Source organism: Serinus canaria, chromosome 3 (genome assembly GCF_022539315.1).
Source record: "Serinus canaria isolate serCan28SL12 chromosome 3, serCan2020, whole genome shotgun sequence".
In the NCBI taxonomy this organism is placed as follows: Eukaryota; Metazoa; Chordata; class Aves; order Passeriformes; family Fringillidae; genus Serinus; species Serinus canaria.
In genome coordinates this window covers 95,541,485-95,685,663 of record NC_066316.1, presented here as the reverse complement: position 1 = coordinate 95,685,663, position 144,179 = coordinate 95,541,485, and positions in this window count along the sequence as shown.

Here is a 144,179-nt window from a genome sequence, read left to right as displayed (position 1 = left end):
CCTTCTTTTCTCCAGGATGAAAAATCCTAACTCTCTCAGCCTGTCTTCATAGGAGGAGAGCTGCTTCTTTGAGAATCTCTGTGGCCACCTCTGAACTCACTCCAACAAATCCACATTGTTCTTGGGCTGGGGACCCTGAATTTGGTCTTTAATGCCTAGCAATGCATATTATCAAGTCATTATTAGCACTATTTAAATATCCAAAAATCCATTGTTTCATATCAAATGAGATAAATTTTTTTTGATTGATACACTGTTCCACAGTTCTGTTTGAAAATAAAAATTCCTTTAATGAGATGATAAAAAACAAAAAAAAAAAAAAAAAAAAAAAAAAAAAAAAAAAAGACACCTGATAAAATGGAAAAAAAATGCAGTTTGATTTTTAAGCACATATGTTAGTATGTGACATGACATTTTGGAAATAGAACCAGAAAGCCATTCTGCAAAGAAGTATTACCATTTTGTTCAGAAAAAAGTGAGACGAAGGTATCTGTGGTGGGTTCAGTGCTGGCCAATCACCAGTATCTTTTTATTGGCAGAAGGCATTTTTTTTTAGTTTTCTTCTCAGTTATTATGAAACTATTTAAAATAGTTAAATGTTGCCATTTAGAGTATGCTGTACTCAAATAACTATTAGAAGATGATTTTGCAAATCACTGGTAAGGTAACACAGTAGCTGCTCAACTTTCGATTTTCCATCTAATTAAAAGACTGATTGCAGTGCTTAAAAATTATGATTTCTTTTTTTTTCCCCACAGCATATCAAATAAAGGAATCTTAAACCTCTTTCTTGATTTTGTAATTCCAGCCATTTTTTTCCTAACAGACTCTTGTCATGTGAATTTTATATTGCACAATTCTGCATGTATATACAAATTATATATTTGTGTGTGTGCATGTGTGTACATGTATTGTTCAAGGAGAAAAAAAGACTTTATATTGCATTAGATCATAGGGTATAAACTGCTAACAGTTTCATGACATAATTTTTTTTTCTCATGAAAATTAATTATAATGCAGAACTCTTATAAATTCCCAACTACAGCATAATTTAAAATTATGTCTTATAGCAAGCATACAGGAAGAATAATGAACTCCTTTCAGAAAACCAGCATTAGAGCACTTCCTGAATTGATTCTTTCTTTTGTTTCTTTTAGTGTCCTCCCTAAAATAAAATAAATGCCTATAGGTACACATCAGTTTTACATAAACTATCCAGTATTACATTAGCCACCACATATTCAAATTAACTGTTGGCATGTTATTACTAAAAATAATAGAAAAAAATTCTGTTCTTTAGGTGACAAATGGGTAAAGATTGATGCTTGGACATTTCTGTATGCTTCTCTAAATCATCTCCCATCTTATTGCAAGTGAAAATCAAATTATTTACATTGCAAAACAATATCATAATGCAAACTATAAGAATTAAAGATTTTTATTGATGTCAAATTTCTCGTAACCAGGGCTGTCATTTGTTATTATAAAATATCTGACCATCACAGTGAATATTTCTACAGAAATTCTCACATATGAAGAAAGACAGAGGACGTGCTGTGATTTGGTCCTCCTGTGACTGTCCATAATTTAAAATTATATCTGCTGAAAAATAGTAATGATCCTATTAAACACAGAATAAATGCATTATACTGGCTAAAAATTATTCAAAAGTACACCGATACAGAAATTAAAGTGTCACTGGCAAATTATCAAGCTGCACCTCAATCAGTCAGTTGAACATAATGTTCAGTAACACAGCATTGTATTTCATACTAGACATTTCTTCAAATTAGATATGTTGCATCTTCAGTCTTCTGTTAGCTGACCTGACAATAAATATGATGTATCACTAATAGTACATAAACCCAAGATTATTATAGGAAATTATTGTCCCTTTTTTGTCTTCACAGATGGTTGAGCTTATAAGGACACAGACCACTGTAATAAATATTAAGAACCTGAAATCAAGGTTTTCAAATTATATTTCAAAATTATTTTTGAGTGTGAATTTTTTCTTCAAAAAAATCTTTGAAAGACCCCAAACAAGAGTGCAACATAATTCATTGAGAGGGAGAATGGTTATTTTAAGGCACATGTATGTTAGAGGAACCCAACAAATGCAGGCAGACATTTAAACCCAGTGGATGAAGGCTATGTCACACGCCCTTTCTTACACAGATGAGCACAGGGCAGCCAGATTCTCACCTGGGTTAGTTTGACATAGCTCCACTTTATTCAACAGGATTTGAAACTATTCATATAGGTTTATAAGTTATGGATCAAGTGCAGAAAATAGGAAATATTTAAGTAAAAAAAAAAAACTGTAATAGTTCCCTTTCCAAGCTGGGATGAAGATCAGCTTCCAGAACTGATGCACCTTTTCTGTTCTTGTATCACCCCATTCCTCATTTCAGTGCATACCCATTATCTTTTCTGAACACAGACAGTTTCCTCCCCACAAATACAAGTTTTCACATTCATAAAAATGCTTGATAGGCAAGGTTACTCCAAAATCATTTTAGGTTATATTTCTAAACGATCTGTGAACTGCAAAGTGAAGACTTTAGTGCCAGCTTCATGATGCTTTTTCAGCAACTGATCCCTAGAACTACCCAGTTAAACTCTACCTTGAGGAAAGTCCTTTTTGGTTAGCTTTTCACCAGAGGATGTGTCAGGAAAAGTCTAAAGATGATGAAGATATTCACACAAAGCAAGCAAAAATTGCACATACGTAGTGGCAGTCAAAATTCAGCTGGCACAGCCCCTGGTTTCTGTTAGCTGCCTGGCATGTTGGATTGCCATCTTAAGGGTCTGACTTTAGAAACATTACATTCTTTGGGGTTTTTTTGATATTGGGCTTTTTCTGGAGATCATAGTCCGATTATTCTTGGCCTTATATTTCATGCAAAACATGCTAAATTTTCCTAGAAAGGACTCTTGATATGTACATGAAAAAAAATCTATATCCATTATAAGAAAAAATCGTCTAAAAATATTTTTAGTGGTCATATGTACAATTTGTTATAGATTTGTATAACTCCATTGCTGCAATTATTTATTATGGATAAGCTTCATTTCCAGAATTCTTTAAGAGAGAATTTCAGCTGTGATCTCTGAGCTGAAATGTCTTTGCAACAGCATTAGCTGAGACCCTGGAAACAAACCATAATTTTCAACTACAATGACATAAAGATAGTTGAAAACACACCATTCTGTTCACTCTATGGTACTCTTTACAGACACAGTCAAAATTCTTCTTTTCAGGTTGTACTGGGATGTTTATCAAGAGAGGAACACAAGGCACTTATCAGCCTTGACCAACTAGAACAAAAATACAGATATTTGTGAATAAATCAATAAGTAAATGTAAATTCTTAAAACTTAATGGACTGTTCAGTTATATATTCTGACTCTTTTATGCAGCATAAAGTTTTAATTTTATCTGGTAATTCTTGCCTAATACTTTCTATTTGCAGAAGTACATATTCCAAGAGGATACTAGGATTTGGTTTGAATTAAGGATATAAAACCTTAATATTATCTTTGAACTGTAGCACCATAATTTCTAGTATGTTTTCCTGTGCCATACTTTAAATAAGAACAAAGAATTTCACTTTGTGGGATTTATCAAACATAGTGAAAAATGAACATATAATTAAATTATGCAAGTATTATACACAGATCTTAGAATAAGTGCTCTCTATGACAAAAACAGCAAAGAGAGATCTAAAAATGGAAATTGTAAGGAAGAAAGAAGTTGTATTATTGATCCAAGACAATCTTCCAGCAGAGTTTTAAGCAAAATATAATCTTCACTGTGTATCTGTTTAGGTGAATCTAAGTATAAAGGAGACAAAGATTGTCTCCAATCAAAATCCCAGAAAATATTACTGTCATCTTTGTCTGCGTTGTCTCTTAAGAATTCTTTCCCAGAGATTCCTGAATTGCAAATCCTAATTAGATACGTTATTAATCTTATTCACGTGAGAAAAGTTAGATATGTGTACAAATATTTGTTGGATTAGAGCCATAATATGCTTCTGGTGGGTTTTGGAGCATAAGATCCTTTTAATTTTCTAATTCATTGAACACACTCCATTTCACTATTAGAAATCTTGGTTTCTGTTTGGTTTTATGATCCTTTTTCAAGCACGTTTAGTTTCATTTTGCCCACGATTCAATAAATATGCAAAATGTTGCCCAGTGATAGTGAAGAAAGTAAATTTATGCTGGAACTACAGTAATGCTGATAAAACAGATGCTGCTTAATAACTAAGAAAAGATCTTCAGTCATAGGGGCTGAAAAACTTTTGCCTTCTACAAATAAAAAAACATTTCCAGGTTAGGGTGGGAGATTTTAAAAACTAATCCAATACCAATGAGGGTGGGTTTTAATCATATAATAAAAAGTGACAAAATTTACAGGACCTGCCCATATGGGAAGAGTTGTATTCAAACTACTAAAATGATGAGACTTTGCATCTAAATCCCAGTGTGCAGGTCAGCTTCAGCCCAAACTGTAACAGAAACAAATCTAAAATACACAGCCCCAGTCACACATCCTTCAGTGCTGTATCCACTGATTTCCACAGAAATCAAATACTGGAAGGAAACCATGGTGAAGCCCAGTCTCACATCTGGAGAACGAGGAATCAGGATACAAGTGAGAATCTGATGTGCTGTGAAGTCTAGTTGTATCCAGAGATGCCTGCAAATAGAAGAAGTTGTTGTTATAGTGAAAAGTGTAAATTATTGAAGTGTGTTAGAGAAGCAACTATTTATTTTTTATAGACCCATGATAGTAAACTGGGAGTTCTGCTACTGGTTCCTAGAATCAGGAAGGTTAGAAATAAGTAATGCGTAAATTACCTGTCCTTATTTATATGAGACTCTTTAGTCCTTTAGCACTCAGCTCTGTTTTCAGACACTTTCCCGACAGAGGCACGATCAACCAAGATCAACTATCAACCTTTGTAATTAACAACCTTTATGCTGACTCCTATCTGATTTATGAATTTCAGCAAAAATACTAAATTTAAATGCATTTCAAGGCAGCCATTGATTTTTTCCCCTTGAGAAACTTGAAATGAGCAAGCACAGCTTTTAATGGTATGAAATAATTAAAGCAGACCACAGGAAAAGAGTATTCACCAAAGTTCTCATACAAGAAATATATCCTAAGAACAAGCTAACTTCAATACTCTAACCTATTGAAATAGAAGGAAATCTTTTTCATTTTCTTTTTAAGCAACATTTAATGGTAATGTACAGAAACATTCAACAGGAATCTAGTTTTCATGTTGACAAGCAATCACCAATATGTTATTAATTTTGTCTCGTTATATTTTCCTTGGTGGGGAAGATCATGGTGCTAAAACATAAAAATCATAAAATCATGGAATGGTTACTGTTCAAAGAGGCCTTGTAGCTTCAAGCTACCTGCCAGGTGGGCAGGGAAACTTCTACTAGACCAGGTTACTCTGAGCCCCTAATGAAATGGAGAAGACAATAACATGGTGATTGCTCAGTAGCTTAAATCTTGCAAATAATAGTACTGATGGACCCCTAGAAATTACACCCACTTCCTTATTTTCTTCCTTTTAGATGCCAATTCCTTTTTTCCTTACAACCACAATTCCCACAGAAACAACATGGATGGGAGCTCTCTTGACATTTGCACCGTGGGTCAGCACTATCTCTTCTCACAATCCACCTCTTCTGACATAATTTTCTTTTTAAAAATTCAGTAAAACCTCTTAAACACTTAACATTTCTGCCCACTCAGGAAAGTTTTGAGAAGAGAAGTTTTGTCCTGATTATTTGCTTGCTCATGAATATGGTATTTAAACCACAAAGAGTGAAAATCCAAAACGTAGAAATAAAATGATTGTTGACCACAGCATTGAAAATGTTTGTAGATAACTTTCTTTATATCTGTTATGGACAATTATATGCATGCACATATTCTCCCAGGAGTGAGTATGAAGAAAACTGCTTCATATTCAGTACCAAAAGAGTGGGTTTTTTACAGCAAGACTGTGGAGTCTGGGCTGTAAGAGATTAGATACATATTTGCAAATACGCACCCATCATCCCCTATTTTCCTATAAATACAGGCTTCATGCATTTTGTAGATTAGAAATTATTTTTCACATTTCTGCATATGAAAAATGGCTCAGGCTTTTTAATCTTGTTAGCAATGTATCATTCCATTTGTTGAAGCTATATTTTAATTGCTAAATTGCTTGTCATTGGTTACAATAAACACATTCTCAATTCCATTATAACCATTAAAGACTTTCAAAGGTTTTATGGAACTTCCTCTCTGATAAAGGTATTCACTTTTCAGAGTAAACCTTATGTCTATGTATTTTAGAGGAGATACAGTATACCCAAGAGAAAACCACTTACCATATTTGACATAAGAAAGCTGATGTATAGACAGAGCAATGCATTCAGCTTCAATTTTGTTTGTGTGTTTCTCATTCTAATTTTGACTCTGCATATAACTTCTGGTTTTGCCTCTTTATTCCTTTTATATTTCTATATATGCAAAGGCATCATGGGGCACCAAATAGAACCAAAACAGATGCCAAATAGATATTTTTTAGTTAGACAGAAGTCAGTGCTACAGCCTGAAGGATTTGATTAGAAATACCCTGAGAAGAACGTGGTCTTCACATCTAAGACATGGCCTATCAGCTGCTGAAAACAGATTTGGTAGCAGTCTTAGTTATCAGACAGAAGACTGTCAGCATGACAGCAGGGCAACCATTTCTTAATTGCATTTTCCCTTGACTACTAAAATACCTAAAAAGTGTACAATATTAAAGGCAAATATTTGATTCAGTAAGAGACACAAGACCCAGCCATGCAATTTAGATTCAGGTGTGTTGATATTTCTCACTTTTGTTCTTTTTTTTAAAGCAATATTGAAGTTCACATCACCCAGATTGTACAGGGAGGTGCCTAGGATGATGGGAAATGTTAGGAATTATGTTAGTATAGATAATAGGACATATTGGGAGCATGTGTTCACTTTCACATGTCTCTTCAGATTAAGTGTCTTATTTAGCTGAATGGCAAATTCTCCCTCTGGCCAAGGTATTCAGCTCAAATTGTAGAAGCAAAAGCCTACCCTTCCTATTTCAACATGGCCAGAAAATAAGCTTGTTCTTCTCCTGTCCAGTTGTTCAACACCTTTGGGAGGTTCACATATTTGAGATCTAGCTCAAATTTCTGGCCACAGTCAAGGACTTACAACTTGAATCACCACTCCCAAGTGAAGTAATGAAATGATATTATGCACTATATTGAAATGCATGTCAGCAAGAAACATACTTCAAGTGAAGTAATTTTGCTTCATGGGGAATAAAGTATTCATGGAACTACTTTCAAAGCATTTCATTTGTCATACTAGATTGAATAAAGAGGACTGACATCCACTTAAAACTCTCTCCAAAGTCAAGCCTCAGATGGAGTACTTTATCTAGTTTAGTAAATGCACTTCAAGAAAGGTGGAAAGATGTTGGCCACACTCCAGAAAAGATTAGTAAGGAGAATTAGAACTCTAGAAAATATATGGAGATACCAAGCAATCTGAGGTTATTTAGGTTAGGGGAAAAAAAAACCCAACCTAAAATTTGCAACTGTCTAAAAATAATGTGAGAAATATTGGAAAGAAATTATTTCCTGTGGTTTCTTTGGATGGAACATGTGCTTCAGAAATTTTCAGAAATGCGGATTTATGTAAGATATGAAGAGGTAAGAATCAACTTCTGCTTCACATACTTACATTTCAGTGATGCAAAACAGGCATCCACACCTCAGCTGGGTGCTTTGCTGCCATCACATTCTGTGGAACTTAGAGAGCTCTTCATCTTAGCCAAAACTTGATATTTACTCGTGCTCAGCCAACTAAGTCCCTATACTCCACTACTCTATTGACTAGATTTTCACTGAGTATAGCAGCTGCTCAAATGCAGATGTCTGTTTCGTGTGTACTTAAAAGAACAGCTTAATTGCAAGATGGACCCTGGTGTAAGAAAAATTCCACAAGTGAGAATGTTGAAGTTCTGGAATAGATTGTCTGTGCATATTGTCTCGAGCAGTAACAGCAGAGTGTGGTACATACAGAGCTGACCTTTCCTTGGGGCAAAGCTATTCTGTAAGCAGAAAAGCCCAGTTCAATAAAACTTGATATGGCTTCTGTACTACTGTTAAACACTGCCTACAACAAGCTCTGTTCACTGCTTCTTCTCTGGGGAGCCACAGAGCATGTGGCAGAAACAGAATTTTCTCAGTGCGCATGTCTTGTAGCCCCGAAATTTCCTTTCGGGAAGGGAAATGAAATCTTGCAATTTCAATGGGGATCAATTGGGCAAGCTTTGGTCCATGTCCCTGCACTTCATGGCATCTCATGCTTTTTGAGGGCTTTTGCTTTTCACCTCACAGATGCTGCAAAAGCAGGGATAAATGCAGATGGCACTACATCGCCTGTTAATGGGACTGATTGTATTAACTAGGCAGAAAGTCTGTGGGCAAAAGAAACAATTAGATCAAGTACCTGCCTACATTTGTCTCTGAAGGGCAACAACAGCTTCATGTGCAATTTTGTTTGAGCAGAGTCTAGTTCCCAGCTCTCGTAGTCCTTGTTTATGTAGGTAGTAGAAAGACAAGGTAGGGTAGGGTTTAGGTACATGATTATTAAGAAACTACTCAGTGCTGTTAGGTTTATTCTTTAATTGATTCATCCACTTTATTTATGTAGTTTTTTAAATTTCACATATCTTCATATTATTTACTTTAAATTTTCCTTATGCCACCTGATGTCTATACTGTGTTACACACCCACCTTCATGCTCAAACACAAACTAAAATCTCATTTTCATTTTGGAAGTCTGAAACCATTTACGTCACCTTGGAGGACCATAGTTCAGTTCAGAGAATAGTGAAATGGCAGACTCAGCATTGAAATGTGAATTTCACAATTTCTAACTTGAAAATATTAGACTAAGAAATACATTGGACTTCATCTGTCATCAGTGAAGAGAGACAAGTCCCATATGGACAGGGAGCCATACTGAATGTCTGAAATATTAGGATGATTACTACCACTGCTTTCTGCAAATGGAGTAGGAAACTCTGTAGATTTTGGGAGATAATTTTTCAGTGACATTGTTTAAGTGTATACATAAAATGTACAATCACAAATTAAAAAATTGACAATAGGTTTGGTGAAAATATCGTCTTTGATTCACTATGGACTGCTAAACAGATAACTTCACATATTTTTGCTTTGACAGTGAATGGCAACCTCTGGTATAATAAATGCTGAGTGTGGATGAAATTATAGAGACACAGATCTGTGTTATCTCGTCTTGTTTATGTTTGTTAATTCAGTCTTTCCTATAATTGTATTACAGACTGTAAGACAAATGCAGTTCCCAATATGAACTGGTGTTGATTCAGAAAAATGCAATGTACAAACACTGACATCATTACCATTACCTGTTCTGTAGTGTTATAGTATCACAAAACTTTTCAACTAACTGGGTTTAATTAATCTTTCTAAAAATACTTGGGGTAAAGAGAATATTATTTTCTTGGTTAACTTTCAAAATATAATAACAGTTACGTATGGAAACACACATTAAATCCTTCAGTTAATTAATTGAGTCTGTGTAGAATAACTACAGTTCAGCAAAGTATATCCTGTTGTTTTTACTTCTAAGCTACTTTTGAAATGTTGATTAGTGGGTTAAAATAGCATGTTAAATACTGTTAGGTTTCATAAATAGCATTTTAAATAGTTGTCAAAACACATGCTTGAGAAAAAGTACTTAGAGTTAAAATATTGAGATTTATTTTGTTTATATACTCTTAATTTGAACAGTCAGAATACCTCTATTAAAATTTTCCTTTCTGTTTATTTTCTTTCTTTATCCTCAAAATGAATGAAGAAATAAACCATACAGAAACAGCTGAATTTTTGCATTAAAACATTCTGTTCATAAATTTATTTGTATTGTTTGAAGCACTTTATTTTTCTCTAGTATTAGAGAAAAATTGGGCTAAATTGCCCTTTGAGAAGAGAAGGCTACAGCATGTAGAATAGCATTACTGGTTCAATGGGCTATGAGTCACCAATTAGTACTGCTTTTCTTTTCCTAATTATCATAGGCTTAATCTATCAGCTGGACAGTAAACAAGACTCTGCCATCTTAGTCTAGTGTCCAGCCTGGTTAAATAATTTTCTAGAAATAACCTGTCCTGAAGGTCAGGAAGGACACTCATTCCAAGACTCTAAGTGGGCTACTTGAGCTTAACTGGCAAGAAGAAAGATCCTCTGTTAATTCGGTATGTATGGGTGAGTCAGAACCACAAAGGGCTCCATTATTGCCATATCAAAGTAAATAGCTGAAAAAAAGTGAGTCAGGGAGATGAATGATGAGTTAAGTGTTAAGCAGACAGTGCAAACAGTAAGTATTAAACAGTTGCTCTCAGAAGGAATGTGGCATCTCTTAACTCCTTAATTTCTGCTGTGATAGACCTGTTTTTCTGCAGATCTTTTTTATCCTGCGGGTCCTTTATTACTCATTTTAATGAGAATTTGCCAACACCTTAATAAATTAATTTGCCTTGTGATGTCTGGAAAGAGCTTTCCTGCATTAAAATCTGTCTTAAACAGGATGTATTTTTTGCATGTGAGTTTATATTCATTGCCAGGAGATAATGTTGAGAAGGTGTATATCCTTCTCTGAGAATATGATTGATCTTTGTACAAATTTAGGTTTCAAAAAGATAGCTCTCGCATGTTTGGGTTTTCATAAAACATCATATGGGACCTGAAAAGTATCAATTAAACATAAAAGTGCAAAAAACAGAAATTGAATGAAAAGTTTAAAGGAACTTCTGTGAAAGAAATGTAAAGTGAGTGAAAAACTATTTATAAAAACTGAAATGAAACAGTTGTCAGTTAAAGTATTAAGAAACTATTTTAAGGACTTAACATACTTAATTTTATCATTTGTCTTTGCAGGAAAATGTAGGTATGAAATGCATTGATAACCTACAATGTAATCAGAGGAGACAGTTAAGTATCATCCAGAGATAAAACTGATGTTGAGAACTAACATAATAAAAATGTGAGAAATGCACTGTTTTGCTTTAGGGAACATAGATAAAACTTTTGTGTACAGTAGGGAATTCAGCCAGGTGCAAAGGCAGAAGGAATAGCAGACATGAATGTATGAATTAATCACTGAAAGCACCCATGACACTTTTTGCTTTGTTGCATCAACTGATTTATTTTTTGTCATACCAAGAAAGTAACCGTGTTATTCTAGAATGAATGGATAAAAAGTACTCTAGCAAGTGTTGTACACATTTGATCACAAATATTGAAGATCCCTTTGTACAAATAAAAGTAATATAAAAGGGGCTGTTGAGAAGAGCACAGAATATGTCTGTCATACAAAATGGACTAAAAGAGCTTGGCTTCTTGAGCCTAAGCAGATAAAGTGGCTGTATCTTCTTCAAGCAGTCAGGATGTGCAGTGCAAGCACAGGAAAAGAGTGGAAGAAAATATTGAGACAGTAAGTTTCAAGAATAAGGAATACAAGCTTATACAAGCACTAGAAAAAAAAATTATGTACTTATAAATTATACTTATATAACAGTTAATAAAAAAATTTGCACAATAATTATTAAAGATCTGCAAATATTCCTCAGAATGCACAAAAACAGTCCAAAAAAACCTACAAGCTGATTCTTTTCAAATAATTCTAACTTGTGTTCTATGAATGAGTGACTTTGATCTTTAAATTTTTAATTTCAGATGAAGGAAAGGGTTATCAAAATTGTCTGTTAATATAAAAAGCAGTCTCAGAGGAACAGTATCTCTTAGGAGACAGATGCAAGAAACTGAGGGAGAAAGATCACAACAAGCAATACCTTGAGAAGTGATCTACAGATTGCAGCTGGATGTGCTGATGCCAGGCAGCTCATGGGTGCATCAGAGCTCTCCTCACAGAGTTTTTACTGAGTCTTTTCAATTATTTCTTTCTCCTACTCTTTTGCAGTACCAGAAAGTGAATCTATGGCAGTGGGTTGCAATTATACACATCACTGAATTGCAGAATTGTTCTCTTTGGGAGGGATCTAAGAATATCCCTGGCCCAGCCTCATGCTGAAAGCAAAGTCAACTTCGCAATCAGAGTTGGTTGCTCACAGCTTTATCCAGGTATGTCTTGGAAAATCTCCAAGGATGGAAACTGCACAACCACTTTGGGCAACCTGCCCACTGTTTGGCTGTTCTCATAGTGAAAGAGTTTCTCCTTACCTTCAGCCTGAACCTCTCTTGCTTCATCTCAGGCCTGATGCCTCCTGTATCTGTATCCTGTCAGTGTGAACAGCCTCCGTCTGTTCTGTCCCCTGTCCTCTCCCCGCATGCACTGAGGCTGCTGCTGGGCTTCCCCAGAGCCCTCTGCTCCCAGCTGCACCAGCCCAACTCCATCTGTCCCCTCTCAGAGGGCCAGTGCTCCAGTTCCCCTTGACCATCTTGGTGGCCCTTCACTGAACCCACTGCAGTTTTTCAAGGAGTTTATTGAAGTGGGAGTCCAATATTGCATGTAGTTCCCTAGATATTGTTCAAGTGCTGAGCAGAGGGAGCTAATCACCTGGTCCTGATCTCCTGGCTATTCTCCTGCTAACAGAATCCAGGAAAATTTTGTTTTGCCTGTTACCAGGTCTTACTGCTGTCTCAGGCCCAGTTCACAGCCCACCAGGACCCCCAAGGGCTTCTTCAACACATCTACACCCTCTACAGACAGACTCCCACCTGTACCATTGCCAGGGGTCTTCCTTCCAGCATGCACAGCTTGGCTTTTGTCCTCGAACTGTGTGAAGTTCTTGTCAGCACATTCTGCCAGCCTCTCCACAGCTCTCTGAAAGGCAGGCACTACATCAGCTGCCCCCCTGCTGTTTGATGCCATCTCTAAACTGGAGGAGCAAGCAGTCCATCAGCTCATCCAAGTTTTGGATAGATTTATTGCATAAAGAAACATTCCTGCACTTATCACTGTGGAGTGCACTTTTTTATCAGTCTCCTGAGAAAGTATGATCCCTTAGCCAATAGAAATAAAAAAGCCAATACTGAAATAATTATTTTTAAATTAATTCATTAATTTCTCTAGAAATAAAATCTGTTTCTGAAAGCAAATGTAAGTAATTTACCAAAAACTTGGGAACTCCCAAATGAGAAAGAATCACATCATGAGTTTAATTTTCTGATCTCCCAAACCAGAGACTTCAGAAATATACTGGGGAAAAAATCAGTGAAGAGTTTTCAATTTAGGTTCAAAATTTTCATCTATTTTAAATTAAAATTGAATTTGCCAAAATTCCAGGATATACCCACAGAAATAAATTGACAAAAAAATGTGGGTGTGACTCTTTCGCTGAAGCACAGAAAGAGAAATAAAGAATAAGAAAAATGACATTGGATGATTTAGATTAAAACAAAGTATGAGGGAAGGGGAAAAGTATAGGAACTACCTAGTCTTCATTATGCATAAATATAGCAACATCTGAACATGGTGTCATCAGGGTAAGATTGGCTGTGCCATATTCAGCAGATGTTAAATTAAAAGGTATTCTGAGAGAAAAGAGCAGGTTGGAGACCTGTTCATAAAGGTCAAGCTTGTGTAATCACTGACAATTTGATGTATTGCTAGGTATAGCTGTGAAAGCTGGATCCTCAAGGCAGCAAACGTGAAGTTATCAGCGTCCTTTGAGATTCTGTGTGGCTAATATACATTGAAGACATCAGAGCAGCAAAGACAAATGAGCATGCATTGCAGCGGTGCAGAAAGAACCATTACTGCTCCCAGAACATCAAGGAGAGCAAGCTGAAATATTTCAGGGACGTTCCAAGGAGAGATGGAGATCGATCAGCAAAAACAATAGTGTAAGGCAGAACTGCAAGCAGAACTGGAAGCACGGATTGGGTCAGCAACATAACAGACGGGAAATTTCCACAAGCAATGAGGGGATGTCAGGCTTGTGAATCATGATGCAAAGGGCCACTGACCTCCAAATTTAGGGCAGAGCTTGATAATGATGGATATAGGTAATTCAGCAAACAATAATGTCGACTGGTAAGCAGGCTAGTTAAAAAACACATGAAATGTAGCCTCATGTTTCTGACCCCTCAAGCACCATCCAAATAAGATGATGCTTTCTTCTAATAGAAGCTGTATATTTCATATAACAGAATTCTACTTCAAATCAATCCATAAAATATATTTAGACGGCGCTTATATACAAATAGACATAACATTCTTATACAGTGACAAATATAAAATTATATAAATTAGCTAGAAAATTTTTATAAATTCTGTGTGAATATTCTTATAATCAATAGTTTCATTTTACATGGCAGACTATTCTTGGTTATTCTACAAGGGTTTTTCCCCTAAGAGTCAATAAAATATGTAAATATGCCCTTATTTGTGAAATCCTTACAAAGCTTTCAAGAGATCTTTAAAGGCTTTAACTTTACTTCACTCTGATTATTACTACATTTTAAAACATCTTTTCTCTAAAAGACCTATTTTAGTCTTTTTCAGACTTACATTTAGTGTCTATCTGGACCACATTCATTTACTTTCTGTCTTTCACATACCTCTGAGCTCAGTGTTTCCTTGTGTGACCAAAATGGGCTTCTTCACAGCATCACATTCAGCCTAATATCTTTAAGCAGGATTTAATTCACTGAAAAACCTGGTTATGTAAACCTTAGCCAGCACCAAGCTTCTTTCCACACTATATTATTGTTTCTTTCTGCACCACAGACAATCACCAGGGCATATTCTTATCTTAAATCTGTAGAATATCTCGGTTGCCAAAGAGTCATTGTCTGTCAAAATTATACTTACTCTCCTCTGCAGGCTTCTGAATTGTTATCACACCCAGCATGAACAAAGATACAAAACAATAAATTGGGTTATATATACATGACTTCCACATGGAAATAATCTCCTACAATCAGATTTGCTACACAAAGGTTATGTAGAACAAAACATAATGAATTGCATTTGGTCCAATTGATTGCTCACAGAAAATAAAAAATAATTCTTTATTATCAGGCTTAATAAACTGTGAAAAATACTTTTATATGTGGCTAGTATTTCTTCATCCACAACCTGGCATTACAGCTCTGCAAATTAGGATCATGTTTATGAAGAAAATTAACTTCTTCCCTCTGCTGTGCCTACTGCAATGTCTTAAATAGGAAAATACTCTGGGGATGTGCTAGTTTCTCTTTTCACCTAAAGGTGACAAATTATAGATGCAAAAATTGCTGATGCTCCCAAATATTGTAAATGTGCAGCTGTATATGCCCCTAGTTAAAAGGATCCTGAATGGGAGAGGATAATATTCAGTTCACTGCATTAGCTGCACCAAGCAAATTTCTCTGTGTACATTGCACTTGATAAATTACAGCTTCTAAATCTGAATGAACCGCTTAAGCTACCTCTGTCTACATGTCATGACTCCTTGAAAAGCAAGATATATTGCTTCAAAGATTTTTGTGTGGTTATAGATCAAAAATAAATAACACTATCTCATTTAGTTAAATAAAGTGAGTATCTATATAAATCAAGAGTCCTCTCATGCCTTCAGGAGACAAGCTGGCAAGGCATATATAGTCCTTTACAATCAGAGTTCGTAAGTTCATGGCACTTAAAACAGGCATGTCTTGGGAAATAGTCAAACTCCTATGGATTCTGCTTGGAAAATGTTTGGTATCACAGAAATTTGTCAGTAAGAAGCAAATCAACTTTGTGAACAGGTGAAAAAATGTGTTTAATCCATGCTCAGTGTTGATGGCAATAAGTCAATCACTGTAATTTGCTACACTCAGTTCTAGCCAGCAAGATCTGACTCTCACAACCCTCAGGAACTCAGGCAGCTTTAGCCTTGAGAACACTTCTAGCATATTCTTTACCAACAGTGCATTTTAAAATCACATTGCAAAAGAGACAATAAAAGGGTTTGGTTTTCTTTAAGGCGGAAATTTTAACAGAATTCTTGGGAGACACATGGGTATGTTGCCTCAGCTTGCATCACTTCAATGTCAATATTTTTGAACTGGTGTGAAAAAGATTACAACAGAAGTAGTCCTAGGTATGAGTATGGTTGGAAAAGAGAAGAAAGAAGTGGATAAGGTTAAGGTAGAGAAATGTTCATTTATATGAGTGACTGTTTTGCTATAACCTTTGACATTCATTTCCATATTTTACATTTCCACATCTCTAATTTTATTTTTTGTTCTTTGCATTGAGCAACATTTTTAATGCAATTTTAACTTATAATTGGCAATGCATATACATAATTACTGTTGGTCTAATCACATAATTAGAGCACATATATTTACATAATTGCAATACTTTATTAGAAAGGTAGTTACAGTGTTAATGGAATTATGCTTAATGTCATCTATGGGAAAAAGACATAGAAAAAAAACTATAAACACAGTTTAAAATTTGCTACCTTAGCCTTCCTTCTCAGCATTATGTCAGCAAGTATACATTAATTTCATTATCAAAAATAGAGATTGTCCAAGACTAACAATCTTTTTTAGAAGTCCAGGACTGAACTATGGAAGTCTGTTATAAAAAACCCTTAAAACCATCTATTTATTTAACTAAGGATTGCTATTTGAAGTGAAAAAAGAACAGGAATCAATCTTTAAATAATATACTTCTAGAAGATTCTGCCCTTAGTATTGCAACAGAAACCAATAAGACAAATTAAACTCTGCAAAGACCTCCTAAGTTGAAGAATCTAATAAACTGAGGACCGCTCAGATGGGTTCTATTGATCAAATTTTATTTGAAAGAGGAGCTCTTAAATCCTATTGTAAGTCCTGTAATCAGCTCAGTCTTTCCTTCAGTGTTAATAAATATTTGACTTCTCAGCTGAAGATATTTTTGTAGAAATTTTGTTCCTCAATTGACTTTAAAGGCAAATAAAACAACCTTTGACTTTTGCCATTGATTGTTGAAACAGTTACTGGATGGAGTCACACTAAAGCTTTCTTTCTGTCCTCTTCCTTTATATTTTCCTGAAAACAGTTGTTTGAAATGTGTACCTGTCCTGATTTTAAAGTAATACGCTTAGAAATAAGATACCTTAAGACTACAAATAATGTGCGTTTGGGTGGATTTGGTTTTTGGATTTTGTTGTGGTTTTTTGTGAGACTTCATCCTACAGAATTAAATTTAGGCATAATATGACATATGACAAATATGATTTTTCCTGTGCAAGTATACATGTATAAATATGAATTATATTCAAGCAGGATCTCATGGTTTACCCCTAAACTTAAAACATTAATTTAAAAGAGGCATTATTATGGTAAGTGTTTAGATGCTGCCTAAATGTTCTTAGGAGAACAGGCTGGGCTGAACCAACCACAAAACATCATCCTTATAGTCCTTTCTATGCTTACATGCCTGTTGCAAATATATTCAAAGTTATAACATTGCAGCATGACACCTGTGACCTGTTCACTGAAATGACTGTACATATTCAAGATGAGTTTATAATTATGGACATTGTATTCAAGACTCACTGTAATTTGATCACTGCTTATCTGAAAGATTCTCATCTTACCCAATAATGACAAAGATGATGCATCACAGCCATTGTTACTTTTTTACGCAAATGATGGAAGTGTTTGAGCCATGTTTCAAATCTGAAGATAAATAGGGAATTTCCTGAGAATGCCATTCCAATGGCAGGATGGCCATTTCTTCATTTTGTGAGGAAAGAGAACCTATATTAGTTTGTAGGGATGGGATCCACAGCCTTATTTTACCTGAAATCCATAAAAAGGGGACAGAGTAAAAGTTTGAGGAGGTTATATTGCAGAGTATGTACATGCTCTAAATGATTGATGAAATTCCAAGTGTATAAGCAGTGGGAGGATGACAAATGGGTATATATGAGATTAGTGTTTCAACTAATGGGTTTAGGTCATATGGACCTAAGCACTACCTTGCAACAATACAAAGATTCACTTAGCAGATGAAATTATAGGATTAAGGTCTTAGAAAATGCTATATTTTTTTGGACCATTTGTGCACACTTCCACACAAATCATCCAAGCAGTGACTCGAAATACACCTCTGATACACTGCAGTGTTACACCTGTAGTACAAAATTTGGGATGGTCTGCAGAGTGCATGTGGCTACTTTGCAAATGTTGACACCCATAAGGTGAGCAGAGCAGGTCGGCGATGGTCACCCCAGCCAAGCAGAAGCCCAGTGATCTCCAGATAGATTTATGGTGATGAGGAAAGCCCAAGTCCAGTCAACGAGTCAAACCTTGGTCAACATCAGGGAGGTCCAAGTCCAGGCACAGGCACCTGCCCCAGCAAGGGCTGTGGGAATGGAAGCGTAGGTGAGGACAAAGAATGAAGGTCTGAGCAACTCACACAGCTGATCTGGAGAAGATAAGCCCCACACAAAGCCCAAAGTTCAAAGAGAAAACCCCAGATGCTTCCAGAACAAGCTACCTTCCCTGCCCCTGCCCCAGTTGTCCTTAAAAGCAAAACAGGCATAGTCAGGGCTCAGGTGTGACCACGGCTCACAGCTGTCCCTGCTGCTAAATCACTAGAGCTGTACCCAGGGCTGATTTTGGTTCAGGCCAAACATCACAGGCACGCCCCAGACAGGAGACACACACACAGTTTAGGGGCAATTTTAGGGCCACATAGGCTAGTGACCATTCCCACTGCTGCTGATTTAGGGATTCTCCTGGTTTAGGAAAGAAGAATGGGAGTAGTATTTAGTTGTATAGAAACAAGCTAAGCTGTGCCCATCAGACACTTGGCCAGAAAACAAGCCCTAGCCTTGTTTTTCCCTTCCAGAATAGATAAAAATCTTTTTTTTTACCGTTTTTTAGTTTTTTAATGATAAGAAGTGACATACAACATGAGGGTTTGGACCACAGCCTTATGGGAAAAGATTTGGGGCTATAAGGTTTGTGATATACTTTTGCTAGCAATGAGGGCATAAATCTTACAATGTCTTGTCTCAGTTGCTTAAGGGAGAGCTTACAATGGGACCTAATGGAGGCAGTCCTAGGAATTTAGGTCTGAAAGCAGTAAATATCCAACTCACCTGCATACAGCAGCCCAACTTCTGCCTTGTTCTTCATCAGGAGTAAATGGATTTTGTGGGACTCAGAGACTTAATAATCTAGGATAGTCATTAGGCTCTCATTCCATTACATGAGGACTTGAAGTTTCATCCTTTGGGCCTTACAGAGAGACACAGAGGCTGTCAAACAGAAATTTCACTGTAATTTAAGCATTTGAGGATTCTTCTAGATGTCTCTGAGATAACAAATTCTGCAAGATTTGCAAGCAAAACTTCAACTAGCAGTACTGTGTTATGAGATATTAATCATTTCTCTGTGGGAACTATGTCTAAAATTTAAAAGTACAGTAGTCATTTGCAAGCATAAATTAGCAAAATTTTAGTAGACAGTGCATTAATAGACACTTGTGCTTCTCTTCAATATCAATGTGTTTTGAAAGAAGCCAGAATTTTATAGAGCTCAGAATGTGAGGGTTAAATGCACACAATTGGGTATGGATTATTGTAAATCATAGGTCAATTTTTTGCTGTTTTAAAGCTATCAGTGAAATTTGTTCACTATCTCTTAGAGTAAAAATAGTTGTGGAAAATACATATTTTGTTCAATTATTTTTTTCTTTTCCTTCAGAACTCAAAGACATTCAGTTTTCTACATGTGGCAAAGTGTAGTAAAACTTAAAGGGGTTATCAAGCAAAAATTAAATCTGTGTTGATTTGAAATTAATATACCTGAGCAGCCCCTGTAATATATTTTTTTGTAAATGTAATAGTTAATAATTTATAAATGTGAGATTCAAAACTAAACTTTGGAAACATGGTCTTCTCACATTCAAATGTTTGGCATCAGTTATGTTCACAAACAATTTTAACCTCTTCCTGACCTTCTACTGCCACACTAAAAATGGGCCATAGGCCTGTCAACCTTGTGCAGAAGTCTAAAAAGTCTAAATGGCATTAGAAGCTTACCCGACCTTACAGAACTATACCCATATGGAATTGGTAATGAGACACAATTTAGAGGGATTTTTTCAGGATAATTCTGCATCTTTGCAGTCTAGAAAAGTCAAACACAAAAATGTAACTAAAAAAATTAAATATTGAATGACAGCTTGGTTTTGTGGTAATTTTTTTAGCCAAAGCAAATTATTTATGTGCCATGTGGTATGTGCCCAAACAAAAAAATGGCAGCCCTACAAAGCTGTCTCTGTCACTGAGAAGCAGTCATTCAAAATTACCTCAAAAATAAGCTAAAATACTTTAATTTCAGAACAGTCTAAAATTTCTTAATCAAACTTGATATAAGGAGTAGGCATTTAATTTCTTTCTAGATTCAAATCAATAATCGGAAACATTTTTTCGCTTTCATCTTTCAAGCAAATTGGATCTTGAATATTGTTGCCTTCTACCCTATAAGAAAAAATAATTTAATTTTACAGCAGTACTTTTTGAGAGCCAGCTTCTTTCATCATTTGGCTATAAAAATCCAATATTTATTTTAAAATATCTCAGTTTATGGTAAGATCTCCTAAATTAATGAAAATTCTTGCAAGTTAATATTTTGGACTGCCTACTTGCACAGAAAATTTGTAAAATATTTAAAAGGATAGAATTAAAGCTTCTAATACTCTTTATTAGTACATTTATTCTGTCATCATTTATCACCTTATCTATGTGCAGATGTCACTCTGCAAGCATACTAGGAACTCAGTGCACTACTGTAAAAGACTTTCAGAAATACCTTGAGTTTTCATTTCCCTGCTTTACACCAGAACAAACTTGCACAGCACAAAATTGAAAAACATTTCCCCAGAAGAGATTTCCACAAAAAAAGCAGTTTTCCCTCAAACCTGCTTGCTGAAGCAATGCTGCCCCTACTAGAAATATCCTCTGCTTTTCAACCAAAGAAAAAGACAGTTTGTGTATATTTCATAGAAATCCTGTAGAGTACTACAACTAATAACTATAATATCTAAGGTATTTCTCTGAATTTTCCAAGTCCCAGGGAGATAAGGAGTTTGAAAATAATGAACTCTCCCTTTTAAAAGGTATTTTAAAGTTAATGTGTTTTAAAACATGACAGATATTCATGAGCTGTGCTAGTTTTTGTTGGGGTAGAGTTAATTTTCTTCCTGGTGTCTGGTATGAGGCTGTGTTTTGGATTAGTGCTGGCAAGCAGTGTCAATAATTCAAAGATGATTTTGTTATTGCTGAGCAGCACTTGCACAGCATCAAGGCCTTTTCTGCTTCTCCTACTGCCTGAACTGTGAGGATACTGGGGATGCACAAGGTGTTGGGAGGGGACACAGCTGGAACAACTGACTCCAGCTGACCCAAGGGACATTCCATTCCATATGGCCTCATGCTCAGCATATAAACCTGGGCAAAGATGGAAGAAGAGAAAATGCTCAGAGTGATGTCTTCTTTGTCCTCCCAACTCACCCTCACATGTGATGGAGCCCTGCTTTCCTCAGGATGGCTGAACACCTGTCTACCCACGGTTAAGTGGTGAATTAATTCCTTGCTTGTCCTAACCGGGTATGAATTTTGTGTAGAATTTGTACTGCAGATTTTATTACAGCTCAAGCTCAGACAAAACATAGACTCTCTTGATCTTCCACTTAGATTATTGCCAGAAAAGATCTATGACAGATAAATTAAGCCTGAAACATAAGTGCAAAGATGTAAGCAAAAGAATATTTGTATTCTTAAGACATGCATCTAGGACTTTGAAAGTTTACATTTAAAACCTAGCTTTGCAGCATGCCTCCTGTGTGAGCCTGGTTTACCAACTTTGAGCTCAGTTTTAATAGTCATTATCAGAGTTGCAATACTTCCCCAGAGAACAGGCTGCAACACCTGATGAATGTTGTGTTCTTCTGCAAATGAGGTCAAAATATAACCACCAGAATGGAAGGTGATGATCATGCACCACGCTCAAAATACGCCATGGATCATCAACTCTAGTCATCTGTTAATGAATACAACCTACAACACAATCTTTTTTGTACATTGTTACAGTTCCATAGAAACAAATCAAGATTTTGCCTCCTTTTTTCTAGAAGATTGTTCCAAATTTTCACAGTACTCACAGTTCACGAAAACCCCAGGTTTCTCTTAATTTCCCATTTAAATTAATTTATGTCCTTGTGCCAACTCTAATTTAACTCAAATACATCTTCTCTCTTCTGCCCACTGGTGATTAATCACATCTTTTTCAGTCTCCCTTTTGCAAAACTAAGCAAGCAATCCTCCTTTCCAGCCTCTCCTCAAGGAAAAGCTTCCTGTCATTTGACAATCTCTCTTTCCACCGGTTCCTAATTTTGTAAATGTGTCTTTCACAGTCCTGAACACCAAGACTCTGAGGTTTTATGAGACAAGCACCTGTCTACTACCACTAGAAACGCTTTGCTCAAAATCTGCCCAGGTAGCATTTGCTCTTTTTATGTCCACTTATACCCGTATTTTTTTATTCTATCTTGTATAGAAAAAGAACCATTACATTAACAAATTTCAGTCCCTAACTCATGATTGCATTCTCTGTCTATTAATACTCTTTCCTAATAAAACTATTGTGCTCAGTTCTTGGGGTCATTTAGTTTTCCTACCAAATTATATTCTTTTCCTACTTCTTTTTTTAAGGTTATTTTGTGACCTCAGTAATTTTTCTAGCACATGTCTACTTCTGTCCACTTTATTTATGACAGTATTAAAGAAAATTGTCTGAAGACGAATCTTTGAGAAATTTCAGTATGATGACTTCCTTCCAACCCAACAGTTTCCCCTTCAACTTCATCCACCATAGTCTTTTTTTTACCCAGATATGTACATACATTGAACTGCTGTTGTACTAATAACCTCTTTTGAGGCACTACATTCAAAGGCTGCATTGTACTCTAGACAGATGAGATCTGCTGCAGTTCACTTGTCTGGAAAATCAGATAAAATATTATCTTCTCTTAGGAAAGTATCACATTAGCCTCACTCCCTCTGTATTTGTTAAAACCATGTTGTGTCTTACCTCATCTTTTATTTACTTTCTCATCTCAAGCTCTTCACTTCTGTAACAGTTCTAAAATCTTCTGTGTTATTAAGGTTATATTGCCAAGTCTGTAGCTAGAAAGTCAGTATTCTTTTTTTGTTTTCTTAAATGTAAACACATATACATGTGTTTACATTCAAGAAATGTAAACATAAAATGTTTACATGTAAACATTTAAACATAAACATAAAAATGTAGATTTTTTTCTACTCATACAGACTGTTTCCAATTCTACAGATATTATAATTGATATTCTTGACATAAATAAGCAATTTTAGCAGCAAACATTTTCAATGCTCTAGTCTAAAGGCCATCTAGTCATAGACACAGAAGTATGGCTTCAAATCAGCCATATGTAAAATAGAAGGGATTTTTTCTTCTGATAATCTGACCTTGACTATTGATGATGAGTATTGTACTCATCTCCAAAGTGTTTCCTCTAAAACAGATTCAATCTACCTATAAACAAGAAAATAGATAAGAAGTCGTTTTTGTCCAACTACATCTCTAAATCTTTCCAGTTCTCATGCATAAAATTATTTTGAAATGTTTCTCAAATGGCTTCAAAATTATTTTAAGAATATACCTTTTAAAAATGGAATTACGAATTTAGTTCTTATTATTGTGCATTGTTAACATTAATTGTTACTGTGTATAATTAGAAAAAACAAAAAAAGAAAAACACTGGAAGAAGATATGATTATAGCATTGAAGCACAGGAAGAATTTCAGACATTTAAATACTTGAGCAAAGTAAAACATGGTAGTGACTGAAAGTCAAAGCAGATTAATTTAAATTAGAGACAAGATGCATCCTTAAGCAATGAAGGTGATTAAGGAACAGAGTAAAACCTCAAGAGATGCCATGAATTTTCTGTCTCCTAATGTTATTAATAGAATAATTTCTTGGTATAGCAGAGCACAGCAGTCCTGGCTATAACCATGCTAAAATTATATAGAGTATCTAATCATGTTAGCATGATGTTAGTGGCAGAGCTGGTGAGTTCTGTCACACTTCTGGAGAGCCAGCAAGGAGAACTACAGTGATCAGCACTCTCCAAGAAAACCTACCTAAAAATTTTGCAGTTTATATCAAAGAACATTTTTCAAGAAAATCAGATAGAAGGAATTTCAATCTGGGTAGCACAGGAGCACTTCTCCCTGAACCTTTCCAAATATGCTGATGGTAAAGTGGCACTTTAATTAAATATACAATAACACACTTGTTAAATCCACAAAAGGCTGAAAGATCAAAAATTACCAGCATCAACTACAAAAATAAAACAAATACCATCTCAGCTAAGTGTTTCAGAAGCAAAAGAACCCAGTAAAGCACAGGTATTTCAGAAAGAGCATTATACAAATGTTATATATAACATTTTATATATTATAACATATTTTATATATATTTTATTTATATTTATATATATATATATCACATATTATATATTATAAAAATTAAATATTCTTGAAATAAAGTATCAGCATGGAGGAAAGGAGGAATCAGCCCTTTATGAAACACAGGTCATTCACACAGCAGAAAATAGGTACAGTTTTTAAGAAGGCATTAAAAATTACAGAATGTATTGGCAATTGTCAGTCAAGAAGAATGACAAATAGAGCATGGTGTTCTCCAGAGCACAGAAATGTGGTGGTAAAAGAGCTCCATTGATGGATTCATTTCAGCCCATAGGACTCCCTGTGTGCAGGTGCAATGCCACATGTTTTCTGTTGCATAAGGAGACAAGAGATTACCTGACAGAATTTTTACCCTGTTTTAACATGATAAAACTGCTGACACCCTGTTTGCTGTCATTGCATGACCATGTGGAAGGGAATGGTAGCTGCTGGTTGCATCTGTACTGAGAAATTAAAAAGTATTGAGAGCTATCCTAGCCACTGCTTTTCTTTGCCATGTTGATATGTGCATAGCCAAAGAGTTCTTGGACATAGTTTGATAGTGAGGGCCAGGGACCATTCTCAGGGACAGCCCCAGCCAGGGACCATTCTCAAAAGATAATCTGGATGCAAGAAACCTTCTTTGGAGTTACAGAGATTTTAACATTGTGGACACAGACTTTTCTATGACATTTTTTACCAGATCTTGCCCTTAGTGATAAAGGGACATTTGTGCTAACATGATTTGAGATTCTAAATCAGTTTAGCATGGTGCTACAGCCAGGACCACTGTGCTCTGCCATACCAGGGGGGCTGATAATGAAAAACTTTGTTTTGTTGTTTCAAATTAATTTTTTCCTAAAAGATAATACAATATCTTTGAGACACAGAGGGAACTGGTCAGGGTAACATCTGAACTGCACAGAAATTGTTGTTCTCTAAAGCTAAAAGAAAAATAAATATATAGACACAAGTAATGGAGAACTCAGAAGTAGACTCAATAAGAAATTGCTACATTTTAATATAAATTAATCAAATATAAGTGACATATCTGCAAGAAACACTGGTGCAGATGTAAGACCAAAGATATATGTGTGTGCATTTACATGAAATGATATAGAAATATAAGATTTTCAAACTATTAATTGCACTTTTTTATGCTAAGGGGATGTTAAGTACCCAACATGTTTAATACCTGAATCTATAACTTGAACACTCAAACGGATTTAGTGAAACTAGCAACAGATTTAGTGACAATTTTTATGTTATGGTTTCAGTTCCATCTGTTGATTTTCTTCCCTTTGTGACTGCTCTTTTAGTTATTTAAAAAATACACTGAAGTTACGGTTTGATTCTTCACTAGCTGAGACACAGCCTTACTGCATTTAGCAGTCCAATGAGAGAGAACAAGCAGCCTCCCTCCAAAAGGAAATGTTTCCTGAATCTTTTGGCTATGGCTGATAAAATGCAGCTTCATTCACCAATTTTCTGCTCTCCTTCCTGGTGCCAAGGTCTCTGGTTGCCAATCTAAGCATAGCCATCTTTCATAAGGACATGCTGGCAACACATGAAAGCTGCAATATGATGAGAGAAAACGGGTGTTTCCACTGCTTCAGACCACTGTTTTAGGGTAGTGCTACTCTGCATGGTCCAGTTGGATGCAGCATTATGAAAATCATCATCTTGCTTCAAGTGTATCCAAAAGAATTCTGATGCCACTGGTATTCTTCTGTGTAAAAGCACTTAACCATTCAAGGCTGCTGAGGAGAGCAGGTCACACAAGACAAGACATCTTTGTTAGAAAAATCTTTGCTGAAAGAAAGACAAAGGGAAAGAGAGAACTGACCTTTTGGTTCCTGTCCCTCCCACTGCAGAAGACAGAACCAGGCCAGGGAAAAGCTCTGATATGGGTGGTGGAGTAAACAGGAGTATTCAATACCAAGATCTAGGCAATATTTATTCAAGCATTACAGGGTCAGCTTCTGTTCTCTGCAGCTGTTCTTCAGCTCTGGAATTTAATAATTTCCACCACTGCAAAAGTCCAAAGGAAGGAGGTTGTTGACAGTGCAGAACAAGTGGATGCTGCTGCTTCACAGACCAGCAAAGAGGACAATTCTCATCTCCGAGGCCAGTATACATAAAAGTATCATGAACAAATAATAGCAACGAAACCTAAAACCTATAATGAGGTTCTTGAGAAGAAAGCAGTTTACATACAGCTTCAGCAGTAACTGGAAATGAGTCTTTGACAAAGACATGTAAATTATAAATGGAAGGCTGTCTTCCTTTGATGAGCTGACCCTGGTTGTAGGCCAGGTACCACCAAAGCCACTCTATGACTCCCCTCCCCAACAGGTGCAGGGAAGAGATAATAAAACAAAGATTCATTAATTGAGGTTAGGACAGGGAGTGGTCATTCAACAGTAAAAGTACTGTCACAGTAAACCAGACCCAGCTTGAAGAAATTAATTAAATTTATTACCATTCAAATAAGAGTAGGACACTGAGAAGTCAAACAAACCTTAAGACCACCTGGCACCCAGCTCTCCCTCCTTCCTCTCCTCAACTTTATTCCCAATTCTCTACCTCCTCCTCCAGTGGTGGAGGGAGATGGCAAGTTGAGGTTACAGGCAGTTCATCACATGTTGTTTCTGCCACTGCTTCCTTCTCAGGGGGAGGAGTCCTTCCCCTGCTCCAGGTGAGGGGTCCCACCCAAGGGAGACAGTCCTCCATGAACTCCTCCATGAGTCCTTCCCGTGGGCTGCAGACCTTCATGAACTTCACAAGGACCTCTCCAGCCAAGACTGCAGTTAATGGCACTGATTTAAATTAACAGCATTTTCTGGGCACTTAAAAAAAGAAAAAAGAAAAAAAAGAGAAAGAAAAAGGAGACTTTCATAAAGGGAAACCCATCATGATTTTTTTATCCTTTTGCTCGCTGTTACAGAACATCTTGGATGAATAATTAATATTTCTTTTAACATTTTAGCTTGGAATTATTTTAGTCAGGCACTGTTGTGGTCTTCTAGAAGAAAAGGACTTGCAAGTGCACTGGGCACCCATGCCTAGAGGGATAACAGATGGGCAGGCAGCACGAGCAAAGCTGCACACATTTTGCAGGCAAACGAGATGTCCCTGTGCGCATACAGGGAGCAGACACAGGCTCCCACTGCCCCTGCCTAGAGCTCTGTAGCTGCTCTCCTACAGGCCTGAGGCCCAGTTTATTCTCAGGTTTATCATCAGCTGGGTCACTGCACAAAAGCAGTTTCTCTGCTGGTGGTGTGAAGTGTGGGCAGAAGAAGCTGGTATCTGCCTGCAGAATAGCACACTGACAATACCTCAGGAGGGAGTGGGACACTTGCTTTGGCTCAAAGGGGAGACAACACAGCAAAACCTGCACCTGAAAGAGATGTGTTTAGAAGCAACCAGGCGGAGTTTAAAGCGCCACTGCTGTTTTTGCTATGACATGAAAATTTGAGTCTGTAAAGCATGGAATTACACGGTAAATATCTCAATGGACTTCTTAAAAAATAATTTTAAAATAAGATTTTGAATTCAAGGTTTAAAATTTTGATTTAAAAAAATTTGTCACAATATTAAACTAATATTAAAAAGACATGAAAGTTCACGAAGCTCAACTCTATCTCAAGTCTGCAGAGTGCAGAAGCCTTGAATAATTTGTATATGTATATACAAATGTATATATCATATGTTCTGCGTTTAGAGCAATAGAAATTAATAAGAAACCTGACTTTAGCTTGATAATCCATGTAGAGATTATTAGCATTCATTAGCCACTGGAAGGAGCCTGTTCTGGTTTTGCAAACAGTCTACAACTACCCTAAAATGCAGTTTTTTCATCAGAACACTTTCTGTGGTATTTTCTCCTTACAGATGTCCTGTGGTAGTCAAACTTTATTGTTCTGCTGATGATGTGCTGACTGGCAACACTCACAAGAATGTCTGTTATGTCCCCCTCCCTCCTTTCATACTTTATATATTTTATTCTGATTTCTAAGTGTAGGAGCATGGTTTGTGCTGCAGAATTTTCAGGGCCCACAGGAAAATCAATTCTCTCTCCACTGATGCTTATTGCAAACACTGTGCTGATGACTTCAAGGTCTAGCACAAGGCTAAAATGACATTTTTGGAAGGCAAAGAAAATAAAATTCTGAGTCAGGGCCAGGACATGGGACCCTAATCTGGACTTCCCAGTTCAATCAAGGAGCCTAAGGGAAATGAGAAGTTATGTTCTTCAGTAAATTCATTCTCGCCATGGAAAAATGATGTTCCTTTGAAAGAGGAGTGGGAAAGGAGGAATGAAAAGGACAAGAGTGTCGTTTCCCAAAAAGACTAAGGTGTCTTTGAGAGCTAAAGATATGCCCATAAGGTATTGCAGGGCATAGGAAGAGCGTTTTGCTTAAGACCTACTTTTCATTGTTTAAATAAAACTCCATCTCTAATGTGTTCCATCTATACTTCTGCCAGCTTTGGACTGAGAAGGATGGCTTGTTCAAAGATGAGGTCATAATTGTGATTAAAGCTAGTTGTGAAGCAAGAAAAGCAAGAGACTTAGACCAGGATTGCACAATCTTCTGGTTATGCTGCTGAGAAATACTGAATTTACAAAATATTACTGCTCATATCTATGACAATCAGAAATATGACACAAATACTTCAGTAATGATTATAAGAAATCACCACTGGTTCTGTGTTTGACCAAGGCAACAACTTTGATGAGACTTATGATGTAGATGATGCATTATTATTTTGATAGCTGCTTAGTTAATTTCCTAGCCATAGACCACAAACCATTTACATCGGACACTATGAAAATACAAACTGCTGTTCCAAATGACAGTTTAAATAATGTGGTTTAAATAAAATAAATCATAATAGGTAGACTAGCAGTGACAGTGATTCAGAAGAGTCAGAGATGGCAGCTGAGAAGTCATTTAGTCCCAATACAATCTCCACACAAGCCCTGTTCTCTTAAGGGCAGAAATTGAAACCTGATCTTTATTTATCTGCGTGCAATTTTGAGCATCAACTATAATGTTGGATATTTTACTCAATCTTTGTTTACAACATGTCATGGTCCATAGAGTGGCATGCTTCAAAATCAAAGCTCTTCAAGAAAAGGACCCATGTTTAAACGAAGAGTTTGTTCTGAAAGCAGTAGTGTAATGAAGAGGGCCTTAGCCTTTTTCTCCTGGAACTGAAATATGGTGTAGCAAAGTTTATATGTGTCGTGGCTGACACTGGCCCAGTATCAGGCACCCACGAGAGTCACTTGACGACCTCCCTGCCACAAGTGGGCAGTGGAAAGGGAAAGCAAAGAGTTGAGATAAGGACCAGGAGAAAACATTTCAAGGGCAAAACAGGCTCAATGTAAAGTCACAAAGTTAATTTATTGCTAATAGAATCAGAGGAGGATAATGAGTAGTAAAATAAGCCCTTAAAGCACCTTTTTCCTCCCAGCTCCTCCCTCCTTACCACCAATAGCACAGGGAGAAAGGGCATGGGGGTTTTGGTCAGTTCATCACTGAGATTTTCTTCCACTGCTCAGGGAGAGGAATCCTTCCCCTGTGAGGCCGTGGTGTCCCTCCCATGGGAGACAGTTCCCTGTGAACCTCTCCTGCATGGTCCACTCACAAGCAGCAGCCAAACCACCCCTGCTGCAACATGAACTCCCTCCCACGCGCACACAGTCCTCCCAAAACCACTGTATGTGGGTCAGTCTTCCACGGGGTGCTGTCCTCCAAGGACAGGCTGCTCCAGCCTGGCAGCAAGGGCCCTCTCTCTGCTGGGTCTCCCACTGGATCACAGCCTCCTCCAGGCATCCATCCACTCTGGCATGGGCACCTCCCCCATGGGCTGTGGGTGGATCTCTGCATCCCTGTGGATCCCCACGGGCTGTGGGTGGAACTCTGCATTCCCTGTGGATCCCACAGGCTGGGTGATCTCTGCATCCCTGTGATCCCACAGGCTGTGGGTGGATCTCTGCATTCCCTGTGGATCCCCACGGGCTGTGGGTGGATCTCTGCATTCCCTGTGGATCCCCATCGGGCTGTGGGTGGAACTCTGCATCCCTGTGGATCCCCATGGGCTGCAGGGGCACAGCTGCCTCACCATGGTCTCACCACAGCCTGCAGAGGAATCTCAGCTCTGGAGCCTGGAGCACCTCCTGCCCCTCCTTCTGCACTGACCCTGGTGTCTCCATGCTGTTTTCCCTCACATGCTCTCACCTCCTCCTCTTCTCTGACTAGAAGAAACACTGTGTGACTTTGTTTTTTTATTTTCTTCAATATGTCATCCCAGAGGCATTACCAACCTCTCTCATTGGCCCAGTCTTGGCCAGCAGCATGTCCATCTTCAGGGCCATTAAGGATTGTCTCTGCTGGACATGGTAGAAGCTTCCACCAGCTCCTCATGGGAGCCACAGAGGGGGCCCCCCTGCTACCAAAAACCAGGCTGTGCAAAACCAATTCAATATGCCATAATTTGCAAACAGTGCTGCCACAATTTATCTACCAATTAAGGCTGGAAAAAATAAGAAGCGCTTAAAAGTCAACTTGATTAGTCTTAAGCTCTGACCAGGGCTCATTCTTGGGAGATAGCTGCCACTTTTTGCCATATTATATGTATTTGTAACATCAAGAAAGCCCTTTAACACTCACTATAATATTATTTGCAAAAATAATAATTTTATTGTACTGTATACATTGGCAAACTCTTTGCAGTACTTCACTGCTCTGTTGTGAGATGAATGTTCTGGGATCATCTTGATTTAGACTGTCTTAAACCATCTTCAACTTTCTTCAAGACTATGAGACAATAACCACATGTCTTCAGATAGCCTTTACTTATTTGTCAAGCGCAAACTGTTGAAAATATGTTGACAGAAACAACCAAGTTACAGTTTCTGAAAGTATCACATAAGAATTCATCCTAGGTGTTAATTAAATGAGTGAGCGAACCTGGATCGTTTCTGAGCCCTTCAAGCAGTCTGTTACCAAATACAATTGCCTAGGGCCCACTTTTTGGCCTGAAGGCAAAGAGCACAGTGTGGCTTGAGCTCTGATGTTATTCTTCTTTCTCTTCCCAGCCACAGAGAGGGTGGCCCATCCTGAGCCAGAACAGCACGCTAATTAATAAATCATAGGGTCAATCCTGTGCTAATTATCAAATTCATGCCAGGTCTTGTTTACTTTCCCAGTCCAGATGTAGCTTGTATTTTCTTTTTCAGTGGAAAAAAACCCAAAACACATTACAAAAAATTTTGACTTTTAAGCTAAATGAGTATCTGATCCTCCTACAGCCTTATGCTTACCTCAATCAGTACAATCCAGTCTTTAGCAAACTATAGAGCTATGAATTGGTAATAAAAACAATACAGCTGGCTCCTTACATGACCATGTCTCTTCAGCATCACAGTGAGTTGGAAATTCACCAGACCTCCACTTTGAATTTGGTAGCTGCCACTGGAAACTTCCAGGAGTCATAAGGCTGACAAAATTTTGCGTCATCTTCCTCTCCTATCTACACACTATCTAAGATTAAAATTTAATCCACTATCACTTTATGTTTCATTAATTTTATAAAAAGAAGGAAAGAAAATGAATAATAAAATCAGAAGTAACACACGAATAATTGTAGTTGCTTCCCTGTCTCAGTCATCTTCTTGCTATTCTTGTACCATTTTGAATGTTTAAACTCCTTATTTCAGATAGAACCCAGACATGGTAGCCTGGTACAAATTGCTACCCATGAGGTCATCAGTCTTGTAGTTCACATGAAAGGGCAAACAGCATGGGCCCAAATTAAGTGTGCAGCTTCATATGCTGACTGCACATGTCTGATGTCACCACTGATTTACCTCTATGTGCTGTCAATCTATACTGGCAATATACGAGAAGTAGGAAAACTTTTAGGGGTAGCTTAATTTGCAAGTTTGGTGGTACTCAGTTTACTTAGACACAAATACACAGAAATGGGAGAAGTATGTGCATATTTCCTGTGCTGATTGGCTTCCCATGGGCTTGATCCAATTTCAGCTCAAGTCAGTGGGAATCTTTCCACTTTCTTCAGTGGCAGTTGGCCCACAACCTCATTGAGAAGCATACTGCACAGAGCAGATATTCTCCATAAGAAAAGTTAGTAAAGGATTAGAGTCTATCTACAAGGGGAAAATGGGCACAAAATGTCCTACAAGTACACTGACAAGACAGACACCGTGAGAAATGACTCTCAATAAACTGCAAGCCTCATCTGGTAAACTGCAGACATAGGGGTTCAAATTTACAAAGTAAAACATGTTACTTGTTGCACTGAAAACTTAATAACGCTGTTGGCAAATTTATTCCTTTAGGTTAGATAAATCTTGTCTGTTCCAGTTTGATAGTACTTTTACCTTATTTAGCAGGTAGTTTCAGTGTGATTTTTATTCACATACCAGTTTTAATGCTGAAATTGAGTTTGTCCAACTAGAAAGGAGCAGGGGTATACTTTGGATCAAGCTAAATTAGAACAACTGGGGTTTTTCATGGCTGAAACAGTTAGCAGGAACAATTGTGGTTGGAAGTGGAAGATTAATTTTCATGTGCCTTTAATTCTCAAGTGGTATTTTGGCAATAAATAAGTCACATTTAGAAAAATGTTGACAAAACCTCACTTTATTTACAATTTTGATGAATATAATTCACAATATCAAAATTATGTTTTTAAATGGATTAATTTTAATAAAATGTTCCCTCTCTAGCAACCACAGATTAATCACTAGTATTTGTTTACTTTCCCTGTCTCAAAACTGAAAGGAAGAAACCCATCTACACCAATAAATGACTACTACAGAAGCCAACCCAAAGTGCAGTGCAGTTCTGTGGTATTCTGAAAACTAGTTTAGAAGAGTTATGTACCCAAGCATGATAAGCAAGGAGCAAAATGCAGGTCAGTAGGCAATACTCTGGGTCTGAAGTTTATATATGCCAGACTACTCCATCTATCATGGTATAGAACAGACACCAAAAAAATATTTGGACGGCCATCTAGTGTTATCCAAGTGAAATGCAAGAAATTTAATTGCTTAAAATGCATGCACCTGTTCTCTCATAGAACAACTAAAAAAACCACAAATATTCACCTCTGTTTTAAATTCAACTGATCATTACCATCTCTAGAGCATTTGTCTATTTGCAAGGAAAATGTGTTCATTTTAACTGTCACAAATATACGAGATTTTATAAAATGATGGAAGAAAATATTACTAAAAGGAAAATATACACAGAAAGTGAAACAAGTGAAATTTGTGTCATTGTAAGGCTTTAACAGCTAACATTAAAATGTCAAGATGTAAAGAAATATAACTTTGCAAAATAGATAATCAGGAAGATGGAGTGATACCAAATCTATGTGAGGAAAGAAATTATTCCAGTCACAATGCAGCAACACAGCAGTGGAAATGTGTTAACTGCACATGTATTCTGAGCTTGAAAAAGTGTTCATTTTATAGCTGTTCTAAATATGAGTGAATAAAGAACTAAATAAATGCTATCTAGTCTGTCTTAATTTCTATCCACTAAACACACATGCACAAATACCCTTACTCATCATAAGGCCAGAAGGAACTGTTCTGATTATCTGCTCTTAATTTAAAAAAAATACAGGCTGCATAACCCTAGTGTATTCATCACACATACAGCACATTAAGAAAATAATGGCTTTCACATATCTTTATCCTTGTTTTATCTGCATATGAAAAGACTTTCATACATGTGATAATTTAACTTTCTTGTTTTCATATAAAACATTTAATCCTAGTAAGAAAAATAAACTGAAGAAATCATTGTAAAGTTGTAAAAACTGTTTCTTTTGCAACATACTGCTCACTTTTTCTGAGATACTGTACACTCTTCAGAAATGCTGGGAGGCAAACAAATTACCTTAGTATTTATCTGAGATAATATGCTTGCCAAATGGCTAAAGCAGCTTAAGGTACTTAAATTAAGGATTTAAAGTTTACAGCTCCAGGCCTATGATGGTATATAAAAATTCCTGTTAAAAATTACGACTGCTTTCTCATTTCACTAATGAACTCACTGTGGGATTTAGAGTGTTTGTAAAACTTCTTTTTTCTTGCACATTTAATCATAAGTTAAATAAGATAAAAATCAAATACAGTAGTAGTAGTCAGTGCCACAGTTTACTATGGTGTCATCTACCTCATTTAACTTTTTCTGTTAAAATTTATCAAATTCACACTGCTTTACCAGTGGCATTGTCCAAGTATGACAGCATTTGAAGATGGGAAGAAGCATTCTGTGATGTTGATGGCATGGTAATGACTTTTTTTAGTCTGTATCTGTGGAGGTCCTTTCCAGATGTGCCTTTGTCACAGGACAGACATGGGTCACAACAATCTGGAACTATGCCATTTTCTTATCAGATCCAAAACTAGTTAAGTTGCTGCTTTTTGGCTCCAGTCTGACAAGTTGAAAATTGCATCCAAAGAATTTTACCATTAAGATACCAAAAGAGTAGGTAGCAAGTTTTGTACTAAATTTCCATTTAGGCATGATTCCATTCCTAATTCAAACACACAGTTCCTATTTAGATCCACCTACTACTGACCTTCTAAACCATTGCAATGGTTTTGGATTAAACTACTACCAAAGCAACAAAAAGGTCAGGGCTCTTCCTTCTGAAGCAGCCTTAGCAATAACACAAGGCCACCTTCCCTGTGTGCTCACACCACAGAGGAGTCTCCAGTGTGACTCCTCCTTTGGAGCAGCCAGGCTTTCACTGGCAGCCACAGTGATGAACTGGTGCTGGTGCAATAGCCACTCAGGCCCACTATCCACTTACACAGCATCTACCTCCCACCCACCTTTGGTTTACAGGGACAGCTTGCACACCCAGAAAGGGTCTCCACGACCATTAATAGCAGTAACCCAAAAATAGGATGCAACAATAAATTCTACATATCACATGTAAGCCCAGGGCAACACCAGCCAGTATCACCAGGGACTCCGCCTTCTGCCACAAGCCTACTTTCCCATCACCTTGACTGCAACCTGCCCCCAAATCCCAATGGATTCTCAGCCTGTTCAGTCCTCTTTTCCCTTTCCCATCAGCTGTAAAGATCAGACCCATCAGTGTCACAGCTCTGCTCTCTGATACATGTGAAAGCAGTCACCTACTTAGAGAGGCTGAACAGCTACAGGAGTGGTTTTATCTAAGTAAAAAGTGCTAGCTCCCCATCCATTTTCTCCTCTGTATGTCTCCCCACTAATATCCACACAATTCTCAGCACTATTCTTCATTCTCACCAAGTGCCTGTCACCTCAGAGAGCTTTGGCTGTTTGCCACAATCAATACAAAGTTCATTCCCAATCAATTAATGAGATAGGGATGTAAAAAACTTTGCTATGCAAGAGGGTGAACCTCAGGGGGTCAGGACAGAAGAGTCTCCCGAGTACTTGGCCAAAGCAGTTTGGGAAGAGACTCAGGACTGGTTTCACATGAAGAGGTCTGCTTCTGTGCTATGTATAATCCATGCTGTATGCCTAAGTGCAGGTGTACACCCAGATGCCATTTTCAGTAGCTTCCTCACTGCTTCTGAGCAGCAGGGTCCTGCTGGAAGAACTGCAGCCCTCCTGGGATGCCAATTTAGCAATTGCAGCATTTTCCAACTACTCCAGGGAGGGGACACAGTGCTCTGGCAAACACCACAGCATAAAAAGCCCTGAGACCTCTGGAATTACCCAGAGGTGCATACCTCTTCACAGGATGTGTCTGAGATTGCTCAGTTTATTGCTAGCTAGATTGAGGCTCTGGTGAAGGAGCCTGGGAATTCCTAAGATTTAGACTGACTGCCCAGGTGACAACAGAAACAGGAGTTATGAAAGCAAAATATAGCAATAGCAAAAGAATACATAAAATTTTTGGATTTGAACTAGCTACACTGGGCCATGTTCTATGATGACTGACTATTTTCAGAATATTTTAGGTTTGCATCATAAACAGAGGTGCCTTGAGGTTTTTACACATCACAATGGAAAAATGAAGTTGAACAGTAATATCTTGCCTGACAGGTTTGTTTGAGAAGAGCATATACAATATCTCAGATATTTTAATATACTTCCTGTGAATAATGATCCTTGCATCTGACATATCTTTTATAATTTTCAGTTGGAGATTGTTGTCTCCAGAATTTCTGATGTTATCATGTCTGTGTTAAGAGTTGAGCAGAGAATCCTCCTTACAGGCTTCCTTCCTTACAGTTAACCTATAATTGGACAAGGATGTATCATATAAGTAAACTTTGAAAACAGGAAAGATTACAAAGGTCGATCTCCAGAGATCTTCTGGAAAAATTATGGATGTTCATGTGGTATCCTGTAGGCTCAAAAGTGTCTATGAAGACAGGAGTACCAAGTTTGGGAGCCCTCTTACCATTGCCCTGTTGCATAATTTCATTTCCCAGTAGGATTGTAAGGTAAGACCAAACCTCTCATGGTCTTCTAAGGAGCACAGGTGGATCCAAGCTGTGTAGCTTTCTAAATTCCTAGTGCATAGTGTATCATTACATGCAGTAAAAGCAAATGGATGTATAATTAGTTCAGCATTATATGTACCATAAACATACTCCATAACTATAGCCTATATTTCTTTCAAAGTTGTGGTAGAATTTTATTTCTTCCAATAAGAAGAGGTTTTTAGATGTGGACATTGGTCTCTTCAATGAGCAAAAAAAACTTTGCTTAATTCAGGACAAAAGCAAAAACACTGTTCAGGTGGCAAATATCTTCCATGGTCATTTAAAGATGATTCTGGACATTTGCACAGTCCTATCAGCAACCCAAGCAGTAGCTGCCCATGCAGTCAAGGAGATATTTCAGTTTCTGGTGTCCACCTGTGCAAGACAGGCTTGTGGCAACACCAATAAGTATCTTAACAGCCCCTCAAGTTCAGGTCCAGGGCTGCAAGGGCTGCAGCATGTGGTATCCCACTACGCAGGGGTCAGCAAGGATCACAGCTGATTATTTCCCTGGCACTGGAATTCTTTGAAGAAAGTGAATAACTGAATCCAATTGCTGGCACCACTTCTGAAGTCATAGCTACGTGTGCTATTCATGTATCATGACATTTTTGAGTACTAATGACTTAGTGTTCTGCACTTCCCTTTAATCATGTTAGAATGAAATAGTTCCTGTTTTGACATAACTAATTTATCATCACATTGGCAGAGAGTGAAGAAAAGTGCAGAAGTTCCAAAGATTTGGCATATCTCAATGTTCATATACACACAAAAAGAGAGAGATTATTAAATGAAAAGTTGTGGTTTTGTTATTTGAAATATAGTAAGTTTTTGTCAGGAATTATCACACTGAAATCTATTTTATTTCATCCTTCATTTTAAAGGATGTCTTAGAAATAAAATTTTATTTTGAATACTGCCATGGTTTAGGAGCTGTTGTCCCCAATTTAGTGCTCCCACTGAAACATTCCAAACCATGTGCTTCCTGATTTCAAACAACAATGACCAAACCCTGGGCTCTACCTCTAGTGACCAGCATCCAGCTGGTCTTTTTATCACCACTCATAATCCTTTAAGTTCAGACAGTTTTCAGCCTGCCTTGCCCTCCTCTCACAGAGTCTATACTTCATCAGTTTGTCTATGAGGGTGTTATGGAGGACAGTGTACAAAGTCTTGTTGAAGTCAAGTTAAAGGATATCCCGTGTTTCTCCTGTTTCCAGTGAATTGGTGATTTTGTCATGGAAGGCTATCAGGCCATCAGTCATGACCTTCTTCCCCTGCTGACTATTTCCAGCCATTATATTGTTCTTCATGGTTTGGAAAGTTTTCAACATTATTAGCTCTTTCACCAAGGACCAAGGTAAGTCTAAGAAACATGAAGCTCTCCAAATCCTTCTTCTTCAAGCCCAAAATAGCACTTAGCTCTCTCAATCCATAGGAACTTCCCCTGGCAGCATGGAGTAGTTGTATCAAACTCAACTGCTGCTGTGATTTGTAATTGACCTTAACCTTAAAAATAGCTTGTATTTTAATGCTTTGGTTAAAACACCACAGAGATTAAAAAAACACCCAAGAAGATGGTTGCAATTACATAATTACCAAAATTATTTTTAAGAAACCAGTAATATAGAAGCCAAAAAAAGAGGAAAGAACAAGTTTTTTAAGTCAGGTTCAAATTCACAGGGTATGAGAAAATTCATCATACACTACTGTGGCTTAAAAGTTTCTGAATCATACCAGTTTGTAAACATCTGGGAAATAAGATAATTAATGAAAAGACTCAACTATCGTGAACAGAGCACAGTTTTTTTTTTTTTGAAGGTGTAACTTCGCTGATGAAGGATGGGAAATGAATGGTATTGATATATCTTAACTTTCACAGAGTTTCTGACATCCCATCTTATGACAAAACCACAAGTCAGCTAAAGAGATAAAACCTAGCTTTAATCATCCATGAAAGCATGAAAACTAGAACATTCTTGCAACAGCTCATAGTCTTATATGTAGCTGCTTCCAATATGTTCCCAATGTTCTTTTTCTGTCAGGTGATGTTGATAGAAGGAAATATCTTATGAGTACCCTTATGAGGGTGATTTTGTGCAGAGATGTGGATGAAGATGGCTTCAAACAAATATACAGGAGTAATTTTATTCCTAGTCTTTTCAGCACAGTAATTCTTGCCTTGGCTGTTTCTGCAGTTCCCCCTGCTGGCTGAAATCTCTGGCTCATTCCATAATATAGCTGTAGAGATTAATGCAGGAATATTTTCAGAATAAGGGTTTTGTTTACCTCACCAATGCAGTGGGATTCTAAGATGATTCATACTGATACAGAAATTTTTGAAATAGGAAGCCAAAATATTTCAGTTTTTAAAATTAATCACTGTTGCCTTTTAATAATTTTCATTACAGCATATCGCTGTATCATTCAAATTGCTCATCCCTGCTAAATATAATATACATTCAGACTTTCAAAATACCAAGATCTTACCCTACTTTCGCCTTCCTCAGACTTTCTTCCATTCTCCAATCAGAGGATGGATCAATGGTCAAAGGCAACAACAGATCATGAGTCTTCTCTCTCTTGAACTCAGGTCAGCAGACTAGCTTGCCGTTTGGAAGTGTTTGTTCAAAGCAGTTGATAGTAAGTGTACAGTGTGCTGAAGCTCTAGGAATTATCTTCAGGATATCTGGCTTCATGTCCAACCTCTCCATGTGAACTTCCCTGAAAATAAAACACCAGAAAATATTAAAATGTATTGACTTGTCTGCAGAAAAGATTGGCAGGCTGTTTCCTTTCTTGTAAAGTAAAAAATAACAGGGTTGATTTGAACAAAGAGAAAAATATGAAGAAGCTAAGACCTGTCAATAAAAATACAAAACATTATTCAGTTACAAGTCATTCCACTGGGGACTATCTCTAAAAGAATGATTTGGTTTTGACATCAGGTTTTAAAAAGCTTTTAAACTTTTCTTAAAAAATATGTGATAATTTACAAGATTTTATGAAGAAAAAGATCAGAGATCATCCCTAAAAGCATCCTGGTTTTGAGCATGAGGGAAGAGCAAAACTTCACACCTGTGTTCCTTACGTCACTGGGGAGCTCGGACTTGAATTGCCCAAGTAACAGTAATTTATATTTTCCTATAGTTCCTCTGTTGGGGAAACAAGATTTACCTTGCAAAAAGAGCCAAACATTGTTTCTGCTTTTGGATAATTCAGTGCTTCCTCTGACAAAGATTTTAATCATAAACTATAATTAATATTTCTTAAAAGTAAGCCAGTAGAATCCTTGCATTGCCTTTATAAAATTAATTTGTGTTCCCCCAAGATAATAACTATCAAGCTGAGGTGGACAAATTAATTATGTAAATTACTAATTAGTTTCAATTCATATTTCATATGGTAGCCACCTTTCTTTTCCTTATAGAATTAGAAAAATCAAAATTATTTAAGTATCCAAACTTTAAAAAACTGGAAAGAAACATGATACTTCCTGACATGGATTTGAGTACATGTATATGAGTACATGCAAAATTCTGCTGGAATTTAGGAGTTATCAGAATTATACAGACTTGATAAAATATCTAACCTACTCTGTACAAATCAGCAGCAAAAACCTATAAAACCCAAAATAAACATCTGAGGGAGCTATATTTCTCACTTAGACAACTCAGTTCTCTTTAGTTTTAAAACTGAGTTCCTAAGAAAAAAAATCATTTGCCTTAGGATCTGTAGGCTAATGTATAGCTGCTGAGCTTACCATTAGCAAGTGGTATTTAGAAAATCGTGCAGGAAACCTTTTCTTTCTATCCAAAGTTCCAACTTGTTAACTTATTTACGTTCCTCCAAATGTGGCAAAAGAAAATAATGCAGTGTGAAAGCTTCTAGGAGGTTCTCCATGACCTCCATAGCTGCATCTGCCCCTTGGCGCGTCTTACCCGCAGCATCCTGACAGCATTCAGCACCATTCCTCTGCTGTGAAAAACCAGGAGCAGCTGTAGAACTGGCAGATGCCAAGGTATTAGTACTTTTCAGGATAAATATCCAAACCCACAACAAACAGGATGGTCTGAATGAGAAGAAAATTACTTGAATCTTTTTTTCCATTTGCCCTGAGTATTTTGTGTTTCAAGAGATGCCAGTTCTCTGGTGTGTTTGTCCTCAATTTTCAATAACTACCCTGTTTTCTAGTTTTGACTTTATCAAAAACAAAAATACAGAAAAACTGTAATTAAGGACTGCTTTTATAATCTTTAAATAGACTACTGAAGGCAGAGATCTCATGAGGCAGCAATATCTATTTAATTTCTTTTCTTACTGACAATAAAGCATGAAATAAACCCAAAAAAAAAAAAAGAAATACACCTTATCTTAGCAATAAACCACTGTTTCAGAACAGATGTATTTTAAACATAGTGTAGCCCTTATCATGGAATTACATAATCATAGAAGGTTTTGCTTGGAAGAGACCTTTAAGACCATCTAGTTCCAATCCCATGCCATGGGTAGGGCTGCCACCCAATAACAATTATTAGATCAGGTTGCTCAGGGCCCCATCTAGCTTGGCCTTGAATACTTCCAGGGGTGGGGTATGGGAAAATGAAAGGATAATAACTATTTTTGTCTTCAAATATTATAAACAGAGTATCTGCTGTTATAATTAGTGAGTTAACTACATCAGAATTCTGCAAAGAATTCAGTCACTATTTATAAAGAGCTTGGCCATTCCATTAAGGTCACCTGACTTACAAATGAAATGAAGAATACATGTAATAGTATATTCAGTAATTGTATGTTATAGTTTGTTATCAAGACATTTATAAAATATATTAATAAATTGACTGTTAGAATAGATTATTTTGCATGTTAATAAAAAAGTATTTGAGAGTTATCTGTGATTAAATGTAATTAGTATTATCAAAAAACTATTAACATCATTAAGAATGCTATTGTTCTACTACAAAGTCAAGATTTCTATTCTATTACAAGTAGAAAGCCTAGAAGATACTTTATTCAAACTAATTACATATATATTAATGCATGTCTTCTCCTTGTAAGGAGAATTTAAGTCAAAATTTAAATTAAGTGAAAAATACATTGCTATTTTTATACATTTTATTGGCATTCTACACTGCCCAGAAAGTATTAACTGGATGAGAACTTAAAATTGTACAACAATATCCAGGAAAGCCCTTTGCACTCTGGGACTTGTTCCCTTAGTGATTAATGCCCAGAAGGAGGTGATTGTTATTTTATGCCATTAGCTAGCCTGTAACTATTGTTATTATAACCAAAATCAAAGTTTCATTTGTGGTCTAATAATACTTAAAGGGTACAAACAAATGGGAGCCCATTGTAGTCTTTGATGTTACAAACAGACAGTTCCTTCCCTTTAAGTCATACAAAAATGAGCTCCTTATTCATAAGTGTGAACAGGGTTTTTTCTGAACATAAATATGGAAAGGAACCAGTAAGCCATGAAGTCTCATGGAGAGAATTAGAAAAATAAAGCTGGCTAAGGAGGAGAGAATCTGAAAACCAGAGAGGTGAAGGGAATGCAACAATGATGAAAGCAACAATCAGTAAGATTCAAATGGGGCCAGGGTGTGGGAGACGCAACCAGGATTTGCTGTAGTGGAAAGTGAATGAGGCTGAGGAGGGATCAGAGACAAAAAGAGGAGTAACCATGATAGTGCAAATAAGATAAGCACTGAATAAAGGCACTTGTAGGAAATGATTATAGAAAGGACTCACCAGCCAGAGTGGGACTATTCTGAAATTTAGCATCAGGACAGAAAATGGGAGGAAATTGCAGAAGAGGTTTACAAGAATAGGAGGTGAGGGGCATTAAGGGATCTTTCTAGGACAAGGGAGAGAAGCACAGATTAAAAGTTCTTCCTGGCTCTTTTTTTAAAACAGAGGGGCTTCTGCAAGGAACCAGAAACAATTTTCCCCAAGGCTGTGTGTTTAAAAGATACAGATCTCCATACCTTATCATCTTTGCAATACCAATGCTAGCTGTTACCAGGATTTCCAATGCTCAATCGTAGGAGAAATTAGAGGTTTCAAAATTTTCTTACTCCAACTGTGCCCTTCCTGGAAGTGGGAGGGAGGAGGTATGAACATGTCTTTCGTCCAGTGCTGTCACTAAAGTCTAAGGCACACTTGTCTGACCTGCTTATAACAGGTCTTTGTTTTTCCTTCCTCCTCTACATAACCTCTACTCCCAAATTTTTGATGACAAAACACAGAACAGAGCTTCCCAACTCTTACAAACTGTTGTCAAACTCACTTCTTTTCATTCTTCCCTTCCTGACTCCTTTACTTCTCTCTTTTTAGTGGACTGCTTGCTCTCTCCTCTGCTGTTCCTTCTCTGTTTCCCCTTGGAAAGATACTTTTTTGCAAATGGAAAAGCATATCTATGAGTACATATTATCACCCTTTTTGCAAGAATATTTACCAGAATAAAATCCATTTTATCAGCACACTTTGCATCTGTACAAAGAAAAAAGGGTGGCCAATGAATGCTCTTCTTCCTCTCCCTTTCTTCTCTTTCTTTATTTTTAATCCCACCTTGACTCTTTCCTCTCAAATACCGATAAAAACACACAAAACCCCCTCCATTTGGAAGTTTTGTTCTGCATAGCACAGGTCAGATTAAATTGCTTAATTGCTGTACAAACATCACACTGTCCATCACTAGTCCGGGATGAATGAGGGGACAGGACCTATCCAATGGACCTTTGTGATGAGAACAGACTTGTGCCAATTACAACCTGTGTTATTCCTGTAATTGCATCTTTTTCAGCTTACACAGGTCAGCTCTGGCTGATCTTCCACAGTTTTTCAAATTTTTCTTTCCTCTGAAATTTCCCTAGCCTAATGCTAATTGTTGCATCCAGATGCAAGACTGACAAAAGTGACCGTGTGGCCTTTAGGAGGATTTGGGAATAGCAGGCTGTAAGTAAAACACTAACAAAAATTAAGCCTATGCAAAAAATCTCTGCAGAATATTAGTTTCATCCACCTCATATTTTGAATACTGAGGCAACATTGGTGTTTATGTGACACAGACTTTTATCATGCCCTAAACTTTTCTTGCAATGAAGATGGGAATTGTATCCTATAAAAGCAATGATATAAGTATTGATTACAGCAAAATATATGAGTTGGAACAACTTTGTTAATATTGTAGAGTGAAGCACTCCAAAAGATACTAAAAATGAGGACCAGATTTAACTAAGAGTTTCATTTTGAGTTTCTTAAGCCCTTTGTACCAAAACTTTCATTCACTTGAGCACTCACTTCGTTTTTTCCAGGATCCACTCCAGACTACAACAGTTCATGAAATACTATTCTACATATAGAGTATTATATTATATAATAACCAAATTTATTCACTGAACAGCAGCCTGGGCATGACCCTGGAGGTTGGAGGTTAAGAACAACCAAAAAGGAAATTAGGAATCTGATTCCTGATCCTACTATTATTTTGAGTTCTTTATAGAAAGTAGAAGAGCATCAGTAGGACAGAATGAAATACACTGACTTAAATACAATCTCATTTATTTGAGGTGGAAATCTATTTAAAAAGATTTTGTATCCAAATTCTAGCCACTCTAAGCATTTTATCCATTGGGGTTTTGGTGGAAAAATATTCTGGAAGGATTATCTTCATATTGTAAAAGAAATCAGCCTTTTCTTATGCACTTTTTGAAAATGTATGACTGGATATGCATATATATATATATATATATACACATATACATATATATGCATGTCTATGCATGTGTGTGTATGTGTGCAGCTTCAGGAAGGCTAAAATATACTGTGTGGTAAATTAGGCCTGAAAGTATATTTTTGGTCAGTCTCAACCTGAAATTCTTATAAATAAATAACTTGCTGAAAAGTATTTTCCCAGACCTGCTGGGACTAGGAAAGTATAGGTTTAAAAATCAGTTGCAGTTAATCAGAAGAAGCAATCTCTGGTATAGCTGACAGTATATGGTAAAAAGAAACAGAACCTTGTTATTATATGATGTTAATCTGGATACCGTAGTCTGGATTTTATAGAATAGTATACACCAGACTTCATGCCACAATTTTAACTCATTGTTCTAAGGAAAAAAAAAAAAAAAAAGAAAGAAAAAAAAAAAGAAAAAAAGAAAAAAAAAAATTACAAGAATATTTACTTCTCTCAGAATGCTCAGCCCTGCATGTGGCTTCTGACAATTTTTTTCACCAAAATTTTTTTCTGCCTAACTGTCGGCCCTGCTGAGCACTCTGTGCATATACAAACCAATACACAAGAGTCTTATTCTCAGGAATTTCTGGCCGTGACCTTTATTAATATAATTAACCATAATAGTTCCATGAAACCCAAGAGAACTAGTCTCTCTCTTTCTCCATCTCTTTCACCAGGAGAAATGGTATTTTACTCCTCTCACTGTAATGGATGAATTTTACCTTCATTTTTAGGCTCAAGTTATGAACTTCTATCAATTTAGATTTTAAATTATAAAGAGATATTAGAATATATGCAATAAAAAGGGAAACCTTGGCCCCTGACCCTTTAAGAATTGCCAACCTTTGGAAAAGAATATTACCCAAAAGAGAAAATTCCTTCACTATTCTTTGTATTTTCTTGAAATAAGTAGCAAGAAATTTTAATTGACTTGTGCTATATCAAAATAAGTCAGGAAACTTAAGTAATTCAGCTGGTAGCTGATTTAATTAAAGCACACAAATTACAGAATAGCAATCAAATTAATATACATATAAAACCATTCTGATATTAGCTTACAGTGATAAGCAATTTTAGTATTACAGATAAAATATAAAATTTGGGGAAAATTCGCTCATTAAAGATGGCTTCAAATATTTCTTAAAGCCTGCAAAGGAATCAATTCCCTCCCTTCCCCTTCCTTTGGTTTCATCCTTCTGAATTAAACTAAACAGCAAATCTAAACAGTAAGCTTAAAACCACAAAGGTTTAAAATAAGGGGACCTTTGTGAAACCCAGTAATATAATCTTAAGTAAAAGAATTAGAATTGCAGCCATTACAAGGCATAAAAAAAATCAATTAAATACTTAAAAACCATCCAATAAATGATGGTTATCATCAGAGTTCTGATCTTCTTTTTTACTTAATAAAAGAAAAATAAATGAAAGGTTGCCAGGAAGTCAGACACAAAATTAGGCAGGGTTGTTTTGGGAGGTTTATCATGCTTTTTTCATTAAGTATTATTTCTCTTAATTTAATCAATTCATTCTGTATACTAATGAAGTATACAGGATACAGTATGCTAAGGTCAGGCCATTCCCTGGTCAGTTTTTGGTCTGGAATACATGAGAATTTTTGTGTCCCATCTGAATTATCCATCTAGATGAGAACACGAGAGTAAGGAAGCCTTTGTGGTGAGGTGCTCTCACTGACATGTTCTATGAAAAATCCTTTCCTTAGGATTTTTCCCTCCTGAGTTGCTGAGAGGCCTCAGGAACAAACTGTAAACAATTCTTATCTGCTGCTGTGGAATGCAACAGGTGGATCTGGGATTGGCCTCATCTGGTTGTTTCTAATTAATGGCCAATCACAGTCCACTGTGTCCAGACTGTCTCAGTCAGAGACAAACCTTTGTTATTCATTCCTTTTCTATTCTTAGCTAAGCCTTCTAATGAAATCCTTTCTTCTGTTCTTTTAGTATAGTTTTTAATTTAATATGTATCATAAAATAATAAACAAAGCCTTCTGAACATGGAGTCAAGTTTCTCATCTCTTCCCTCATCCTAAGACCCCTGTGAACAATGCATCAAGGTGCCTCACCAAATCCCTATTTTGGCAGACAGGTGTAAGTGAGACTATGCAGCTGCTTCAAGCTTAAAACAGATTCCCTTATTCTGCATGGAATGTCACAGCAGCTTCCATATCCTTATCAGTACTCGCCCTCAGAGTCAAACCCTTCAGCCCAGGGATGACAGATTCTAAAAACAAAGAGATTATATTGTCATACAAGGAATGACCCTATGACAAACCATGGAATGTTCTGGGATGAATTTTTGAAGGGTAGATGGGAAATGATCAGTGAAATTTTATTCTGATTCCCTGGCTGGGGAGGGGAGGGTTTGAGGGGGTTTTGGCCTCTGTTTTTTAACTCTGTTTTTTAGCTGGCCAGCATGTGGTTGGTAAAAGCACATGTTCTACACTTTAACTGCACAGAGTGGCCCTTACTGCTGCCAGCTATTACTGTGTTACTGCTCTGAGCAGTTCATCTCTAACCATCCTGATAGCCAAGAGATAATCATCAGCTAAGGTGTTATTCAGTTTGTGCTCTTGTGGGAAATTCTTACCATGCAGAGGGAGAATAGGCTGAAGAAAAGATGCAGATATGGAACAAGAATTGCAATCATAAGATCACCCTAGAAACGAGTCCTCTTTAAAAAGTGTGAATCAGTTTTTGGCATATTGGTTTGAAGAAAGTTTCACTATACCATTTCTTTTTTAATTTGATGTTACAGCTCAATTGTTATCTCAACTGAGTTTTTCAGAACTTAGACTGAAACAAAATGCTATCACTGTCTAGCAAGACCATGACTACTTATTTTGCTCCAGCCCAGTACATATTTATCCTGTCAAATCTCCTAACCACACAGAGAATTTTAAATTGGTTACAAGATAAGTTAGAATATTTTTTGCAAAATCATGTATTTTTTAATGTATTTAATATGTAGTATTTCAGATAGATATTATATATATTTAAGTTATATTCTTTTTTCATTTATAGTGTGGAATATTTATTTTAATTCAGATTCATTAGCTATCCATTAAATAGAACAAGAAAGGTTGAACTGCAGCAAAAAGATTTGGGTCCTTATTTAGTAGTGAATGAAAATATTACATATCAGCAACAGGCTTTTGTTGTGCCCCTGGAGATCTTTCAGGTCAGTAGAATTTTCGTCACCAAGAAAAATGACAGATCAGAAATAGCTAGTACAGCAGTCAAGACTAAAACTGGCTTCACAAATTACAAGGCAGGAATAATTCCTTCTTTTTTTTTTCAAATAAGTCCTAAAATCCATTGCAGATATTTAAACCTCTACACACTCTGCAATGTCTTTTGGGCCGGGTTTTTTTTCCTCTGTGCAAAGACATTTGAGTGTTCTATATGATAATGAAGTTTTATAGTGGAAACAATAACTGACACTACCATACGACTTTCATCTCAAAGTCCTCTATTTTTAATGGGGGTTTTGACTCAAACTAGCAGAAAAAGTACTTCAAAAACTGATACTTACACAACATAAACAAAAGTTGTTACACTGATCATTTAAATGTTTCACAAATTTACAATCATCAATCTCTTTGTAAGACAGCTATTAAAAATAGCATTTCAATTACTTTTCTTCCTTGTAAATGAATTTTGCTGAGTTTATTTTACTATTTTATAATTATACAATGACAAAGTAGTTCAGTTTCTTTTTATAGATGTGTACTTCTTATAGCATCAGACTTTGATTTCAAGGACATACAGATTATTTTTTCGAGTGAGAAGCAAGTGCTGAGATATGGACTGTGGTAGAAGAGATAACATCTCTGTGCAGACTCCAAGAAACTATGTCTTCTGAATCATATCATATAAATAATAGTAAGGGTACATGTAAACAAGAAATTAAACATTTTCATATTATTCTTTGAAACTAATATAATAGATATTCAGAGGAACCTATTTAACTACTGGTTAAGATGCAGAAGACATAAGACAAATTTTGTTTCTTTGACTTCTGTGAGTTAAGCAAATTAAAGCTCTGCATTAAAAAGCCACTATTTTTGTCATCAAGTTTCAATTGTACTTCTTTCCCTTATATATCAGAAGTAGCAGTCTTAAAAGGGTATGAATATTTTCCCAACTGGTCACTTCAAGTGTGAAGAGCCCAGATTGGAAAATTGAAAGGCATCCAAGGGCAGTAATTTATTTCATTATATTGCAGCTTAAAACTCCTGCATAAATGTGTGCCAGTTGACAGTATGCAAAAAATGCATTATCTATTATCCACTCTAATATGGCAAGCCATCTCCTATTTCAATGTGACCTGTAGGCACATTGAAACTATGGCTAGAGGTGTTGGAACCCCTGCTTGTGAGAATTTTAGACTTTCTGTGCTGACAGGCATTGACCCCAGAGGAAACACTGCATTTGACCTGAGGCCATGGAGAAAGCTTCCAAAATTGAATGACAGAACTGGGATTACAGGTGTGTAGCTTGAATAGAAGTGTGCAATATCACATGGTGGAAAACTTAAGAGTTTAATGTTTTAGAATATAGTAATATACATAAAGCAAGATGGTTCACCTTCTTCCTGGGTTTGGGTGGTATTGTGGAATTGGATAAAAAAGTCAGCATTGGGGGACACGAGTGATTAGTTATTGGGTTAAAAATAAAAATAATTTAGGTGTCATTTCTTAATCGGACATTTATCCTTAAAAGTCCTTGTAAAGAGAGAGAGAGATAAGGCTCCATTTTTAGTTTGTTAGAGAGAAGGGCTGTAGAATCACAGTTAGTGAAACTGTAATATAGATAAGAAGTAATAAACATCTCAGTCCAACAAGAAATACCATCTTGTGCATTTAATCCCGACTTTGGCAAAAAATAAGCAAAGAATCCGCATAGTTTGTACACTGGTGCTTTGATCAAGGGCAGAGAATTGAGAGTCAGTGATTCCACACAGCAGCAGAAGGCAGACCCTGCCCTCCTTGCTGCCTGTGTAGTACTTAGAGAATCACTAAAAAGACATCAAACATTTTACTTTCTTGTGATATGCAGTATTATCTGCTTCCTAGTTTTGTGGTGTGTCAAGGTCTGGTGAAGTGACTTCAATTTATTTCTACTATACATTGAAGAAAAAAGAGCTGTGAGCAAAAGTACTAGAAGGCTGAAAATCTGGATTTGTATGAATAAAGGATTGATGCCTAAAATGAAAGCTGTTTATTGATCACAGGCTTCTTTCTGTGGCTGCAGTAGCTATAGCAGGAAAGTATTGGAATGAACTCAGCAAACAATCAACCATTTGGACTAATTTTAATATTCGAGACTGTTTATGGGATGGATAGCTACCAAAACAATATTTCTATATTGAAACCAGTTTGCTTTAAAAAAGTTGTTCAACTCCCGTTAAATCACTTGGGAAATCTGTCCCACTGACTTGACCAGTATTCCTGATGAAACCTCTCATATCTGGAAATGTCCCATATAACTGAGGTGGAGCCAGACCTGGCCAAATAAACCCTTAGAATTAATATAATCTTAACAATAAAGCAAAACTGAAATACAGCAATCGCTCTAACTCTACTGAAACTCATTACCATGTTTTTCTTGTCTGAAAAGACATCTAACCATAGCCTGCAAATTATAGGTTTCCAAAGACTGTCTTTACAGAGTATAAAAGTCTATGAAATTTTTACATAAATCTGGCTTTTGCATTTTAAGCATTAATATGCTGTTTTAACCTAAAACAATAAAGATAAAAGGTCATTGAAGAAGCAATAATGAGGAAGGACCTGACACACACATGTCCTTGTGCTTAGTACTAGGGGAAAAATACTGTGGGATGCATTACCATTTACTTAAACTAATGTCTATACAGATTATGCTCATTTAAAATTGAAGATCCTTTTTTACATATTTTTCTAAAAGAATTAGTGATTCCATTTATTATGCATTAGGAAGAAGGGTAAGGTCACTTAAAATGGATTTGAAGCAGCAGCAAAATTAAAACAGTCTTGGTATGGCTCAACAGATAACTGGTTAATATTTTAATATTCCAGTTGAGAAGAAAGAGGAGGGGAATTCAGCCAAAGTGTCCTCTCCATTAGAATTCCCAAGGAAAGGATATCTTTTATTGGCTACAGAAGCAGTATAAGAACTGTGAGAATAGTACTTCATTCTGTAAGTCAACAAGATTCTCCTGTGCTTGCAAGCCAGCAGCATATTCACCTTTAAAGACATTCAGTATTCATTTAATGCTTTATAAATAATCAGAGAAATCATATTATTGTACAAGATAAAGGGTACTACAGATTGGACTAAATATCCTGGTTCTCACTACCTGACACATATCCCTGACTTTACATCCTATTTAATGATACATAAAAGATAATTACTTCAGTCTGAAGCATTTGTAAGTGCTGATCATGCTCCCTATTCTCCACATTTAACCTGCTTTACTTCAAGCTAGGCATACTGCTTCAGCTGTATTTATGCACTAAATGCAGGGAGGGGTTAATAGTGAAAACTGGTTGTATCATGCATATGAGTGACTAGTCCAGCATGAACAAAAAATTTCAGGCAATATTCACGAACCTGTGGGTCTGATGCTTCAGTTTTCAGTTGGTAGGAACCATTTTATCCAATCATTTCCTTTCATAAGTGAGTGGCTTGTTCAAGTCACTTCTAGTCTCTCATTTCAAGTGAGTGGCTTGTACTTTAACATTAAAGAAAAAACAAATTACAGATTCCTCCAACAAAAAATAAATAGTTACCATCACAACCTATAAACATAGCAACAATGTAGTTCTGAGAGGCAGTAATTTTTTGTACTTTAAAATGATTTTTTTAAATTTAGGATTATTAATTTGTTGTCTGTACAAAGAATTATTTGGTACATGTGACTGATTAGCAAATTCATCCAAATGAAAACATGTTGGTTTAAGTTTTATCATGAATGCATATACACAGACATTAAACATCATGACTTAATCTGTTCTAATCCAGACATAAAATATATAATAAAGGTACCTGCTGAAGAGACATCAATGTGTGTCATCTTTGATGGCAAAATAATTATTAAGCCACTTAACTCATCAATATGCCTGACAAGAGATTAGTATAGACAGGGTCACTGTAGACATGTCATGACATTTTCTATATTTTTTCTGGTTTAGAAATTCACAGCTATTTTCTACAAAAGGGGTAAATACTTGCAAGCTTATTTAGAATCCTTCACCCTTCTAGTGTTTCCCATAAGCCTTCTCTGACATTTGACCTACCTCTCACAGGTCAGGACATTTTATCTGAGTTGGGAATAATTACAACTGACAGCAGCTCATAGCTTTTTTTTCCCTAGTCTTAGTTATAGAGAAAGAAGAACAGAGACAACAGATTAGAGGATTGTTCAGCAATCCAATTTGTGGCCTATTAGAGTCTTGAACAATCTTTTTTTCTTGCTGGATGGGTTCATTTGTAAGTTTATCTCATGGAAACTTTGGTCACAAGGAAATGCATGTGACAAGAAACTTGATAAACCTTAAAGAATTGCAGTCAGAAATCATTTCCATGGAATCTGATGCATTATCAGAGCACTTAGTTCAAGGAATAATGCTGGTACTTTTGCAAGCAGGCATTTTCTAAAGTACTACTAAAAAAAGACTTAGAACTCTTTTGAAGACTTTCATTATACCTGTTTTCTTCACAAGGAGTTTGTCTCATCTTCAGATGGGTCCTGTCACTGTTAATTTAAAAATTATAGTAGATACAAGGTGATTCATTGTCCAATTACCTTTTATAGCCAGAGTTTAGCATTAGGATTAAATATGGCCCACATTAAAATAAATTCATAAGGCCTAGGCATTAAATTAGAAAAATTGTCTGTAACAAAAGTTCACAGTAGTTCTTTAATCCAGGATAAGTTTCCTCTTTTCTGTGAGAATATTTTTTTTTAGTTATTTCTTATTTAGATACCTATATTTGTCCTTAGAAATAGCACTTATCATCTTAGGAGTTCAGCATCTTCTAATCCTTGATGGTTTTCTTCTAGCAGAATTCCTCCATCATTAGATGAAGACATTTAAACAGCACGATCCAATATCCTGCACAAATACTTCGTTCACTTGTAGAGGAATTTTCTGCAGTCTATTTTAGAAGATTCTCTTTAAACTATACAAATTTGTAATCACATGAGGACCTCTCCAGCACCATCCTCCAGCCTCTCACAGAAGTGGTGCAGTAGCTCTGGGATAGCCACCTCATTCTCTCTCTTCCAAACTCAGTAACCCTTAAGTATCCTACTCTGCTCAGAGGGAAGGCAGGTTCCAGTCCTTTCACACACTTCCTGCAAACAGAAAAGCCCTACTGCCTGGCAAAACTGCCACTACTTCTGTCCTAGGACTTAAAATTAAAAAATAAAAATTGCTTTTCTTAAGAAGGTCATACTGTAGGAAAATCACCTGAAAATGACCTGAAAGAGTGAGCATTTCTTATTACAGGTATTATCATGCACGAGTCTGTTTCTCTGTTACTAAAATATATAATAAAAATATAAAATAAAAATATAAGAAAAATAATATATAAGAAAAATATTATATAAGAAAAATAATATATAAGAAAAATAATATATAAGAAAAATAATATATAAGAAAAATAATATATAAGAAAAATAATATATAAGAAAAATAATATATAAGAAAATTATATATAAGAAAAATATATATAAGAAAAGCTGTGCTTTGTCCCATTAACCATTTCCAGCCTCAGCCATCAGGGTACACTGGTAACAATAACTGCTGAGAAGAGCACAGAAAGTTACAAAAAACTTAATTATGAGCATGTCTCCATCCTGAAGCCTGCATTTCCCCTGCTGTGAAAGTACAGCACATGCACCTGCCTCTTCCATTTTGTTGCATCCACTCCATGCATGTGCAGGTTTTATGTAATGCAGCTTTTCTTGCTCTGGCATTCATTCTCAATCCAGGGCAAAGTGGGTAAGTGTAGGACAGCATGAGTTTGGCTTTGTCAACACAATTGCTGATCACTGAGGAAAAGACAGTTTTGAGCTTGTGTGCAAGAGGTAGCTGGTTTTGAATCCCATTGTCAAGGGATTCAAACAAAACACAGACTTAAATACACAAATAAAAACACAGACTTACAGCCTCAGCTGAGAAAGTGGCAGAGGTAGGTTGTGTTGTAGTTTTCAGTTATTACTCTTTTTGTCTATGGGTAAAAAGCAGGTTAACTGTGTGGCTGTTTAAAAGGTCCCATTTAAGCATTAAAATTATTCATTCCAACCACAAATAATGAATAAAATTACCCCATTAATTAGAGACAACAGGGATTTTAGCTGAAAATCTCACTTCAGGAAGCCACACAATTACTGACAAATGACATAGGGCAACTAGAATAAGACTATTTTGAAATGTTTTACTTAGAAGGAGGAACTTATTTAGCTATGGTGTGAATTAAACAAAAGCAGATCAAATTATGTGATGCAGAAGAAATAACATTTTCAATTACTGTTCCACTATTATTCTGTAAAATCCCATCTTTCATGGGTACACTCTTTGTGTCTAAATTGTATAGAATAAAATATTGCATGACAGGTCTAAATAAAAAAGAAAAAGGAATTTCAGTTTGACAAGAAGATAGTTTCTTATCATTGTAACAATGCTAACATCATTAAAAATGTTCTTAAACATTATTGCTGAACTATTTTTAACATCAGAACAATATTTTTAACTGTATGTGCAGTTTTATGTTGCTTAATATATTTACTATGTCATTTCACCATAGCCCTCACTGAATTTTATTAACAAGTATTTAAAAGGGGAAATGTTTGCTAAATGGCAGCAAAATAACTCTAACTGAAGATCTGATGAAGGACCAAAAGGAAAGAAACATATCACAAAACCAGAACAATTAATAAGTCTGTAGAGCGTTTTTCATTTACTGAATTTTACCCTTTCATACTGTTAAGTGAATGCAAGGAGCACTATACCAACTTTCAATGTATTCTATTTGGGGAAAGGTTTAATATCACTGCTAGCACAGTAGGATACAAATACCTTAGTAATTTTAGAAGAAACTCATATTTCTTTCTGTCCTTCACCAGGTGAGAATCTACTTGGCTTTTTTTTTTTATCTACCGTATGACTGGAGCAGATTTTCTTCATAATATTGAAGTTTTTGCTGCTCTGATGAAGTGCAGAAATGAATTCAATGCTGGAATTCAGCAGAATCTATGTGTTCTGGGTAGCAGCCAGTGAGGCTGGTAATTCCCTTCCTGGGGGAATGACAGGTGTTGATGATGATCCCACTCAAGACAGGTGTGCTAGCTTAGGTAGCTGAAGTCGTTTCCATGGAGACCTTTGGAAATCACAGTTAAAGCTTTAAACATGGGCACATTGCATGCACAGCAAAACCAAGGGAGCTGTGTAAGCTGGGCAGTAGGGACAGCTGAGAACACTTGGGCAAGTTCTTAGACTGCTCTCCTAGCACAGTTAGATAGCTAACTGTGCCAGGAAGAAGCACCTAACTCCTCTGAGAATTCACAGCCCTGCATCCTCCTTTACAAGCTAACAAGGCTATTGCAGGCATTTGCTACAGCAATGCTGCCCTCTTCCCTCTCAGAGGCCAGCATACAGAGAGCAATTACAGCCCATGTGCAAGGCACAGGCCCACACATTCTCCCTTGCCAGAACACAGATTGAAAGCAGGACTCACCCCTCCATAAGTACTGTGTTAATATCTTGGGGTTTTTCCAGGTTCTTCTTGTGTATCTGCTCTTTCTTAAAGCAACTGAGGTATCCTAAAGGACTATTTACAGCACCAAGCTAGATTTACTTTTCCTTCCTCAAACCCACAAAATCCCAGGAGAACTTTGGAATTCTGAATCCAATTCTCTGCTGTTCAGTCACCAAACTTCTTAGTAACCTGCCAATTTCTACTATAACAGTGCTTAAAATTTTGCTTAGTCTACTAGGAGGCAGAAACTGTTGCTCTAATGAGCTAGAAACTTTCATATTTCCAGTCTGTGTTTTTTCCTGTCTGCTATTTACACTCAGTTTTTTATGTGTCAATAGTGTCTCATTCACTGCCCAGCATATTTGTATTTGGCCACCCTATGCCTTCCTAGTCCCTGTTCTGTTAGGTCAAACAATGTTGTCTTTCAGGTGAGCAAAAGTAGGGTTAAAACAAATGGAAATTTTTCCTCTTCCTCCTTTATTGAAAGCAAAGTAATAATTCCCTTTCTTTTTCATGTTGCCACAGCTCCCCCTCCCGTTTCCATTTATTCAGGCCCTTGGGAAAAGGCAACAGCACCTGAAGCAAACTCCTTTCCTCTGCCATGGTATGGGGGGCAGTGTGAAATGCAATCTGTCAGTACACGGTGAGTTTAATTATGCTAAAATTCAATTAGGCTCATAGGCAGTTGAGGAGCAAAGACACCAGGCCAAATCCATCCCTGTTGTTCATCTGTGAAGCCATCAGGTTAAATTGTTTTCCCATATATGTAAATATGACTCTGGGTGAGCGTTGCGTTGGAAGGAGAGCAGATTCACCCTCTGACCCAGCAATGTAGGCTCTCACACTGCTTGCAATTATCTCACATCTGCTCAAAAGAGAACTGACCTGTATGTGGGTGAAGGTCTCTGCCAGCTGATGTATTCCCCCAGGATGAATGTCATGTCATCTCATCTCATCCCATCCATCTCATGTTGCACTGGTGTGAGACACAGGCACGGGGATGCTTTTATTGTATGAGCTGGTGAGCACTGTGTTCTTTCAATTTAGCCTTTACTGTAAAGCCTAAAAATTCCAAGTTGCAAAATGCGTTTGTGGTTTCAATGTTTAATGCCACAATTTTCAAAGTCATGTATGTTTTCAAGAAAAAGTAGTGAGAACTACAAGGAAAAAACAAATTTGAAAAACCTCAAGCTAATGGTTATTTTAAATGTTATGTTTTTAAATGCTGATAATGTTCAGTTTTAAAGTGACTGATGTAAAAAATGCATTTATGATATTTGCCTCCAGTCCTTACAAGTGGGGTTTTGTAGCTGTAAGCAAATACAGAGTCATTTCATAACCTGTGAGTTTTGTGCTTTTTACCTGCAGATTCTTATCACAATTTCCCATCTCACAGGTGCTCTAGAAGCAATTTGTATTATTACATATAAGGAGCTAAAAGGATACAATTGCATTTCCCATCTACATTTCTTCTGAGAAGCAGAATCTATCTATAAACTTGAAAATTCAAACCTAATTTACTAATACATTAATTATTTTAGAATCCTGATGTACTACAGACCAAAAAATTGGGGAGAAAGAAACTGAAAGAAACTGAAAAGAGTCTAACTTGGGTGCAAGCCTCCTCAGATTAACAAACCTCCATCAACCTTTATTTCTAAAATTGAGACCACTTCCCTGTTGCAATATGTCTGCAACCACACTCACTTCTAACAAGTTGCAGAGGACACCAGGAAAACTAGCATCCAATTCAATAATAAACATATTAGAATATATAACATTCTTCCTTTTGTAAATATCAGCAGCCCGGACTATCAGCTAAATGACATGCATCCCCATGACTGTACCATTTTTCTGCTTTGGGCCTAAGTGTTTTTTTAAAAATGTTAAAATGTTTAAAGTGTTTTTTTGTCATTCTGATGACCAAAAATTGTTTATTCAAATCAATAACACATGTATGATAACGAGCCGGTGATCAGAATAAATCTTTCAATGTTTTCCACTCTAACAGTTTAACTCCCTTGTCCCCATTCCACAGGTGCATTCTGCATCCTACAAATGCCACACATTGCCAGCACATCCTCAGACATTGCAGCATCTACACCAAGCTACCCAGAACAATGACTGGGCCCTATTTGTCTTTATTTTTTGCTAGGTACTCACACATCTTATTAAATTTCAACAAAACATTTCCTCTAGCCTGTCCCACCTACCTTTTTCAGTATGGACTGTTGGCCAACACTGTGCATGTTAAATATGATGGATCAGCTTCATCAGTGGACAAAGAAAGGGCTGCAGATGTCAACTACCTGCACTTCAATAAGGCCTTGGACAGGTCCCCACAGTGTCCTTCTCTCTCAGCTGGAGAGAGCTGGATTTGATGCGTGGACTGTTTGGTGGATGAGGAATTGATTGGACACCAAGAGGATAGTGGTCAATGGCTCAGTGTCCTGACAGACATCAGTGACAGGAGGTGTCCCTCAGGAATCTGCATTGGAACTGGTGTTGTCTAATATCTTCATTAATGAAATTAACAAAGGAATCAAATGTCCCCTCAGCAAAATTTGCAAGACACCAAGCTGAGTGGTGTGACTGACACTCCTAAAGGATGGGACGCCATCCAGAGGGACCAGGACAAGCTCGAGAAGTGGCCCATGAGAATCTCATGAGGTTTAACAAGACCAAGGTGCTGCACCTGGGTTGGGAAAACCCCTACTATCAGTTTGAGGGTGGGGGATGAACAGATTGAAAGCAGCCCTTCTGAGAGGGGTTTGGGGGTGCTGGTGGGTGAGAGGCTGGACATGACCCAGCCACCCATCCTTGCAGCCCAAAAAGCCAAACATGTCCTGGGCTACATCACAAGTAGCATGGGCCAGCAGGGTGAGGGAGGAGATTCTGTCCCTCTGCTCTACCCTGGTGAGCCCCCACAAGGATGCACCCTGGTCTGGGGTCCTCAGAAAAATAGGGATTACACACTAGGAGTGGGATTCATCTCATCTAGAAGCAGAGACGTTACTGAAAAATTATTCTGTTCAGGTTTCCTAGGTCCTGCCTTCAGTCAAGAGGGAGAGGCAAGAACATCCATCAAACCATTCAACCCAGATGTCTGATTGCTTTAGAGGGATGGGATTTGTGTTTTGTGCCTATAAGAGACAACTGCCCTAGGGAAGGTGCACATGTGATATCAGGACATAAATCCTGTGCTTTGGCAGAAGTTTCCTCAAGGCATTGAGTCCAGTGTAACTAACTCCTATTGAAATCAGGAGAGGACCACAAAGACTAAATGTGTATTTAGCTAAAATAAAGCAGAAGTTACAAAATTATAACATCAAACATTGGTAAATGTTGCTCCAGTACTTGTATATTGTTTCAATTAAGTCCTTGCTTTACTCCGAAATGCATCTAATGCATTCTGTTTTGAATAACCAATCACAGAAATGTAAAGGACCCTAGAGGGATGGTGCAGAAATGTAGACTTCAGAACTTTTTTCTTTTTCCATTTAAACATCTTAATACATGTGTATAATAAATGAAAGACACACATTGCCAACCTTCCAGATGTTCTTGGTTTCTTTTGTGGGCTATACTATTTGCTAAAAATGACTTCTTGTTCAAGAAAAGCATTTGACAAATCTTCACTGATTGAAGGGTATCACCCCTGTCTAATGAATACTAAGTACAAATAAATAAATTAATCTCTTTCAAAAATAAATAGAGCTTGCAAGTAGCAATTAAATGTTAAAATATGGAGGGGTTTTTGTGGTTCCAGGGCAATACTTCTAGGTTAAGGCCTGACTCATTAAATCTCCATGAAAGTTTACTATTTCAGTCTTATCATCTGTCAATAAAGATAAAAAAATGTTTTACTTCCCAGACTATGTAGAACTCATGAAGCTGAAGTAATACAAATTGCTTGTTCTGTCAAAAGGAAGTTTTTGCGAAGAGAGAGGAAAGGAATGTAAAATGGATAGAAAAGACTTTGTGATAATTATCTGTCGCTAGCTACACCTCCAATCTCTAAAAAACAGTAGGTTAATGGTGATAACCTATATAATGAAGATTTTCTCATACAAGTATGCACACTCTGAAAAACCTTTTTACTCCAGCTTCCACCTCAACATGGCAGAGTATCATATTGCAAATGCCCAGGGAACAGTTGTGAGGCAAAGGAGGAAGCAGTTCTCAACCTGGTGAAAGCCATTTAACTTGATGCCATTTCAAGCCAAATTTGGACAGCCAAAAGGAAAGATTTGTTTAGAAGAGCCAAGAAAACCGACAGTTCCCTCAGAAGAGCAGCATATAAATGCCAGCAGTATTTCTATGATCTCAGATTATTTGCACTGCCAGACTAAGAAACTGCTAATTTAAAACTGTCTCTGCCGTCTCAATCCAACATAGGAAGGATTCAGCAGCATCAAAGAGTTTGGTGGTTCCAAACATGATGGCCACCAATCCAGCAGCCTGAAGGAGTTTTGCTATATAATCAACAGAAATAAAAATTTAAAAAAAAAAAATGGAAGTGAAAACTAGGGAAATATTGAGAAGAATTTTCCTCATTATAGAGTGCCCAGCTGGGAGCTAGCAACTGAAAATCACAAGAGACAAATCACTGGCAATTTTTCTGACAGTGATATATGTACAGTTCAGCAATCTCATACTCTCAGAGAAATAGACATAGGATTGACAAGTGACTGGCAGGAATATCTCTGAAATAATTGTGGAAGAGTAGAACAACAGGCATCAAGAAAGGATTAACTACAGAATGCTACTTAAAAAAAAGGAAGGCTCCAGTATTGAAAAACTTCATCCCAGAATCTGCAGCAAGGTCAGAAATTTTAAGCAGTTTCCAAAATGGGCAACACTTACAGATCCTACACTCAAAGATTTTAAGGCCTCTCTAAGTCAGTCTTAATGGACTGTTCTCATCATCATCTCTGCTTGCCTGCACAGCACAAGCTGCAGCATTCCACCTAATGACAACTTGTAGAATTAAAACATATGTAGCTATTATATCTTCTTTCACACTTGACTTGACGTGCTGTAGGTGTTTGTAAAGCAACAGGCAATGAAATGAGAAGAAAATGAGGATACACTCACCAGCAGAGCCTATAGTAGCCACAGTGCCAAGACTTCCACCAAACCTGGGGAGTGTATCTGCTGAATTCTTATGTGTGATTTTAATGCATATTATAAAAACAATGAAAAAAGGCAGCGTTTGACTGCTCACAATACATGTGACTGAGTCTTTATATAAAATATAGTGACTAATTTGAAACTCTCTAAAGGAAATAGGACACTTTTTTGCATTCCAGAGGGATTTTTGTCTCTTACGTATATACAGTATTACACATAGGTATGGATCTTCTATCTGTATTCTCTTACAGATTAACTATTTTCATTAAGAAATATAAGTACAATACAATAAGTAGCAGTAGTAGTCTGCACCATCTAGGATTTTCTTTGTGAACATAAGAGAGACCTCAGAATCTACCGGGTGAAGGAGCATAAAAATTAATCTTCCATAATGATGACAAGACTAAATGCATACATTTGGCCTAAAAACAATGGCCTACCCTTATGTCGTGTGACTACTTTATTACTTCAGAATAACATCTTTTACATTCAAAACTCTCCTTTGAGTCACACAGTATCAGTCTCCACATCATTCACCCAGGAAATACAACACGTACAGCCAACAGCAGAAGTGGTATTCTGTCCCCATACCCTCTTCAATGAAAAAAAATATTAGGGGTTTTCCATGCTGCAGGTGGTTTTTCTCCTCTTTTATTTTTCATTGTCTTTAACTACTAGAAAAAAAAACAATGGATCTTCACATGTTAATACATCTGAATGGATGTTTAGGATCTAAAAGCACAGATGGTATTGGAGGTGAGCCAACTTTGAGGCTTATTTTGTAGCTTGAAGCTTTTTTGCACAGCTGATCTGCATTCAGAAGGCACTATTGGGCCCAAGAAGCAAAAGGCCCAGAGTATTCATGGGCATAGGCAGAGATTCTTGTCTCTGTGTAGGCTGACTTAAGATCTATGCTGTCGCTTTGCCAGATTTCCAGCATGTGGTTGGTATGCAATGACACATCTGCTCTGACTGAATAGGAGAGAGGAGATGCATGAAAATGGCTACTATTTCAAAATCATGCTTTTCTGTGGTGGAATCAGAAACTGCCTGGAACAGGAGATATGAATTTTAGAGGAAGACTATCCAAGTTAGTGAAGGTAAAAATAAACATGGAAAATGGTTTTATTGTCTGACCTTTATTGAACTTGTATATGTCAAATGTGAAACATTTTATTAGAGGAAATTATTTTTCTTTCTTAATTACTCTCCTTTTGTTCCATTTAATTTAATTTCCACCCTCCTTTACACTGACAATCCCTTAGCCAGCATCCTCAGCACATAGTTGCTGTGAGTTCAGCTTTTTCTCAGAGGACATGTAGCACAAACATTAAGAAGATCTGCAAAAGTACTAGAAAATCTTAATTTCTGCTTTGTTACTGCCATGAATTTTCTGAGATATTAAATATGTATAAAATAGTCTTTCTGTGCTCCCCTTATTCTTTTGTAAATTTTCTGCAATTTTCATTTCATTTTTAGTGCCTGGAGGGTCAAATAAGATTCTTCTGCATAAAGGACAGAAATGCAGAAATAGACAACCTCTCTTGTAAAACTGTCATAATATTAACTGCTAGAGTACTAAAAATTTTGGGGGGAAAAGAAAAAAATTCAAGGTGCAGGAACTTGTGTAATTTATTATAAAAATTATACAAGGTGCAGGAACTTGTATAATTTATTCAAGTTAACAAAAACCTAGGAAGATTAATCTAGATGGACCACTTGAAGACCAGCTGAGTGACTGTGTCTTATGCACTAATAAACTATATAACAATATAATTCAATTATAAGGAAATTGTGATATTAAATTAATCTGTTTAAAAACAAGAGGCAAAAGGAGGCATAGAAATTTTGTAAAGCATATTAAATTCAACTTTATTCAAAGACTTGGGATATTAATCTCTGTATCACACAACTCCCACATAAGGGACATTGATGTTCCAATGCCATTGCCTATAGAGAAGAAACATGATGGTCAAAATGTTTCCATAGGCAGAACTGCATCGCTGGTGAAGAAAGGACCCAAAAAAAGTGTGCCTGAGTGGCCAAGAAGGCCAGTGGCATTCTGGCCTGTATCAGGAATAGTGTGGCCAGCAGGACAGGGAAGTCATTCTTCCCCTGCACTTGGCACTGGTGAAGCTGCACCTTGAGTGCTGTGTCCAGTTCTGGGCCTCCAAATTTAGTTAGGATGTTGAACTGCAAGAGCAAATCTAGAAAAGGTAACAAGGCTGCTGAAGGGTCTGGAATCCAAATCCTTTGAGGACTGGCTGAGAGACCTGGAGTTGTTTAACCTTGAGAAAAAGGAAACCCAGGGGTGAGTTTATCACTCTCTAAAACTACATAAAGGTTGTTGTAGCCAGTTGGGGTCAGCCTCTTTTCCCAGGCAAACAGTGACAGAACAAGAGGACACAGTCTTAAGCTGCACCAGGGGATGTTTAGGTTGGACATTAGGAATTTCTTCAGAGAAGGGGTGATTGGGCATTGGAATGGGCTGCCCAGAGAGGTAGTGGAGCCACTGTCCCTGGAGATATTTAAGAAAAGCCTGGATGTGGCACTCATTGCCATGGTCTAATTGACAAGGTAGGTCATCGGTTGGATTTGATGATCTCAAAGGTCTTTTTCAATCTAGTTGATTCTATGATCCTGTGATCTTCAATATAAGCATTTTGTACTCCCCTTCCAAGTAGATAATGTTCAATATAATTACATGGTGTTCTAATTACAGATTTCTAAGGTTCTATGTCATCTAATATAATTTTTAAGCACTAATTTATAAACAAATATATATACCTCAATTCCTTATAAGAAAGAAGAAACACATTCCTTATAAGTGTGCTAAATACTGTAACAACTAGAAATTTATGTGGGCCTAGAAACCAAACTTCACCTCTGATTTTTGTTTCAACTTAATCTGATTTGCACACCTAAATACACAGGATGTTTGTGAAAAAAAGAACAAAGGATGACAATTATTGCTCACCATTCAGACATCTCCAATTGTATAAGGTATTATTGCAAAGCTACAAAAAATCCTCTGCTGTAATTTACCTCATAGATCTAATTACTTGTTTCTCCACACTTAGTCAAAAATTTTCAGTCTTTCTCTGTCATGTGTTATCATTGTTGCTTTGATCTAAGAAATAGCTGACTAATATCTCTTTGAAGTTCATCAACTCTCTACTGATTTTTTAAATGTTTATTAAATGTATTTTCAGCCTCACCTGAATGTTTCAGCTTCCCTATGAATATATTTTTTTTCCTAGCCTGTAATAATTTAATTTTGGAAGAAATTTTCACATGTAATGTTTTCATACAAAAAACAATTCATTGCATTTCAGTGATATTTAAGAAATGTGCTTCAAATAATCTGTAGCTAGCTAATATTTGCTTAAATATCCATATGTCAAATCATTCATTTTTATCCCAAATTTATAAATTAGGAATAATAAAGCAGTTGAAATATATGTTCTTTTATCAACTGTACACCAAATAACTTGCAGATCAAATGTACAAAGACAAGGGAATTCAATGGATGTATTTATTATGTCACTGCAGATCAGTTAATAATGCAGATATCTAATTATGTAATTAGATTTAGCATTCAGATGCCACACACAATTAACTTAATTACAAAATGAATTTAAAAATCAATCCTGCAAAAGGTAAACTTTTATTATGGGGCTGCTCAATAAATTTTTCAAATATTGCAGACAAAGACATGAAGTATTTAAGATACCACTAAATTCAAATTAATGACAAAATGATTTTTATGTGTGTTTCTTCTTAACAGAAACATACTTATACGTCAAATTTATCAACCATTACCTTGTCTAGTAGATAGCAGTAATAATGAAGGTGATGCAGAATCCTAATTATATCTGGAATAGGATATAAAGAAAAGCAAACAATTTTGTACTTAATGTAGTCTTCTCTAAAGAAAAGCAAAAATCCCAGTTGGTCAAGAAAATGCTCCATATTTTTGTGATAATGACCTAGAGACTATGAATGGTGATTCTGATTAAAACATGAAAGAGCTATTTCAAGTCGTGTAATTCAGTCATAAACAGAAATTGTAATTTGTCTAAACTCCAATAATCATCAAGAATGCAATAGGAAAAGTTGACAGATTTCCCAGCAGTATTTCAAAATGACCAGGGAAATCTTCAAACTCTGATCATAATTTGAGCTCAACCCATTACAAAAACAGTTCGGCAAAATCAAGCATCCACATTTTATTAACAGATACTGAAAAAAAGGCTTCAAAACTCTTGAGTAAAAATATTCTTCACTGAGAGTGAAATCAAGTGACTCTCTATACATATGATGTACCAAATCCAAAATCTGTTAGGAGCTGAAGAGAAAACTCACCAGTCTCAGTGTGCTATGGGTCATATGCTATTGGGCTTCCCCAACAATTATAAAGTGGTTATTTAAAAATTTTTAGCTTAAAGCAGTGGAGTGAATGGTGCATGACTACTGCTCCAGTATGAGCTGCTCAGGACCATGACCTTGGATGAGGCAGTCTGAACTGGCTCCATAAACCTAGCTATTAACACCACCACTGATTCCTAGATGCATATTGGACTAGTCAGACAAACCTGCTTTCTTTCTGTCCCTGATCCCAGAAAGGGGAATCCAGCAAAATATCACCAGCTACAAGTGTCTCTTCTGTGGAACTTTCTTCATTCTTCTCTTTTCCCATCTGCTTCCCAACTTCCCTAAGAAGTTCTCATCATTCACATGGCCCATGGCTGAAGGTTCAAGGATGTAGAAACCAATTATGTTTTAATTAATGAACAAAAATTCTCTGAAATTTTAAGGCCTGATCAAATGAAAATTGAAGATTACCATAATTTAGCTGATGTGAAAAAGAATACCTCAACTGGAAGAAGGTTAAGAAAGATGAATGGGGTATTTATGACCTTTCCCACATAAATTATACATCTACTCCAAGAAAATTTTACTATCACCAAAATTATGCTTTTGCTGGAGATGGGACTCATGCTAGCTTTAAATCAGGCCAACTGCAGCCTTGTGTTTGGGGCTACATGCCCTTGCATTCTCTGGCAGAGAAGCTCAGCAGTGTGCACCTGCTAAACAGAAAGCCAACTTCATTTTTGACTTCATCAAATTGTGGTCAGCAGAACAAGGGAGGTGATTTTCCTCCTCTACTCTGCCCTTATGAGATGCCACCTGAAGTACTACATCCAGGTCCAAGGCCCTCAACATAAGAAGGACATGGACCCATCAGAGCAAGACCAGAGGAGGCCACAGGAGGAGCAACTCTCCTGTGAAGATAGCTCACTTTGCTGAACAGCACAGTGGGGAAAACATTCATGTGCCTCTTCCCATTCCTTGTCTTTGCTGTTAACCCCTGCAGTCTGGAGTGTGGAGGAGATAATATTGCAGTTTGGAGTTGTTAACACCCACTTCTTCATGACCCATAGATAGGATATATTTTTTTCACTTCAAGGGTGTAAAAATTCAAATTTGCAGCAAATTTCAGTCCCCTGGTACAAACAGCCTGTTTAATAATAACAGGTTTGTGTTCCAGTTGTGAATGCTTCTTTTAGAAGTTAGATGAGATGAGTTAGATGAGATTCTGCTCATTCTTTATATAATTTATAGACCTATTTTTTAAAAAATTCCTTGGGTTTTTATATATTAAAAAAAAAGGAATCTAAATAAACAAAGGGTATCCAGATAGGTAATTGCTGCTGACTGAAAATCCCTCAATAGTACAATTTCCTCCAAAAGCATCAGCTCATGAAGCTTTAATTAAATTTTACTTTTTGGGAGAATCCACTGACTAGACAAAATTTTCAAAGAAAAACTTTGAAATAAAATACTGCTGTCATTCCTCTCTGAGGCTATGTGGTTTATTTCAAGCTTTATACTAACCTTAATATATACTTTATAGTCATTACTGTAAGTGTATGAAAGAATCAAAGAATCAAAATAATACATTTGAAATATCTTTTAACCAATCCAAAAAGTAGCATTGTCCAAGGACATGCTGTAAGATCACCAAGCTGAGAGGGGAGTTGAGATTCCTGCTTTCTTTTGATTCATAATGCAATTAATTTTTAGGATGTCAGAATTTCTTTCCCAACTGAAATGCCAGGTCCTGACCAGATGGGCTGATTAGGGAAACAATATTTATTCCTGTAGTTTGCTGTCTGATTTTGCTATCTTTTGAGTGTCAGAGTGAAACATTCAGAATGAATGATCACTAAAGGTCATCCAAAATTAGTTACTATTTTTTAAAAAGTCCACCAAGTTATAACTGAGAATCTGCTTCTGTAGTGACATCAGTTGCCTATTTACCTTGAATTCTGCTCATTCACACTCACACTCCCACCAATATTAAGCTGGACACCTGCCCACACAAGAAATAAATAACAGCATAAATAGACCAGTTATCATTAGGTACACTGTAAGAAGTGTTGGATGTGCACATCCTGTAAATTTATTTCAGCATGTAGCTTTTTGCCAAATTTATGAATTTAAAAAATAAAAACAGACAGCACAAAAAAATCACCTTAACAGAGAAAAAGCTTTTTCTGTTAAAAATTAACACTTTATATTACTGATGGCCAGAACTAATGGCCTCTGATGTGTTAAATTATTTTCATTTCCCATGCAGACATATTCATAATAGCAAGAAATGCTGATACAGTTAAAATTCAAAAAGGAAACCCTGTCCCTGCAGAGTGCCAGCACTTTCACTGTGAAGACACCTATATTTCTTGCATCACTGCAGAGATGAGGTGGAGCCTAAGACCTGCCCAACTGCATCTACACCACCGCTAAAGTGGTGAAATTAAAGCCAGCTCTGAGTTGCTCCCTGCTATTCTCTTTGGAGCACCTCTGTGCTGAACTGGCCAGAGATAAACAGTCCCTGCTGCTACAGGGGGATGATTTCAGATGAAGATTTGTGAGGATAATAAGTCAAATCATTTAAGCCATTCTCCTTTGGTCAGAAAATTATATTGACATATAAAATGGACAAATACTTTATAGATGGCTGTTCAATGAGTCCATGAGAGGGTATCATCTATTTTAGCCTTATGTGCAGACCAGCCCCATCCCAGTACTCCTCCCTTCCAACTACTAACAGCAATCTTTTTCTGACCAAAGCTTCTTTTTTCTTGCTAGCACAAAACAGGATTTTTAAATTCCCCAAACTGTAATCCTGTTTCAATATGTCAGGCTTGCCTTGCTATCGAGCACTTCTTATCAGCATGTTAAGCTTAAACTAGTGTTTTGGGAAGCAAGTCATAAATTCCTTCTTCCTTTTCCTCTCCCACCATTCTGTGGCTCCTGCTTGTTCTCTCACCAGGTAAATATTGTCCCAGTCCTCCAGCCCTGGCTCACTCACCAGTGCTACCTAGTTCCTGCTTCCTGTGGTAGAAATGTTACTCCAGGCAGTCCCCAAGACAGTGGCGGGACGTTCAGCTGACCCCACTGAATTTAGAACCCCTGGCAGAAGTCTGGGCAGTTCTTAGCTGTCAAACCGAATAGCTGTCAAAGCAAACCATGAACCTTTTATCAGAAATAATCCTAAAATCATAGCACAGGGAGGACTGAACACTCTGGTATTACAGACTTACTGGATATCTTCCAGATCTAAACCATCTAAACCAGTACCCTTAGTCTCAGTGAAAAAAAAAAAAACAAACAAAAGAAAAACCCTGCACCTCTGTCTCTTGAGCTCTCCTAACCCATCTCTCTTGAAATCTAAAAACTGGAGATCAGTACTTCATTGTGCCATGGTCAAGCTTCCTTATGGAGGTGAAAACTTACGCCTTGTGTGAATACTTGAAGGTAAAAGCATTTTCCTAAGGTGATAAATAAAAGTCTTCCTCAGCTTCAGATTGTTTAGAGCTTATCCTCCCACTCCCATAACCACATATTCATATCCTTGAACTTCAGATTCTGTCCTTGATAAGAATGTTCCTCGTGTCTCGTATTGAAATGATGTCAAATTGCCACCAGGAATAAAAGAGGGAACAAGAGAGAACATGAGTAGGTGATGTCTGCATAGCATGAAGTAGAGAAAACATGAGTTCTGGCTTCCAAAGTATTTCAGAAAATTAATACTAAGCCAGAGAGGAGCCAAGCCTAGCTTTTGCCTGCTAGGAGAATTGGAGCATTCTTCCCAGAAGGAGCGATTGGGGCTTTCTAAATGGAAACAGGATTAAGGGATTCAGATCTCTTCAGAGATAAGAGAGAGAAGGTTTCCTTTACCAGCAGGAGTGCTATGATTACTTGGCAATGATCACCACCACACATTCTGAATTGATTCAGATCTGTCAGCACTCATTGGACAGCTAACACGGACAGCTAAGTTCTGCTAACAGTTACTAGATCAAACTCCTGGGGACACTTGAAAAAAGAGGTGGCCTGAACTACTGAGGGGTGACTCAATCACCTGCCCAGGAGTCATCTGAATATAGATGCTAGCCTAAATAGATATGCTTAGGGAGATTTCAGGTTGGCTGGCAAAGCACCTCCCATGTGTACTAATGAGAAGCCCAGAAGATCCCCATTAGCCTTCACAAGACTGCACAAGGCAGCAAAGTATTATCAGCTGACCAACCCTCAGACCTGAGGAAGATACAACAGGTGAGACTCTCAGGCCAGACAGTCACTTTCTCATAGCACTGGGTGGCTTTCTCCTTCACTTCAGCAGATCTCAGAGCTGCATTTCCCCAGTCATATCCCTTCTATATTAGCAGGGATAATTTTTTATTATTTATTTATTTTTTATTACTTTCTTGGCAACCTAACAACCTGAGTGTGCCCACCAATCTGCAATGTAGATACCATTTAAACTACCTGTTAAACAGTGTATAACAATTTTTCCAACCAGAGAAGGAAGATAATGCATCCTGTGGTCCAAAGGGACTATTTCACAGCCATTTTCCTTGTATGTACAAATGACCCGGGTACGGATTTAAAAGCATATTCTCTCTTTCCAAATAAGTCTGGTACTGAGCTTAGATCTGTTCAAGGACTGCATTAACCTTTACACTGTTATTTACATAAATTTGTCATCTTTTAATTACTGCTGGTTCACCCACAGGAAAAGCTGCCCTCTTCTTTTAGGTAATGGCTGCATACAGGAATTATTTGTGGGTTACTGAACACATCCCTAGTCATTAGTCTACAGTTCACTTCAGAAGAGGTTGATTACATTAACAATCCAACCATCACAAGAGACTTAGAAATGTAGTAGGTTTTTGTTTATTGTGTTTTTTTTTAAATACAACCCAATGCATTGTGCTTTTTTGTACCATTTACTCTCTTGAAGGTTCTCTGAAGAAGACAAATATTTTCTTTAACTTGTGTGAAGGGAAAACATCAAATACTTGTATGTACTTCAATATGCAATCTGTGTAAGAAAAAAATGAAAGGAACGCCACAGTCACAGGGCAAAGGAACATATTGAGTGGAATTTGAGACCATTTTATTGAATTGTTTCATACATACCTATCTTTTTCATTGTTGTTTAGCATACCAAGATAGAAAAGTATGTGTCTTCAGCAAGTGTTAAGTTCCACTTTACAGGTTCATGGTTTGCTTTACTGTATGGTTTATTCACCAACCTATATCCCCATAAAACACACCTATTGATTCCTTATATTAAAGATATAGGTGATATCAACAATTCTGTACCACTGATCATGGGATAACCTTGTACTTCTGTGCAGCCTTCTATTCAGGAGCTTCACTTCTATCACACTGGGGTTAACACAAGAGGTTGTCTTCAACCCTGAATATCACTAACTCCATTCAGCTGTCTTCACGATGACATAAATGAAAAACAAGTATAAACAAACTGGTATAATAACTGATAAGCTACAAAAATCTGTTATTTTCTTACAAGTTTCTCCATTCCCCACAATTTCTTCTGAAATGGAATCAGGTCATTTGAAGCACAAACAGATAACCTTTTCCCAGATGTCCCGCTTAAGCACTGTCTTTTCAATACATTATGTAAATTTTCATTAGAGTTAATTAATCTATTTACTGCCAATAGCTTACTGGTTGGATTTGGCACTTTCTCCATTAATGACTCACTGAGGAACCAAAAGTCATCTTTATGGATTTCTTATTACATATGATTTTCATTCTAAATAGTATGATTTTCCAAATTTTGTTTTAGTGTTCTTGATTAGGTCATCAGTATTTTGTAGAATTAGTAACCTTAGGCAATATTTTTTTCTAAAATCATGAACAAAGGCAAGAGAATCTCTCTAACTTAAAATACCTGTTTAAATTAACTTCTTTCAGGAAGTTACTTATTTACTATAAGTAACATTGTTTACTAAGTATTGTATAAACAATTAATTTCCCTGATGCTGAACTGCTTGGGTCTCTAAAATTTGAGAACAATGAATACGAAGAATAAGCACCCTCCAGACCCTACAGGAAGTTGGAAAACCCATAATCAAAAATAAACAGGTTTTTTTAAAAACATAATTTTCTCAGTATCCCTTCATAACCACAGAAAAATCTCTTAGAAGATTACTTAGGACTTTTACGTATATTTGACCCTTTGACAAGGAAATCAAATGCTGAATGCCACAGGTATGAAGAAGATAAGGTGTCTGATTTTTGTTATGCTGTGAGTGGAAGCTGCAGCAGAGCTGCTTTCTCAGAAGTTGGGGAATGGTAGGAAGAGTTTGTCCTCCAGCAAAGGGGCATGAGGCAGGCAAAGGGCTATCACAGACCAGTCTCTTCTCCTCCAACACCTCTGTGATACACCTCTATAAGGAATAACTGTCTTTTAGATTGAACATGCTGTTAGATGGCCATCAATTCAGTGTTTTAAAAGGTGATACATGTTAACTTACTCTAAGAGTAGTTAAATCTTTTTCTGATATTTAACTTGTAGTCTCCAATGAGCAAAAATCTGCCAATCTATTTTTCCCCAGAAGCACCTTAAAGAGTCTACATTGACTCAGCAATCAGCTGCCCACTGAAGACTTTATTTTTAAAAGATCATGAGAATCATGAGAATATAACACTAACTTCAGTATTTAGCACTAAACATAAATTTAACCAAAGCATAATAGCCATTCAAACATTGAAATCTGTAATTAATCATGAAATTTATAAATCATTAAAAAGCTTCATGTTGACCAAGGGAACTTCAGTTTGCCTCTCTGTGGGCCCTCCCCAGCTTGACAGCAAGAATATCCACAGGTGTTAGTGCTGTGTGAGCTACAGCAGACACATTGCATGTACTTTTCACAATCATGCTAACATTTTTGTGACTGCAAAGAAAGAGAACGGCATTACACCATGAACAAGAAACTGAATGAAAAATGCACAGACATTTCAATACAGCTTTTTTGTGGGTGGCATGGTTTGAATTAAACAATATTATATCTTGAACATATCAAGGTGCAGGGCTTTCCCTATTTCTTTTTGCATTATGCAAGCTAGACTGATGTTTATGCAACTCTCATTAGTTATTTGCAGATTTGAAGAGAATATTTAAACAGTTGTTACTTCTAAGTTGCTTTACTATTTTTCTTTTATAGTTGCAGAAGTTGCTGTTATTATTGTTGTCATTGTGGCCGAGATGCGTTACAGAATCAGAGGCCTCTGAACATGACCTTTTTTAAAAAATGCAAAAAAGAATGATCATTAGGAGGAGCTTTGTCAATGGTTTCACTGTGGCCAAGTCATCTTTGAGAACAGTGAACTGTGGGTTTAAATTCTTGGCTTTTAGACAGCAGCAAGGTCTGATCCCTGATAGTATCGAATGAGAAACAGGAGGACACTTACAAAGTCCATAAATTAAAAGCTCCAGTTAAAACAAAACTTACAATGCATGAGACTCTTTGAAGCAAGAGGAAATAAATACAATTTAGAATCAAGACTACTGTGAAACTCATTGGGGAGGATGATCAGGAAGATTCACACATCAAAATCCCAAATATATTGTGGAGAACACCTTGAGATACTAGAGTATAGGAGCAGCACGGTGCAAAGTAGGATCATATCACTGCATGGAACAAAAGAAAAAGTGGGACTGTAAGGAGACAACAGAAGGAAATGCTCATCATATCTGTCAGCATAAACTGAACTATCTTAAGAAATAATTCACAGGCATTTGGGGTAAATAGTTTAGTGTCTCTCTCCTGTGATATATTAATATAAAGAACCTAAAACACTGTTTCAAAAGCTAAGGTTGCTAAGTTACAGCATACTTTATCAGCTAATTTACCATTTCTAAAGACTCATATTGAAGGAAACAGATAACAGCTCCTATCACTTTCTGAGCAGATAAAAATTATTCTTCTCTGGTGTGAAAATTTAATTAAAAAAAAAACTAATGTGTGTGCTTTTCTGGCAACATAAATGTAATTGTTCATTTCCATGCTGTAAGTTATGTGAATTTAACAGGAAAATACATTGTTAGAAATTTCTCTCAGTAATGAGTTTGGTTCTCTGGATATTTTAAAAAACACATTTAATATTTTCCATTACTGTTGCTACTAATGTACCAACAGTATAAGTCACTGTGCTCCTAAAATGCAGAAACCTGTATATATTTAATTACCTTTATTTTAGCCCTGTTGGAAGACTTCTAAGTTACAGTTTCTGGAAACAGCACAGCTGCCTTAGGCCTGGTCAAGCCTTATACAGTCACCCTAAGTCACTAGTAGATCAAGAACATTATTTCAGAATATTCCACTCTGTACTAGAGATTTCAGTTCATGCTTCAGCAAGGTGATATCTTCATATATATTCCTAAACTCAAACCAAATTGCCTTGGTATGAAACCCAATGGAGAAAAGGTGTCTGGGTAAATTTAGAGGAAATGGTCAAGTTACATTCACATCATAACAGATGTTATAACATCTGTTATATGGAAATTATAGGGTAAAATACAGTTGCTGCTCCCTAGAAGGAATGTGGTTGGCATGCTCAAAGCTTAAACAAATAATGTGCAAAGATTTTCCCAAGATGAAGGGAAATATTAAGGAAAAGTGAAAGGTCAGACTAAGATAGCTGCTCATGATCTGCAGCTCAGACACAGCCAGCTGTCTTTGTAAATCTGCCTTGCATTCCCTACAACCTTCAGGACAAGGCTGGCAACTTTCATGACAACTAAATAGGTAAACAGATACAAAAATGGAGCTTGAGGAGTGGATGATTCCATGTCATAATTCTTAATTTTAACTAATTTACAGTAATATCTATTCAAAGGACTAAAACCAAAAGTTTTGTACTACACTAAGAAGCTAAGAAGCAGTGTATAGTTTGTATCAGTGCTGTTTCACAGTATTTTTGCACAACTGTTTTGTCCATGTCTTTACAGATGAAGGAGTTGGTCGTGAACAAATCAGGAATCAGTATCCTTTGGGTTATTGGAACAGAAGTATACATAGAAAAGAATTGTCTGTATAAATATTAGATGTACTTAAAGTAGACAAAGCTGCAGGACCACATAATATGCAACAATAAATATTATCAGAAGTTTTCTAGGAAAATGGTGAACCTTTATATTATATCTATAAAAGTTAAATAGCTTTAAAGGAGATTAAATAGGAACTCAATTCTCTTGATTTTAAAAACTACAGGAACAACATAAGAAACTAAACGAGGTGTTTTAAAATAAGAACTATTATTGAGAAAAATAATCTTAAGAACTATCTTAGAGGATAAGCCCGATCAAAAAGCATAAGAAGCTGCGTTGAGGGACTAGAGAAATGGGTATTCATTATTTACTCATGAGTTTGGAAGCTGTAGTTGTATTGGGTTTTTGTTTGGCTTTTTTTCACAATACACAGAGGGTTAGTAATCAAGAATAGTGAGACGAGTTACATGGTTTATATCACTCTGGGGCAACCTAACCTCAGCATATTAAAGAGAAACTGCAGAAAGTCTAGGACTTCAGCTGTCCATAATTGGAAGGTTCACTTCTGAGAAGAAAAAAAAGCAAAACAGCAGGATAGTTCTAATTCTGGAGACAAATTATGGGGTTCAGAGAAAGAGACTGAGACTGCAAATCCTTCTCTTTCTATCAAGTGAGAAGCTAAACAAGGATGCATGAAGAATGTCTTCCTTCTTGACTCCATTCAGGTTCATGGAAGTGAGCCTCACAGTGCTGTGAGAAGGGCTCTGCTTTACCAACTAGAAAGCTATAGAGAAAATACTTCTTTATTCTTCCATTTTAATAGATGGTTTCAGAACTGGCAGAATCTGGCAGACTGAATGTACTGCAACCAATTGTCAAATTTTCAGGAAGAAACAAGTAGTGAGTTGAGCACCAAAGTCTTATTTAGACAGCAGTGTAGTTTTACTTCCATGTGCTTCATTTGGAGAGTAAAGTACATCATTACAGCTTGGCTTAGTTGAAGAGAATCTTAACTAGGTGAAATAAGATTTACTTCATTTAGAAGATGTCATCAGCTTCAAGAAGACTGCACTGGGATGGGAGAAGCAGTAGAAGGAAGGATCAAAAGTGCTATCCTCAAAACAAAAGGAGAGGACTACAGCCTAAACATAGCTTTTCACATGTGATGCAGCAAAGACTGATTTTTATGACTGATGTTTTAACAAATAAGATAACAATAAGTAGAGATCCAAATTTAAGATCTAATTTATTTCAGATATTATTGCAAAGCATAGCATAAACTGGTAGTAGAAGAATGGCTGGTGACTGGGAGAAAAAGAAGTTTGAGATCAAAATCATTGCCCAGAAGTTCAAAGGCACAGCATTTATTATTAAGACCTGTATCTATCTTGACTTCAACAAAATATTTGTAAAAAAGAAATTCAAGCAAAATGGAAAATACAAGCATCATAATTGAAACTAATGGCATTAAATTCAAATTTTTCTATATATACTTGGAAAATTCTATTCTGTCCAATTAAAATATGATTAATATAAATAATAAACCAGGTTTTCACTTATAGTTTTAGTAGAAAGGAGACTCAGTTCCAGATAATTTTTCTCTCAATGTATTATTTCCTTCATTATAAAAAAGGATATACCAAAACTTCCTCTGAATACAATTTCAAGCCTATAAATCACCATCTACTCTATCTATACAGTGAGACAAGAAATTGAATATAATGAAGTGAAAATATATTTCTCATAATGTCATGTTATTCTTAGCTCATTATTTTCAATATATGGTTTTCATGCCTAAATACAAACTAAAGTATCTTATTTCTATACACAATATGGAAAAGCCATCACTTCAGAGTGCATGTTGACCTGCACAGTGAAATGGTAACTGAGGGTTTCTACATTATGGATCATTTAAATTATAAACATGCCACCAGCAGTATTAGGGGTCAAATATTAAAATTTTTCTCATACTCAGTGGTTACTTGGGCAAACACTAGTGACATCAAGTCATGTCATACTGAAATGACCTTTTAACAAAAATGCCATTAGTATATGGTGTTTTAACACATATGTATCTTCTGTTTCTAAAACGTGGAGTATGATCACATTAGCAAGTTTATAAGAGCTATAGCTTCATCTAAAACTTCTTCCTGCTCTTTGATGTTGTACATTCCCCAACTGTTCCTTTGAAATGCAGCAGCAGCTGAACCAAATCACCCTCAATCGACATTAGTGATAACCCATTCAATCTCCTGTCCCACAGTTGACCTCAGTCTGGTTTTGATCAGAACTAGTTTGGTTAAAAAGGCATTCACCTTCACAGACTGACAAGGAGAGTCAGGTAAATTGAAAGCTATTTTTGTCAGCATTTCAATATTGTATAGCTATTACAAATATCTATATAATCAGCATTACATAAAGTAGACTGTATGTTATCTGAACTCTCAGCTGATAAGCAGTTGATCAGAGATTAATATTTTAATATACAGCTAAACAAATTCATCAGCATAAAGAATTTTTTTATATATCCTGGGTTATAAATTGACAGCAGCAGCAGCTTTCATGCCAATGGTATCAAATATATGATCAATGCTTGTGAGAAATTCAAAGTGACTTTAGACTGCAATGTCCTAAGCTGCTTTACTCTGCTGACTGTTACAGGGTTGTGGATTTCAATATGCATTTTAATTTGACCTTTGCAGCCACATTATTCTTTCACCAGTGGTTTTCATCTTCCCTGTGCCTGCTTTGGATTCTGAAATAACCCTGTCCAAACTTAGGATTTGGTATTATCCAAAATCACCACTATTTCTCTGGAGCTAAATGTTTCTTTGATTCTTCTAATCAAAATATGTGATTATATGACAAAAGAAACTTTTCTGTTACAAAAAAATTGCCTTAGAAAGGTTTAAGACCCTCAGTTCCAGTAGACTGGCGTTGACAACTGTATTTTTCTGTACAGAGCTGGGGACATTCTAGCCAGGTTGCAAATACACACAATTATTTTCTCTGAAATTTTAACCCAAATAGCTTTTAATTTACCTGACTATTTAAAATAATATGTTCCAATTCCAAACTTAGGACAAGAAGTTAATGTGTTTCCAGAGGCACATAACATAGAGAACTTTGTTTTCAATAAATTAATTTGGTCATATGGGATATGGCATTGTATTAATACTAAATTTTTTCTCTCTTTTCCATCCACCAGCAGAAACTATATTCAAAGGACCCATAAGCAAATCTCAGCCATCAGTTATGGCCATGCATCCCTACTGCTTTTGGATGGCATTGCACTTTTATGATTGGCAGAATTGTGCTATTTAATGTAGCTGCAGACTACAGCCACAGTGTCTGAGTGATTACAGGAAGTTTTCCTTCAAATGCAAATTCCAGTTTACACAATATTCTCAGTGGCTGTCACGTTACCTCTGATTGATGTATATGTGTTTGGCTGCATTCAAACACTGCAACCTGGAGAAGCTGTCAGAAAAAGAACCAAAACACTCAGGAATCAAAATATCTGAAGTAACATCTAAAAATGCCCTAACAGACATTTAATGACCTGTCCCAAGGCCAAACCAGATGTATCTGTCTCATATCTGGGGGACTTTTGTCTCTTTAAGCCTTTTCTTAAAGACCTCCAAGCGTGAAAACTTCATAGTTTCTTCCAAGCAAATTTTGCAGCATTTACCTAACCCTGCTGTCAAAGGGCTATTCCTGATTTCTGATTTAAATCCTTCTTGCTTCAGTTTAAGCCCTCTGCTCCTCATCTCCTCCACCTCTCCTTAATTGATGGGCAGCTCCTCACTGACAATACTGGTCACAGTTTAGAGAGCCCTGGGCCCAGGAGGAGATGCTGGTTTAGAACCAGACCAGTTACAGGAAGTGGAGGCAGGAATGGTTTATCTCAGAGATGACCTTTGTTCTGTCAATCCTGTTAAATATAGAAGAATCTTGTGTATAAGTTTGTCAAATTTGTTCAGAGGGTGAAGTGTGTATTTCCCAATAGGACGTTTGTAAATTTGTGCTCTTCTGCCATGAAGAATCTTGAGCAAATATGCACACATTCACATCTATTCCCAAACAAGGGATATATGTAAAAATATTTTAATTCAATTATTTAGGTTTTAAAATTCATACAGCAGCTGTGTTGATTAGTATCAGAAACCTTAGAGATGTTGATTTATGAAATCTGCTCCCTGCTCTTTTAACACAGTAAGTGCTACTCTGATGTTAAAAAAAACCAACATTATTGTCTTAATACAGAAATTTGGATTCATTTGCTTTACACAAATTTTTACTGCTGCTAATTTTCTTCATTTCTTTCTGGGTGTTTACAGAAACTTTGATTGTGTATGGAAGTTGAAGTTACAGTAGTTGATCTGTTGCTCTTCCCATTCCTCCCTTCCTTCTTTCCATTTGATGATAGGGGACACATCTGCTATTTCCTGGCTTTCTAGTGCATCAGCTGTCTTATACAAATCCAGTGTAACTTCTGATTTTTATGAGACTTCCTCAGTTAGTCCTGAATGCCCTAGGAAGGAGTCCTTTAGGTCCAGTGATTCAAAAGTATGCAACCTACTCAATCAACTTTATAACAGTTCTGGAAGAGATAAAAGCAAGGTAGGCTTGGGAGACTGCTAGACTAAAAACAATCTGGAGTACACAGCAGAACCTTTCCTTTGATTGCACACCAAGAAGCAGTGAGCCATCAGGCACTTTCTGCTTCTGAAAATATTTTGTCAATATTCTATCACTGAAGTTTCTTTAGAAGCTGTCACCAACATGTTTTATGAAAAATCCTTTCCTTAGGATTTTTCCCCTCCTGAGACGCTGAGAGGCCTCAGGAACAAACTGTAAACAATTCTTATCTGCTGCTGTGGAATGCAACAGGGGAAATCTGTGATTGGCCTCATCAGGCTGTTTCCAATTATGGGCCAATCACAGTTCACCTGGCCGGACTGTCTCGGTCTGAGAGACAAGACTTTGCTTTGATTCCTTTTCTATTCTTAGCTTAGCCTTCTAGTGAAATCCTTTCCTCTATTCTTTTAGTATAGTTTTAATATATTATCTATCATATAATAATAAATCAAGCCTTCTGATACATGGAGTCAACTTTCTCATCTCTTCCCTCATCCTGGGACCCTTGTGGACAAGACCACAAGAAGCTTCGTAGAAGAATCTAATTTCTTTAGATTTGCAAGTATTTAAGCCTATCTAAATTCCCATCTATTTATATTGTGGTATTTCTTAAATGGGATGGCAAAGTAGTCTGGCAAAGACATCTTAATTGGGGCTAGTAGGAAATAATTATTAAACAGGCTGGTAGGTTCTGCAGGAAGGTGGAGAAGCTGAAATAAGACAGCAGGGGAGGAGGTATTTTTGAAAGTTCTAATATGCAGAATAATTTATGATTTTTCTGCCATAAACTGTTCTAAGAAAAATTTACAAAGTGTTATGATGATTACTAGGAACAGAATGTGATCTTAAAGGCATGAGAAACTTGTACTTTTTTTTTCTTTTAATTGTATAATCTTTTATGAACTCTTTATGAACTCTTATGATTGATGTTTTATGCCAACAAAAGAGTCTTTAACAGAAAGTATTAAGGCCACAGTGTCTTGGCCTAAAAATAGGAGATAGTCAAAGCTCCCTTACCATCCAAAATTATTGGAAATTTAATTTAAAAAAAAAATTCAATTCTTTTGAGTTCTAAATTTAACAGAAGAAACCCTGATAGATGCAATAAAATCAAAAGCATTGGAAAGATGTCATTTCCCAGATATCACTGAGAAAAAAATTCAGGAAATAGTTTAAAATTCCTCCCTCCTCCTCCAAGTATCAATAACAAAATGAATACAGCATTTCATTTCTGCCTGGCTAGAAATCCTGGATATTCTAAGAGGCCATTAAAGAGATAGCTTTAGTACATGAAAAATGCATGCTAGTAGTTTTGTTCTTATGTCAGTTATTTAGCACACTGGATATAAATCAGCTTGCAAGATCTAGAGTTTAATCTTTTCTGGTTTTATTGCTTTACCATTTCACTGTACTTACATTGCATTCTGTGAAGATGAAACTTTGATTTAAAATTTTGCATTTGTAGGCCTGAGTGTTAATACTGCACACACAACTCAGACAATCACTGATGGGAATCACATAATTTGCAGTCCCAAATGAATTCACATTGAGTGTACACACAGGACAGCAATGTCCTTTGGACAAGAGCTGCTTCTTGTTGGCTCTGCAATATCAAGCACAGTGTAGCCTTTTGTGTTCAGAATTTCCAGGTGCTATTACACAATTTATGTTCTTTTGGGTGTTTTCCCCCCCTCTACTGGTAAAAAATAGTAATTTATTCATCCATTATATAGCTGTGTTTTAAGTCCTTTATGTCCACTTATCTTTAAACACAACATAGGGAATTAAAATGGAAAGGTTTTCTGGGGTATGGGGGCACTGTACTCCCACTGTAGCCGCTGAGCCCTAGAGACCCTTCAGAAAAAAGATCAAACAGGAAAACCCCTAAAGCTCCACCTTGCTGGAAGGCAGTGACATTTACTCTCACTGAGCTCTTTCCTGTGCTGGTTTTGTTCTGCTTTCCAAGTTCCCACTTCCCTTTCCTTTTATTGCTACATACAGGTGTCCCTTTACCAATTTTTCTTTCATTCTTTCTTACTCTGATCCTTCATCCTTGTTTCTCTCTCCCAGATTTCCTAGAATTATCTTCTCTGGAATTGTCCAAGCACCATCACTTCTCTAATACACAGTGTTTTGTGTTCACATGTTTCAGATTAGTATTATCAGAATTAAAATATCTTATCTCATATGAAACCTTAAAATCTTAATTTTAAAATCTCTTGCCATTAACTATATCCTCCACTGTTAAAGCTTCCAGCCATTCTCTTTTATTTTAATAACTCGTAATTTCTTCATCACACTGCATTTTAGTCATAGCCTGAAATCAATTTTCTCTCTTAATGGGAACTTTGCATTTTCTGATTTTTGAATGTATCCCTTCAAACATTTGACTTTGTTCCATTATTTTCACGTTTTATGAGTTATGCATGAACATGTCACATTGCACAAAAGGTCCCTGAACACCTTGGCCTGAGTGACACCTAGAGAAAAAGTTGGTCCCCATCACAAGAATGTTTAATTTCCACAACCTGTCTTATTTTTAAACAAATGCTGATCTATCTTCACACATCTAAATACATCACTTCAGTGAGTAATTTACAAATTCTGAATCCCATATGACAGACATGCCCAGCAGTCCTGAAGTGTAACCTCAGTACCAGACAGACCCTCTCTCCTGAATTCTCTGCCAGCTGTCTGAAGCTTCCTGCTCCTCCCCACACACAGTACAAGGAATTTATATCCCTAACAGCACCATGAATTCTACCCAGCTCTCAGGCTGGCTCTCAGGCTCTGAGATTGCTAAGGATTCTACTTCCCAAGCCGCCTTTACATTTAGCCTGAAGTGTTTTTTCATAGACTACTATTTAGTACAGATGGCAAGCCATAAAACTGTTAGAAAGATTATTTATTTTGAGGTATTTCATCAGGAAAAACTCACCAAGATGACTCAGTTCATTTCCTAGGCTATCCTAAGGCAAAATATGTTGGTAGTTAAGTGAAATAAATCACACATACAAAAAACAATTACAAACAATTGTGATTTTTTTTTTGTGGAGAATAAATTTTAAAAGCTGTAAAATAGGAGCTAAACTCTTCTAGCATTAAAATTTGTTCATACATTCTAATCCAGGCCAGCTGTTTAGCATGCAGAGCCTATTATCATTCATAATCATTAGCCTGTGCATTGAAACTTACTTTTTAATGCTATAAGTTGCCAGAATACCCTTTTAATAATTACATATTGAAATATTAAAGGTGCAGACCCAAATTCTGCTAAGACATGCATGTCTCTCAGAGCTGTATTCACCCACAGGAAGGCTTCATGTAGAGTAGGTATGTCAAGTAGATAATATGTGATCATTTTCTAGATTATAAATTAGTCTAAACTATTTTAATATTTATCAAATTTTCTTCTTCTGTGCCTGCAGTTTTGCATGCTTTGCCCTTGTACCACACCATGAGAACTGTTTCTTGGTGAAAGGCACTGCATGAAATATATCTGAGGAGAAACAGGTGACTCACAGGAGATGAATGGGCTCAGAGTTGCCTGCCCAGTCATCAGACACCTCTTATCTCCATCTTCAGTAAATTCTCCTCAGTTAAACTCTACTCTGTCCCCTGAAATTCCCTTTTGGATTTTACTGCCACATATCTAGAGAAGTGAGCTTTCCTGGCAGGGGCACAGCACTGCCTCCAGAGGCAGCAGTGCAACTCCTCGATGGTTATCTGAACTGAGAGGTTCAGGGAAAGCTTAGGATATCACAGCCTCACTTCTTTAAATGTTTTCTACTCCAAGTGAATTTGAATTTATCACTTCATGATGAGAAGCTTGACACCACACAACAAGACAGCCGAAGCACCAAGGCTGTAAGTGAAGACAAGCATTCAGAAAAGCTGGAGCCAAGTAGGGAAAGAAAGAAACTAATTCCAGGATAAAGATTGCAGTAACAATGGGATCCTGACAAACCTGGAAAGAGAGAGCAGTGTGACCAAAGCATCAATACACCAAAGAGGAGTTGTGATGCACACAGAACTCCCATGTGATTATTATCAAATAAAGAAGAATACCTAGCCTGTTGAGGAGAGCCTCACTCTTCCCAGCATGTTGTTGGGTACCTATAAGAGTGCCCAATAAAGGTAGACTACTTTTATCAAATTTCTGAGACTCATTTCAAGACAAGAGACATCCTTGTCTCTCTTTATGGTCATTTGAAAATAACTGGATTATTTAAACTATGATTTCTAGTCTATTTTGGTCTCTGTGTAAGAGTTATTTGAATCACACTCTACTCTTTCCTGTTTCTGCATTCTCTCTAAAGGAAAGCTGTGATAACTAGCTCAGAGCTGAATATTTACACTAGAGACATCAGCATTTGGTGAGACTAATTTAAGCCTTAGAGTTTAAATTGAGAAGACAAAGAATTGCAATTTAATAACGTGAACCAAACCATGGCTGGCATCAGCATCTTGCAATACAACCTGAGATTTTTATCTTTGTAGAAAAAGGGGGACCAGAGGGACTCAGCCTTTTTAAAACATTATTGAATGTTTGTTTACTAAGTACAGGACTAGCAGGAAAAGAAAGGAAAGAAAGCACAGGTGAGGGACTACTGAATACAGGACAAGGAAAACAACAGGAGAGCAGGCATGATTGACATGAGATCAGCAGTGTGTGGGACATGAAAAGGCAAAACCAACAGCCAGGACTTTTAGGGTTAGCAGTAGGGTTAGCAGTATCCAGCCAGAACTTCAGCACAATAACAATCACCACCTGATGAGCCCAGATTTGTTATCCTGAACTTTCACAGATCATGAATACAAGAAGACAATGACATGGACTAGAAAAACAAATTTTCTGACATTCAAAAGCAATAAAAGCTACTACATATCTGTGTTTTTGTGAATCTGACAGCATCCTCTTGATTTTTTGAGCTTTCCTCCAAAACTGAGAGAAGGCATTGAACTCACTTTTGCAAAAACTAAAGATCTTTGGGGTGCTTTACTGAGCAAGGATTGAGCTTCTAATAGAAAAAATAAAAATTTTTGGATTTTTGTTAAAATTTCAAGGAATTAATAAAAGACATGTTCTTTCTGACCATATTGTATGCCTATCCTTTATTCAGAATTGTAGGGCCTCAGGCTAACTCTTTGTTACATAAACCTGCATGATTTAAGTGATTGAAAGCTGTCATATGAACTCTCCTCCTATCACAGCCTTGACAGAAATATCTACCCCTTAGTTCTCTGTTTTGACTGGTCTGAACAAAAAGGAAATTATGCTTCTGGTGTTCTCTCTTAGTAGCAACAAAAATCATCACTACCTGACATAGACAAGAAATAGCTGAGTTGCAAAACTATTTCCTTTGTAAGAGTTGCTGCCTTTGAATTTTTCCCATGCTTGAACTGAAGGCTACTTTTACTGTGCATCTGGGAATGAGATCTCACAGGCAACATGAACACTGAAGTGTCTCATGACCACTTTTCTCTTTCAGGCAATTGATACCTGTCCCAAGTCCAGGATCACTACAAATCCTATCTTCTCCTGTGGTGAGCAAACACCATGTCTAGATCTCCAACCACGCTCTGTGATCCTATTGTGGGGACAAAGGAGATAAATTGAGACTGTTGGTGGTGCTTAAAAATGCCCATGGCAGATAGGAGGGTATCCTGGAGCACAGGGACTGTTTCAGTACCTGAGGTTCACACCATGAGGACTAAAAAAAGCCATCTGGGGTGAGTCACAGAAAGCAGCAGCAGTGAATGAGTCAGGCCTCCAGCCACATCTCCTGCCCTGAGTGCAGACTTCATGTGGAAGTTCACAGAATTGAACCAGGCAGAGCCACAGCTGCAGACACAGGCACTTTGGACTGTATTAAAAGACAAAATTGTCCTGTTCTGTCTGGTACTTAAACTACAGAGCACATGCCTGCATGTTAATGTCTCTCCCACCTGACCTAAACAGAATTCCTCAGTGATTCCTCAGCTTAGCACAAGTAGCATAAGAACAGAAAGATTCTTTAAACTCTCAGTGTTCAGGTACAGGTATCACAAATATTAAAATCTTTCTTTGTGGCAAGTCATTTAAATGTTTTTCATTTCTGTTATACCAACATTTTCTTTTATTACCATACGTATTATAAATAGGTTATTTGCTTCATTTGGCACTAAAAATTGTTAGTTTCAAAAGGAATAAAAGCCCCAAGGATGATTAATTCATTGTGATTTGGAAAATAATTCTAAGGAAACATTTAATTTGAATTTTAAAAATTTATGAAGGATTTTCTCAAATGCAATTTGCATCTGATAGTGGGTTGGCTTTTGTTCCTTGTTGTTTGTACAAAATACAGATTTTGGGTAACAGCACAGCTTTCATGTAAACATACATCTAGGCATCCTATTTTTTCATACATTCTGGGTAAAGTCCTGAAGAAAATAAATACCACAAAGTTAAACTGATTTACATCAACTGATATGGCAACTTACTCTGTATGATAATTTAGCTTGCCTTATTTATTTTGAATCTCTTCAATTTACCCTGCACATCCATGGAAAATTAAAAATACAAGAAGTGAAACTTCCATTTTCAGCTCCTTTTGACTCTTCTGTGCTGCCCTGATTTGCCTGTAGTGAAGAAGATTGTATCAGACAGACTAAGGGTGGATCAATACAGGCACAATGACAAATACCTGAATGTTTCATTCATGTTTGACAGCTCTGTGTCACATATTTTTTCTGAAATTCCTCTAAGGAAGCATAAGAGATAACACTGTGAACCTCCAGAAGAAATGAACACAGCAGAGTTTTTTTACCTCAAGATTTTCAATATTAAAAAGTGGAATGAAATAAGAATATATTGGTTAGTCACTTGTGTGGTGCAGATCAGTATACCACCTTTAGTTTTAGAGTCACCTTTCCAAGTTACATCAGAAAACAATTTGGTATTGGAAAGCCTGTAATTCTCTGAAGTCATTAATCTCAATAGAACAAGTTACACCATTAATTATCAGCTACATCATCAGACTTTCTGGAAAACAGCTGGAATAAGAAAGATATTGTTGACAATTTGCAAAGATTCTTATTTTCCAGCCACAGTGATGCAACAAACATTGAAAGAGACAGTTTAAAAAAGAAGGCAGCCAACATGTATTTTTAGGTATTTAATAATATTTCACCTCAGTTATTTGATAAGCATCAGAAAAATATTAAAAGCAAGCTCCCTTCTGAGACCAGAGAAAACTTTAATATGAAAGCTCTCCAGCTTCAAGTGCCTTGTATATTACAGCATCATTTTGTAACCTCTCTTTAAATATCTCTCTGTCCCTAAGGTTTCAAATTCAAAGGCTCAGAAATCAGGGGCCACTTAGTCTCCATTACCTTGAAGGATTTTTAAATAAGCCTGAGATCACTGTGAGTAAGTCTTTTCCAGAAGAAACATTTCACACTACAGCAAAAAATTCCCAGAGTCAACAGAATTTCAGAAGCAGAGGTTTTGATTTGCTCAGTTCTCTTTTCTCCCTGAGTGCAGAAAAGAAACAGAACTTTAGCCAGGATTTATATTAATTTCCTGAACATTTGGAACATTCCCCTCTTTCCAAATGGCACTGGGTTGGTGGGATGATATGCATGGGTATCTCTAGCACAAATATTTTCATGTGCTACCCACTACCCATCATTTTTAGAAGGTTAAAGATTGTGAACAATCAGGAGCCCGAACACAGCTGTCCCTTTCAGGTACACAGTTTCCACAACTTGCCTATTTAATCCATTAAATGTATTTAATCCGTTCTGCTCTGATAGGAAATTTCAAACATGATCTCAAAGCCAATTCTCAAATAATGTTCTCAAAATTAGGACCTCTGTGAAAAAAATATTCCTCTTTTACAAATTCAAAGTAACATTCTCTCAAAAATTCCTCCAAAAGTTTGTTGACAACTCCCTTAGTCTTCCCCATTCCTTCCTCCTGTGAAGGAAACAGAGCATTTCTGAGGTCTTAATGAAGGGTTTTAAGAAAAGAACTGCACTGGGAAGGATGATCTTTGTTGACAAGTCACCAGACTGACAGACACTTCCCACTTACTAATGTACTTATCATGCTTGCAAGAAAACTCTAGGAAAACACTGACTTATTTTCATTGCTCCAGTTCTTCTTGTAATCTTGGCCTGCTCGTTCAGTCAAAATGAAAGCAGACAGACAGATGGAGGTGGATGTGTTCATTAGGAGCAGAATCTGTGTAATCCATCCCTTACTGTCCAGGCACTCAGTGCAGTGTGCTGGCTATCTAAGGACAGACCCTTGAAAAGAAATGTGAGTTCAGCACCACAGCATGAGGAGTTTTTTTCAGTGACAATGTTAAACTAGTTTAGATGATACAAGGCTCATGTGAGAGAATAATGGGCAGGGTGGTGTTGATGCCATTTACTTATTAATTTAGAACCTCTGATCAAATTAGCTTAGGAAATAAGTGACTGTGTTCTTCATATAAAATAATTGAACATTCAGAGCATGATATTTAGCAAGTATGTATATTATATTAAATATGGAATTCAACTTTATCTAAAAGGACAGATTGGGCCCAATGAAGGAAAACAAGAAAGAGAAAGAAAGAATATAAAGAGTTGATGAGGAAGGAATTTACTAACAAAAATATTATTCCTGGAATAGCACCAGAAAATCATGGTACTAACAGTTACATTTCCCCATAAATCCTGCATGGTATTTATCAAGAATGGATGGTAATGTAGCAGATGAATACTCATTTCATATCCTGAATTCCTAATCTTCACAGTCATATTGCACTGTTTGACCCTAGCCCACTTCTTCTGAATGAAGAGAAATCATGCTGGACTGAAAAGATCCTCCCTTACCTCCTTTAGGGCACTGCATAAAGCAGAGCAGCAGAGGAACAGGCCAGGCAGCTGCAGTGCACGGCAGCAGCATCGCTGCACCATGGCATTTCTGCAGCTGAGCATCTCTGCTATTACAGGAACACTCTTCTGGGACTGGAACTTGCTCTTTCAGCCAGTGCTCAGATTTCCCCAGAGAGTACAGCAGGAGCAAACTCACAGCCAGCACAGCAGCCAACATTTATTATTAGGAGTGTCAGAGGCATTTCTGAATGTAAGCTGAACAGTGGTCTCTGTATGTTGTCCCTACCTCCTCTTTCCAGCAATTTTGAAGTTATTCTTAGCTAACTCCTAAACCCTTCACAGGGCCCTCAGAGGTGCAGAATAACCTTGGTACCACTGGTACCTCATGTATGTTTGAGCTAAATAACTAAAAAGGCCAGTAGGCAATGCTGCTGGCAGATTATTGACTTTCTTGTGATGGGGCCTAACCTTTACAGACAGAGAAAACAGCCACACTGAAAGAACATACTTTGTGCTTAATTTAAAAGCTCTAAAAAAAATACCCTAAGTATTTTGTCCATATTTCTTATTTCCACGTGTTTAGAAGTAAATCTGGTTGCATATTGTGAGGAAGGAGATTTGGGATTTTACCCACACATGTACAAGAGACTAGGGTTTCCTGTGTATTTAGATTCTGCTTAATGTCACAATGTGAATAAAAAAATATACAAGTAGAAATGTTTCCAAAGACAGATAAAAGCAAAAGGAAACTGTCTGGGCAACCTTCATAGGGAAACAATGGCTGGGCCAAAACCACACTGAATTTTGCTGCATCAGAAGGATGATGTTAATCATCAGTTGTTCTCCTCTGCCCCTTCTACCATTTCTTTGAAAATTAAACAGCAAAGGAGTTAAGATGAAATAGTAAATATTAATTTTATCATCAGTATTTGTTAAATCAATAGCTATCTCTGTGACATGCAGCAACAATTATTTTCTCCTCCTGCCTTTCTTATTTTCCAAATAGTTTTTCTTAATTGTGGATTTTTCATGTGGATTCTTAAACGTGTTTTCTATGTAAACTTCTCAAAAGGACATTTTGTAACATTTACTTTCACAGTCTAGCTGGAACAGATACTTCGTAGTGAGTTAAAATTTAAATAAAACAGAAGCACTTATAATTTAGAATCCTAAATGTAATTACTGCAAAAGGCCTTCATTATGTGATCTGTGGTGATGCTCTCTACTGTAGAACCAAACACTAACATGAGGATAAGGCATTTTGAAAAATTTGATAACAAGCCCAAAATGTATCTGAGTTAAGCATTTCCTGGTTGTCTTCATTAAAAAAAAAAAAGGTTTTGGGTAGAATTAAGTAAGAAATGGCTTGAAGGAAAGGCACCTTTCAGTGATATCTGCTGTAAAGCAGCCAGGTCCAGCTGCAGCCTCCAACAGACATCTCCTATCTGCTTTCCCTCTTCTTTTAGGGGGCAGCCACACTTTGGGCCAGGATTGTTCAGGACAAAGGACCTGATCCAGTGGTAGTGCACATCGGAAGGAGAGATTAGGTTTGGCCCTTTTCCCAGACAAACATGGTCCCAGCACAGAGTCAAGAACTGTCATTGAACTCCTAATCCAAATGTCCAGCTCCAAAGTCTGCACTGCCCTGTTGAAGGTGATTCATCCTATTTGCAGTCCATTATATCACTGTGATCCTCATACACCTGCCTGAAAGCCACTAGGAGGTTGATTTCAAAACTTGGCACTCAGTGGAAAACCTGAGATGTATTTTTGAATGGTTGCTCTGCCCCCAATGTCACTTGTTTAAAATTAAAATTTGTATTTCTGTTACATACACTTCCTCTGCAGCTCCGTGAAACTGCTCATTAGCTACGAAATATGAGAACTACAGGACAGCTCTACACTTTTGGTAGGCTACCAAAATAGACACTCCTGAAAAGAAAGGTACCACAATATTCTGGTGCCTAATCTCATAACTGTAACATACATATATATATATATATAATTTATTGAAGATATCATTTCAATCCTTTGCAGCCCTTTAAATTTCTAACATATTCTTTTTATAATAAGAACGGGGGAATCAAGGGAAAGATAGTCCTGACCCCTAATCACACATGAAACTTTGAAACAAGGAAAACAAACAGCTACTTTCATTTCTAGATTGAGTGAAAAGCACACAAACAGCAAAAAGGGAAATTCTGGGCCTTCATCTGTTTTCTGGCCAAATGCACTTTTTCCATCATTGTCTATAAAGGGTGGATATTAATAGAGATAGCAAAGGTGAGGCCTGAATTAAATATTTCAAATAATTCTGCTTTCATTTATCAATCTGACTACTAGCAATCAGGGATTTTTTTTTTAATTCCAATGATTTTTATCTTGACAGTGCCTCTTAAACAACTAAATGGAATTCATATTAATTATTTATCTCCTTTAAAGTGCACTGAGTAGCTTTGCTGAAAATTACCATGTTTATATTTATAGAACACTAGTTCATGTATGGATAGGTTCAAAATTCATTATTTATACAGTGATGGCTTTATTTATAGGAATCAAGTTCAATAATTAGCATCAAGCACAAAATCTCCAGTAGTGATGGTAATATTAATGGAAATAGTGCTGTTAGGTTTGCCTTGTCACTCCTGAATTTTTAGTGACTGTTTTAGCTCCTTACTCTTTAAGTCTTCTAATCAATTTTGTTACCTGGGCTTCCTCTGTTTCTTTGAAAGATGTGGAGATAAGCTCAAAATGCAGTGAGCCCAGCCCCCTTTTCAAAACCATTTACTTGTAGAGGTGCATAAGGATAGTAGCATGAAAAAAAAACCCCAAAATTGAGGAGCAATTTCTTCGAGCCTTAGCAAAAATACAACCACTTTCCATGTCTGTGAAATGAATGACCTCTCTGTTATATGGCATTTTAGATGCTGTTAAGGTTTGAAAAACCCCAAACAACCTTCACCCAATATTTCCAGGTTATACTGAAATTGGCCTGATAAATACAAACCTTAAACATTCAGATGATTGCAGAGAAAAAGCTTAAGGCTGTAATCCTGTGGCCTTGTACCCAGTGAGACTGAATGCAGTCCACTTTTATTGCCATCATGTAACTAATGCACCATCAATATTTCATGCATGTAATTTCAAATGAGTAAATAGCTTTCTGCAAGTTGCATAATTTGCTCATAATCTCAGTGCATCTTGTTCCATTTAAAGCTAAGTGCTCCCATTTTCAAAATGCCCCCACAGGAATGATTCAGCCTAGCCAAGAATGATTATATCTTACCAAGTCCCCAGCCTCACTTGTGCTGTTACCCATCCTTACTGCCAGGGTGAACAATTTATCCCAATGCAAACACCAAAACAAAGTCATGCAACAGACCTTGCCAAACCTTCAGTGTTGCCACTTTTTAGTCACTAAGGCAGAGAGAGGAGAGCAAGCAAAAAGCTAAGCTGTGACATATGAGGTGTAATACGTTTAGTGAAGGTAATGAAACCAAGGGCTCAGCCATTAACCTTCAAGGAAGAAAACCCAGGCCCACTGCTTTAAAAATTGCTGGGACCAATCTTTCACCATGACAAGAATTAGTAATGAATAATTAAGCATTTAATATAATGTTGCTTTGGTGAAAAATGATAATTTTACAATTGATGGCCCCAAACCTATTCAGTGTTATTATGGTGCAGTAAAAGCAGAAAGAGAGTTTTGATAAAAGGCTTGTTTTCCAGTGGAGTGGGTTTTTCCCCTTTGTTTTTTTTTCCTGATGGCTGGACTGAAGCAGTTATGGTTATTAAGTTCAAAATCCTTTCAGAGCTGAACAGTAGCCTGCTGAGAGAATTTCATGAAAAATTTAAAAAGGAAAATTCAACCTGGAACAGTTTCACATCTCATGCCAGCCTGCCGGAGGTTGAACTGTGTTTTCCCCCATAATATTAAGCTAATACCAGGGATATAAATCATTCAGCAGATGCAAATGCTGAAATCTTCCAAAAGGAAACCTTTACAGCTCTAGAAGCCATTTCGATTAAGTGACATAGTTATTTAAAACAATTTAACAGATGCTCTCTAACAGTTCCTCATAATCAAATGTTTATTGCAAAAGAACTATTTGAGTAGTAAATTACTTGAACTGTACTTCAATATCTCTTTGCTGTTAAGAAAACTGAAGAACTAAGCTGCAGCAGTTCCTCACAGCCACTTCTCTCTTCTTCTAGACCTTGCTGCTGTTAGAAGAATTTTAACTCTAGATTGTCACAAAATACAAGTTTTGGTAGGTTTGATGAGGCAATGGCATATTTTGTCATCACAATTCAAACTAAATTATTGTTCTGCTTTAAACTGGTTCAAACACAACTCCTTTATAATCCTCTTTCTAATACAGTATGGAGGTATTAAATTAAAAATTACACCTTTTATCCCATAGGTAAGAGATGATGAAAGGCTTAACTCCTGACTGTCATACACTTAGGAATGACATTTGCCAGTGACGTTGAACATTTGGTTGGACTTCTACTAAATAGGCTCAGGCACTGTGAGTTTTCAGTGTATAATGAATTGTCCCTGAGAAGCAAGAGGCTAAAAAAGATGTAACTAATCCTTCAATAGCAAGATTTAGGTTAGATTTTCCTCTCTGTGGAGTAGATCATTCTCCTAACCTTACAAAAACTGAATTAGCTCACATTTATGGCATGCCTTTTCTGACTTTTAAAAACACCATAGACTGTGGGGAGTGTGCATGTGTGCACACACACGTGTTTAGAGTTACTAATTCCTGTGAAGTAAACATAAATCAAGAAAGAGCATGCAGTTAAACTATTCTCCAGACAGATTGCAGTCCGTAGCAGTTGTGTAGGAGTGGCCACTAGCTGGTTGCAACAGCTTCTTTTTGCAGGGTTTAAAAATGCATCAGCGACAGGAAAATCTACTAAGCAGATTACCTGCTGAAATTCAGACCCCAAACAGTTCATAAATGAACTACAGTTTTTTCTGAACACCTAAGCAAGCTTTCTAGACTATCTGCAATAACCAGAGACAGAGCATTATGAGTCTCTGAAATATAGCTATTTTCACTTTCCTCTTGATATTATATACTTCAAATTAAAACAAACAGGCAAAATAAAAAAAAAAAAAAGCACCACCCACCACCAGCACAAAATGCCCAAGATGGAGTAGGCTTTTCCTGCCCAAATTTGTTCTTGAAAAGTAGAAACGGTAACTCCACCATGATTTTAAGTAGATCTTAACTATCACCATTCCATTTTGCAGTAGAGATATGGAGATACAGAGCTTGGGGTAAAGTTATCAGAGGCACAGCAACCAGTGCTACCTCATTTCCCCTCAGTCCCAGGTCTTCTGCTTCTTTTGTCATACAGCACCATCTGTGTCTTATTCTCCAAGTTTATCACCACAACACCCCATTCCAGCTGCACACTTTGAAAAGAAACATCTTAGGACTCCCTCTGAGTGCATTAATACAAAGCCTAACAATTTATGCCCTGGATTTAATGGAATTTATACAACAGAACAGCACAACTCAGTATGAGATTAACTGCAGGAAGCTGTCTTCTTTCAGGAATCTGTCTTCTTCCAGCAACATAGCTTTGGCAATAAAAATTATTGAGTTTTCATCTTCTTATTTAAAATCTCTCATGGAAAATGACTGAACTTTGAAAAACCCAGAGAAGAAGGGAGCTCAAAACTGTAGTATTCGGTTGTAACAGTATTCACCCTCTTACAAAAATAATGCTAAAAGGTACAGAAAACTCTAGGGAAGGAAGGAGAAAGTTGTGTAAAGAAAGAAAAGTTAACTTGCTCTTGTTATCAGAAACAGAAGTGTTTTTTCTTCAGAAACACCTTCTTAAGATCTAACAAAGAAATCAAGTTCAGCACTCATTCTTGTTCATCAAATAGGGTCAAATCGGTATATCCAAAGATAACCAAAGAAAAGGAAATCTTTATGAGTACTTCCTCCATGTATAGAACCATCTCCACTATTTATACACCATCAATGATTTCAAAGAATGAAAACACAGATGGAAAACTAACATATGTAATAAGGAACAGGAGGGAACATAAGCTCCTATAAATGCAATACAGAATTCTTTGGTGCTGGTTAAAGTTTAGGAAACTGGTAGGTTTCCTGTGAAGGCATTTTCCTTGCTTCTTAGCAGAGATGACACCAACTGGGTATGTTTACTGCTATTAACACCAGAAATAGAGACAAACTACAAGGGAGCCTTAGTACCTCACTCTGAAGAAAAATTCCATAAATTTCAGCATCATAAGCCTTAGTGAAGGAAAGGCACGCCTTAGACAGGGGTTCAGCTGAATGCCAGAGTCAAATAAAACAACAGTCCCTCAGAGAAGCTCAGCTGTCATCCCAGAGGGAGCAGAAGTCTGAGGCAGCCTTCTTCTCCCTTTATTCCTCAGGATTTTTCATTGACTTCTAGCCAGTCAGTGAGTAGAACGAAGAGAAACTTTACTGAGAAAGCCATTTCTGCACGAGATAGGGCCTTCACTTCTGATAAATTTTATTGTGTGAATACAAGCAGGATGTCTCCCTTTACCAGGGCACCCCTTCACCCAAACCCAAGGGAACATTTTCAATACATCTGTTTGCATCCTTGTCAGAAGAGAGAAGCCCAGTGTTCTTAATGCACAAGACACTAGGAACACGCCTCTTCTATTAATAGGCTGACCAACATCCTTTTCCATTATTTATCTGTGTTTTTACAGAAAGATCTACACTGTTACATAAGGCAACACTGCATATTCATAGAATCTAACACTTGATTATAGATATAAGACACAGTTTTGACTATCTTCCTTCTCCATTTTTTGGTGATTTCTACTTGGTTCTCCTTTTTATCCAGTAATAATTTAATTTCAGAAACTCTAATACATAGACTATAATCTATCTAAAACTATGGGAGTGGAGGTTTGGACCTCAAATACTTGTATTTTGGTCTTAGACAAGACACAGTTGTATTGTGTTACCTTACCAATTACTTTAATCAGTTCCCGGCCAGTAAAAGTGGCTAAGACATGATGACCTAAATTGCTACTTGTTCCAGGGAATCAAAGCCAATGGCAAGCACAGATGGATCAGTTAATTTGGTGAATACAAACAAAAAGTTATCTAAATAGGGTGCCATGGTTACTGGATAAAATTAGGATATATGTATCTCATAGGCAATTTTGGACCTGCTGTTTCTAAGTACACTTATGTACATTATATATATCCATTTAAAAAAGTAAACTAAATAAACAGCATGAAATGCTGAATAAATGGTATGAAACGGTACGAAATTCAGTTTATAATACACAGTTCTAATGCAAATTACAGTCCTTTCCAATCAGAATCTTTTCAATTGATTTACTTAAGTTGACCAGAGATAGATCCAATACATGAACAAAATGATCAAGGAACAGCCACTAAGAATACACCCAGTCTGCATGATTCACTGTGTTCAATGAAGCAAAAACAGCAGTATTTTGAGTGCCTTTCATTTTGTCCTTATAATTTTCACTGTACATTTCATCATGTCTGCAACATCATCACTCATAGAATCTGCTGGAATTTGCAGGAAATATTTGAGAAATTGTTCCTTCCACCAACATCCCTAGAAGAAGAAAAAAAAATAAGCAAACCAGTTTTGGTGGTCTAAGCATATGTGAAATAGGGTTCATTGTAGAATGTGCTTAGATTTCACAGGACAAAAGATTTCTGCCTCAATACAGGGACCATCCAACCCTGAGATCCCTGTGGATGAATCAATACCTTGAAGTGTAGCCATGACAACCAAAGAGATCAAATAGGCTCAGCACACACAGCATTCACAGTATTGATTTTTCAGCACAGGACAATACAGTGCTCTCAGTGCCTGAATATGGATGAGGAGTAGCTGGCTGAGGCAGACTTCTCCTGCAATGTTTGAAGTGATGCTGCTGAGCAGAGAGCAGCACTTGGAGGAATTTCACATCACGATAGTGAGGGTGTCCATTCTCCAGTCAGTATGACAGACTGCAGCCTTTTTGTCCACAGCTCAAACCCGAGGTTTCTAAACAACTGGTTAGCCTTGATAATGAAAAATAAATCTTTACTACTCCCTTTTTTTGGAAATAAGTATCATTGACATGCTGACATTAATGAGCAGGGCTTTGGATCTGCAACTCTCAGCATTTAAAGAATGAAGCTGCTGTACTTTAAATAAATAAATAATATATATATTAAAAGTAGAACACCACCAGCAGTCCAGAAAAACAATATCTCTTCTCAACAGAGGCAAGAGAATTCATCATTGCAGTTTTTGGGCTCTATTCTGCTCATGTTATGTAGGGCCTAGATTAAGAGATTTAAAGTTTGCAAACTCCTCTAAAACAAACAATATGACTGTGATTTTGAGTGGTCTGGAATGCTATGTTAATGTAATTAATGGGCACCACACCCAATGATCATGACTTTTAACAGCTAAATTTAATTGGAACACCAGAACAGCAAATTTAAGTGTCTCAGAAAAAACAGCTCTCAAGAATATGGAACAGGTTCATGAAACCATAATCACTATTAACATGAAATTTTCCCCAGACAATGTCATTTTTTTGAATTATCAATTGAACACCTATAGCTTATAAACACTTATAAAAAAGGACAATTCTTTTTCCAGAAAACATCATCTGCTTCCATCAAAAAACCGAAAAATTATCAATATATTATATAAGAAAACATTGAAAAATCAAATCAGTTTCCACCAGGGTTCAATAATTTCCAATTGTCTGATTGTGATGTTTCATAGAATGTTCAGTTCCTCTACCTCCCTGGTACTTACTTAAATTTCTACCTAAGTCTGTACCAACACCTACTGAATAATTTTTTGTAATGCCACACTGAAGGCACAATCTACCTAACCTCACGCTGGCAATGAATGTGCTTGTGGGTGTTTCAGAGCACAAAGCTCATGAAAATATAACCACCCCAGGACAGAGCTCAACACATCCCAAGAGCTGAATCATGGAGAGGGTGACTCCACAACCATGCCTTCCTAGTCTTTCTCTCCTAAACATGATGTAGCCCTTCATGACAACATTCCAGTCATGTGAGCTGTGCCAGCACATCTCTGTAACTCCAAGGAGATCAAAGCCCTGTGACTGCGCACAGATCTCTAGCTCCTCCTGTTTGCTCCCCATGCTCTGTGCATTTGTGTGCATGGACTTCATAGAAGTGTTTGAGTGTGTCAATATCCCAGTCAGGTTGCAGAGGGATACCCCAACAGTCCTGTCTCACAGTTACACCTTTGGTGCTTGTACTTGTTGCAGGTATCCCCTCTTAAGCCTCCTTTTGCTGCCTGGGTGGTACCTTCAGCTGTTCCCTTTGCATAGCTTGTATCTGTAGAGCCTGCCATATTCCTGTACCACTTCAAATCTAGCTTAAAGCTCTTTAAGCAGAACTGCATTTCAAATTTGAGTTTTTCAAAATACAAAAACTTTTAATCCTTCAGCTTGATTTTCTTTATAATTTGCTCTTTTTTTCTTGAAAGCAACTATTTCCCTTTTCTGCAAGTGTATGTCTAAAAAATAAGCCTCCAGAGGAGATGTAGATATCTCAGAGCTGATTCCTACTCATTGACTGCTTTTATCAATCTGATGACAAAAAATACAGCAATGATAGTAACTATGAAGTTATTGTTAATACACAAGTAAACTTTCAGTGAGCCAGCTATAGTTTAAAAAAATGCAGATTACCTAATTACGTTAAGGATATGTACACGGGATATTTCTCCTCCAGACTCACTATGGATTGTGCTACTGCAAGTCTGCAATGGATCTGCATTGCTGCTAATGTTAATCCAGCTCTTTTTTTGCCTATGGAATTAGGCCAATTTGAAGCAAATAGGAATCAGGCCAATCTATTCTTCAGAAGGAGCGCTCAAAATGCAAATGACTATGACTCCTAGCTTCACATTGAAATAAACCCTTCAAATTGCACTTTACTAAGTGCTTCTACTGTTACATTTTATTTCTGTATGGATGCTAAAAGAGCAGCAAAACACTTTTGCCATTGCAGCTTAAAAAACTTCAACCATACCTATTTGCTGTTGGTTAGGGCATACAGGAGATGTGTCCTTTCCTCTGTCTTCTCAGTCACTGCCAAACCAGGGGTTGACATTTCACATTCTACCCCATGAACCAAATGAGCTACTATGAAACCATCCACAAGCATCCAAAAAGAGCTGGAAGAATTATACCTGTGAGTAACCATATAGGAAGTTAAGGCTAGGTTCAGAGATACGTCTCTAAAGGTAAGACTGCTGGTTAGATATTAACTGATATCTCATATTCTCAAGATACAGAGACAGCACATGTTAATATAGATCACAGTCTGAGTAAAAAATGTCCAGCAAACTGATATATTTTTATAGTACTTTTGGGGAAAAATCATGCACATCCAGCAGCAAAAGTCTTACTGGGGGGAAAAGCTAATTTCCAAAAATATTGCCATATTCCATACCATAAGTTAACAAACCTATTGATGTCTTTGAGGAATTAACTGACTTGCTTCTCAACATGCTTCATAGTGCACCTGTGATAAGTTTTAATGGTCCATGACATTTATGCACCTGTTCCCTTGCTACTGATTTGCATTCCATTATTAAAAATAATGTGATCTTGTTTCTAATTACATGCATCTGTCCACAGTTCAAAGACCTTAATTCTTCCTTATTAACAGTTTGCTGGTTATTTAGAGAACCTGTCTGTACACATCATGAATTCTCTGTAAGATTATGATCTCTGAATATGCCTATGCCAGAATATAAACTGTTTCATTCAATGAGTTGCCTTTGCCCTCATATTTTTTTTTCCTGTGTTGCATACTATTCAAGAGTAGCAGATAAGTTCTAACAGAAGAGGATTGTTTCCTTAATTATTCTGGCACTGAAACATATTCAGTGCAGACAGCAAGTCAGTTACCACCAAAACTGGGTCTCTGAAGGGTGGTCATGCACACAATGTTACTTGCCTGTGTTTGTTATGGCCTTAGGGAAAATGATCCAAGCAACACCTGATTAAGGCTTTGGAAGGTTTAGGACTTCCAACAAAGTCAGCTATTGTCCTTCACTTGGTTTTAAGTCACTAAAACCATAGCAGAGTGAGCTGTCTGCCCTGACAGCCTGGTGAAGTGAAGGAAACACTGATATTCTAACAGACCGACCTCCCACGTGTTCCAATGAAAGGATTTATTAGAACAAGGAAGTTCATTGTTTGTTTTATTTTTCCTAGAGCAGCACCAACTCCTGTAATTTTTCTTCAAGAAAGTAAAAATATAATAAAAAACTGCTGAACGCTCCATTCAGTTTTTCATGTGTTTTTCATATCCCATGCTCAAAAATACATCAATAAAACACCACAAAAACATTCCAATATATCTAGAGCCTGTGAAAAAAGGGTACTTAAAGAAGCCTTCTCAATTATAAGGTCAGACACCAGGAACATTACAAGCCCACTGAATTTTATTTGGAAGGAGTGTACAGCTGTGCCTCTCTTTATACCTAGCAGTATTGTGGGGACAATGTTTGCAAGAGCTATCAGCTTAGATTCAATCTTGTGAACCACTAACCTTCCCCAGAACCCTTTCCACTTTTCTGGTCTGTATTTGTCCATTTGACAGACCTTTCCTATAAATAGTACTTAGCATTCATTCTGATTAAGCAGCAATTTTCCTTCAAATTCACAGAGTTCAGCTAGGTCAAGGTAATTATAAATGTCAATTCTAGATTCCAAAAAGCTGAAAAATGTTTTACTGAAAAGTTTATAAGGGAATTCCTGCAGATTATTCACATTATACATACATTTTGTATAAAATATATGTTAGTATAGAATTGTTTGGGTAGGGATCTTAATGTTTATCTAGTTTCAAACCAAATGTATGTACATAGTGCAGCATAGTCAACTACAGCCAAAGAAATAATTAAAAATAATGCATTTTCCAATATACTGTGATAGTAGTAGAGCTCAATCTGCTTGAGAAACTGCACAGCCTATGATGGACAGTGACAGCTTTTAAGTCCTTTTAGCAGTGATACTTGATAAATCTAATAGTTTAAATATTAAATATGGATGTAACAGAGAGCTGGTGATCCAAGTGTGAAATATATGTGCCAGAACACTGACTTGTGACACATTTTTGCCATCTATAAAAGAAAGAAAAAGGAACAGCTCCTTAAAAGGTTTCTTAGTCATATGTTCTCTCCTGGGAGACAAGTTACAGTCTAGAAAATTAGTGACTTGCAGACTGGCCTGTTTGATTCTATTTGCCTGCAAGAGGGCTACCAAGGGCTAAATTCTATGCAGTAGCTAAGAACAAATTTCTGTGTGAAAGAAAAACAACTAGTTTGCAAAAACAATGGAAATATTTTCAAGGATTTATAGGCAAAACTCACCATTTATTTTGCTGACCAGGAAGATGCCTTGAAGGTACTTTTTTAACATCATCCAGCAATAGAGGTTCCCACAGTAATTGAAGCACCTGTTACAAAGTGACAAAGAAAATACAGTTTATGTTAAAAAAAAGTTATTTAATTATTTTATTTCCTCCATTTTAAAGTCTTCTGCTCCCTTTAGTGGCCCTCAGACCACTACGGAGGAATTTGTTTACAAAAATAACTTACGTGCTCTAACATAAATTGAACTCTCTCATTTTGCCAATATGCTCCACAGTCCATTTGAAAACTTAGATCAGAAACTTTGGCCTGGATTCTTAGTTTTAATCTAATAAGGCATTACCATGGTTTGTACTTTTTGAACTTGGAGTACACACCTTCTGGATTTTTGATCAAAGAATTTTTGGGCAGAGAAAAACTGTAAGGGTTAAAATAAACAAAGAATCTTAGTGCCTGGGAGCAGGTGTCCCAGCTGTTTGGTAAGATTTGCAGGCTAAAAAGATATTACTTGCTCTTATCCCAAATGTCAGATGCATGTTACAGTAGGCAGATATTTAGCAGAGGAACTTAATCCTTCCTGCTCCATCAGTGCTGAAGCTGCAAACACTTCTGGCTTATGCCAATGCAAAGCCAATTTAAAGGATACCAAATACTGACGAGCCAACTACAGTGGCTGGAGAGCAGTAGCAAACTATCCGTAACAGCTCCTGACAAACTGCTGAGCCTTGGAAAATCATGAAAATTAATTCTCAATTCTTGAATATTTTCAGGTTTCCCAAGCACTGTTGGCTATAATTCTAATCACAGCACGAAAAGTTACAATAATGTGACAGGTAAGGTGAGAAAGAGAAAAAAATCATAAAACTGTATAGAAAATGGCTCAATGTCTTATATAGAGGCACAAACAGACAACAGGCATTTTGGCCAACAGCCTTTGCACATCTTTGCTTGCATAAATCACACAGGAACAGCAAGGTCTAGCTGAAGTGCCTTGAAGGCACTAATAAGCCTTAATGGTCTCAGTGGCTCTGTGTCTGACCCTGGTTATCCTCACCAGGCCTGATCCAGGGCTGGGGTCTGATCCCCAGCCCCAGGATCCTGCCTGCTGCTCTGCCCTCCCGCCCAGTGTGGCCCTGCTCTCTGGCTCTGCTCCCTTGCCCGTGTGCACCTGGGTCCCAGCTGGCAGGGTCCCTGCCCTGCTGGCTCTGCTGGCCCCTGAGAAACCTCCTGTGTCTCATCTGGCCTTTGCTGCTCCCCTCCAGTGACTCAATCAAATCACACTCAAGTGAGTAAAACAGAAATAATCTCTTTGTACCCATTATTCCACATTTAGATTCCACAAGATAGCAAGCATTTTTAAAGACCTGTCAGAATGTCTCTGTCGACCTTTACAGGTATTCAAAATTATTTTATATTCTCTTGTAATTTTCTTTAAACACTTTTGAAAAGTTGTTTAATTTATACACTTCACCCTTCTGGTGGTTGGCTAGAATGCCTGCTAAAACATAAATTTGGGCTTGCCATTTTCTGTAACCTTGGAAAGAAACCCACAGCAGTGAGATACCATGAAAAGAGTCACTGTAATGACAACAGGAATTTCTAATGACTGGGAAGTCAGGCAGGGTGACAGCCATGACTTAGTGTGACTTGCCTAACAATTTTAATTGTCTTGTTGCATGAAATCCCTATTCAATCCCAGGTGACAGTCTTAGGAGTAGCAGCTCACAAAGTCTATTATTCTGCTACAAAAGAAAACTAAGCTAGGTTGGTTCAATTAATTTTTGAAAACTGTATATTGCTATTCATTTTATTATGTTCCTAATACTTACAAAGGATTGTTCTGTTATTTTTTCCAAAGGCTTTGTCTAAAAAAAGCCTGCTTCGCCTATGATTCCTTGACTCTCCTTTTTGTTTTTTAAAAGATAGCATGGCATACTTCTTCACTTTTCTGTCAGGTATCCTTCACAAAATAACCCTTAAGAGTCATTATTTACCCTCATCAAGGAGCTGATAAGAAAATATCTGCTTTATCTATCCACACAGTATCCCAGTTTTTGCCTGGGCTCTTTCAACAATTTGTGGTAATAACTGTACTAAAGAGCTTTTTACTATTTAAATTTCTTTATGTGAAAACCAGTAGAAAAAGCAGGTATTAAGCACTGCTGCATTTCAGCATCATCAATTGTCAGTAAAAAGGAACAGATCACCCTCAAAGTCTCTTTTCCTGATAATAAATAACTATTTCCTTTACACCACTAGTCAGCCTATATATATTATTTTATAATTTCCTTATGCACACCCTTAACAATTTTATTTGATTTATATCTTTCACCTACTTTTTATCCTTTGATGTCAGTAATGAGTTTGTGATTTTGCCAAGTCAGTCCCTATTTACTCTTTTTACCTCTTTTTCCTGTAACTAGCACTGTACTTCTGAAAATTAAAGGCTTTTCCTCTTTTTTTAATTTAAGATTTGCCTCTAAGATCTCACCCAATTTGTTCAATTTAATTGCTTCATACTGGTTTTAGTTTATTTATTTTTACCTTTGTAAGGATTCCAGAATTAAGCATACCTTTCTTTAGCCACACTGCCTTCCTCCTTCAATCAATCACTTCCCTTTGAGCAAAAATTGTAGATTTTGATTTTTGTCTAAGGAAAATGAAGGGAAAGTTAACTCATTGTGTACAAGTTACTATGCCTCCACTGATACTCTTGTGTTTTAAATAATTCAAGAAAGGTTATACAATAAGGAGCCTTTGACATTAGCCTTTGGAATCAATAAAGAAGTGGCATATAGACCCACAACATACTTAATTTTAGAATATGCTGGGTAGTATATTGTATCACACTCAGAGGTGGAGTTCTTTACTAAGAAACCAGTGAAAACATCTATTTTTATAGATATATACTGTCATTTATGTCTAGAGTACACTGTGTATTGCATAAATTTTAAATTTACATTTACGGGAGTGAATAATGATGGTATTGGATGTTACCTCTGATTTTGGTCCAGGATCTGTGATTCAAATATAGGCAGCAGATCCTACCACAGAGTCAGTAAGAACAAAGAGTCACCAGGCAAAGCATGACAGATGGCAAAACCAACGAATGGTAGAATACTTGAACAAACAAAAAAGACTGACGAAATATCCCTGGGCCTGGCATCTGCCATGACATCTCCTACATCTGTTGTACCTGGCCTTCAATCAACTGAACAGCATTCCACTGATACAGGGAAAGGCTGGGACAAGAAATGAGGCCCTAAGGTCAGGCAGAGATACTATTCCAGCAGGGAAATACCCAGGGCAAGTACTGGTCTGGTGGAGAAGTGCATATGGATTACAGAAGTGTTTTTCATTTTCAGAAGCACATTTTGGAAGAGATTTTGTCCTCTGACATAAGAAATAAAAAGCACAACATAAGGTAAAAAAGCTGGTTTCCATCCAGACTAAAATGGTAAAAATATATAACAGCTTGGCTTTAAAAGGATGTCCATCTGTTAGCAAACTAGTGATCATACCATACCCACAATGGTCTAGCAAATTATCAGCCAAAAGATTTATTGTACACACCCACAGCTCAATGAATATTTTGGGCTGGGTTTTTTGGGGGGGTTGGTTTTGGTTTTTTTTTTTTTGTCTACAGCAAGACCATTTTAAGTGATCAAAATTTTGCCTTTTTAAAATGTCTTTAAATGGTCTAAATCTTACAAAAACATCTTACTGAAAAGTGTTCCTTTCAGGTCCTGGGCACACAGCAAACAATTTCTTTTGCCTTGGTAAGGAATCTTGATCTGAAACCTGATAATGGTATTTAACATTCAATGCAAGAGCTTGTGGAGGTAACAGTCTTCCACAAAAATGTACTTGGCTAGAAATGGTGTTCTTGACTGACTTATTGGAACACAAGTTGAATATCTCCGCTACCAATTTCAGCAGATTGAAAATTGCCTGGTTAGCAAACACATGCCAAGGCCTTTTCATTACTTGCCACATCTAAGTCAGCTAGATCTAAAGCTAACTTGGATATAGCATCCAAGCTGAAATCATGTTCCTCATATATACAAGCCCTTCAAGGCTTTATTTCATGTCACTTCAAAAAATTTTACACCATTAAAGAAATGGTACCAGAGACTGGTGGCTCTTCAATTTTCTGAGGTTTCAGCTTCTCCTTCTGGTTTGACCAGAGCTCTGTTTGTAAATGAGCAAAGCTGAAGTCTCAGATGAAGGGGTGTTTACATTTGCTGTACTTCATACAGTACAGGCCCTGCACTGGTCTACTATGCAAGGAGATGAACACAACATGGGTAGAGCTGTTCAGCTGAAATGTCACCATGAGAATCTGTCCTTACTCCTTCATATTATGAACCTGACTTTAACAAGGCTAGAACTGAACCAACAACCTTCAGTAGAGCGCAAGCAGCAATGCTTATTAAAATTGTTTTCTTGGTATATTTTTGTATGACTCTCAATTTATCAGTGTTTTTTAAAAATGCATGAAACATATAACAGTATAAGCCTCATATTACAACACACAGAGTCTTCACCTTGGAGTGGTTATAACGATTTACTTGTTGTCTTAGATAGCACGAGCTCTAACATCATTATGGTGCAAGGATTTCATATCACCAGAACTTCATACCTCCTCAATGTTTCTCACAGGCAGCTCCTCTAAGCACTGACTGTTCCTGGTCCTTAAAGCAGTCATCCGGCTCCTTTTCCCACCAATCTACTCTTTTATACCACTTGTTCTTATTGGCTAAAGGTGTGGCCTGTTAAGATCAGGTCTGCTTCTAATCTTTAGTAATTGGCCCAGCTGTAACTCATTGGGGGATAAGATTACCTTCTATACCACCTTCATTTACCCATACTGTATCCCCCTGCATTTACTAGTTTAAGTTTAGTGCAATAACAATTTGTTTGGATCAGCAGAACTACAATTTGACTGCCATTGGCTGGTTGGTAAACACAATCCCATACAAATGAAAATAATTAAAATATCTTTGTTGCCTGGCCTCAGAACGTGAACAACCATTCTAGAAAACAAAAAAATCCCTCTATAATACCAATCCAGTATTGGATTTTCCAGACTTTTGAAAAAATGTAACAAATTCAGAAAGGCTAATTCATAGATATGTATAGCCTATCAACCCTACTTTGTGAGAGCCATTTCAGAAGCCTTCAGATATGCAAGGTGTATACTACAATACATACTAGAGATAAAGCTGGTCATACCAGCACAGCTCATATCATAGAATCATAGAATTACTTGGGTTGGATCTCAAAGGCCATGGGCATGGACACCTTTCACTACACCAGGTTGCTCAAAGCCCTATCCAGCCTGTCTTTGAACACTTCCAGGGATGGGATATCCACAACTTCTCTGGGCAACCTGTTCCAGTACCTCAGCATCCTCTAAATAAAGAATTCCTCCCTAATACATGATGTAAATTTACCCTCTTTCTTTTTAAACTCATTGTACCTTGTCCTGACACATTTTCCCCCACTTTGGGGCTACCTGAGCCAGGACACCACAGCTGACATTCAAGTGTAACACAAGCCTGCAGTGCTCTCCTACCTGCTGCTAACAATAGCCCACCTGGAAGAGGGAAGGCAGAGTCCTTGGACATCTCATTATATGCTTTGCAACAAAACTGGTGCTGTTTTAAATGTTGCATCATGACTTTCCAAATGGTGCCTAATTTTAAGGAAATGCTTTATTGTATTAATTTATAGAAACAGGAGACTAGAAGGAACCTGCGTCATCATGTCTAATCCCCTGCTATTACAAGCAGTCACATCTCATAATCCTTTTAATAAACTGAAGTGTGCTTGGATACCATGGTGATGAGTACTTCATAAATATGGATATTTGTAGCTGAGCAGAAAATAAAATTATAAAAAAGTAGAGTGGAAGAAAAGAAGGACTATGAATGACAAAGGTGAGTATAACACAGTTCTAAGGATATTACAGTCTTGGATTTTCCATAAGAGACGAATGAAAATTTTACTGAAGCCTTCACACCTCTGAAGTAAGAGTGATGCCAACTAGGAAAAGGAGTCAATTTCACACAGGACTTATGAGAAATACAATAATGGAAGAAAGAAAATTATGATAGTAAAGAACAATATAAAGGCCACTGTCAATACAGAAAACTTACTCCATTCTTCACAGTGCACAATGTAATGGTAATAGCTCAAAAGAGCAAAACCACAGCCATTTCCTGAGGTTAATTAATCAGGCAAGTTTATAGAAGAAAAAATAACTTCCTTACTTTTGTACCTATCAGAAAACCAGGGACCCAAAACAGACCTAATTTAACATTCTTAATCACAATAATTCGTTTTATGCACCGTGCCCCTCTAGTTTATTTTTGTGTGCTTGGCTTTCCTGCATTTGCAGACTAGTTCTAGAAGATAATTCCTTTTTAAATGAAGGAATTCTGATGGAATATATAACCATTTTAATTTTTCTTTCAGTAGTGTTGATCAATTTCAGCATAAAATGAAATCTTCTCCTGTATATCCTTGATTCAATCTCCTTCCATGCAGGATAAACCTTCATTTAGAAACTACACTTTTATCACACAAGCTGCCAGAAAAAGGAATTAAATTTCCTAAGGTAAACCTTCTATTTACAGCCACAGGGAGAAGTAATGAAATTTAATGAAAGCTGTAGCTCTAAATAAAAGCACAGGGAACCTCTACCCCTATCCTGATGAAGATGAGGTTATGGGTTGCACACAATGAGTAACAGTCAAACTCTTTGCAACCTCATTGTCTCCAAAGGACTTACAACAGAGACATACATTTTATTCCAGAAAGAGGAATGAGGGGTAAAGAACTAATCATTTTCATTCCTGCAACTACACAAAAGGAAGAATTGGAACAAATGTTGCAACAGGTATGATTATAACAGAGTAAAATAATGTATTTCTTCTTCACTTTTTTTTTTTTTTTTAATATTATATACATGTTTTGGTAAAAGAAAAAATTTAAATACTAGGTTATTTGTGATTTTTCTAGGAATCCCTAGAAGGAAAAATGAAAGCATTTACTATGGGAAAAAAAAAACCTGATCTCCTAATTTCCTATCCAGTGCAACTTTTCTGTTGAAAAAAAAGAAAGCAAAATAAATTTAAGCTGTATCAGAGAGGATACCTTCTCTGTTGTGCTACAAAGAACACATATTCATTCCCTTGAGAAATCAAAGAGATCATACTGGTTGGTGACTCTCCAATAGAGACTGAGGTTTTTTTAAAGCCATTGCAACAACTGCTTTAAATGGCTTATGAAAGGAAGTTTTGAAGGTTGAGAAGGGAATATATTCCCTTTATTAGGGAATTCTCAGTATGGTCACAATACATCACTTAATATTTTTTTAAATCTACTTTTATGAAATAAAGTGATTCAAGTAGGAAAGGACAAATATTTAAAGTTCAAACTGTTGGGGGGTTTTTCAACCAGATAATTTTTGTTGCAAAAGTTGCTCCTTATTTTAGGAGGGAATCAGTTTAGTTCAGCTGAGTCTTCAGAAAACATGAAAATATTTGCAAAAAATTTGCACTGTCTTGGTGTTATTATGATGTCTTCTTGTTTGCACACCTGTTGCTTGCCCATATGTCCTTCCCTCTCTTGACCCAGCCCACAATCAGGGTAGAGCCTCTGCTCCATGGGACAACCAGAGGCTTTGTGAGGTGAGGCTTTCTCTGTCAGTTCAGATGTAAACTTGGCAGAAAAACCTTTACTCCATGTCAAGAAGGGTCAATAAAAGAAAGAAAAAAAATCTGACAGGTTCTAAATTTCAAAACATGCTTGAATTTGCTGGGCCCTGTGTGGCAAAAACCAACAGTTTGGACAGAGTATTGAGGCCTCACTAGCAGGCTGCATTAACAGAAGTACAGTGTGATGGCCATGAGCACTCTCATCACTAAACAGGACCTCACTCAAGAGTACTGGATCTTAAAACACATCCTTAGCTAAATTCTGGGACAAGCTTGTGAGAAGGATTCTATGGCTACAGCTGTGCTAAAAAATAATGTGGTGAGTTGGCCATGGCTGGAGAGCAGGTGCCCAACATCTCTGCTCCATCACTGCCCTCCTCAGCTGGGCAGGGAAAAGGAAGTACAATGAAAAATTAGTCAAGGTAAGGATGGGGCGAGATTACTCAGCACTCACTGTCAAGGGAAAAACAGACTCGAGTTCGGAAAACTAAAGAGAAATAAATCCAAATCTTAAAAACTCTTCCCCCCCAGCCCTTCCTTCTTCCTGGGCATAAATTTGCCCATTATTTTCTCTATCTTCTCCTCCCCAGCAGAACAAGGGGATGGGGAGTGGGAACTGTGGAGTGTAGGAGTCCTCAGTAACCATTGCATGGAATTAGTCCAGTGTTCCACACTCCTCTGATTGCACACAAAAGGCATTCCTTTTATTTTGATTAAAGTCTTCTTCATTCTTTAAGGCCATTTTTATGCCATTGTCATGTATATATACAATTAGATCTAATTTATATTATTAGACCTAATTACTTAATTGTTGTAGCGTACATGATGAAATAATGAGAATGTGCAATTAAGTTGTGCAATTACATAATTACAATGTGTAATGACATTAGGTATAAATATCCTAAAATGTTATGGAGAAAATATACTGTTGAAACAGAAGAAATTTTTTAGGTACTACACCAGTTTTTAAAAATGCAGACAAAACTATGAAACCATTCCTCAAAGCTTAGGAATTTTCTTTTTTAAGACCTCACTTAAGAAACTGACCATTTTTAGCAGGGAAATTTATGTTTAATACAATCAAAAAAGGTAGGGAACTGTATGGAAAAAATTATATATACTGAAATAACCGAGGTTATAGTTTCTGCCATATTTTTGAATATCAGTCTTCAATTTCCGTGTCTTTTTTAATAATCTGGAGAAAAACTGTACATTTAACTCATATACAAGCCACGTAACAACTTTAGAATTTAGTGTGGCTGTACAACAAGGAGCCAATGAGCTAACAGAGTCATAAATGAAATAACTAATTCCAGCCTTTCTGTGAAACCTGGTATCAGCTTCTCTCAAAAATACACAAACAAAAAAGTATCATGCCCTCAGGAACCTCCTAAAGTATCTTTTTGATATTCCCAAAGTTTGGAATCTCCCCGCTGCCTCCTTCTACCCTGCCCCTGAGAAATCCCACAGCTGCCCCCCGAGACTTGCTATAGATCCCCAGGGACACCTTCTACTGCATTCTCAATGGTGTATCACAAAAGGTGAGATTTCTCTCAGCTGTTTACTTGTTAAAATTAGATTCAATTCCTGTAAGCATTTTAAACCCCCAAAGATACAGAAGGGTGAGATGGATTCCACTGCACCTGGGGCAACTTCATTGCTGTTGGTAGCATACAAGTACCCCAGACCAACCCTGAGCTCCTAATGGAGCTGGCAAGTACAGCAGCAAGAATTTTACAAGCAAAATGAGCACTAGTGATTAGAATTTTTCTTTTCTTCAGAAGAATAATCTTGACAAAAGATTTTGACTAGCTAAATTTGAACTTCCCAAACACACACTTTGGTAATATTCCCACTCTGAAAATTCAAAACAGAAAGTAATTTTTACCTGTCAGTTCAGAATGTTATTCCATGTTTATTTAAAAAGCCTTTTTTATAATGTATCAGTTCTGATGTCTTTTTTACTTTCTTCTCTGGGAAGCTCTGGTTACCTTTTAATTTCACTAGAAGAAGGAAGGGAAGGGAAAAGAACAGCATAAATATAAAAGTTTGGTAAAGTTTTCATGGCCAAAATACTGATGTGAGAACTGACTGAATGCTGTATGCTAATTTCTACCATCAGTATCTGAAGTATAACATCTGAAGAGTATTTGAAGTGGTAGAAAGGTAGACATTATTTCTCCATAGGAAATACAAAGAAGAATCTGAAACACCTTGAAGTGGGTGGCCATTAGGGGATAAAAGGATCAATGGAAGTAGGAGGCTGGGGGAGCCTTTACTTGCTGTCCTAATTTCTAGATCTCCAACCCCAAGACATGGGGAACCCATAACATACTGAGAGCAGAGCTGCCAGAGTTACAGAGGTGCACTTCACTCCCTCCCAGCTGGGTGGTCTCTGTGGAGGAGATGTTGCACAGGTAATTAGGTTGGTAATTTGGACCTCACAGCATCTGTCAGTTGCAGTCTTTCCTGAGGCAATAAAGCTTCTCGTGACAGAGCAGGAAATTCAACACCTACATGGTAGTGAAATCCCAACTGGCCATATGCCTTGGAGCTTGAGACTTGTAGGCTTTGAAATTTTGTTCTGAGCAAAACAACTTTAGATGCAGCTTTTACAAAGCTTCCATTATGCACCTTTTTTAAAAAAGTAATTTTATTTCCAAACAAGTTTAAAAGTAACATAATTTTCCCTTATTGAAGAGTTCTCAGATAATAGCACACTATACTTGGGTTTTTCAAAACGTTCTTCTTCCTTTCTGAATATTTCAATCTCAGCAACTCTCCAATGTCAGACCTGAAGGTCTGTCTAAAACCAAAGATCCCTCTGTAACAAGTGTGTACATCAGGTTTAAAAGATTATCTGCCTTGTGCTAGACCAAGCTGGGCTTGTCTGATGCTTCTTCATTCCTTGTGTGGCTGCACATCTTAATATCAGACACATATAAATGTTACACATCCACAAACCTTTAAATGAAAATTTAAGCACTTTTCATAATGGAGGTTATTCTGGCAGAATAGCTATAAAAATGGGATCCAGACAGGAAATGTATGGTTGCCAAATTTTCTTTTCATTTTTTTCCATTTCCTGACAGACAAATCCTTATGAAAAAAGGACATGAGGAAGAAATATTTATCTTGCATTAATAGTTTCTTTGAAAATCTTAGAAACACAATAACAAAGACATTTTTGCTGTTGATATCTAAAGACAAACGTTTTATATCTGTCCACCTTGTCAAATGATAAGTGACTTTGTGTGTCAGATTATCAGCAATATTCTCATAGGGTGGTTTGCATTTTATGTTAGATTAGATTATCATGATAAGTCTTTCTCTTTTTATTTTTTGCCACCTATGATAACATTTGTTATAAAATGAAATATAAAATAAAAAATAGTTTTAGCCTGAGAAATGTATTGGCAAACATAATTACTACCTCAAATGTGATAAAGCCGTATAAATCACCTGCTCATAAATCCTGCATTGTAATGCTCTAAAATCTATCACTGGCCTTTATTACAACTTTTCTATTGTACAGGGGAAAGAAACATATCAAGTGAAAGGAACAATTCTATTGTTTCTTCACCTGATATGAAGTTTGTGGAATTACAAAAAAAAAAAAAAAATCAGAAGTAAAGCACTGTCTATGAAATCTGGTAGGGTATGTAAAAGTTAACTGCACTGTGTATTTTACCCTGTAGTTGGTTTACAACAAAGCAAATCATGCTCTGAATACTGTGGTGGAAAAGAATACATCTTTCATCCAATTAGGCATTATATGGATGCCTGGGACCACATGGACTGTGCCCTGGAAAGCAATCACATTGCTCCCAAAGAGATAAGACAATGCTGGAGGATTTAGCTGCTCCTTTTATACAGAGAGTTCATACAGCCTGAGTTCTTGGGGCTGCTCTGGCCTGGTTTTCACCCCTGAGCTGGGCCAAGTGTCAAATGACCTAACAGATCATTCTGTTTTACATGCTTCCTGTTGAGCACCTTTGAAAGAAAGTCTGAAAATTGAATTAAAAATCTGTTCCTAGGGATGATTCAGTGAGTTAGAGTTACTGTGTAAATATACCACCTGAGCATCTAAGACCTGAAACCCTCATAAGCAGAATTCAGTGTTCACAAAACAAGGTGAAAGATAAAAATGTATTTCCTTGTTTCTTTTTAAAGAGGCATAACAACATACAGACAGAATTTGCCTCTTGAATATCTGCCTTGTTTAGTGTGGGCACAGCCAGGACAAATGACCCCGAGTGACCCCATTCCATATGTTGTCATGGCCAGGTTATAAAGGCAAGGTAGAGAAGAAGGAAGGGTGGGCACATTCCAAGTTGTGGTGTTCTTTCTTTCTGGATCACCAGTACATGTAACAGAACCCCATTTCCCTGGGAATGGCTGAACTTGCCTGCCCAAGTGGTGAAATAATTCCTTGCTTTGCACTGGTTGTGTGAGCAGTTTTTGCTTTCCCTATTTTTTTTTTTTTTTTTTAATCTCAACCAAGAGGTTGTCTCACTTTTATCCTTCTGATTCTCCTCCCCATCCCACTGGGAACAGACAAGTGAGCAAGTGGCTGAATGGAGCTGAGCTGCCAGCTGGGGTAAAACCTTCAGCTCTGGTGTTTTACATCCACAGATACAGTCCAGCTTAAATCCTCCCAGATCAAAAATGCTGCAACACTGCTTTCCCCCTTGATCACAGACACACTATCAAACACTTCCTCTTATTAAAATTAATCAAGTCAGCTGCTTGGAGGAGCTGATCCAGTCAAAATGAAGCCCAGCATAAGAAAGTTCTTTCCATCCCTTTTAGTCAGGTAGTGGTAGAGCCAATACAGTGAGGCTGGGAAAACAGGACCAACACTCATTTTAGGACACTTGTGAGACAGAAGAGTAAGGTAAAGAGACTCTAAGGGCTTAAGAGACACATGCAACTTTTGGAGCCTCGGATGGCAGGGAGTTCTTTTAAATGCTGATCAGCATTTGACAATACCAGCAGTCTGTGGAAATACTGCATTATTGGGCTGTTATTTAACATTTACGAATTAATGCAGCACTCGAGTTAATGAATGGCTTGAGCACACATGCTTTCACACACCACCTGTCCATTCCCCTCTCACTGCTGTTGTTTCTTCTCACTCTGAAGATAGCTTGCTAATTGCCATGTTTGTATGTAATATGACATGGCCACAGGGAAGGGAGAAATGGGAGGAGAGAGGGTGAGAGAGAGAGAGACACAAAGAACTTGTCCTTTGAGCAACTACTTCATCTTGTCTCATGTGGTAAGAGTTTATTGTTCTAACCCCTTGGTCACCTCTTAAAATATATGAAAGGGCAATGACAAGAGTTCTTGGGCACTGCTGAGGCAGACCTGTGATATATAGCTACACACCACCCTCAGTTTCATCAGTCAACTGCTCCCTTTGCCGGCATTCACAAGTGAAACAACCAAATGTGTCTATTAGCACCCATCAGATGGGCACTCAATCAGTAACCAGTGAGACCCTTGTGCTATAAAATGGGATGAGTGTTCTGGATAACAACTTATTTCTTAAGTTGCATCATCAGAAGGAAGAAATTATGTAAACTCAGGCTTTTGCAATAAGATGTAGTATCCAGACAGAAGTTAATGTGGTATCAGTAGGGATTTTTTAAATACCCATAGTGCTTTTTTGAAAACTGCAAAATTTCAAGGGAAATTGATAAATATGGACTTTTAAGAAGTGTATATTCTAAACAGTAATGTTGTATGTGACATTTATTTCCAAAAGAAAGCACATTAATGTTTCTGTTTCATTGATAGTAATGATGACAAACTCTTCTGCAACTTTCAGACTAAAACATTTTTCATTAAAATACTACCGTTTCCATGATCTGATGCTTTTCTTTCAATCTTAACAGCGAAAAACTATTCGACATAAAAAATATTAAGTCATTTCTAAGCTATTTGATCAGGAAATATCCCCAAGCAAGACTATTTGTTTTGGAATGATGTTCTGTTAAGAGCACACTTTAATCTCTGTCACAAGAAGACATTTCCATCTCAAAACATCTGCATAAATCAAAATATCTAATTTACAACAGAGATAAGTTTACATAACTTTTTATTTTGTCAGCTGGGACCTAAGCATTTTTCTAGATGCAGAAAACAGAGCATAGGCAGTATCCAAATAGGAAGGTACTCTGAGCACACATTGTGAGTTAACCATGACATCCTTTATATGACTACCATACTAAACGGGTGGCACTTTTATTTATTGCCCCGGGTGTTCGCTGTACAACCTTAACTCGGTACTTAGAGCACTTCCTGATCCACACTGTCAGTAATATGAGAGGATGCATTTTAACACACTCAGGAATACTTAACATGAGCACTTAGTCCTGACTTGAACACTAAAACTCACACTTTCTGGCACTGAACCAAGCTAAAGCTCTAGTAATGTGTATATAATAACAGTATAAACCAAAATATATGCTTTCTGTATATGCTGCACAGGTATTACACACATAAGTTCTAACTAGCAAAAACAATAGAAAAATTCAAGTGCTTCTGTGTGAACACTTTTTTCTTGCAAGCTGGATTTTATTTCATATGGGTAGTGAATAGCAAATCCTGCTGAGGCTACTAAAATCAGGTTATCTCTCTGTTATAACTGTAACTTTAATTACATATTTGGATCTTGATTTTTTTCCTGTATGGAGATATTGTTTCCACCTGCAATAAAAATGACAGTTAGTAGAGTTTTCCCTTTCTGTCTCCATGTGAATATCTGCTGGCACTTCAAAACCATTAGCACAGCAACATATTTCCTGTGCTTTTATAGGAGACTAGAGACCAGAAATATCAGTATTACAATTTTATGCTGCTGTTTGCTTTACCACTTGTGTGCTAACCTGATTAAGATAGTAAATGTCAATTTGTCCTTCAGACATAGTATACCTGTGTTCTTTGGGAAAATTTTTCACAGAAATGTTCCATTTTTATAGTCAGAGTTCTTAAAGGTTTGAGATGCTACTTTCTACAAACTGTATAAGAAACGCTAACAAGAAGAAAACCTCATGCTTGTTACATTTATTTGTGTTTTTCTGTGATAGTTTCTCACTTAAAAAAATGAATGAATTTATGTCCATAATACCCGTGTGAGTTAAACATTCCCATTTCCATTTTGCTCTGCACCCATGTAGATATTTGAAGTTTTTCTTCTTGGCTTGGGAGAGCAGGGAGAGGTATTCATTTACTGAGTGGATTTCAATTTCTGTACAAAGCAGCTGGAGACTAACCTATATTTTAAAGCCAAAGGAAAGCCCATGGAAATGTACCGTATTTAAATTGGAATATATCAAAGCTGACAGTAAGCAGACTCTCTTCATTTTCCACCATCTCTCATGTTCTATTCTACACTCCTCTTATATTTAAGTTTTAATTTTTTTTATTACTTATTATCTCTGCTGCTCAAAATATGCTAGGCATTTCTGGAGACATGAAGACAGCCCTTACCCTGAACAGCATAATGCAATAAAAATCTATAGTTCCAGAATGCCATTCTCCCCTATTACTGTTCTAGCTGAGCAGCTCTGAATTTAATGCATTTCTCCTCATCTCCCTGTGCCTCAGGGAAGGACCACCACCTCCACTGTACAGAAGGGAAACCAAACAGATCTATAGTGTAGGCAGAGTAAAGCTCTCAAGCCAGGTTTTCTAGTCTTTGGTCTCATTCTGACGTGATCCACTTGGAAATGGGCTGCAGGGCCCTGCCATTGACATCTGCCTTAGCAGAAATTCTGTGTCATCCTCAGATAATTTTTATAGGGCTCCTGGTGCCACCTGTCTAAAGGGCATGAGTGCTCACAGAAAAGTTGATTTGTCATTATTCTCTTAAATAGTTGAATTAAGACACAAGCATCCTACAGCTGCTTAAGCACTGAGTAAGGTAAAAGAGAGAATCAGATTCTAGCTCCCACAGACATTGTGTCTGTCCCCAGAGGTTATTGGACAGATTCTTGGGAAATTACATATCTATCATCTATCTATCTATCTATCTGTCTGTCTGTCTGTCTGTCTGTCTATCTATCTAATCTATCTTTCCTTTGAAGACTGAAGGTAAATTACTGGGGAAGTCACTGGATGAAAAGTAGCAGGGGATTCCAAAGCCTGCCTTACAAGACCTAGGTAAAATAAGAAGTCACTGAACTATCCCCATCTCAAGTCAGCAGGACACCCAAACACAGGGATCAACTCTGCAGAGCTGTAATATGCAAAGCTATTTGCACAGGCCACATCTCTTTCCCCATTCTCCCCTAGGCAGTAACACCTTCAGTCATGCACTGCACAGCCACAAAACTGAGGATTTGCAATCCATGGAACAGCTTCCTTTTGAATTTCTCCTCCCTAAATATGTTCCTCTGCCACTAGAGTCTGAAAATGTTGCTTTTGATTATAAACACCTCCTACACCCCTGCTGAGCAGATTGCCATTCTCCCTCCCAGACTACCTCTGCAAGTACACTGGGAAACCTGCCAGCATTCAAGGTACCCCTTCCTCCTTCCTTGAGAAAACTGATAATATATTCCTGAGAATATGGTACAGGTGCAGCTTTCACAAGAAAGAGCCCCCAGTATCAACTAAAGTTGCCTTAGTCAGAATGCAGACTTCTTGAGGATTTTCCCTTATTTTCTAAAACCTTAGTAACTGTACACAAACACATAAAGTTCCAACTATTCTGTCTGTGATAAATGAACATATAATAACTCTGAGAAAAATGGTTCTATAACAAAGATGTTTATTAGTAATGTCTTATGTAACAGTACTTACCTTCTTTTACATGCCATTTCCCTTTAAATTAGTGGGAAAAGGAAGAAGAGACGGATGGAGGAAATAAATAAAATACAGAAAAAATTATTTGCAGTTTACTGGGATTTGTTGTTACAAATATCATGAGATTCATCATTAAAAATGCTATCTTTCAAGAAGACAGACCTGTGTGGTCACATTCCTGTAAACCCACTAATTCTCACATACTTCATTCTCTCATTTGTCTCACAGTCATCTGGATTGACACTGCCAAGTCTCAGGCAGTGAACATGATAATAAAACAAATAATGTTCCTACAACCCAGCTGGAACTGGCTTCCATATGCATGTGGTTCCAGTGTCTCTCTCCCATACAGATGTGAAAACAATCTTTTTTTGCCCCACAGCCCTCTCTCCCAGGCAGTGGATTCAGCAGGGCAATGTGACCCACTGTCCAGGTGTATCCAGGGTAAGGTGAGTTTGCAGAATAAGGACAGGACTCTGACTGTGACTGTTGTACACCCAAGAACATTTTCTGAAGCAAGCTATCAAACACAAGGAGGTCAGCTGGACAATATAACATCCAGAAGGGATTCAAACCTCCTGCAACCACCTTACTGCAACAGCAGTACTTGTAGCTAATATTCTGTATGGAACATTAGTCAATGCTGCAGCTCAACAATACAGTTAGTTCTTCCACAGGATGGTAATCAAATGTTCAAGAGAGACCTAGAATAAAATACAACAGCAGATGACATAAAATAAGAAGTGTTGATATTGGCCAGCAGTAGAACATAATATAAGCAGAACCACAATAAGCAACTGGCACAAGCCCTCTGGACTTAAAAAATTGTTATCAGGTCCTGGAGGCACCACTTCCAGCCATTTTTGCCCACTGTTTCTAGTAGTGTGCACTCATTCATAGTATGGCACTATCTCTTGTAGAATAGAATTTCCCCAGTTCATTCTTCCTCCAAATAAATAAATACATGTATTCTATTAGAAAGCATAATCAGCTACTGCATAGCATGATATAGCACATATAACTGTGTGTTACAGGCAGAAGACTCCTGGATCAGGGAATTTCACTTAAGTAACTGACAATTTTTAACATTAAGTTCTAATTACTGATGCTGGTATTGAAAAAAATGGAAAGCAAACAATTAAGTCAACACTTTGCCTCTCCCTTCTTCAGACTCAAGCCCAGTATCTCTCTTCCCACCATCCCAGTCCCACTTCCTTATGTTTTCCCAAACCCTTTAGTGAGGTGTTGGGTGGCACAGGAGCTCCAGGTCAGCGCCAATGTCATCTTCCCTTTGCTTCCTGCTGTTTCCTTCCACTTCCTTCCACTGCTCCTTGGCTCTTACTGCTCCTCTGCTCTGGTGCAGGACTCTCCATCCCTTCAGGGGGGTTCCTGCCCCAGTGTGAGGGTCTCCAGCTGTGATCCCAGCACTGTTCCCTTCCACACACCTCTCCCACTTTGCCTCCCTTTTCTCCTGGTAGGTCTATTAATTTTTTTCCCCCTCCCAAGAGGGCACTATGCTATCAAACCCTGCTGCTGCTGCTTCATGAACAGTGCCATGAGATTGAGCCCTATTAACAGTTCCACTTGTTATATTTTCTAAATATTTCACATTCCAATAATGTTCAGTAGTACTGGAAGTCCCATGGAAGTCAACATGACATCAACATGATGAAGTGCTCTGCTGTGTGTTCCCAAACAAGGGTTTATCTATCTCCACCATTTGAAGAACAAAGCTTACTAACCACACAAAACTGAAGAGTCAGAATCATGGAGGACTGGAGAAGTACAACAAAATTTTGGGATTTGCTGGTATGGTTTGAAATTAAATTCTGAGGTGCTAGTGATGGTGAACAGGATCTGCTGTAAGAGACTCTGACTTCCTATTATCATTGAAGTAGATGTGGTGTCTAGGGACATGGCTTAGTGCTGGGCATGGCAGTGTTAGGTTAATGATTGTACCCAATAACCTCAGAGGTCCTTTCCAACCTTCATGTTACTATGATTCTATGAAAGAATTCACTCCCTGAATCTGCCCTGAATTTATGTGTTACATACCAAAGTATTTATTACATCAAAAAGACATGTAGGAAATGACAACTAGACAGCTCATCCTACTAAAATATCTACTGAAATCACATTAGTGGTTTGGTTATTAAGCCCAAATAAATACACTGCCTGGCTTTGTCTGGGGAATTTTTGAGGCTGACCCTTCAGGACCAGTGACAATTTCCATCTCTTTGTTACCGTGGTTACAGTAAGAAAAGACTGTGAACTCTTGGAAAGATAGATCTCAAGCACTGAATGTCCCAGTTATGGCCTACACCTATTCTAGCTCTTGATTACTTTAGATTGATTACTTTAGATATATGTAATATTTTTCTTTAATCCTGGATTGTAATCCTAATGCAAAACACAAGATTCCTCTTTCTGTGTGAAAAAGGGGTTTTTTTCATCACTGAAAAAAAGCATTTTTTACTATTTGAAAGGCATTTTTTCATTTCCCTGCACTAATTGTATGACTAGTGTAAAAATGTGGCAAAAATTTGAAAGAGATCTCTGTTTACTTTAAATCTCTCAAAAATTAATCTGGACAAGGCCAAATTACATTCTGTGAGGAGAAATGTCAGTATTCTTTCTGAAACAAATATGCCTGAATTATGTTCTGCATGAGTTACTTTTAAGAGTCATTTCCTAATAGTGTTTTTAAATTACAAAAATTTGTTTAAAGCATGAACATGAGCTAAGTAGTGTTGACATTACATTTATGATACTAATAATGAATGGAAATTATATGGTCAGGCAAAAGAATAAAGAAAAATAAGCTAGTATATCTTAGGCTATGGTTTCTTGAAGCCAAAACCTCTGATAATTAATTCTTTTTCATGAAGCCTTTATTTTAACAGGTGAAATATTACATTCATGTAATTCATTCATGTAATTACATTCATTTTGACATGAAAGTTAATTGCATTGAAGCATTTGAAGAATAAACAGTAGAAAATTTTCAAATTTAAGATAGGAGTATTGGTGTCCAGGCTTTGGTAGCAGCATGGCTACAAGGGTTGCTTCTATGGGAACCTCCCAGAAACCTTCCCCATGTCCTACAGAGCCAATGGCAGCCAGCTCCAGGGTGGACCCACCCCTGGACAAAGCTGAGCCCACCAGCAGCAGGTAGCACCTCTGGGGTAATACAGTTAAGGAGAAGGGAAAAAATAAAGGGCAACAGCATCCAGGGAGAAAAGTGACAATGTGTGAAAGGATCAGCTCTGCAGACACCAAGGTCAGGGAAGAGGAAGAAGCAGGAGGTGCTTCAGGCATCAGAGCAGAGATTGCCCTGCAGTCTGCAGAGCAGCCCATGGTGAGGCAGCTGTACCCCTGCAGCCCATGGAGGTCCATAGTGGAGCAGAGATCCACGTGCAGCCCAAGTAGGAACCCATGTCAGAGCAGGTGGGTGCCCAGAGGAGGTTGCAACCCCATGGGAAGCCCACTCCTGGCAGAACCTGTGACCCTGTGGAGACAGAAGCCCATGCTGGAGCAGTTTGCTGGCAGAACTTGTGAACCCATGGGGCACAGACAGCATGTGATGAACTGACAGCAGTCCCCATTCCCCTGCAGTGCTGAGGGGAAAGAGGTAGGTAAAAGCAAGAATAAAGCTGAGATAGGAAAGGAGGAAAGGGTAAGGGGAAGGTATTTTTACGATTAAGTGTTATTTCTCATTCTCCTACTCTGATTTGATTGGCAATAAATTAAGTTAATTTCCTCAAGTGGAGACTGTTTTGCCCATGATGGTAATTGTGGAGTGATCTTTACCTGCTCCTGTTTCAATCCTTTCATTACATTTTCTCTCTCTTGCCCAGTTGAGGAGGGGAGTTATAGAGTGCCTTTGGTGAGAGCCTGGAATTCATCCAAGGTCAACCCACCACAATAGGACAAAGAAAATATGATAAGGACTAAAGGAATACAGTTAAAAAAAAAGAAAATATGTTTCTGGAGTCATATCAAATATAAAATATTGAGTCCAATCAGATGACAAAAAGAAATTGAAAAATTCCATCCCAAGACTCAACTGAAACAGGAATAATCAAAATGTTTGATACTTTACTGTGTACAATAGTCCTAAGCTAATAACAGAAGGATCAATGTTCTGCAAGTCTTAGCATTGCTAAGAGATAATAACTCTCCTCAGGGGAAAGGCCAGTATGACATTCCTTACTCCTCCAACTGGACGTAGTTCAACAAGTCTTCTGACAGGTTGAAGAAGTGTGAACCCAACACCTGCTGTCTTTAAGTACACATATGCTAGAGCTGTATAAGCCCACTAAACAGTGTCAGAGCACAAGCTCAGCTGCAGCTGGTTCCCTTATAGAAGCACTTAAGGAGCTTTCATGCTCCCAGACAACACCCAGGCATAGATTTGAACACAGAACAGGCCAACGAGAGCTTCAGACATCTTGCTTTGTGTGGGAAGAAAGTTTAGGTATCAGGATACAAGTTGTGCCAGCCAGTTACCCCAAGAGCCAAAATGTTGTTCATTTTATTTACTAGGATGCAGAGCAGTAGGGCATAAATGTAAATCAATGCCCTTTTGTTGAAATCCATTGCAAATGGTTTGAAATCCATGAGACTTTTCTGTTTTGCTAAGGAGTAATAAATGAAAAAATACTCAAAAGCAAAGAAAAAAGAGCACTGCTTTTTTTTTTTTTAATAGAAAGCCTAAAATTTACTAAGAATGTGTGGCACATCCCTCAGGAATCACTTAGCTGACATTTCATTCACTTATGCTGATGTTTAATTCTGTGTAATGCTTTCTGAGAAGACAGGATTTTATTCAGCCTGTGCTTTAGTGAGGAAGTTAATTTAGTAGAGGAAGGGGATTTTAACCATTATATTCAGTTAATTTTGTATAGGGAATACTGTCATAATACCAGGAGCTTCGGGAGGGATGCAGGCAAGGAAGACTGGTTGACTTATGGGTACTGTAAAAACAGATTCCAATGAGTCATTTTAACACTACCTGGACAGAAAATTTGCCTCTGGATTTACACATAAGACTACCTGAGTAACTCCACTGGCAAAACAGCACTTTGAGCTAGTCACACATTAACACAGCTCACAAAGTGGTCCACAGGACCCTCTGGATATCCCAGCTTAACAGTAGGAATGGCAGTTCTGTCTAGTTCTGCCACTGACTGACTAACTAACCTTAGACAAAATATTTAATCTTGTTTCACTGACCCATTATTGAAAGAGGATTTGAGTCCTTAACTACCCGAAATCTATGTATGAAAACGTGTGCAATTATATAGCAAATATGTGTATTATATAGTAAAATATTACTATAACAAAACATGCAAAGGAAACCCCTTTTTGCATGTTAACTTAAGGCTAGGTCAAAATACACTTGCAATGAGTTTCTATTGTGCTTACTTTACAATAAATCATCACCAAAGCCCTCAATACTCCAAAACCTTGAGGAAAACTACAGACCAGTTTGGCCAGTTCTGAGCTTTGCTGGTCTGTATTTACATTCAAAAAAGGACTCAGCTGACCAACAGCAGCCCCTCCTCTAATATGCATTAACTTAAAGCTGAGCAGCTGCCAACATGATCTCTGTAAAGCTTCATTGCATTCCCTGCTAAGTCTTCATTTTGTCACTTTATAGTATTTGTAGATCAAAAACAGCTCTCCAGCCCTGCCTTAAGCAGTGGATAAAGCTATTTCCTTTAAGAGTTTTAGGGTATTACACCCAAGTGCATTTCTGAAAAGTCTCAAATGGAGCAGATAAAAGGGCAAGCAATGGATATAAAAAGAAATAATTTCAACTTGATACCTGGCAAAAGGGGGTGATTTTTGTGTCTGTTGATTTCACAAATCATTAAACTTAACAGCAAACATAAAATGAATGTTTCCTGCCCATTTTTTGAATGTGGAGGCGTACAGGCACTTGTACTGTTCCCCTGTGTGAGTGGCCATTAGATTGAGCATTGCATGGAGGGCAACTGGACAAGTGCTCTCACAGCATCATTGTCAGACACCAGATGCAGTTGTTGTAGCCCCAGGGCCAGAAACCACGAGTACTTATTGTGATTGCAGTCAAAGGTCTCATCTGTGTCCAGGTTATTCTTTCCTTCTCCAGCAGAAAACATCAGTGATTCAGCTTCACTTAAACTATACAGTGCTTATATAGAAGATGACATCACTCACTTTCTCTGCATTTATTTCAGGAAATCATTCTTTAATGCACTCCTCTGCTTTACTGTGCCACTCCTCAGCTGATACAAGGAGCTGCAGCTGGGTGCCTTTTTCAGCTGCCTCCAGCTAGCCTGGTACACCACCTGACAGGGAGCTATATTTTCAGATGTTTTTCCAACTTCCTTTTCTTTGAGAGTAGCCTTCACCAAAAGTGTATTGCATTAAAGACTTTTCTCTGGCTGTGCTTCAGCAGGACAGACTAAGTAATGAAGAACAGGTCCTGGATTCAACAGCCCACATTTAAGAATACCCAACCACAACAATGCACAGTTCTATTGCAGTGAGGTTTAACCCTTATGCCCACAACTGGCCTGAGCACCTTGACCTCTAGGCATCTGCTGTATAAACACTTGGTTTCTCATGTTTGTAGCTTCAGATGTTTGTCATGGTGATTCAATCAGCACTAAGGAGGAACACCATTGTTTCTTAGAGTATCAGCTCCAATGCTTCAAAGAAAAGAGCAACTAAAACAGAAACTAAAATTACATTAAAATAGAAAAGCTAGGATACAAGAGTTTAGACTTCTCTATAAAATCATATTTTAATTAATTTAACGTGCCTTTGATGCTTTTGATTAGTACGTAATAATTCCCTCATGTGCTTGAGTAAACACAGGTCAGGAAAGTCAGGACCATCATGCTGGTTCTAAGACAGAAGGATCCTTTCTCCTGAAGACCAGAAATTGATTTTTTTCAACATCTTGCACTTATACTAAATCAATCAATAATAAAAATTAATATTTAAAAATAAAATTAAAAGCAATTTTTAAAAAGTCAAAATCTCTTTATTCACTTTATTCTTGATTCTTTTGCTTTTCTTGGCAGTCTTCCAGATTATATTTCCTGCTCTTTATCAGCAATCTTCTAACAAGAATAGTTTTGACAGACTGAATAATAGAAAACAGTGTATGCTGACAATCAGATGAATTAATAGACAAGTATTGGTACTTAAAGCTTACTTTTAATACTAGCTCAGACTTGTGTTACAGCAGTGAAACACTAAATCACTGTGGACAGGAAGAGAAAGTGTGCACATTGGTAACACATCATTGCATTAGCTCTAACACTTCTGTTACTTTGCTTTTTATGAACTATCAAGATCCTGCATGTGGTATTTCAGTAATTAAGAACATGTTTCACAGAAAAATCCCTTCTGATTATGGTGATCGTACCATTAGGTACTTTTGAATGTCATTTGTTATTTAAAAAAAAAAAAAAAAACACCACAAGGAGGGATGAGTGCTAGAAAGTACTGACTGCCCTGAGTTAGTTTTTGTAAGACGATGCTCTGAAACTGCTTGAATCTCTAAACTTGAATCACTGTAGGGAAGAGAAGCAGATACACTCATGAGTTTTTGATTCAGAATTTGTAATTCAGCTTTTGCTCAAGACTTGATTGGGAAAAACTATTCCTGGGACTAATGTACAGTAAAGCTAAGTTTTACAGAGAATCCCATAACTCACTGTGTCATTTGTACTGATGTCAGTGACAATTTGTGGTACGAATTCTGCTCAGTATCACTTTAAATATGTTGCAGCAATTGGGAGCCCCAAATGCCAACATCCTTTCACAACACAATCCACTGATTTCCCAGGATTTGGCCTATTAAAATCAGACTAAGAAATTAATAAGCTCTGTCTCAAAGTGCACATTTTCATTTTTTCTTCCACTAAGATGATATGAGAGACAGACCTTAAGGTCCAGCCTGGCTCAGGTAGCAGTACTGCACACAGGGGGTGGCTGGTGCTGGGGCTGTTACACGTCTCAGAACTGGGCAGAAGCAGCAAGGAATAAGCAGTCCCTTGCATCTGACAAGTCAAGAAGCACTTGAAAGGCATCACAAGCTATTTTGTTCCTTCAGCAGCAGTCAGGCCAGTGCCCCTAACCCCAGGAAGGTCACAAACTAAGTCACAAACTACTGACCAGCCTCCGTCACTAATTTTGCTGGCGACAGGTTTGGTTGATTTGCACTTGTAATCATGCAGCCTGCTTTGCAGCACTAGTAATATGAGAACTAATGAAGCAGCAGTTGCTTTGCTCAAATTATTCCCCATCCTTCCATTCCAGTGGTTGCCTGACTTAAAAAGAGAGGCCCTGAAGGCACAGAACATGCTGGATTCCCAAGACCCATATATCAGGGCATCCCTTATGCAGCCATCATCCCTCTCTAACTCTTGCTGCAACACCCAGCAAAATGCACGGCTACTTCTGAATTATTTTGACATATCATTACTTTTAAAATACAGCATAGATTAGATTTAGATTAGATTTAATCTCATTAGATTTCAAGCATAGCTTTTAAGCACAGGTTGATTTATAGGCATACAAGCATATGTTTTTTCCACCAAAAAGAAACAACTTGATTTCTTTATTAATCAGTCTTTCCAAAGATGTTGTTGAGATGTAACTAAATAATTCAATACAGTATCAGGAAGGAAGAGAGTACTGAAGGACTGGAGGCCTCTTTTCTAAAAGAAAACTGCAGCTGTGGCATGGGACATAAATTTAATACTTATTTTGATAACTTGAAGCTAAATAAGGTTTCCTTTGCAAATACTGGCTTACCAAATAGGCATGCAAATACTCCAGGGAAAATGTTCAATACAGCACACGGAAAGTATGGGTTATGGATGTACTACAAAATAAAAGGAGCAGATGTGTATCTCTGGTGTTCATTGGAACAGTGAGCCTTCTGACTGCAGGCATGCAGCCACTTGGACGTTTTTGGTATGTGTTTACACCACTGGAAAAGCACAAAGAGAAAGAATGGATGGCCAGTCAGAATACAAAGATGAGACAAATGATGCTATGAGAAAAACCTACATGTACCAGGAAAAAATGCTTGCAGCCTGAAGGGGAAGTACAGGATGGCATATCTTCCAGACTAAAAAAGAGGTTATACCACAGAGGTTAGACCAATGAGTGAAAAGCAGAGTAGCAAAGCAAGATATCAAACTTTTCTGTCTCACAAAGAATCATAGAGTCACTAGAGTTGGAAAAAATATATGAGATGATTGAGTCCAAGCACTAACCCAGCAGCACTGTGTTCAACACTCAAATGCCACATCCACATTCCTTTTGAATCATCTGTATATCTCCTACACCATCATCTATTTCACTTCTGATTTAGGCACTCTATGTCTGTGACCTTGGGGCAGAAAACAACTCTTAGACTAAAAGACCAGGACATGAATTTCTTCATGCAAACCACACAATTACCCCAGATCTAGGGATTTCCTCCTCTGCTCAAGTAGCTTGAGAATAAATTTGATTCAAAGTACTTTTCACTAATACAAAACATGCCAACAATAATCTCACACAAATCTCTTTAAAAAGCCAGTTATCCTGGAAGTAGGAATCTTGTAAGTCCTCTAATCACCTAGCTAGCAAAGTCATCCCATACACACACACATCAACACCTTTCAACAAGTTTGAGACTGCATGCAGAACCCTCATATATATACATATAGTATATAATATATATGCTACATATATTTGATGTGAATCTGTGTGTGTGTATATATAAATATATATATGTATGCACACCTAAAGGGAAGGTGCAAAAAAGACACAGCCAGGTTCTTGCCAGTGGTGCCCAGTGCCAGGATCAGAAGAAATGGGCACAAACTGTAATGGAGGAGCCTCTCTCTGAACAGCAGGGAGCACTTTGCCACTGGGAGGGTGGCCTAGCACTGGCACAGCCTGACCAGAAAAGCTGTGAAGTCTCCATCCCTGGAGATCCTTGGCCCTGATTGAGCTGGGGAAGCTGTATAAACTGACCTCCATTCCATCTCAGCCATTCTATGGTTCTGTAACTCTGATTTATTTTTGTACACTAAATAGTGATATAATGAAAGGCTGGGTCTTGTAAGAATAGCAGAGGAAGTATTTGGAGAAAAAGCAGTTTTCTAGAAAAATCCAGAGCTAAATGAGTTAACAAAATTCAGGGTCTGAAATTCCTTAACACTTGTTTCTTTAAAAATTTATAATTGGGTTTATGCAATAGATAATCTGATATTGAGTAGAGAACTAACACATATATACACTTATCTTCATGACTTTTAAAGTAATGTACTCATGATAGAAGATCAGTATTACCTGAAGAAAACTAGAAAAAAACAGTGCAATATCACTTTTAAAGTGAAAAAAATACATTCAGATATTGTTCCTTAAATATAAAATAGCAGGAACACAAACAAAACTAAAACTATATTTCTAAAATGAATGGAAGAGAAATCTCCCCCATGAAAATAAGGATGGAGTGAAGGGCAGTGAGAGGTATCCCTTCCACAGCTATAAACAAATGGAAGGGGTAAATGCTTCTGCTATACTGTAATAGCTTATCAGGAGATTTAGAATCCTTTGCTTTAAAATGTTTTCTTCTTCCTGTAATTAGTGTTGACTGCAATGCTTCTGTGAGGTTTTGACATTTGTTTGTAATTTTATGTCTGATTGTTTTTTATCTTTCATCTCCAAATATTTATTTTAAAGCATTTACAAACTGATCAGTAACGTACTCTGTTGAACATTCTGAGAGCACATAATTAATACAAGACCTTGACTCTAATGTAAGACTTGATACTTCAAAGACCCACTTCCAACTGCATTTTATTGTACTCAGGCAGCTGTTACCTGTACTCTGTCCACCTCCACATTGGTATTCTTAGATTTGGTAACCTTGTTCATGTTTCCTTAGGCTGCTCCTGATGACTTATTGGTATTTCTAGGCCCCACTATGCTGATTTGTGAACAGTGTTTTTCAGTGCTTATTTGTTGGACTGGGCTGAACAGGGCAAAGGATGTCATTGATAATGACAGGGCACCTAGTAGACATGCTGCCTGCTAATAGGAACCCATAATTTTGTTTTTCACAAATCATGTGAAAAACAGTTTAACCTTGGCCCCCCTAGTCCTCACATTTCTACAGTACATACCTTGAACACAGACCTCCAGTCTCCTCTGTTCAGAAGATGCAGGTTGTGGGGTGATGCAGATGGACTCTGCTGTCCTCTGGTGAAGCTCCCCTGCCTTTGCCCTCTGCCCCCACCCTCCTGCTCTTCAGCACAGGTGTGACTTTGCAGGCAGCTGCACAATCCTCTGGTGCCAACAAAAATACACACTGAGGGCTGTGGAGTGCCTCTCTCAGGGTTGATGTGCTTGCTTTGCCAGGTGATGCACATTTGTGGTATTAACTGAACTTTGAGAAGAAGCAAACAACCTTCTGGGAAATCATGTAAGAAGGAGTGCTTTTCCTCATCTTGAACTTGCCACTGTAATAATGTTTTTCTCATTTACCACAGAATGTTCAGAACCAACTGGGAGAAGTCTTTAAGATGTTTATCTCGTCAGAATAAATTTCTTCGGTGAGTTTATAACTAGTTCTGCACTGGACTTTTATAAGCAATGTAAGTTTACCTTTGACTGGCACCTCAAATTTGATACAATTTTTTAAAATTAAGATCTCTCACACTTTTTGCTGTAAAGAGCATCTCACTTTCTTTTTCAGATTGAAAATGTTTAAAGTAAATAACCATTTGCAAAGAGGACACCAAAATTAACTTTGCATTATAGTAAGCAAAACAGCAGCAATGCCCATGCATTCTGAGATGCTTTACAGGTCAAGGAAATAAAGTGCTCCTGTTTCAGACTTCAATTATAATTGGGCTGTTCAGGCAGAGACCAAAACCTAGCTTTAACTAAATTTTTTTAAAAAGAGAGGAAAAAAAAGAAGAACTCGACAAGACCATGGGAAAAAGCAGTCAGTGTTGCCGTTTCTGGAGGTGATAAGTTAGCATGTTTAGTCTTTTCTCCAGGAGCTGGCAGCCCTTTGCTGCCGGAGCCTGTGCGGAGGAGCAGCGGCCCCGAGCGGCCGCACTGAACCACCGCGTCCTGCGGGCATCCCCAAAAACTCCTGCTGGCATCATTTAACAGCTCCCGAAAACAAAACAAAACAGAAATGTTTAACTTTAAACCACTACTTTGTAGAAACACTTCGTTTTAATTTTCCATTCAGAGCTCTGAGAAAGTTTCACATTAGGCTCAAAAGTGCAGCGTGAACTTGGTGTCTATTATGGGAAAACATGTGGAAGCCTGGAAACTTAAACCTGGATCCAGCAGAAGAAGGCAAAGGAAATCAATTATGTGTGCACATACAAAAGACCTGGAAATAGCACTGCTTACCCAGTCATTTTAATATCTCTGTTTTCATAGGGCTTGGTTACAGAGCCTACTACAGTGCACCACTCCCAGGGCTAAGGGTAAGTATTCTTCATCTCTTGCTAGTTTTTCTTAGAAAAAAAATGCTGCTTAATCACTGCTCCATTTTTCTGCTACCCAGCTGCTCTGCTCAGTGAGGTCTCAGAACTTGCTCATGGAAGCTGAAGTCCTCTTTGACAAATTGCATTTTTTGAAAGAACCAAGCTTGCCAGGCTGTCAGACTGAGACAGCTGGAATGAGGGATTTTTCAAAATGTTCAGGAATGACAGACAAATTATGTCATGAAATAACATCACATTGAGGCATAGCATTACAATATATAAATTCTCATGAAATACAACAGTGCAAGCATTCTTGCCTGAGAACAGTCTTAACAATTTTAAATCTACCCCAGACTGAAAACTACACTGATTTGATCACAATCCAGTTTTATCTTCTGATGGATTTTGCATCATAATATGGAAAGTCACACAGAAAATGCCTGGATTCCTACAAAACTGTGCTTTATATAATGTAGAAAAAGTCTTTTACAATATTTTTCATGCTTAGCAATCACACTAACTCACAGCAGAATTGACTGAAGGAGCTTTTTACAATCCCTCATAAACAGAGAAGGAAATTAAATATTTTAATGCTGTTATATGAAGTGATTATCCTTCATCATCTGGGAAAATGCTCTCAGTTCTGATCATCTAATTCCATTGGATACAGCAGAATTTAACAGAAGTCTTTGGAGAAGTTGTGATATTCCAAGAAATCAGTCATAAAACAGTAAATTATTCCACAGATCCATGCTAAAGCTAAAGGTTAAATTCCATCACAACAGGTAATAGTACTCTAAAACCTGCTTGGCACAGTTGAAACTCGTACAACACAAACTACAAACATAAGTTATTAGAGAGGATCTGATATAGGTTAAGGAATGTAGAATAATGACCACTTCTCTGGGGCTCATTCCTCATCATAAAACAGTAAAGGGCAATTGGTGACATCAAAATGTAAAACAAGGGTAAAGGGATTGTTTCAGCTGAAATAATATTATTCCAAGGGCTACAACCTCAAACGGTGCATATGCACCTCAGTCAGACTGGGGGAAGACATTTCCCCATGAGCCACTCTTCAGAGAATTCTGGCACTTTCAGCTGACTCTCTGGCACCAGACACTGCTGAAACAGGACACCAAATCTCAGCTTTGGCACAGTATAGCAGATCCTACATTCCTAAAATTCCTGTTTAGTCTGTGCAAATTGGATCTAACCAAACGCTCCTGCTGGGCTTACAAAAACAAGGATAAAGTCTATATTAGGCAGTAGAGTTTGGCAGCTGTATTTAAAGCTGAGCTATGTATAAACTCAAAGTAAAATTCTACAAGACAGCAGTGCTTCTATTGTCTTGGAAGAACACATGCAGCTCCAATGGTCAGTGTAGGCACAACTACAGAATTGTGTGAAATTGTTTATTAATGCAGCCCCAAATTAAAAAAAAACTCATACCATTTTTTCTATAAAATTCCATGTAGGGTTTGAAATTAATTTCAGAAACTATTTATACTACCTATATGTTTCATGATGCATACAGAATTTAAAAGTTGCCTGTACAATCTAGCCCATTAATTCAAGCCACTAGAAATTCAAACCATGAATAAATAGATGAAAATAGATTATACAAAGAAGACTGAGGTCACCTGTCATGTCAATACCTGTGTTCTCAAAGTGGAAATGCTTGAAGGACAAACCCCAAAAACTCACATTGAGCACAAAACTCTTTCCACTTTCTGTTAAACTTAAATGATTTCAAATGTGAATGAAATCTTATAGTCTACAGACTGTATCTGAACTAGATAGAATGAGACTGGCTGTGTTACAATCCCCACCATGACTCAGGGAAAGAGTCATCCAGGCTAGTACTACATCCATACATTTTTTTGGGGGGGTTGTTAGTTATTCAGCTGGCAGTAATGCAGTGGATCTATTCTGCATTCCCTCCTTGTAGAAAAGCTGGCTCATGTAACAGTATTTCTTACTATGAATATAAACAGAGTGTGGGCAAGAAGTTCTTTTTGTGTTAATCATTATTTCAATATTGCTTTAAGAGGTCCTTCCTTTCTATTGGTACCCTGATGTACCTACAAATCTTACTATTGACCATTATACCAGGTATTGTACAATTGAAGAATTGCAAGGCAACTTCTGACCCAAAGTGCTTACTCTTGAAGACTGAAATGAAAAATAAAATCATGAGGGTTAACTTCATTATATAAAGATGCTTCTTCAAAGCATCTTTAGGTTATATATAAAAAATAAGAAACAAAAATAAAACTATTTGTTTTGTAACCATCAAAGCAATAAACATTTTTATATGTTTAATAAATATAAAAGAGAAGTCTGCAATTTAGTTTTGAACTTCCTGAGACACTTTTTTTTTGGCATTTTTATCAGTTCAGTTTTCCTACCTCTAAAGTGGGAAAACTATCAAAACTGGCAAACCCATTTTTGACTCACCTTATTCTTTTTGAAGCATTTTGATAAGATTAAGCAAACATCATTGTGGGGTAAAATTAAGAATTCTTTGCTTTCTTCATTGTTTTAAATGCAGATTTTATGTGAAGGTACAAGATTTTCCACTAAAAAAGCAGATGACAAACGCAGAGAGAGAAATAACATAGAGATGGATAGATATGTTCTTCTCAGAGATCTTAAAATCTACTTGTAGAAATATAAGCCTGGAAGTTGAAGCTGAACATAAATACTCTAACTAAATTCCAAAATAATTTCTTCAAAACCCCCACAAGTACGTCAAAAGTTTGTTATAACTATGTATGCACAACAGCTCCATTACAGGCACCATGTGATTTCCAAAACAGATTATTTTGCATGTTCTTATAACCAGGAGAACGGACCAATGCCACATTTCCGTTTTTCTAGTGTTCTTTTAACAACTTTTGGAATTTTTTTCCATGGTAATTTTTTCCATGTTCCCTGGACAACAGATTTGTTTTCCTAGTTAAAAGACCAATTTTAAACCCCAAGACATAAAAGCACAGGAAGGAAAAGAAAATTGTATAAAAATGTCTTCTAAAATCCTTTTAAATTTCAATTCCAAGCTTAGATGTAGCCTTTCCATATTTAATCAAAAGCATTCAGGTGTCTGCTCTCAGAGAATTTAGCAGAGAATCACATTCTTACTATCATCAAGTTTCAGTCCTTCCAAGTGCTTTGTGCAGTGACCTTAGCAACTCAGAGGGCTGAGGAATTGAGCATTCTGACTGAAGCAGGCTCTGACTTCATGAAGCATGGTCTGAATTCTAAAAGTATTTAAAACCAGCACTTACTAACTGCAATGTAGTAAGCATCATTACACTCCACTATTTCTGAATTTAATTTTTTCTTTCCTCTCTTCAAGTAGAATTGAATATAATCAGTTGAAAAGATATTATCAAAGGAGGCATCAAAGAGTAACATTTTTAAAATAAACAGTATTAACTTGTCATAACTTGGTGTTAATAAAAAAAATCAGGCTATTACAGTGTAGAAAACACAGAGTAAATGTGAAGTAGATGTGTAGACGAAATATGTTGGAAGTTTACTTTGAATATAAAAGGAAATAGTATTGAGAAGATGATGTACAACACCATGCAGCTTTTTATTTTGTATGGCTCTTTTATGACAAAGTCCAATATGCAAACCTTGGCAGAAAAATAACCCCTAATTAAAATATTTGTAGTTGTAATTGCATTTATCTGAAAGTATCCCTGTATATTGTAAGGACCCTGATTGGGTGTCAAAAAAAGGCATGGAGTGCCATTTAAAACAGCTTATTATTTTTGAGATATCCACATGTCAGATATGACACATATCTTCCTGGGACAACAGTTGGAGGGCAGCTAGGACAGCATTTTGGAAGCTTGAGACCATGCATATTAAATGTCACTATTTATCTATATTTGGTCAATTGATTCCAACTTGAATCACACATCAAATAATTGAGAATAATTACCAACTGAAGTTTCTCAATCAGGCAATAAGGAAGCAATTCTATGTACATAAATGAATAACAAGCCATTATAAAGAGGGTTATAATTAAAGATGATACTGCATGAAGTTTGGAAGTCTAATTGGAAGTCTAAAATTGTTTCCTGATAAATGTGTGAGTTCCATTTCTTCCCCAATTAGTCAAAAATTTTCAGTTGAACCACCTCTGATGATTTTTAAACCTATAATTGAAGACTCTCATCAGCAAACTTCCAGATTTAAGCAGTAAGCAACTGCACTTCTTCACTCTCGTGTTCAAGACAATCCTCCATGAGAATGAGGATGGTTGGATATTAGGAAAATGTTTTTCACCCAGAGGGTGTTTGGGCTCCCCAGGGAAGCACCAGCCTGACAGAGCCCAAGAAGTGTTTCAATGCTCTCAGGCCCACAGTGTGACTCTTGGGGATGGTGCTGTGAAGGGCCATGATTTGCACTTCAATGATCCTTGTAGGTTCCTTACAACTCAGCACATTCTGTGAAGGTAAAAATCCAATTAAAATTAAAGCGTGATTTGAGAAACATTAATGTTACACTAATTCTTTCAAGGCAAGCTTTTGTTTCCAGGCAATTAGCCATTCTGCCTCCCATTCATGTAGCCTTACACACTTACTATTCCAGTTACATTCTGCAGGCACTGGAAAGGGTGCATGAGACATGAGGTTACCTGGTATGCATTTCACCATAACTCAACATTTGTGTATATTTTTGGAGCTATTTGTAATAGCAGTCCTGGTTACCATCAGCAGAGAGAAACAGACATTCTAGGACATGACACATCTTTATCTGCCACAGACATAAGATTAGAAGAACCACATCTTTTCCACAGTAGACTATAAGGGGAATGTAGACAACCATCTCTAAAGAAGACAACCAAGTTACAGATTATAGAGTCACAGGACAGTTTGTGCTGGAAGGGATCTTAAAAATCATCTAGTACCAGCACATCTGCCATGGGTAGGGACACCTTCCACTGGACCCAGTTGCCCAGGACTCCATTCAACCTGGCCTTAAACACTTCCAGGAATGAGGCATCCACTTCTTCAGGAAATCTGATCCAGAGCCTCACCACCCTCACAGGGAAGAATACCATTACACCATTTACTCAAATAAATCCTACGTCTGCTACCAAAGAGATGTTTTAAACTGTTGCAGTGAAAATTTTGCAGTTGACACATTCCTGGTTGCAGCTCTAAAGAAGACAAACATTGATTTACAAGGATGAATAAAACAAACTGCAATGCCTCCAAGGCAACTGCTGCTTTCCCTTTGGCTAAAGGATATATTATTTTCTGTTGTATTTTAAGGACCCTGGCTGTATCCATACGATACACTGAAGTAAAACCCTTTGGAGTTATTACATTCTATCAGGTAGCTAATATGTCTTTAAAAAATGCTCTAAATCTGTTTACAGGCTAGAGACTAACAATCTGTCAAGTAATTCATGTTTCTGAAGTCTCTAATATGGTACATACATTTGGTAGGATTTCTTTTTCCCTAAGGAACAAAACAGTGGCAGTCCTGATTACATCACGCTAGAAAAATTGCCTCTCCAGCTTCTTGGCTGCATTAAACAAATGAAACTACTGTACATTATGTAAACACTTGTAAAAATGTCAGTGGAAATTAAACAAGTTTTTCAGCCTCTTGAGGAAGATTTCTGCAGGTATTTCTCAATATAAAGTATTAGGGCTGCCTAAGAACCACCACTCTCACAACTTGCAATGTCTGATATCTTTCTGCACTGAAATGAGCTGAATAAAATTAAATAGTGTGAGAAAAAAAAAATCATAGGGGGCAGGTATGTGCTCAGCTCTCTCCCTACAACATTCTTACACTCCTTACAGGAGCCACACACAGTACACCAAAAATCCTCCTTTGTGAGAATGTGACATGAAATGAACGGCTTTGACATGCGTCAGAATGTGATTGGGAGCAAAAAGATAATAGTACAGAACTTAGAGGGAAAAATACAGTTGCTACTCTCTGGGTAGAACACTGTTGGTATCCAACCTCTCCCACACAATACAATCTAAAATGTTAAACAAATGGAGGGTGGAGAGGAATGGAGACATCCCAACCAGGTTCTGTCAAAACCCTTCAGAAGAGGGAACTCAGCACTTTCCAGCTGATAAGCCACACAGCAGCTGAAATCCATGGGAGACAAAGGAAGATGTCCTGCTGTTCAACCAGCAACCATGACAAAATCACTCTCCTTGGACTGGCACATGACCCCATCCCAAGGTTATCTCAAGTACTGTATTGAGAGATCTGCCCCCAGGGTACAAGCACCCTTACTGAATAAGATGTAGGAGAAAAGCTGCTCAAGCTCTTCCTAAAACATAAAAAAATGTTAACGAAAGTTAGCTAAGAATGGGGAGAAATTGGCAGAAGGCTCCATCATAGCTTCTGGGAGCAGCTGAACCTGTCTCCATCATAGGAACATTATTTGGTAAGAACTGTGTTCTCTGTGTGATGGATGATTATCCCAAGCTAGTTTTCAGTGGGGAATGGAGCTTGTCTGTATAGTGCTTTGAATTAGTATACTGCTTTGAATATATTTTTGCAGTCAGATACTATCACTGGCAATCTTCAAACCTTAACCTGTCACTATTTTATTAATGGAGAGTATTATGCTGTAAACTATTAATGTGAGTCCTTCAAAGGGATTGTCAATCCCTGGCAGTGGGTTAAGGTGTGAGACCCAGGAGGGGGTTTCTCTTTTTTGGCATGTGACCCCAAATAAGTCAGTGAAATTACCCTCTGATCCAGCAGGACTGCTTACTGAAGGTACAGAGTGCTCCAAAGGGACACCAAGAGACAGGTCAGGCACAAGGGTCTCAGCTTTCCTGGGACAATGACAGACAAACCAAACACTAAGGGTTTGAGTCAATCTCCCCTTTTCACTGACATACCAGCAATCTGTACCAACAAGGAATATCTAAGCCAGCCCAGTATACTCTATCTCTTGAAAATAACAGAGCATTCAACACTGGCCCAGAAGTCAGAAATTCTCATATCTTCAGTCTCTAAACTTATATTTAGGATATGCATCCATGTTCTTTTCTCAAGCAGGAAAGTTATTCACAATATCCTCACCATCCTCATTATTCACTCTCAGCTGGTAGTTTAGTAGGACAGCAGACAAAACTTAACATTTTTAATTTCTTTCACAGTTATAAACATTAAGGAGGGAAAGATAATTTGTGGTGGTGTTTTCACAGACCCAGGTTATTATAATGATTCAGTCTTCTATGCAGGCACTAGCAGGGGGTAGAAAATATTTCTGCTAGTTATGCCAGAAAAGAAAATATTATGTGGAACAAATTTCCCTACTACAAGAGTAGTTTAGACCATACCATGTACCCATGTTCTCCTATAAGTGGCATACAGTAAATAATCCAGTGTTGAAAGAGTAGCTACAAAGAAGTCAGAGACTTACTTTGTCACAAGGGATCACATGGAAATGATAAGGGGTAATGGGTATAAATTAATCCTGCTGAGATTCCGTTTGAACACAAGAAGAAAATTTCTCACAATGAGAAAAATCATCTGTTGGAATACTCTTCCCATAAAAGTGGTGGATTCCCCAGCACAGGACACCCTCAAGATTTACCTGGACATGGTCCTGGGCCATCTTGTCTAGACTGTGCTTTTACCAGGAAAGGTTGGAGATCCACAAGATCCTCGAGGTGCCTTCCAACCTAGTATTCTATGATTCTATGATTTGCAGCTAATGATGGGTCTGGGTTTTAATGATCCCTAAATAATCAAGAAACCATTCTAAACACATATTTTTAAGATGTTTTTTAAAGTAGCGTTAGCTGTTCTTAGTATAATTGTTTTTAAAATTGAAGTTGTTATCTCTTTGGAATTTTGTAATTTCACCCTCAAACCAAGCATCTCGACATTCACAGCACTCCAAAGACCTATGAATTCTCTCCATAAAAACTGCCACTGCTGTCCAGGCTGATTTAAATTATGCTTTTTTCCTCTTAGGAGATCTTCTGAAATTAGAATCTTGTCAGTTGATTGGCAATTGGCATTAAGCCAGGATATAATTCTCTGGTATGCACCATTAAACCTCACAGTGAGGATTAATTAGTACTGCAAAAGCACTTTGGAAATGAAATGCGCTGTGTACTAAATAATTATTATTTTTATTATTATAACATTGTAAGAAAATTAGCAAGTGACTAAGAGACTGTTTACAAGACCTCCCACTGAAAAATACATTAGATGACCTATTTCTAAGAGATCAGCCAAATAAAATTATCCACCTCTATATACATCTAAATCTGTTTAGATGTATATAGAGGTGGACAATAAGGTGCCATAATGGATCAACCCTGGTAATATAGCTGGGTTTGGATATGGGATCAGTGAAGAAAAAGAGATTTGCCAAGTAATTCAGAAACAGTGTTATGATAGGCTTTTCTGCCTATTATCTGCTGTAGCCATATATTCATATTTGGGCAAACATAATTTGTTAATACCCATGGAAGATAAGCTGCAGAACTCACTTTGATTAGTCACTTATATTTAATAACTAAATCAGGAGCTTATTCCCAAAATATTCCTTGCAACACCAAGCACAATATGTGCTCAGATCTCACAGGTTTAACAGAGAATCTAGATTTTTCTTCATACTGACAAAAAAAGGACTTGTCCTGATTCAGACAATACCCCTCTCCTCAAAGGCTAAATGACTCCCCTGAGGTTTTTGCACACAATATGGACTGATTTTAGAGCCACCTTCATTATCCAAAATAGTACTTACCATGTCCTTGGATGCATATACAAAGCCCAATGTGTGATTTCATAATCATGCTCAGCTATCACTTTGAAGACTTGCTTCATAATTATGGAAGTTAGGAACCAACTTTGCCAAGAGTGGCAACTGAGGCTTTGGATAGGGATCATCGGGATACTTTTGCCTACATTCCTTAAGCTAATCCTTTCCTTGTTTCCTTGCTCAGCAAAAGAAAAAGTAGCAGATTATGCATTTGCAAACTCTACTGTAATAAATGGCAGTGAGATATGAATAAATTCACACAATGAGACACAGTAGAATCCTGAACATAATCTGCATGAAAAATACAGTTTTGAGGCTCTGATTCAGAGAGATGTTGTCCCATGTATTTTTCTTCATATTCTTCAAACTGTGTGGCTATGCAAAAAAAAATGCAGAATGGCCCAATCTGTCTTTCCATTGCATAATCTAAGCCTTAGCTCCAGCAAGAACTGGTATTTTCTCATTAAACAAATATGCATGAAGATAAGTTCAGCTTAGACTTTTGTTTGTCTTCTACTTTCTAACAGATGCTTTCTAAGGTATGTATTTTAAATTAATGGAAGTAGTAATCCAGTTATTTTTAGACACCATTAGTCAGTTCCATGGTTAAACAGGGGGAGTTGCATGTGCAGCAAAGTCTGTGATGGAAATTATGTAGGAAGCACATTCAGCACACTTTGTGGAAGAAAATATGAGTGGCTATCTATCAAAAGCCACACAAAATGCAGGTCTGGATCTATGACAGTATGTGAAATTTGTAAGGCTAATGTATAGTCACAGAGCATGGAAAAGATCAAATGGCATGCCATTCATACATTATTTATATTAGTTTTGAGGACCAGCAGGCAGACTGCTGCTCTTTAGAGACCCAGGCTGTTCATCCAGGTTAAGTCTTGGTGAAAAAAACCACACAACCTCTGGCTCATAACTTTCCTGCCCCTAAAAGCTTCTTGAGAAATGAAAAGATTACTCATCACTGACTTTATTTTGATCTCAAGACAGAGAGGTTTATACACACTTGGTATAACCACAAGAAAATTTCTAGAATAATTTGGAATATAATAAACCTTTGGTTGATCATTAGTATGTTAATTTCCTCCATATTATCAGTGATAATTAAACTAACCATTCCAAAAAAGAAGATTCTTAACCTTGCCCATCTCCTCCATCCTCATTAAATTGCTTGTTAGATTTAATTTCTATCAATGTCTTAGATAATATTTATCCTACATATTTCATCTGTAATTTTAAAACAATTCTTCAACTTTCATTTGCTAATGGGAATAATTGATCCTTATCCTCTTCTGAGAATTTCTTCATGGATTTGTTCTTCCCTCGTTATTTATTTAATTTGAGGTTCAACTTACATTACTAGGAGAATATCTTAGCATGGAATGTTTAGTCAAACACTGTGAAAATCCTGACTAAAATCTCAGTGTTGCAAGATGCTAAATGATTTCCACAAGGGGAAAAGGGCTCTCAGGTCCTTATCCAAAATCTAAAAAGATTTGGAAATGTTCTGCATCAAAGATATTTTGGTTGTATTTGGGTGTTTTTCATACATCAGTCCTGGGCCACAGATATTTTTCTCAGGTTAGGCTCAAACACATATCTAGAAAATTTGGGGGCATTTTACTAAATCAGAGTAATGGATTCAGATGGATGAAAGACATTTGTAACAACTGATATCAGTAACAATGAAATAAAAATTAAACTCCCTTAACCTTCATTAAGATACATAATTCTTTTGTTTGTGAAGTTTTAAAAACAAGATATTTTCACAGAAAAAAGAAGAATAATATCAATCCTTGAAAAATAATTGTCCTTACAAATTCTGTAACAATAATTTTCATTCATAAACAACCTGAGTTTTAAGAAATTAAAGAAAATAATTTTGAAAGTAAGAAAGATTTTATTTAATTCTAAAATATCAATTCAAAATTAATACTGTATTCAATTTTTAAGATCAATTTTGAAGTTTGATCATTTTATATAAAAACTCTTAGAATGTACCAAAAACCAAACCCATTTTTTCTCTGTGGCACTCTTTTTTAAAAACCAAGATTGTTAGCTAGACACAATTCCTAATGCCATATTCAGATCAAGACATCACCTCTTAGATAAGGTGCTCCAAAAGAGTGTGGTAAGGTTTTAATAATTGCATAAAGACCATATAACATATTATCCATATATCATATAAACAACTTCAAAAACCAGTTTTCAAGCCATTTAAAAATACCCTAACTTGTGAGATCATTTGTATTTTAGTTCATTTTCTAGACCACTGAATCATCTTCTATCAAAATTTAAAATGGTTGCTGAACATTTGGAGTACAGTAATGACCCTGCCATGTCTTCTTGTGCACATGCTCTGACTGTGGCAGTTCATAACTACTTATTAACATTAGCAATTCCCTCTTTCAGTGCTGGTGTAAATGATTCCAGCCTACAATGTTGCACAGTCTATGAGGGGACTGTATCAGCCATGTGCATTGATTGACAGAACATGAGAAATGACCATACTCACAGATTAAAAACACACTATTTCTTGAAATCCATTTCACAAAGCAGAAAGTTATGCACTTATTTGGGTTACAATGAAAGTTCAGAAGGCCTTCTGCTCTAACCCCTGCTCAAAGAAATAATTTGACTCCTGTCTCTCAAAAAGGCAAAGCTTGGTAAAATGAATCAACCCATTGCATTTTTTTCCAGCTACTGAAGAGTAGAGAAGGAACCTTAAAATTCTATAATTCTACAACTTGAGTGTATTGACAGAACAGGAGCAGTGGAATCAAGCCAGTCTCGCCAAAGGGACACACTCCCTTCAATGGGACTTTCTGCACCTTGAAACACATCCAGAGCAGTTGGCCCTTCAAAATTGGCCCTGGCAAAGTAAGCAGCCTGAAAGACAGGTTTCTACAAACTAATCTCAAAATATCATATTCAATATACTTGCTTCCAAACAGTCAAATGAAAAATAAATTGTATAAAATACTTCAAACTTATAAAATTATCTTGAAAAGCTATGTTTAATACTACAATATTATCCTTACTCTTGTACTGTAATGCTTCTGTACTCTTCCTACAGTCCTGACATACAGCTAAAACCCAGAAGCTAATACAATAATTCCAGTCAAAAATATCAGATGACAGGTTATGATGTAAAACTGCTTCACTGCAGTTTCTGAAGAATGAACAAAAGTCAGACTCTTTGATGTGGATACTCTCTCCTAATATCAGGCAGACAAATGAGAGGCATAACATGATAAGCCAGCTATTGAAGGTCTATTTACAGTCTTTAAAATTAAAATTAAGACTTTCAGAGAATTGTTTAAATGACCTAAGGTCTAACTTGTTCTTTGTCTCTCCACAGTCATGGCATTTCTGCCCCTTCTTTTTCTGAGTTACCTAAAAATGTAGCATTATTTGATTTCACCTGATAAGGACTGTGTGTCCTTACCTGAATTTTTGTCTTTTGGCTCCAAATTCATAGAACCATAGAAAGGCTTGAGATGGAAGAAACCACCTAGTTCCACCCTCCCCTGCCATTGTCCAGGACACCTTCCACTAGTCCAGGACCATCTTCCACTAGAGCTCCATCCAGCCTGGTCTTGAATAGCTTCAGGAATGGGGCATTCACCACTTCTCTGGACATCCTGTCCCAGTGCCTCACCACAGTCACAGTAAAGAATTTCTACCTAATATCTAATCTAAATCTACTCTCCTTTGAAAGCCATTCCACTTTGTCCTATCCCTCTACACCCTTGTGAAAAGTCCCTCTCCAGACCTCTTATGGCCTCCTTTGAGATAGTGGCAGGCTACTCTAATTTGTTACTTTTACAAGTCTTAATGCTGACAATTTCACAGGCATAAAGGTTTCCCCAAAAGGGATACGACAATTACTATTAATTTAAAATGTCCTCTAGAAAAATACATACTTCCTTCACAGTTCAACAAATGTTTTCTCATTTTCCAGACATTTCACGTTCACCAGGGTTTGATGCATCTTTCTCTTAGTGAGCAACACTCAGTGCAGTACTCCTACAGCATCCTCCAAGATTATCTCTGTGCCGTGACAGTAACCCTGTGAGTGTGATTGCCACTGCTTCAACTGCAGACTATCCCAGACTGTGACTGCAGAATCATATTTACCCTCTCCTCTATAGCCCCAGCCAAGCTTCCCTTGTAAACCTGTTTCAACTGCAGTCAACAGTGCAATTTTCTTAATGATTTATGTAGTTACATTATTGGAGGGAAAATAAAATCTTCCATAGCACCCTCACTTTTACTCTCCTGCCTAAATTTTCCTTCCTGGATAAAAAACGCAGTATGTCTTCAGAAGCTGAAAGGAGAAAATAGTGCAAATAAGTGACTGATTTGAATCCTTATATTTGTAAGGAATCAAAGAGCCCACCAAGCTTCCCCTACATATTTAGCATTTGTATTAGTTATTGTATTCCACATGTGACTTAGACACTGACTGAAAACCTCGGTTTGATCTTTACTGGGGGGGAATCAAGACATCAAGACTGATTTACATCAGGTAAAAAAAGGTTTTTCCTTTTTAAGTAATCTGGGATGTATTGCAATGGTACAGTGGTATGTATGCTTTATTTTTGAGTTACTTCCATGAATAACTACCAAAGTAATTTCATAAGATATAAATTATTACTAACCCCAGGCTACAGTAATTCATGAATTCCAAAGCTTTTTAATTTAATATGCATATTTTATGTACTTGAGGATGAAAAGCACACTTTTTAGACTGAGTCTGTTTTGATTTACACCCTTAGCACCATGCCTGAGAAATGTTATTTCACACACAGTGGGAGGGAGATTATCACTGCATAACGTAAATATTGTATATATTGATGTGCAAAAAATAGATTGTTTCTTTTCACATAGTATCAATGCCTCTCAGTACACAACTTTGGAGATTTGAGATAAAAAAGGAACACTAATTGAAAGAAATGTAAAAAGACATAGTTATGGGATTTTGAGATATGATGTTTGTACAAAATGATTGTGATGAATCACAAGGAGTACCTAATTAACTTCATAATTTGACTGTGTGTTACTGCTAAAAATGTCTAAAAATAATGCCTTGAAATCAGACTGTGATAGTATATGGTACTGATGTTGTGAAAAATGCTCCAGTTACACCACATAAATTCATCAGTGGTCCTTCAGATCACCACAAAATGATTTGGGTATAATTACTGTTTATAAAGAAATAGAGCTTTCTGCCACGAGAAAAATTCTACTCCAAGCCAGAATTTGATAAGCATGTTTTTAAGTACTTAGAAGCAATCTTTTCAAAATCTAAAGAATTTGTAGGGTGTTAAAACCTCGCTTGTGTGTCTCCCTGGTGGGGAGACCCCTAAAATGTTCTATGCCAGCAATGAGAGACGGACGGGACTTTTGGTTTTTCGGTCTTTGGGTTATTGTTTATTTTTCTCTTATCCACAGTTCTGCACGTCGTCTACATCTCAGGCTTAGTGTACAAAAGAAGGCACCAAAAAGTCACAAGGCACACAGATTGAGGTCTTTTAAAGCTATTTTGTCCAACTAACTCTTAGAATGTACTTTAGTTCTACCTTTCTACCAATAACTGATTTTTCTGTCCACCCAACATCTGCATTGCAGTTCTTTCTAACTAATTGCCCTCTTCTCCCAACACTAGAGAAAATGGAGTAGATGAAGAACAAGAAGGAGATCAGACAATGCCCAAAATCCTCCATCTTGTCTCCTATCTACCTCCATACTAAAAACCCAAAACTCTAAGTTTTTCACCCTGTGATAAGCTATACTACTATCCATTTCACACACTCGTAGATTCCAACTCATCCCAAAGTTTGGGAACAAACTGCAGACAAAGGTTAAAAGCAGTGTTTTCTTGGGGATCAGGACTTCTCATGACAGACAGAGAAATATCCCCTGTGCCCTGGGTTCCAACAGTAGGATTTTATTTAAATTAACACAAAAGTCAACAGTTTTGCAATTAATATCACCCAGGTTAATTGAATGAAAGATCTGAAAAAGATTTAGTTTTATCTACACAGGATGCAAATTATCATATCATTTTTAAATGTCAGTTTAAAATAAAAATTTTGTAAAGTTTTTACTTTCTGTCCTTCTCTGTAAGTTAGCATTTTCTGATGCAGACTTTCGATGAATTTCTATGATGATAGGAACTAAATGCAGATTGGGGATCTTTCCTGATGGACAGGAAATA